Source organism: Megalobrama amblycephala, linkage group LG14 (genome assembly GCF_018812025.1).
Source record: "Megalobrama amblycephala isolate DHTTF-2021 linkage group LG14, ASM1881202v1, whole genome shotgun sequence".
NCBI classification, from domain to species: Eukaryota; Metazoa; Chordata; class Actinopteri; order Cypriniformes; family Xenocyprididae; genus Megalobrama; species Megalobrama amblycephala.
Window position 1 is genome coordinate 32,239,884 of NC_063057.1, and position 144,179 is coordinate 32,384,062.

The window sequence follows — 144,179 nt, forward strand, 5'->3', positions numbered from 1 at the left end:
TTGCCACTGAATTTGCATCTGAATAGCGCTCCCTCCGTGGGCGTGGCCGCATTAGCGGATAATGAGCTGAATCACAGACTTCTGACATGGCTCTCTTTTCATACAGATTACATAAACACAGAAGGTTTGTTTTAGATTTGCCTTACACATTTTAAAACTTGACATTTCAACGTTTTTTCAGACATAAGTATAATTTTTTTATGATTAGTATTCACTAAGTTACAGTTCATTTTCTGAGAACTATCAGATTGGATTTCGTTCAGAGGGAGATGAGAGATCACGCATCATGTTAGTTTTCTTTATTTTTCAAAAAGCACAACATTGTGTTTTTACTCTGAGTGTACACAAATAAAAGAAGACATTCTATAGTTTCAATTGATATATTACTTATGTCTCTATGACAAAAAATGACTGAGTGTTGAGTATTTTAAGTCTGTTTTGCTGCAATGTGAAAAAAATCCTGCAAAATGCGCCGGCGCGTTACCCGACTCCAGAGAGGTAATGTCTTATTATGCCGCTTTCATCGTCGCTCAGATCGTTTTCAGAATCAGTGAGCGCTTGTTCATAAGCATCCGGCTTGTCGAAGAAGTACTTTGTAACGGCCACCTAAATTATGTTGAATACTGTTCAAGACATTAATGTTGATGTGCCTTTAAGATAACTTCTTCTATGGTGTACGTTGTAGTGTGCACGCTGTTCTCATGCACGCACAGAGTTGATAGAGAATGCTCGTGTGATGAGAGAGTGATGACTGCTCTACTGCTGACTGATGTTACAGTTTAATAATGTTACTTTTCCACTTTGATTCGTAGCGTTTATCAGAGTGCTTTTCTTTTTCCTGTTTACCCTCGCTCTTTTGCATGTATGTGAAGAGTGTGCTATATTGTGCGAACCATCTATAAAGACTCGTGGGACTACCAGTGCATTTGCCCCGGGTTTTTCTTCTCGCCTCCTGTTTTCTAATTTTCATCTGGGCAGACTTCAAACCCTCTGGTAGACGTTACAACTTCAAAACATTTTCGGTGTAACGGCCACGGTTCTTCATTGAATTTTGATATCAGCTAGAGCCGGCCAGAGCGCTGCATAATAAGTAGCCACGCTTCCCAGTATGGAAATACACACAGACATGACACGCCCCTACTGCGTGCTAGAATCTCCGAAAACAAGCCGATTTCGACCTCAAAATGTACACTTTTAAATATACTAATACTGCTATCTCAAACACGGAAAGGCTTCTTCATGATCTCAACTAACAGATTCTGCAAAAACACGAAAATCACCAATTTTGAAAAAAAATGCTTCTTTCTCATTTTGCTCAAGAGTTGTGCTGCCGACTTGTGTCCCTGGTTTCCGTGACGGGTCATATATATTAAAGGGTCTTTGGTGACCCACTCATAAAGACAGTTATTTACTTTCTTGAATTTATGAGCCATTTGAAATAAATATTTAGGGGATAATTTGCCCCAAAATGAAAATTTTGTTTATTTACATTTACTCATCCTCATGTTGTTTCAAACCTGAATTAGTTTCTTTTTTTAACATAAAAGAAAATATATGTTCAGTAACCAAAGTGTTTTGGTCTGTAAATATATATAAATAATTCAGATGCAGCTTCTGGGGGGGAAAAAAAGATGGTCATTGTAGCCTAAATATTCTAAATAATACTTATTTCTATTTTATGCTCTTATCATTTAACACAATAATAAAAATTTTTTTTTTGGGGGGGGGGGGGGGGGGCTAGTTTCACAGTCAAACTTGATCTGCAATTAATTAAATTAATTAATCGCCACATCATGTAATTAATTACAGATAGATAGATAGATAGATTGATAGATTGATTGATTGATTGATTGATTGATTGATTTTACTGGGCATCACCTCAAGACATTTCATAAATGTCCCCTCACTGTCCTTAAAGGAACGCTTCATGAAGGTTTGTGTCGCCATGCTGCTGAGTTGTTGGTGTTCTGAGGACACATCCTTCAGTTCCAGAGGGAAGGAGTCCTTCAGTTTCTCCATTCCACTCTGGTAAACCTCAAGCCCCTCCTTCACTGCAGACTCATTCTCAATCATTGCCATAGCAATCACAGCATTCTCCAGAAATGGAACTTCACCACTGGAGATTGTGTCTACGTATGTCTTCACCAGCTGACCCAGAACTTCAGGGAAGGAGAAGGGTCAGACACAAGGAAATTAACTTGGAGACTGTTGATTAATAACTTGCAGTCCAGAAAGCTGAATTAAATTTATTTTCTGGGAATAATTAGTATTTGACACTCTTCTAAAGAAGAGAGAAGAACATTTCTGAAGAACATTTTGATTTAGAAATTTGTCTCCCAACTGGAATGGACATCAGCATTATGATGTAATGAGCACATAACCTAACAAACAGCAGCCTACGTATTCAAATGAAAACATGGTTCCTTTGTTGACAGCAGTTTAGCAACAACTACAGGAGAAATACACGTCTGGTTACTACTTAAAAACAGCTGACAGCTGTGCCATTCACTTGTGTAATTAAATATAGTAAATGAATCATATATTAATGCTTATTTTGCAAATGTCACGTCACATCAATTCATATATCCTATTGACTCACCTCTGCCTGTGACTGTGTGTCCATCCTTCAGCCTTTTCACTTCACTCCTGTCAAAGATGAACTTGCAGAAATGATCTGAGACCTTCTGGAAATCTGGGGAAAGGTCAGCAGGATCCAAGCTCTCCAGACGAGACACATTCTCTGGTGCGGTTGGAAACGGGAAAGTAAAACATTTCCGGGATGGGAAATAATTTCGGATACATTCCCGTGGAAGGTTGAACTCTTTAACTGTTCTTGAAGAGCCTTTAAAAGATACGAAACACCACTTTGTCAAAGAGGTTAGCAAAATACAGTGTAGCTTGTAAATTGTAAAGTTGTAAAGTTTTCAGTATTTCTCAGGCTCAGTGATATTTCTAAAATTGTAAACATAGTAAGCTGCCAAATGGTTATGATAGTGTAATAAAGCCCTTAGTATAATACAAATTCTTCCAGTCAGGATTTATTTTGTGATATTGACTGGCTGTACATACTCTTCCCAATGATGGTCAGGTAATTTAAAAGCTCAAATTAAATATTACCTGGTTTCAGCTTCAAGGCATATTCTAAGTATTGGTCCTCAGTCACGTATTTTCCATTGATTTTTTGTTCCAAGGTGAAGTCCCTCACAGCCCAGATGAAACTAGGGAAGAACTTCACAAACTCTGAGTCATCTGTATCCTCATCAGATGATTTGACCTTTATATACTCAGTCAACTCTGTGACATATCTGGAGGGAGTTTAGGTTTGAACACCAAGCAAGCAGAGAAAATAAAAATACTATAGAGAAAATAGACAACTACATGTGACATGGACATTTAAAGGAACACTATGGTGTCTTAATACTGTACTGTATAGCATAATGTACAGTACAGTGCCTGTGAAAAACACAGACAACAGAGCAAACAGAGAGCAGAATGGATATATCAGTCTTTGGATGAAATAAATGTATTGAATTAATACGATGTTAAACAAATTAAATATTTAAGCCTATATAACCACTGTGCGCAAGCTGATAAATAATTCTCTTTCGTGTAAAAATTATGTAAAAAAAAAAGCCTGAATTAGCAAGTACCCTAGTAAACATAGTTGGTAATGTCTTAATTGAACAGTAAGCAGTTGAGAAATAAAACGCACATGTAACAGTATATTGGAACCGTGCATTCGGTCTTAAAGGGACAGCAGCTTAAAAAACCTGTAGCTAAATAAACCTTAATATTTGTGCTATTTGTAATTGGATTATTTGTTCTTATTTTATTGATGTGTACCAACACTAACCGAAAGTTACATTTCATCATGGGGCATTTCTAACGAAACACCTGGACTTTATTGAATTTATTGCTTTGTCAAAGCTAAATAAGTACAAAAATACATACTTTCTTCGTTCTTGGCACTTTTTTTCTGTTCCTGAAGGATAGTTTCATTTTGCAGCCATAGCCATGTCGAAACACATGTTATTATCTGTCACACTCCGTGATGTCCGAGTCCGAAACGGTTATTGAATATATATAAATCATTATTGAAAATATTTCCACATGACTCTGCATATGTTTAGTAGACACTGTACATATATTTGCATGTTATAAAGAAATATTCACATTATGGTAAATTACAGTCATGTTTATTTTATATAGTGATGAGCAAGGGGGGCCCCTGGTGGTTTGGGGGCCCTACGCAACTTGCCTAGTTTGCATATAGGGAATCGGCTGTGTGTGGGGACTGTGCAGCATGATTCACACCTCAGGGAGAATGGGACACAGGTATTGCAGAGATAGTGGTACTATCTCACAAGGCAGTCCAAAAAACAAAGTTGCACATGCCACAGATCTAACCATCCGTGCTACAAAGCACACAACATGTGCAAGTGCTGTTAATGCAATGGAAGGCAAAATAAACATGTGCCACCATGCACTGTGCATGCTGTTCTTCAAAACTTAACCCCAGAAACTGAATAATATAAATTTAAGCTGTAGAATTTAAAATGACCAGCAGGGGGAGCAGAAATGCTAAAACAGGCAGAGCCACAACAGTCAAAGTTGATATTCTCCCTTTGGTAATCTACTCCCTAAAGGCTTTATCAATCTGCTGACAAAAAGAGTTGAGCCATTTTTTTTAGAGATCTGCTCTTGGGTTATTGTAAAGCTGATGCCTGTCCTGCAAGGGAGGGAGGAAGGTTGTAAAGGCCAGGACTTCCCTTGCTATACAGCATAGAAACTTGAATATATTCTCCTACTATTGAAGGATATTGTCTTAGGGAGTGGCACCACTATACAGTCTATATGGGTCATTTTGGATGCTCCCTTGAGGTTGATGTGTTCTGACTCTGGTTTAATAATCCATAGTGTCAATTTATGCTAAGCCCATTATGTTTGTGCATATTTACGGCATGGCGTAGTGGGTATTAGTTCCCCATAGCATCAATATCAGACGCAGTGTCTTGTTCCCCTTCTCAGGGAACTGGGGTTACATACCCAGACTTTTTCTTGCTACTAAGAGGAGTAATAAAAGTTGTTTTTGGACTAATGTGGTAGTTGAGTTCTGAAACTTACATTATATTTTTATAGTACAATGAACTCTTATATTTGAATTTTAAAGATAAATCGCGTATTTTTTTCCTAATTTGTAAGTTACTTTGAATAAAATGCTGGTAAATGAATAAACGTAACAGTAAAAAAGAGCGATGTGGTGAAATTATTAAAGAATTAGTAGCATAAGGTAAGGAATACAACAATGTACTAATCCATGAAATATCAACTCGAAAAATGTATAATGTGTGAATGAAAGGATACTGCAGTTCCTCTATGGCCCTGTTGTCGATCGTCCCTTGGCTGTTCAGCACTAGAGTGCTACTCAGAAGGACGGCCAAAGAGAAGATCTTTGTATCATGCTTTGAGTCCCCCTGAGACAGATTGGATACAATCATTTGACAAAGAATGACACTGCAAGATTGTTATCATACATAACCCCGGACAGTATAGTTGATCTGTGCATAACCTGCAGGTAAAAATGTGTCAAAATCTAAACACATGAATAGTTTTTTGAACTGTTCCTTTTCTGTGAACTGGTCTCTTAAACTTAAAATAAGGGCCCTGGCACTTTAAGCTAATGTAAAAGAACTAGCAACAATGAAAGCTGACTTTGTTGTCGCCACACGTCAGCTGCGTCTTGGCCAAAAAGTTGTTTGAACTAGTAGTGTAGCCTCTAGGGGGCCTGGGTGGATCACCTCAAATGTCTGATTGCTTAAAGGATTAGTTCACTTTCAATAATTTACTCACCCCCATGTCATTAAAGATGACATTTCTTTCTTCAGTTGAAAAGAAATTAAGGTTTTTGATGAAAACATTCCAGGATTTTTCTCCTTATAGTGGACTTCAACAGACCCCAAATGGTTGAAGATCAAAATTACAGTTTCAGTGCAGCTTCAAAAGGCTTTAAATAATACCAGATGAGGAATAAGGGTCTTATCTAGTGAAACGATTGGTCATTTTCTAAAAAAAATAAATAAAAATGTATATGCTTTATAAACACAAATGATCGCCTTGCACATGTTTCCACTTTCCGTATTCTTCAAAATGCTTACGCTGAATGTCCTACACCTTCCCTATTCAAATTACAGAACTAACGCTGCGCCAGTTCTTTTTTTTCCGTAATTTGAATACGGAAGGCGTTCTGGTGGAAGCTAGATATTTGACTTCATAACTTGTTTAAAGCTGCAGTCCGCGATTTTTGGCCCTCTAGCGGTTAATAAACAGAACTTCACACGTCTTGCGGAAGAACATTGTAGCTGGAGCTACTTTTCTCTGTGTATGTCTATGGCGAGTCATGCAGGTACTGTGCTACTCCACACCGGTCTGAAATAGTCAAAATATAAACACTTATTATAAGTGTACCATAATGATTCAGGGTAAGATAAAAAAATACGGTTTGGAAAATAGATTCATGTCGTACATTTTCATTATATAATTTTTGTAAATTTTGAACAAAAAAAGTTATGGACAGCAGCTGTAAATATGGATTTTTTTTTTTTATACAAATGCATCGCTTTGCTTCAGAATGCCTTTATTAACCCCCCTGAGCCGTGTGGCGTACGTTTATGCAAAAACAACAACAACAACAAATTAATATCAAAATACAACAACAAAATATCCCCCAGCATCCCCAAAAGAAAATAACTGTCTATATCAGCAGGTATCCATAATCTATATTTGTCATTCAAAAATGGAAACCAAAACTAGGACTGCAGATATACAAACCGTAAACAAAGCAGCGCTTGTTTACCATTTTGAATATCAATCATGCTGATCATTTTCTTCATTCCAGGTGACTCATGTTATTATGAAAACATTCAACATACTCAATCAGCCCAAACAAAAAAACAATAGAGTCCAACTAGTGCTGATGGTGCAGAACAACGGAAAAAGTGGGCTGGCCAATGCTCAACAATGGCCCGATGTTGGTCGACCGTCGGCTTGGTTTGTCAGGGCTAGACTTTGCTAAAATAAGTTGTATTAAAAATATGTTTATGAGTTTTATCTGATGGGGCAAAAGTAAAGTATGGCTACAATTATAGCAAATATATACAGAAAACATTTATAGACTTGCTTGTATGATTGTGACAGTATCATTATTAATACACTCTGACCAGTTCACAGTTGGACTAAACGATTCGACAGCAGCAGTTCTTGCGTCAAGATGTACACTGAACCTGTGGCGGCAGTTTGTCCAAATTACATGATGATGTAAACAAGAAGTAAAGAACCATTTTTTAATTTTAAGTATTTCAGAAGTATGAGTGTGACTTTATGTTTTGGAACAAATTGCTCTTTTGGAAAATGTGACAGACTTTTTTTGTTTTGTGACCTTTTGTGACCTTGCTTTTCAAATAGTGTATTTTTTTACATGCTGTTTAAAAATTTCATAGGTAAAATTTTATATGTGAATCTCACTGCATCTTGTGCTACACATCTGCTTTTACAGAATACTGAAGTATATCATTATGTCACATAATCAGATGAACTTATAAAGGTAGAAATATACTTGTGGTACATAATCTACATTTAATACACTACATCTTTCTATGTTATCATAAATAAAGTCATTATTTAGCTGCTAATTGTGCATTCTGATCCATTTTATCTGTGCTATAGCTAGTGTTTGGTCATTTTTGAGTGTTAAACATATTGGTTAGCACATTCTTTGATAGCTTTATAGATAACGTCAATAGGTCTTGTGCTTTCTGGGACTCATGAATGCTTTTCCATACTATATCATATAGGCTGTTACGTCACCTTGTCCACGTCTCCAAGTCCCTCAGTGTCCAGCAGCACCAGAGTGGTTCCTGCTTTAGTGGGGTGATCCACACACCACATCCAGATGCCCTTCGTCTTGGACTCGATGGTGCTGCCCAATGCAAATCCTAAAAGAGAGAAAGAGCCAAGAAACATGGAACACAGATCACCAAAATATTTTGTTTACCTCCTTGTCAAATTGAGTAGAGCCTTATTTAGTTTGTGACAACTTGTGTGCTTCATTTCATAATAAATAACAGTCTTACTGAACAAGAGAAAGTCACAAACATCTGTGAAATGGTTTGAGAGTTACAGTTTTCTGACAAATTTTCACCAGGAACTATAGTTGTTAGATTTTGACAACAACAGCAGCTAAGTTTCCATCCACCTATTTTTATGCGCATTTTGGGATGGGAATGCCAAGATGTGCATAAATTCTAAAAATGTGCTTAAAAAAACTCAACTGAAGAAAATGTGCATAAACTATGATGGAAAAATATTTACCAAATACATTCCACGTTTTGGTTGTTTTGAAGTGTCTGAGCAAAGTCTGTCATCAAAGTGGTTCAGTACAATTAAATTCCAGAACTGTCACGACTGCATTCCCAAACGGCAGGCATCGTCCTCAGAAAGCTTTACATGACTTAACATGACCTTGTTTATTGCAATTTGTCTGTGTGCTCAGGAGGAGTAATATCATATGAACCTTATTATATATAGTGGCTTCTCCTACTATTGAACTTCCATTTTTCTAAGTGATATTTATTGGCAATTTTCAGGAAGTGATGATTTTGTTCTCTTTGACTGACTGGATAGAAATGCTGCTTTATTCGCAAATGTTTTATGCAATATTCCAATTTTATATTTGCAAATCATTACCATAAAATATGGTCACTGCTCTTGAAAAGTCATCAACTCTACATCAGCCTTAATTCAAAACAGTAGTAGTGGAGAGTGGGGTGATTTGTGCCAGGGGGGGAAGTAGTTCCACCCATTGTTTCTGGAAAACCGTAGAAGAAATGAGTCATGTGACCACTTAATTTTGAAAAGCCATCCATTTTACTCATCCTCCAAAGAAGAAAGACACATGACATGAGAGGAAAGCACATTTTAACTAAAAAAAAACTGTTTTTTTCCTTTCAAAGTAAAATTTCTATGATCAAGGTTTTTTGATTGTCATGTCTGAACAATTATAGATAAGTTTGAAAACATTTCACACATGTTTTAGTGCTTTAGCAGGCTACACAATCAGTCTATACAAGTTAGCATGATGTTAGCTCTTAACTGCTGGATCATGCTAGTTTTTCAAACTTGTACTTCTGGGGTGATTTGTGCCAGAGGGCCTGGGTTAAGTTGTGCCAGTGGCATAACTCACCCCCACTTATGATTATTTTCAACATATTATTAATTTGTAATTGTACATTGTACTCTTACATTTTATCAGTTAAACTATGTGACATTCTTGATTTTAGACCAAAACCCATCATGCCACGCACTTATAAAATGCACTTTCTGAAGATGAAAAGCATGAAATGGTGCAATGTTGTGCAAAAGGCATGAAAACAACTAATATTGTGTGAAAACTGAATGGAGATTATTGAATTATCATAAGATTTGAGAGTGATTTAGAGCACAGCAGAACTCGGTCAGATAAAGCCTTATTAATGAAAGTTACTGTCAAAAAAATTAATTGTATTAAAATTAATTGTATTAAAAGGGCAGCTATATAAAAAGCCAGTGTTTAGCAGCAAACAGGTATTTTCATCTTCAGAAAGATCTTTCTTCCTCCCATATTGCATGAGAACTGTGACTTGCTTAATAATGTGGAACAACCTCTAAGTAGGGTTTCCATAGAAATGGCAAATTATTTTGTCTGAGATTGATACAAGTTATCTAAAAAGACATGGATAAATAAACAAACATTTTCTTAGAAAAACTAAAATCTGAATGTTTATTCTACTGAAATCTTACTGATATGTCACTTGCATAATAATTTGGATTGTGGTGTATTCTTATGCGTCACATAATTGACAGACAGCATTCTGTGTATGTCAACAGGCATCTATTGCCAAAGCCTTTTGTCCTGAAATGATTCACAAATATCATATATTGTGTATTTAAGTTTGTGTTTTCCCAGAAACTACAAAATGTGACTTATTCCAACAGTTTAATAGGGTGACAATATCTAAATAAACCTTAAATGAGTAATTTTGTATTGAATTTGTCTTGCTTTCATATAGCATTACAGTTCATAACATTAAAATGTTGTTTTACTTCAGAAATGACTGGCACAATTTATCCCAACTTATTCTCTCCAAAGACCACTTTTTTCCCAAAAGCTATATTTCTGAAACAATTTATTTCCGATCCAAAGTTATTGTTCTCAGGGATGCACCACATCCTGAAATATTTGTACATTCCTAAGTTGAAGGCATTACTGCCATGGCCTCACGTTAAAGTCACTTTGAGTAAAAACTGGCACAACTCACCCCACTTTCATTGGGTTGCTCTTTAGATGTTGCTGCCTGTATAGTTCTAACCTGTTTGTTGTCCTGCGAGGCGATTCATCAGGTAGGACTTCCCGGTGCGGTAGAGACCCACCACGACCACCACCACCACTGGCTGCTGGATCTGCTGCAGGATCTGTAGAGCTGACTGCTGCACACACAGCTTCCCATCTGACTCCGTGTCAGTCAAGCACACTGGTTTGTCCATGATCACTGGAGATGGAGCTTACACACACACACACACACACGTTGGTACTTTTACAAGGTACTTTTACATCTCAGACATTTGGGATTTCCTCATAATAAAGCAAATTCTGACAACGCCTACAGTATGAGGCCATTTTTTGCCCTATAAATATGTCAAGCCAGTGCATACACACACACAGATTTGATTTAATGTCACATAATATTTACACATAAGGTTACAACACAGAACTGAGACCTCACTGATAAGAGAGAGCTGTAAGCAATAAATGGAGCTGCCTGTTTTAAATCTAACTAAAACTTACCTGCTCTCTATGATTTCTCTTGAGTTCTGAAAGATACAGTTTGAGAGCTTCCTGGTAACCACCCTTAAAACCACGCCTCTTATTGACTGGCAGTGAGTTGTATGGTTGTGTCTGCATGTTTCTTGTCTTTTGGAATTGTACATGTGAATTGATTGCCAACCATTGATAACACATCTTGAGCGTGCACTTTTCTAACAACCTCTTCATTTATTATTTCTTATCAAAACTGCTTCATTTTTACACATATATTCCTTTGCTGAGAACAATCTCACACATTTACTTAAAGGGGCACTCTGTGATGATTCAAATCCACTGTTTGGAAGTTAATTGGGCTGAGTCCAACAACAAACGTTTAACCAATCAGCATCAGGGGGCGTGTGACAGTCGAGGAGAGAGAACGAGCAAGAGGGAGATTTGAAAATAAGAAAATAAAAACTGCAGAATGAGAAATGGGACACAATACAAAACAGCTCAAAAGAATATCACTGGAATGAAGATCATTCGGTTCTCTGCTCCACCCCCCTTGGAGTTCAACACTTTTCTTCCTCCCCTGAGGAAACAAAGAATGTTGTTAATTGTGGATGGTCCCAGTTCAGACGTTTTAAGGACAAGCAGGAGAAATGGGCGAGTGTTCATTCAATCCCTGCGTTCCATTCGGAAGGGCTCATCCCTATGCCCTAATCCCTTCAGAGGGTTTACCCTCCGGAGTGAGAGCTTCGAAGGGATGAAGGGTGTAGGGGTAAAAAAAACTGTTCTTTTGGAACGCACTTCAGCGTCATCTTAACGAGACAATCAAGGAGGATAAATTGTGCAAGCTGCGCCTTTTGTTTAACGTTATTATTTATTTATTTATTTATTTTAGGTTTACCGCATGTAGGCTATATTGTATCTATGTATTTGAAACATTTGAATGGACTGATAAATGAGCCGTAAAGTTTTTTTTTTTTTTTGAAGTACAATGTCATTTTGACCATAATAATGTACCAAATCTAACTTGTTTAAATATTACAGTAGTACAGAAAAATATTATACATACCTTTATAGTTAAAATCGAACTCCTAACCTCCTGTTCCCATTCTGTGACGTCAAACAACTTCCCTGTGCAAAGGATCATGGGGGCCCGAAGTGTCCATCAGTTGTTCCCTTCGAAATCCTTCATTCCGAAGGGTCCTTTGAAGTGGCCAGTTTTGAGCACATTGGTTTGGAACGACCCTTCAATATGGCGGCCATGATTATTTTCACTCCGAAGTGCCCTTCGGAGGGCAATATATCCCATTTGGAACGCACCGAATGTGTAGTTTAGCAGCTTCAACGGAAATAATCTCTTTGTCTTTGCAGGTGCTTCAATGGTACAAGGCTAGATAGAAGACTGTGGATGTCGAAAGCTGAAGACAGAGGCATCTCTACTGGTAAGTAGATCAGGTAGGTAATCATGTAAGTTGAACAGTAGTGATCAACAAGACCAGGCAGAGATGGAATAGTGGAAGACTGCTTAAATACTGTGAGTGTGACAGGTGTGTGGAATTAGAATTCCGGTGAAGCTGATCGAGTGGGTGGAGCTGAAGGGTCTGGTGTTAATGATGTTGCTGATTCTGTGATAGCTATGAAGAATGATTTAATAAAAAGTGATTAACAATTTCTTAATTCATTTACAAAGGAATGATAAATAAAAAGTGATCAACAATTTCTTAATTTATGGACACTTTATTTTTCTGCATGTTATGCACAGCGCTCTGTCTTGTACACAATGTGTGACTTTTAGTTTCATTTTAAATTCTTTGGTGACAATATTGATAAAGTAAATAAATGCATGTGTTAGAAAACTAGGCTATCACTGTTCCAATGCACAGCTTGAGTAATAATCTAAAATACTGGCTTACTGTACAGTAAAATTTAAGTTAACTTAATGCACTGCTATTACTGCAATATTTCACTGTAACAGTCGTCAAATAACTGGAATATTAAGTACTATGAAAAATAGTCAAGATTAAATGTTATAAAACTCTGTAACTATTATAATTGCCAGCAATTTATTTAATTATTTTATCTTCATTTATAATAGTTGCAATTCCAGGCTTACTGATCAATGTTGCAAACCATCCCTTTGTGCCACCTGGTGGTGATTTCATGAACGAGTGTCACATGTGACTGGATTGCAATTAATGCCACGGTCTCGAGCCACAATAGGCATTTTGGTTGGGTACCTACTGTATGTTCTGTAATATAACATAAATATGATATATAATAAGTTACAGACAATATAAATGTTTAGACAAGATTTCATTGACCTGCTTTGGATAGTTTATAAAGTGTTTACTGTAAAATAGCCTACTGCCTCATCAATGAAGCTTCAATGATTTCTGCTCATATGTTGAATATATAATATAAAATATAATATACAAATTTTATTCACGTGCTGTGATGTGATCAGAAAAATCAAGTTTTCTGTAAAGAGACATGACCAGATCACATGAGGGGCAAGGGAATCACATCACAAACCAGGAACTAAGACATGAACGAAACCCAAACAATGTGACATTTCTTCCCTCAATAGGGCCTCCGTGGTCATAGCTTGGGGAACAATGCATGGGCAAAACCCAAACAATGTGACATTCTACACTCAAAATGGCAGCTCCAGATGCCCTATAGGAACACCCACCCCAAAACCAAAACCAAAAGTCCAGAAGGCTGGTGGAGAGAAGGTTTTCCAAGGGGAGGGATGGACAACAACGAAGAATGATATGAGTTCACAGTGAGTTCATGGATCGGGAGGCCCTGGAAGAGAAAGAACTAAACCTTTGTAGCCATGGCGTGGAGCACAGTGGGTTCATAGGCAGCCTGCGGGCTGTGCCATGGGACACAGTAAGGTTCATGGGCAGCCTCTGTGGCATGGGCACAGTATGTTCATGGGCAGCCTCTGTGGCATGGGCACAGTATGTTCATGTGTGGCCTCCCTTTCATGGGGCACAGTGAGTTCATGGACGACCTATGTGGTCGTAGCCTGGGGGACAGTGCATGAACAAAACCCAAACAATGTGACATTTCTCCCTCATAAGGGCAGCTCCAGATGCCTCATAGGAACACCCACCCCAAAACAAAAAGTCCAGAAGGCTGGTTGAGGGAAGGTGATCCAAGTGGAGGGATGGTGGACCAGGCCTGTTAAGGGGAGGAGAGGTAGGCCTGGACTGTGGAGCAGTTGCTGAGACCATGAGAATTGGAGCAGAGGCAGGCCTGAACCATGGAGCAGTGATGAGCCTTGATCATGGGGTGAAGGATGGTCGAGGTGGGGCTAGTGAAGATGGAAAACACCAAGGTGGTGCTAGTGGAACTTAAGACCACTACAGCAGATCAGACAATGCTGATAAACACCAGGATGGAGTTGATAGAGCAAAAGACAACCACGTTGGAGCAGGTGGAGGTGATGACTACCTCCTCAGTAGATTTGGTGGATCGGGAGGACCTGGAAAAGAAAGAACTAAACCTTCGTGACCATGGCGTGGAGCACAGTGAGTTCATGGGTGGCCTCTGTGCCATGGGCACAATATGTTCACAGGTGGCCTCCATGGCATTAGGCACAGTGAATTCATGGGTAGCCTCAGTGGATCAGGAGGCCCTGGAGAAGAAAGAACTTCGTGGCCATGACATGGAGCACAGTGAGTTCATGAGCAGCCTGCGTGGCCGTGGTATGGGGCACAATAAGTTTATGGGTGGCCTCTGTGGCATGGGACACACCCACCCACCCACTAAAAAAAACCTTCAGGGGAAACTTAAATGGGCATGATGTGAGGGGGCTCTGGTGTGGCGGCCGTGGTGGCTGGAGGCTCACATGAACAAAACCCAAACAACATGACAGACACACATATTGAGTATACAGAAAAAAACAGGTGATAGGTCTGAACCACAGCTATGGAGGTTAAAGCATGATGGTGCTTATTCCAGAAACCAAGAATGAAGAAAAACAGCTTAATTTTTTTCTTTTGCATTCATTTCCTTGAATGCATGTCAACATGTTTGCATTTTGGTTCTCTACATGACAGAAGTTGTGCAGCAACATTCATGAGCAAGTTAATGGGGAAAAGAGTTTACTTTCGCTTTGGCCCTGTTTACTCCTGGTATTAAGATGTGTTTTGGTCGATCAGATTACAGGTAGACGAGGAACATCATTTAGACATAGTGTCTCTTTTATGCACCTTCAACCACTTCTGTCCTGATTTCTTCAAGGGGAGGGTCAATGGGTGGGTAAATGTATGGACTTCAGATTTTTCAGATCTATATTTCAGATATTTCGATCTAATTTACAAAATGAGTTCACGCATTTTGTATATAAACACAACCAGAGATGACGGAAAAACACATGGAGAACAGCAGCTTCCGTTTCTGCTCTGACAGCCGCAAGAATACATACTGTAGAACACTGTGTGTTTTTGAAATCAGGAATGGTAAGAGAACATTGAGCTTGGTACGTTTTTCTTCTTCAACCCAAACAAGTTTAAAACCCATCTGGCTATTGCGCTAGGTCAGTAGGTGGAGTAGGTGGTCTTTTGTGGCTTTTCTTATGAATTTGAACACATGAGCATCTACTCTATGAAAGCAATCCATTCAATTGCGTTTTTGACTACCTCTGGATGGGGTTTAAAGTAGACAAGCTCAAAACATCATCCTCTTGTGATCCGATCAACCAAAATGGATCTTAATACCAGGTATACTAATAATAATAATAATAATACCACTAATAAATTCTCACACAATTCTAGATTCTCTTTTCTTTTAAGTCCCTCTCATTAATCTATTCTTTCAATATCTTGAGCCTGAAGGGCTTATAGAGTTTGGCACTAGCAAATCTTACATTACATATTGTGATTGTGTAGCAAGCAGATGCACAATTTCATTGTAGAGAAACTGACAAATCTAAATGTGTAATCTCGTTATTTGTCTCAGTTACATGTCTGAATATTGATAGTTAGTACTCAAATAATTAACCACCCCTCTGCCACAAACACACACTGTTTTTGTTTTTACAAATACCATCTGTTTATTTGATGCTTACATGGAATGCCAGATAAATTGTTGAGTTACTAATTCATCTTATTTGTCACTGTTTATAATTAATTAGCAATGTCAAATAAACTTAATTATGAGATAATCTACACTGGATACACAAAACATTTGTGAACTGAAACTTACATTTCCTAATCCATTATATATATAAAAAAGTTCATGTAAAGATAGAATGAGATCAATTGTATTGTTTATTGTAAGATTATACCTCTATATATAATGTGAATGCATTGTGCAGTACAATCTTCTGATGAGTTTGATGATCACAGAATTAAAGCATTTCACAAGATACAACATCCACCTGGAGAGCTTTCATTCATGTCCTGTATGGCCTTCATCTGTTCTCTGTGTTGCTGCATCATCATAGCCATAGATTCCTCATGTCTCCTGTTGGAGTTCTCTAACATCACTGCAAACTCTTTAGCTCTATTACTCTCGGCTTCAGCATTCTGTCTCTTGAACTCTTCCATCTCCTGGCCCATCCTGTCTGCTTTCTCCTTAAAGCCCTTCTCCAACAGAGCAGCCTGCTCCCTCAGTTTACTGTCCATGGCACGCTCAGCCTCCTCTCTCTGGAGCCTCAGCTCCTCATCCATCTTCTCTTTCATCTGTCTCATCCTCTCTTCATTACTCTGTTTCTCTGCTTCCATCTTCTCTTCGAGTTGTCGCTGCTTCTCCTCTTTAGCTTTGATTTCCTGCTGCAGGAGGGCTGCTTTCTCTATTTCCTCTGCTCATTCATTGACAAAAAGAAAAAAGGAAACATGCTTTATAAAGACTCAAACTTTGAGATTAACAGTATGTTTTCCTGTAAATAATGATTTTATAGATGATTCATTGTCCTTTAAGGAAATACACTTCTTTTAAGAAGATTACCTTTTAAGAAAAATCTTTCCTCCTATATTTTACTAAAAGACTTTTAATCCAAGTTGTGCTCTTCAAAAACATCAATAACATATTGAATGTTACATTCGCTTATGTAGTTCTGGCCTTATATGTGTTAGAACTGAATTAGAACCATTAAAATAGAGCCAGAAGATTTTAAAATGTTGATCTTGATCACACTGATCTTGATTCATAATGATAATGGCATACACAGCCATCCTGGGCTGCAGTTGTTATTGCTAGGTGTAATTCTTGGACCCTTGAAACAGCTTGTAACAGCTAGTTTGGCTGTTACATCATCTTGTCAGTGTCTCTGTGTCCTTCAGTGTCTCAGCAGCACTCTCACAAATACCTAAACCTTTGAGCACCTCTTACACACAAGGAACCTGGAAAGAATATACAAACTGGGAAATTGGGATTTAAATGCTTCACGCTGCATTCACACGGGGTGTCAGCATCAACGCTTGACGGAGGGCGAGTCTGAAGCTTGTGTTGACGGGACCATTATAGTGAAAACAGCCAATCACATTACTTTCCGGTGTTGCATGAATGCAATTGGCTAGCGACTGCTCTAGGGTGTTTGCATGAAGCGATTTGATTGGCCGACGCCTGCGTTGGTGTTTAAAGTTGAGAAATCTTCAACTTCTGCCACTTGCAATGCGGGTGAAACGACACGACGGAATCCACAATTCAATTCGGCAGCGCTTGACGTCACCCATTCAAACTAAATGAGAAGAGTTAAGGCCGACGCCATGTGTGAATGCAGCATGACTCTCACCCTTAATCTTTTTTTCCTTCTCAGTCAATTTTTTGTCAGCCTGCAGAATTGCTTTAGAATCCACAGACTTCTGCTTCAGAAACTCCTCTAGGACCTCTTCAGCCTATTGACATACAGACATAATTATGATGACAATCATATTTCTGTAAGGTGTACTATGTGTAAACAGGTGCAATAAGTGTAATATGGGCAAGACCTTGACTTCTTTATTGGCCTGGGTGTTATAATTCTTCACAATGTCCTCCAAATCCTTGCAGAAGAGATCATAGCCACCAGGTTTGGCATAGGAACCCTGCTTGAGATTTTCCATCATTGGCTCAGAGAGGGATGACAAGAGATCCTTACATTGTCTCTTTGAAGCTTGCTCGTTTTGGCACAGGTATCCATCAAAGAGTTTATTAATGTTTTCCTAAAAACATAACATGTAGCATGTAAGTAACAGTTCTTAGTTTTATAATGCATTAGAGGAGATTTCAGCTATATACACTCTGACATCTCTTAACACCATTGAACCCCAGAACAGAGCAGCAAAATAAATAATCACACTGATTACTGGGTTTTGAATATGTTTTCAGAACCAACAAAGGGCCAGAAGAGAGATTTAATTTTTCACTTGGTTGCCCAGTGTTACTGAGTCATCATTTCAAGGCATCATCCTAAATTAACTAATTCTGTGAAGAGATTCGGCCTACCTCTAGAGATTTCAAGTACTTCCCATCAGTGTCCCTGAAGGAACGCTTCATGAAAGTTTGTGTCGCCATGTTGCTGAGATGTTGGTGTTCTGAGGACACATCCTTCAGTTCCAGAGGGAAGGAGTCCTTCAGCTTCTCCATTCCACTCTGGTAAACCTCAAGCCCCTCCTTCACTGCAGACTCATTCTCAATCACTGCCATAGCAATCACAGCATTCTCCAGACACGGCACAGCCCCACTGGAGATGGTGTCCACGTATGTTTTCACCAAGTGACCCAGAACTTCAGAGAAGGAAAGAAGTTAAAATGATACAGAAAAGTTACTGAACAACAGACAGTCAAATGTAAGTTCATGCAAACTCTTCAGGTTTAATTTTGAATCACCTCTGCCAGTGACTGTGATTCCATCTTTCAGCTTCTTCACATGGCTCTTGTTAAAGACAAATGTGCAGAAACGATCTGTGACCTCCAGGAAGTCAGAGGAAAGGTCAGCAGGATCCAAGCTCTCCAAACGAGACACATTCTCTGGAGCGGTTGGGAATGGGAAAGTGAAGCACGTTCTGGAAGGGAAGAATTTTTGGATGCACTCCCTGGGCAAGTTGTACTCCATCACTTTTTTTGCTGTGCCTAAAACAAATGAGCACATGCTGTAGATCCCCTCAATTCAAATATTATATTATTAAACTATATGTATTACCTCAATAAACTATGAATTTGAAGAGTAATATAAAAGATGTTGACAAACCTACTGAGAAAAACTATTCTCACAAACTCATTGTGATAGTGATTGTAAGGGCTCTTAAAATAATATATATATATATATATATATATATATGTGCTATTATTAAATTACCATGCTTCAGCTTCAGAGCAAACTCTAGGTACTCATCCTCTGTTGCATCTTTGCCATCAATCTTTCGCTCAAGCGTGAAGTCCCTCACAGCCCAGATGAAACTAGGGAAGAACTTCACAAACTCGCTTGAATCATCATCATCCTCATCTGATGATTTTACCTTAATGCACTCTGTTAGTTCAGTAACATATCTGAGAGTTTGTTCAGGTATGCCAAACATGTCAGGCATGTCAAGTGACTGTCAAACAACAACACATGATGCATTAACAAAACAAATGTCATTCCATGAAGTACTAATTCTTGCAATGAATGCACTTCCTCATGATAGACTACCAGCACAAGGCACAAAACATGTTTAGCACCTTTACAAAAAGTGGCGTCTCCTTGTTTTGACTACCAAGTTGTGATGTATTTGCACTCTTTTGTGAAACACTTTAGATTAAAACCATCAGCTAAATGACACAAGTATCTAGTTTGTCAGAAGGATACTGCAGTTCCTCTACAGCCCTGTTGTCAATCGTCCCTCGACTGTTGTAGACCAGAGTGCTGCTCAGTAACACAGCCAGACAGAAGATGTTGGTGTCATGCTTTGAGTCTCCCTGAGAAAGAGAAAGACAATCATGGAGTTAGAAAAACTGATATTAAAACTCTTTGAGATTAATCTCAAAGAAAGCTGCTCTTTTTTAACAGCATTAAACCAGTGCAAGTTGCATGGTAGTTAGGAAAGTGCACTCACTGCCTTCTATTTACAACAAACTAGCAGTACTTTGGTTTTTACGTCACCTTGTCCACGTCTCCGAGTCCCTCAGTGTCCAGCAGCACCAGAGTGGTTCCTGCTTTAGTGGGGTGATCTACACACCACATCCAGATGCCCTTCGTCTTGGACTCAATAGTGCTGCCCAATGCAAACCCTGATAAAGCCACACCCAAAAAACAACACAATGACTTATATTCACGTAATTGCATAATGTTTCTCTTAAGCTTTTGGATGGTATCAGCGCTGCATGTGGGGGTCTAACCTGTTTGTTGTCCTGCAAGGCGATTCATCAGGTAGGACTTCCCGGTGCGGTAGAGACCCACCACAGCCACCACCACCACTGGCTGCTGGATCTGCTGCAGGATCCGTAGAGCTGGCTGCGGCACACACAGCTTCCCATCTGACCCCGTGTCAATCAAGCATACTGGTTTGTCCATGATCACTGAAGAATACAGCTGTCGAACAGATACACACATTTAAAATCCTTTAAGTAACTGCAGTGTAATAGAAGTAAAAAGTTAAGATGCATTGAGAAATATTCCAGTAATTCTACAGTACACAATAGAGACATTCACCAGATGAGCAGCGTTTCCTTTGTTTGTGTCCAGCTACCATATCAGCCCAAATTCAAACTCCTCTGGGGTCGTATTCACAAAACATTTTATCTTACCACTAAGAATTCTCCTAAATAGCAGTAAAAGTTTGTATAACCTATAGAGAAATCTTAAGCTAAGAGAAAGGGCGGGATTGACCACATTGCCAGGATGATGTCAACACGCTTATTAACTATGCACACAGTGATTGGCTGATGGGTCTGGGTCTCTGTCTGTGATTTAAATCATAGAAATATTGTAGAATGAGGTATCATGTTGCCATATTCAAATAAAGACTTTTAAATGTTGGCTAAGTGTCTAATTAAACAAGTATGTTCAGCTAATTGTCAACCTCTCAAGGCAGGAACACACCAAGCCGACGTTGATGAACTAGTGGCAACGAAAGCAGACTGCGGGGTTGGCTCACGTCAGCAGTGTCCGGGTCCAAAGTTGGCCTGACACACCAAACCGACAGCCGACAGCCAAGTAGCACGTCAGTTCTGTGCCTGCGTAAGATTAAATGCCTTTCCGTATCAGCAGGTGGCAGTAGCTGAACAGCCAGTCAGAATGATCAGATGGGCCGACGAGCTCCGACGCTGATTCAACATGTCGAATCGGTTGGAAAAAAGCTGACGAGGACCAACTTCAGCCGATGGTGCGGAACACGCTAAGAAAACTTAGTCGGCCGACAAACAAAAACTGCCCGACAGCAAACTGTCAGCTTGGTGTGTTCCTGCCTTTACATGTTTGCATCTCGGGAGATGGCATAATTCAAGTGACAAATTATGTTTTATAAACATTTCAGGAAGAGCACGTTCAAATAGTCTATCTAATCATCTCGAGAAGAGGTATATATACACAGCTAACTCACCTGGTTACCTCAACAGTTTTCTGCATCTCTTCGCCACCCCGATTCCTCACTCTTGGTTGGAACCTATTCCCAAGATACAGGGGAGTACTCTAAGTTTGGGCTAAATTCCGAGTTCCGAGCCTTTGATCCCTTTCGGACAGAAGGCCAAAAATGCTTATTTTACTCTTACTCTATTTGATCATTTGTAAGTATGAACTTGTGAAAACAACAATAATAGGACATTATTTTCTTATTTATTTCCAAAGATTTATTTTTGCCATTTTATTATGATAAGACAGTGAGTAGACAGAAAGTAAAGTGGAAGAGAGAAAGGGGGACAGGATTGGGAAAGGTCCACGAGCTGCCCACAAGTCTATCAGCACAGACGATAGGACATCATTTTTAACTTGACCACAATGTTTTATTAAATGCATATTGCCTATAAATAAATTAACCTTTATATTATGCAATGACAGATTAAAATATATAAATCAAAATATTTATTGCGTTTATTAAGAAAAGGATCAGCACTCAAGACTCTATTTGCCTATTGCCTCAATGGTGTACAGTGTCTTTGGGCGGATTGCTGAGGCAATTGCCGGCAACATCCATTTTAGGATTGTTTGTGATTTGGTCTTACTGACTTAGGAATCTTCTTGACTACTCCTAACTTTCCATAGATGTAGGAGCTCATTTTAAGATAAAAATGCTTTGTAAAATACTCTTAGAGTCCAAAAATTAGGGCTGACATTCCCATTATTATTAAGATTTTTTCCTAAATCGCCAAGTTAGGAGCTACTTTTAGCCTTAAGATGTTTTGTGAATATGGCCCCTGGTCTATAACATTATTGGGTTTGTTGATTAACAAGGTCATTTGAAGCTGTAACAAGACATGACCCTAAAAATTATCAAAACATGTAAGAGTGTAGAGATCACACACACACACACACACACACACACTTACATATGGCTTATGGTGACTCTCCATATGCATAGTTTTTATGCTGAGCTAATGATATTTTCTATCCGTTGTAATACCCATGGATGAAGGAAAGTCACTTACCTCTTTGCTTCACTTAACCTCAGTAGTTCAGTCTGAGTTATATACATGTTGTATCTTCCTGTCATTCTATCTGTATATCAGACACACCTTTAGGTCCGCCCTCTTTGGACTAATTAGTCTAGAGTAAGTTAGGGGATGTTCCTGTTCTCCCAGTATCTCTCTGGTTATTCTCTGTGGCTGACTTAAATCCACGTCATTGACTAAACAAAATAGCAATGTGCAATTTAACTCTTGGTTTCACTTTCAAAATCAGCAACTGACTTTTTCCTGGGTATCAGACACCATGAAAAGATTGTGGAAAATATGTTAACCTCTGACTCAATCAGTAGTGTGTGACGCTATATGTAAAGGTCAATAGTTTAATGTCCAGGAAACTCTTTTACTCAACGTTCCAACATAGAAATGTGTTCAATAAAATGATTGCATAAGCCTTGATACAAAAAACAATCACTGCAAGATAAACAACAGCATATAACTTTGTGTATTCAACATACAAATTGAAAGGGTTTTGATTCTAAAGTCTCAAGTCTAAAGTCTGAAATAGCAGACTACTGATCAATTCTGAACTTACTTAAGCTGGACAATGACACCCTTTTCTTCTAGAGCCAAAATTGTTTTCCTGTTATCACTGTAAAGCTGTATTGGGTAGGATTAAGGGATGTAGAATGTGGTCATGCAGAATAAGTCATTAATATCTGCTGTATATGTACTAATAAACAGCCAATATCCTAGTAATATGCATGTTAATAAGCAACTAGTTAATAGTGAGAATTGAACCCTAAACTAAAGTGTTTTGTTATAAAGGCTGCGATTCCAATCCAGAAGAGGATTAATTGTGATATAAATGACCGTGAGATGTACGTCAGGCAGTATCAGCACCACTGTAAAGTAGATCATCTTCAGAATATGTTATGTATTTTATTTTACTATCACTAAAAATTCAGTTGATAAAAGCCAGGGCCTGATTCCATGCATAACTTCATTACAGTATAAACAGTATTACAGTATATACAATGTTATATAAATGTGACTTTACTTGCTTTATAGCTGAAATTTATTTTTAATAATTACTGAACTTTTGCAACATTGATATTATTTAATTAATGTGAAGCTGCTTTGAAACAAACTGTATTGTATAATATTATTTACTATTTAAATAAATGTGATTTGGCAGTGATCACTTGCGGCAAATCATCCACACACCGAAACTCATGTCCACTCCTCCTACTCGTATTATATTATTATTCCCCCTTTTCAACATACCAATGATCTGGGCCTCTGATTATTAGAAACATCATGTTGCCTTACTTTGGTCAGTCTAATCCAATGTTTACAGAACATGAGGATCTAGGCAACATTCACTCATCTGCTGTCATTCACTGATCCAGGAACTGCAGTTGGCTGTAGCTTGCCAAGGCTTCAGAGACATTCAGCCTATTAAGTTTTCACTGCTAAATCGAATCTAGTTTAAATAAAATCTTATACATCTGATATTTTTCAAAACTAAAAAATAAATAAAAAATGAATGCAATAATTTCGACAGTAATAATTTAGATAAATGGATGATCAGCTACCAAACATTACCATATTGAATTGACAAAAACCAGAACTTGAAAAAACAATAACAACAAAAAAGTTTGTAGCTATGCAGGGGCAGATGGTGGCAATGGGTGGCACCAGTCCAAACTGAAATCAGGCTGGCCACTCCCTACAAGATGTCTTGCAATTTACTTGTTTTTGTGGCAGTCAGTTTCTAGCTGTTTCTGCTGAAATTCACGATTTAAAGAACTTCTGAGAATGCTCAAATGGTGGCAGTCAAAGCATTTGCTGATAAACTCTCCCCACTACTTATAAACATGTTTAATGAATCCTAACAATCTGGCATACTCCCTCAAACTTTAAGACAGGCCACCATCTCACTAATATTGAAGAAAGGCAAGGATCCACTTCTCTGTAGTAACTATCACCCTATTTCTTTGTTATGCGCGGATGTTAAAATATTAGCTAAGAAGCTGGCAAGGCGTCTAGAGGCTGTTTTGCCTTCAATCATTTCTAGAGACCAAACAGGGTTAGTCAAGGGAAGACACTCTTTACATAACATCAGGCGTCTATTTGATGGATTGTATTTTCCTTCAACATCTACCACTCCTGATCTGGTTATTTTTATGGATGCAGAGAAGGCATTTGACTGTGTGGAGTGGCCTTATTTGTTCTTCACTTTAAAAAGATTTGGATTTGGCAGTAAATTTATTCCTGGATTAAACTTGTGTATGCTTTTCCTTTGGCTTGTGTCCGCTCCAACAATGACTATTCTGACTATTTTACTCTTGGATGTGGTACTCAGCAGAGCTGCCCACTCTCCTTTTACTGTTTGCCATAGCTATTGAACCACTGGCAGTAGCCCTTAAGTTCAGTCAGATGATGGGCATCAAAAGGGGAGGTTCTGTGTATAAGCTGTCTTTATATGCTGACGATCTTTTACTTTTTTCTCTGATCTGGACAGATCCATATTCATACCCCAAGTTTTAGTCTTATTAGAGGAATTTGGACATGTTTCAGGTTATAAACTGAACATTCATAAGCATGAACTAATTCTGTTGCCATTTCCTATCCTCTTTCAAAACTGCCTTTTAAGACATCATTAGATCATTTTAATCACCTGGGCGTCTGCATAACCAAGAACTATTCTAGTCATAGTCCATTTGATCGTTCATCTACTGGCATAACAATGTAATACATACATTTGAAATGTAACATTTGTTTCAGTGGTCACCTACTCATTATAATTACTGCCTCAACATCAGCGTTTAAATATCTGGACTATTAAATTTTATCCTAACAACAGAAATAGCTAAAATTGCTTATAACTGTATTAAGAGGGACGTGGACCTGAGAATAAAACACTGCTGAGACCGCCGATTATCAGACGCAAGATTACCATGGAGGAGTCTGACTTAGGCCTCGGCATGCTCATGATTGCCTTCATCTGCTCACTGTGTTGCCTCATCATCAGATTCATAGTCTCAGCATGTCTGTTGTTCATGTTTTCTATCATCTTTTTAAACATCTTGTCACTTTCCTTTTCTGCTTCTTTATTCTTTTTCCTAAAGTCCTCTATTTCTTTAGTCATCCTGTCTGCCTTCTCCTTAAAGCCTTTCTCCAACAGATCAGCCTGCTCCCTCAGTTTACTGTCCATGGCACGCTCAGCCTCCTCTCTCTGGAGCCTCAGCTCCTCATCCATCTTCTCCTTCATCTGTCTCATCCTCTCTTCATTGCTCCGTCTCTCTGCTTCCATCTTCTCTTCGAGTTGTTGCTGCTTTTGTTCCTTGGCATTTATTTCCTGAGCCAGGAGAACAGACTTCTCTCTTTCCTCTGGAAGAAGATGTTGAGGCAAATGAAATAAAGTTTAATGGAAAGTTTAAGAAAGTGTAACATTGTACCTAATTTTGCATTGCTTTTCAAATCTTGACTTTTAAGTTCCATGAATTGAAGGCATTGAGGCAATTCACAGAAAGAGAAAAGTCCTCAATCAAATGATAAATGTACCGAGACTGGTCAATCTTGAGTTGTTAATGTTCATTTTGTGCATTGTTTAGCACAATTGGTAACATTGGATGAAATAACAAATTAAATAATACAATAGGCATTTGAAGTGGATCAAAAAAGGTCATCAAAGTTGTACTAAGAACTAAGTCGTCCTAAGAAGAAGGTTGTAGGACAACTTTGATGAAAGGTTTTGATCCACTTCAAATGTTGACTACTGTAGTTGTTTCATAGTTGAACATTGAATATCTTTCTCTGCAAGTTGGCAACTACCACTAGATGGTGCTATTGTTGCTTCATCCAGGATGCAAAACACTCACCCATTATTTTTTTCTCCTTCTCAGTCAGTTTCTTGTCAGCCTGCAGAATGGCGTTAGAATCCACTGACTTCTGCTTCAGGAACTCTTCAAGTGTTTCTTCTGCCTGTGGACAACATATGTAATCTGAAAAACTGCTACTACTACTACTACTACAACTAATATAATTAATGATGATTGTGAAGATATGAGTGTTGCTCAGTTTGGTTTTACATCACAATCGACACATTTTTGTCAAATGCAATGTTTCAGCAGATCATGAAATTCATCAAGTAGTTCTAGATACTTTTGTCCAAAGCCAAAGTCCAGCACTGATGGAGTACAAGTGTCCATGTCCCAGCCACCGGAGACTCAGTGTTTTGAATAAGGATTCTTCAATATTTGGCCAGAAGAAATCAGAATTTAAACCAGGAACCTACTTGTTTCCAGTTGATTTCTCTACCCGTAATCCACTGTTTCCCACATTATATGAACACATATTATAGGAAAACATGACAAACATCTTACAGTCTGAAAACATCTGAAACCTGTGATGTTGCAGTGATTGTGTTGATACTCACCTTGACTCCTTTATTGGCTTGGATTTTGTATTCCTTTATAATATCTTCAAGGTCCTGGGAGAAGAGAACATAACCACCAGGTACGGCATAAAATCCTTTCTTGAGTTTTTCTGTCATTTGTGCCGATAAGGATGACAGGAGATTCTCACATCTTTTTTTTGAAGACTCCTCGTTTTGGCACAGGTACCCATCAAAGAGTTTATTAATGTCTTCCTGCAGCATCACACAAAATATCAGAGACAGACAATGTTAAACACCATTTAGAGGCTACAACTATTGACAAAAACAAGTTTATTATACAATGGCCATTTAAAATAATCTTTTTTTTCAGCTTTTGATTCAGATTAAGAGACACATTACTCATTACAGCCAAAACAATGGGCCTTGTTCTTAGAGAACAAATACTACAAAATAGTACTATTCTTGTTTAGCAACTAGAAGTTGGTGTGCACTATTGTAGATAGACAGATAGATGCTTGAATAACAGTTCAATAGGAGTTGTATATTATTTACTGGGCATCACCTCAAGACATTTCATGAATGTCCCCTCACTGTCCTTAAAGGAACGCTTCATGAAGGCTTGTGTCGCCATGCTGCTGAGGCGTTGGTGTTCTGAGGACACATCTTTCAGTTCCAGAGGGAAGGAGTCCTTCAGCTTCTCCATTCCACTCTGGTAAACCTCAAGCCCCTCCTTCACTGCAGCCTCATTCTCAATCATTGCCATAGCAATCACTGCATTCTCCAGAAATGGAACTTCACCACTGGAGATTGTGTCTACGTATGTCTTCACCAGCTGACCCAGAACTTCAGGGAAGGAGAAGGGTCAGACACAAGGAAATTAACTTGGAGGCAGTAGATTAATAACTTGCAGTCCAGAAAGAGTCATAAACAATGTCATAGCTGAATTGATAGCTCAATTTATGCTATTTTAGTGGGAATAATTAGCATTTGCCACTTGTTCAGTGTTATCACATCACAAAGATGGATGGATGTTTCAATTTAGAAATTAGTCTCTAGGTATGGGGCTTAACATCAGCATTATGGTACAATGAGCATATAACCTTAGGTATTCGAACCAAAACATGGTTCCTCTGTTGACAGCAGTTTACTACAGGAGAAATACACGTCTAATTACTACTTCATAACAGCTGACAACTGTGCCATATTCACTTGTGTAATTGAATATAGTAAATTAATCAAATATTTGCTTGCTGCTATATTAATGTTTATTTTGCAAATGTCACGTCACATCATTTCATATATCCTATTGACTCACCTCTGCCTGTGACTGTGTGTCCATCCTTCAGCTTTTTCACTTCACTCCTGTCAAAGATGAACTTGCAGAAATGATCTGAGACATCTTGGAAATCTGGGGAAAGGTCAGCAGGATCCAAGCTCTCCAGACGAGACACATTCTCTGGGGTGGTTGGAAACGGGAAAGTAAAACACTTCCGGGATGGGAAATAATTTCGGATACATTCCCGTGGAAGGTTGAACTCTTTAACTGTTCTTGAAGAGCCTTTAAAAGATACAAAACACCACTTTGTCAAAGAGGTTAGCAAAATACAGTGTAGTTTGTAAATTGACTTTTCCTGTTGCTTTTGGTTGCTTGCATGCTTTAACAGAAATCATATTATAAATATTTAATAATATTTATTAATATATTTTTATAGTTATACATTTTGTATGAATTGATTTATCAAAATAGTATTTCCCAGGCTTAGTGATATTTCTAAAATTGTAAACATAGTAAGCAGGCAGCGTAATAAAGCCCTCAGTATAATGCAAACTCTGATCTTCCAATCAGGATGTATTTTGTGCTACTGACTGGCTGTACATACTATTCCCAATGATGATCGGGTCATTTTAAAGCTCAATTTAAATATTACCTGGTTTCAGCTTCAAGGCATATTCTAAGTATTGGTCCTCAGTCACGTATTTTCCATTGATTTTTTGTTCCAAGGTGAAGTCCCTCACAGTCCAGATGAAACTAGGGAAGAACTTCACAAACTCTGAGTCATCTTCGACCTCATCAGAGGATTTGACCTTTATATACTCAGTCAACTCTGTGACATATCTGGAGGTAGTTTAGGTTTGAACACTTTTTATGTATTCTTTGACTCCTGGTAATCTTCATGTGGTTGTTTGGTGGCACTGCCTCGCTCTCTGGGGTGGGCAAATTGTATAATAAGTGGCTACTGTACTTAAATTACCCAGATAGGACATACCACAACATATGCTCTGAGATACCCACTCTTACCTAAGTTCCTGTTGTTGAGGTAGGAGTTATGTGCTTCATTGTTTTAAGCGGACATGAGTTACATTTTTTTTTTTACAATGCTCTCTGATGTACACTTAAAATGTTAGTAGGAATTTTACATCAAAACAGTCATAATTTTTAGGGCCTAAGCTCCCCTGCGGCTCCCTTGGGGTTTAGAGTCTGGGTGATGAGCGTTACTGGGCACACTGCATCACACCCTGCTCTCTTTTTCCTCCCTTTCCTGAGTACGAGTAGGGATGTAGACTCCCCCTTGGAGGATCAGCAACACCGAAGGTTGTAACCTGAAGGGCTGATTACTGAGGTTTTAACACCAAAGAACCTGACAAGTAGAGGTAGTTCGCCTAGTAGCATTCCTCCTTGTTATGTTGCACTCTATAACTTAGATGAGTGAATGGAATCTTTTATGGACCCTGGAGAAGTACCTTTGCTCAATCAGGGCGTGAGCGTCCTCCCCTAGTTGCTGTAGGGTATTTAAGTAGAGCTGAGGCCCCCCTTCAGTTTCCCTAAAGGTTGAGTTGAGTTTTGATGGCGAGAGTCTTCGGCAATTATATTATACCACTCTCATAATTGCATCCCTTCTGATGAAGTTGAGGATTGCATTCTTCCCCTGGAAGTAGTGGTAATATTGAAGGTCATTGTACTAGCTTTGTACCCAGCAATGTAAATACTATGCTCTGCTCTTGGGGCCTTATGAGGATGATGCCTGTCATGCAAGGGAGGGAGGAAGGTTGGAGAAAAGCCAGGACTTCCCTTACTATAAAGTATAGATGCTTGGGTATATTCTCCAACTATTGAAGGATATTGTCTTAGGGAGTGGCACCACTATACAGTCTGTATGATTCACTTTGGATGCTCCCTTGGGGTTGACATGCTCTTACTCCGGCCAAGTAATTTGAGTCAATTTATGCTATTCCTATTATGTTTGTTCATATTCACAGCATCAAAGCAGCATCGAAGTTCCACTTCGAAAGGGAACTTCTAGGTTATGTGTGTAATGCCCAAAGTATACTTCGGAATATACTGTCTGCATGTAGCCCATTTTTTGTGTCCATGTTGATGGTGCACGTACAACAGTGCATGTGTGAGTGACTTGAGTGCTTGAAAACAAAGTCCACTAGATAGTGTGCATGTGCCAACGCGTCTTTCTGCACTCATGGCCAAAGGAGTATATTTTGAAAGGCTTGCGCACTCAACTATGTGTGAGACAGAGCAGAGCACGGAAAATGAAGTATACACGGGCATCTTGTTCCCATGCTTAGGGCTTGCCTGCACATTTCCTTGAGACAAAAAGAGTTGATGATGTGTATTACAGGAACCCTTTGTGTGTGATGTCACTGACTGCCATCTGCCAATGATTGATTGGCATGTGTTTACATGTGCTTTAAACACCAGTCACACTGATGGCACCCCTCATAGTGTCAATATCAGACACAGTGTCTTGTTCCCCTTCTCAGGGAACCACTTCTCATACATAACCTAGACTTTTTCATGCTACTAAGAGAAGTGATAAAAGCTGTTTTTGGACTAATGTGGAAGTTGAGTTCTGAAACTTACATTATGTTTTTATAGTACAATTAACTTTTTAAGGAAATATCAAGGAAAATTTTAAGATGAATCGCTTGTTGTACTCTTCATTTGTAAGTTACTTTGGCAAAAATGCAGCTAAAGGACTAACTTGCCGGGGCTTCTTTAGTCTTTAGATCCTGGCTCAACTGCATTGAATGTATATAAATAGTGGTTTAATTCTCAAAGAATTAGCAGTATAGGGTAAGGAGTACAATGATGGAATTTTGACTTTCATGTTTTTTTCTTCCGAAAAATAATGCTATTTTGGACATTTTCAGGGAAAACAAATTCTGTTGTACTAATCCATGAAATATACTATACTATGGATCAAAACCTTTCATCAAAGTTGTCCTAAAACCAAAAAGCAATACCCATTCTTGTCTTAGGAGAACTTTGATTACCTTTTTTTGATCCACTCCAAATGCTGACTACTATAATAACTACAATAATAACAGTAAGTGTATAATGTGTGAATGAAAGGATACTGCAGTTCCTCTATGGCCCTGTTGTCGATCGTCCCTCGGCTGTTCAGCACTAGAGTGCTACTCAGAAGGACGGCCAAAGAGAAGATCTTTGTATCATGCTTTGGGTCCCCCTGAGACAGATTGGATACAATAATTTGTCAAAGAATGACATTGCAAGATTATTATCATACATACCCCCCTGACAGCATAGTGGATCTGTGCACACCCTGGTGGTAAAAATGTGTCATAAACTAACACATGGTTGTTAGTGATGTCTGGTTTGTGAGCAAATTGTTCTTTTGAACTGGCTGAACCTAAATCATACTGAATCGTTTGAAACATTTTGTGTCCCAAGTCAGCACTGATACACAAGCCACTCAATCAATGAACTTGTCTCTCAAATGTGTCCAGCACCCCAACTTAAAATGAGCAGTATTGTTGATGTGAAGAACTAGCAGCAACAAAGCTGACTGTGTTGTCTGCGTTGTCAACTAGCATGTGCGTTCACCTACGGACGTGCACCTACGTCCAAGGAAATAACTATCTATCAGCAATAGTCTATATTTGTCATTCAAAAAGGAAACCAAAACTAGGACTGCAGATATAAAAATTTTGAATATCAATCATGCTAATCTTTTTCTTCATTCCAGGTGACTCATGTTGTTATGAAAATATTCATGCATTGGAATGCATTCTGGTAAGAAGGTGTAAAATTAGAACAGCCTTTCTTTTTCTGAATTTCCATTTTGCTTATCAAATAGTGCTTATTTTATTTAAATTATGTAATTTTTAAATGAATTTGAAAAAAACAATATGCACACATCCAGAAACATTGGGCAGATGCTCAATCAGATAAAGCTGTCACAGAGATGAACTCCGTGATTCCCTCCTCTGACCATCGGAGGGCACCCTCTCCCGAGTACTGACACACACACTACATTTCCCATCAGCCCCCCGTACCTTGGACTAATCACCACACCCAGCTGCAGCTCATTTTACTGGACTACTTAAGACATTCACTACCCCACCATCATTGCGAAGTCTTGTATTGCCACGGTTTTGCATTTCTGAGTGCTTTCTTCTATTGACTGCCTGCCTGTACTGAACCTGTTTGCCTCTCGTTTACGATTCTCTGCTGCCTGCCTTTGGACTGTTTATTGTTGCCTGGACTGTGAGTAATATCTGCCTGCCCTGATTCTCTGCCTGTACCCTGACTACGATTCTGCCTGTCCCTTGCTATCCCTGTTTGCCCCTGTTTGACCCTGCCTGTTTGTACTACGCTTTCTATCAATAAAGCCTGCTGATGGATCCCAACTCGAGAGACGAATCATTACTAAAAATATACAAGAATAGGCACACTGCCACTGCTGCTCCCAAAGATCAATTTATTCACGTAAACAATGTTTTGACCCAAAGGTCTTTGTCAGGCAGACAAGAAGTGCCAGAAAGGTACAATTTATATCAACCTAATCCATCACAGCTGACCTAATTAGTCAACTAGTTAACTGGATATATAATAAATATATGATTTTTTTTCTCATCAGTGGTTCTCATGTATGCTTTCTCATACTATGTCATATAGGCTGTTACGTCACCTTGTCCACATCTCCGAGTCCCTCAGTGTCCAGCAGCACCAGAGTGGTTCCTGCTTTAGTGGGGTGATCCACACACCACATCCAGATGCCCTTCGTCTTGGACTCGATGGTGCTGCCCAATGCAAACCCTAAAAGAGAGAAAGAGCTAAGAAACATGGATCACAGATCACCAAAATATTTTGATTACCTCCTTGTCAAATTGAGTAGCGCCTTATTTAGTTTGTGACAACTTGTGTGCTTAATTTCATATTGAATAACGGTCTTGCTGAACTAGAGAAAGTCACAAACATCTGTGAAATGGTTTGAGAGTTACAGTTTTCTGACAAATTTCCACCAGGATCTATAGTTGTTAGATTTTGACAACAACACTGTCTTCTGACAGACTGACAACACAGATGTCTTGATAACATGTTTATTAAGAACTAACACATGGTTCCACATTCAAAACAGCAGTAACTGTCATTCAGTTGCTCTTTGGATGCTATCAGTGCTGTCTATGGGGGTCTAACCTGTTTGTTGTCCAGCGAGGCGATTCATCAGGTAGGACTTCCCGGTGCGGTAGAGACCCACCACGGCCACCACCACCACTGGCTGCTGGATCTGCTGCAGGATCTGTAGAGCTGACTGCTGCACACACAGCTTCCCATCTGACTCCGTGTCAATCAAACATACTGGTTTGTCCATGATCACTGGAGAATACAGCTGTCCAACAGATACACACATTTAAAATACTTTAAGTGACTGCAGTGTACTAGAGGTAAAAAGTTAAGATGGATTGAGAAATATTACAGTAATTCTACAGTACACAATAGAGACATTCCCCAGATCAGCAGCTTTTCTTTTTTATGTTTGGGGAAGTTTTAGTAAAAGTGTTTCTTATGTCACAACACACACACAAACACGTGGATAGAGGAACAGAAAAAAGCCACAGACTTATAAACATACATAAAAATTCCCATAAAACCCACATCTTTTAACACATACAGACATCCACACTCGCATAATGCACACATACACACATTCACCACACATTACACAAGAACACTGAATGAGACATAAAAATCCTGTCAGGTTTGTTTGTGTCCAGCTACTATATCAGCCTCAATTCATAGTCCATCTTACTGGGTTTAGTTGATGAACAAAGCAAGACATGGACCTAAAGTTTATCAAACATGTCAGGGTGTAGAGATCACTCATATACACAAACACACACACACACACACACACATTTATAAATGGCTTATGGTGACTCTGCATGTGTAACAGCTTTTATCCTGAGCCAATAATATTTTCTAGCCGCTAATCCTAACCCCACCCATAAACATCCTCATAAACCGTGTTTAAGTTGTAATACACATATAAACCATGGATGAAGGAAAGTCACTTACCTTTTTCCTTTACTTAACTTCAGTAGCTCAATCTGAGTTGTATACAAGTTTTAGCTTCCTGTCATTCTATCTGTATATCATAGACACTCCTTTAGGTCCGCCCTCTTTAGGCTAAATGCTCTAGAGTAAGTTAGGGGATGTCCCTGTTCTCTCAGTAACTCTGGATATTCCCTGTGGCTGACTTACATCCCCTTTTATTGACTGAGCAAATAGCAATGTGCAGTTTAACTTTCAAAATCAGCACCTGCAACGCGTGTTAGCAAATACAAGACACTCTGAGTCATTGTTAATCTGTGTTGGGTTTTTGTTCCTGATTAAATTTACAGGAGAAAGTCAGACATTGTTGGGAATTTCCAGAGTATCAGACATCATGAAAAGACTGGGGAAAATATGTTTACCTGTAACTCAGACTGTGTCTGCTTGTTTCTTGTCTTTGGAATTGTACATGAGACTTGATTGCCAATGATTAATAACACGTTGTGTGTTATCGTGTATTATTTCTTTTTTTAACAACCTCCTCATTTATCATTTCTTATCAAAACTGCTTGTTCATTTTTACACATATATTCCTTTGGTGAGAACAATCTCTCTTTTACTCACAATTTACTTATATTCAGGTTTTTGGGATATGCATGTATACATTTTGATAGAAATTTTCTTGATAAAGATTGAATGCTTTTTTAGAGTATGCAAAAGTGCAAGACTGTTTTAGAGAAGATGGGATTTTTGTGATTTACTCAGTTCCTGTTTTTGAAAGAAAGTGTTATGTTGCAATAAGATATGCAATGTCTGTAAAGGTCAAAAGGGTGTTTTAAAATAACAGACTTGAAATGTGCAGACATGGATCTTCAGATCATGCAGACTATGTTTTCATGTTATCAGTCTAGACTTACGAAAATGCTTTGCACAGTAGAACTAACAGCCATATGATTAGCTTAGATCATCACAAACCAATCAACAGATCAGTATAACCAATCACAGTAAAAAATTTTGTTTGTTTGTTTTTTAAACTCAACTGCAATATGAATATGTGTGTATTTTTCTGTCTGGGTAGTCTCTTAATTGTTGTGACTGAGTGCTCTCTGGCCGTTGTCAGATAAAACATTGTTCCTGTAAAGAGCAACTTAAGAGTGTATTCTTAAATGCTGCAGCTCGGAAGATTGAATGCCCAGATGCTCACAAATAAGTTGGTGATAGTGTAAGACGACTAAGTCCTGTGCTCAGGGTGAGACAGTAATACTCTGAGTAAAGTGTTAATCATGTGACACATCTGCGTTCTCCCAGTGTTTAAATGCTAAAGACCTGGTACTCACCTGTGAATTAGGGTAGTGATAGTAGCTTTTAGGAATTCCTTTCCTTTCAGGAAGGGAATTACCCTGAAGTATTTTGTGATTGTATTTGGGAAGGGATTTGCCCTGAAGTATTGTATTGACAACTGGAAGTTGTCAGAATTGTCTGTAGTGGAAAAGTCAGATTAGCTTTGTATTAAGTAGGTTGTATTTGTATTGAGAATAGCCATGACTTTTGCTGTAAACTTATATGTTAACCCTTTTCTTACTGACACTGTAACAAAACAAACTATGAAGTTGAAAATAAACAATGGCCTGGCACATGGAAAACAGAAGCATGGAAACAACATAACCGCAATTTCCTTAAATACACAACAAAGTAACATGGTAAACAAAAGGGCTTAAATACAAGACTATAGGGATCACATGGCAAAACCAATGAAAACATGACACAGGGAAGCAAGGGAAGCATATGACCAGATCACATGAGGGGCAAGGGAATCACATGACAAACAAGGAACTAAGACTGTGAGCATGAATACAAAATAAACACATGAACAAAACCCAAACAGCGTTACATATTCCCCCTCTAAAGGCCGGCTACTGTACTGTTAAACAAGGGCGGACCAGGACTGTGGAGCAGTGGCTGAGACCATAAGACATGGAGCATTGGCAGGCCAGGACTGTGGAGCAGTGGCTGAGACCATAAGACATGAAGAATTGGCAGGCCAGGACTGTGGAGCAGTGGCTGAGACCATAAGACATGGAGAAGTGTCGGGCCTGGACCTTGAAGCAGTGGATGAGACCATGAGACGTGGAATAGTGTTGGGCCTGGACCATGGAGCAGTGGCTGAGACCATGAGACGTGGAGCAGTGGTGGGCCTGAATCATGGGGAGAAGGACCACAATAGGATGGATCAGGTGGTTGTAAACCACCAAGACAACTTTGGTGGAACTTGAGACCACCATGGCCTCCATGTCATGGGGCAGAGCGAGTTCATGGGCGGCCTCCAAGGCCATAGCCATCACCGCTGCCTCTGGAAGAAGCTGTAGTCGCGTCGTCTTGGGGAAAGATGGTGAAGATGACACCAGATGGTGCCTGTCATTACAGGAAAGCAGTTAATGGTGGCAGGACCTCTGAGACTACCACCCCACCCCCAAAAGGGGAAATCTTGAACGGCCATGATGTAAGGGGATTTTGGCTTGGCGGCCATGATGGCTGGAGGCTCTGGCATCCAAACCAAACTTGGGTCTTCAGCCAACAAAGTTTAAATCCCATCTGTCTAGAGCGCTCTTCACATAATGTTATGTGTTAGGTCAGTAGGTGGTCTTTTGTGGCTGTTCGAACGCATTCGACCAAGCGTCTTACACTACGAAAGAAATCTGGTAAAATGTGTTTTCAACAACCTCTGGAAGTGGTTGAAAGTGGACAAGCTAAAAATGTTTAAAACCCCGTTTACAGCTGTATTTGGTCTACTTTGCCGTCTACTTGTGATCCAATCAGTCAAAACGCATCTTAATACCAGGTGTAAACAGGAATTTATTTACACCCACCAATGCAGTCACACAATTCTAGTTTCTCTTTTCTTTTAAGTCTCTCTCATTAATCTTCTCTTTAACTATCTTGAGCCTGAAGGGCTTATAGAGTTTGACACTAGCAAACCTTATATTGCATATTGTAAAAATCTCCTTTAATGTCATCATTTTTATTTTTATCGTTTTGTAGAGCATACAGATGGCACAATTTCTTTAAAGAAAAACCTAAATGTGTAATTACCTCATTATTTGTCTCAGTTTCTTGCCTGAATATTGATAGTACTCAAATTATTAACCATCCCTCTGCCACACACACACACACTGGTTTTGTTTTTACAAATACCATCTGTTTATTTGATGATTACATGGAATGCCAGAGAAGTAGTTGAATCACTAATTAACCTTATTTGTCACTGTTTAAAATGTAATACTAATGTCAAATAAACGTAATTATGACAGATCATAGATCATTTACACTAGACACACAAAATATGCTTGGGAAGTAAAATTTAAATTTCCTAATCCATCATATCAAATATCACTGAAGTTCATGTGAAGATAGAATGAGATCAAATGTATTGTTTAATTGTAAGGTTATACCTCTATATATTCCTCTGATGATCACAGAATTAAAGCATTTCACAAAATACAACATCCACCTGAAGAGCGTGCGTTCATCCGCTGAATGGCCTGCATCTGTTCTTTGTGTTGCTGCATCATCATAGCCATAGAGTCCTCATGTCTCTTGTTTGAGTTCTCTAACATCTCTGCAAACTCTTTAGCTCTGTTACTCTCAGCTTCAGCATTCTGTCTCTTGAACTCCTCCATCTCCTGGGTCATCCTGTCTGCCTTATCCTTAAAGCCTTTCTCCAACAGAGCAGCCTGCTCCCTCAGTTTACTGTCCATGGCACGCTCAGCCTCCTCCTCTGGAGCCTCAGCTCCTCATCCATCTTCACCTTCATCTGTCTCATCCTCTCTTCATTACTCTGTTTCTCTGCTTCCATCTTCTCTTCGAGTTGTCGCTGCTTCTCCTCTTTAGCTTTGATTTCCTGCTGCAGGAGGGCTGATTTCTCTATTTCCTCTGGTCATTCATTGACAAAAATAGAAAGAAGAAAACTGAGTTTATGTCATTCATTGTCCTTTAAGGCAATATACTTCTGTGAATGCTTATAAATATACTAATACATCTTTTAAGAACAACAGTTCCTTCCATTTTCAACTTCCAATATTTTACAGAGAGTTTGTTTTCATCTAAGTTGCATTTTTTCAAAAACATCAATAGCATATTGATTTTTTCATCAAAAAGATCGACATTTGTGTTCCGGAGGTGAACTGATACAGTCTTGATCAAGTCTTATGGGTTTGTAACGTCATGAGTAATTAATGACAGAATTTTCATTTTTTGGTGAACTAACCCTTTTAAATGGAGCCAGAAGAGTTCAAAGTACTGATCTTGATCACATTGATCTTGATTCATAATGATAATGGCATACACAGCCACCCTGGACTATAATTGTTATTGCAGGGTGCAATTCTTGGACCCTTGAAACAGCTTGTACTAAAATAATTTGGCTGTTACATCTTCTTTTCCATTCAGTGTCTCAGCAGTCCTCTCACAATTACCTAAACCTTTGAGCACCTCTTACACAAGGAACCTGGTAAGAATATACAAACCAGGACATTGGGATTTAAATGCTTAAGGCTCTCACCCTTAATCTTTTTTTCCTTCTCAGTCAGTTTTTTGTCAGCCTGCAGAATTGCTTTAGAATCCACTGACTTCTGCTTCAGAAACTCCTCTAGGACCTCTTCAGCCTATTGACATACAGAAAAAAAATGGATAATTGTGATGTTGATCATATTTCTGTAGTGTGCAGTGTGTATAAAGATGTGTAATAAGTGTAATATGGGCAAGACCTTGACTTCTTTATTGGCCTGGCTGTTATAATTCTTCACAATGTCCTCCAGATCCTTGCAGAAGAGATCATAGCCACCAGGTTTGGCATAGGAACCCTGCTTGAGATTTTCCATCATTGTTGCAGAGAGGGATGACAACAGATCCTTACATCGTCTCTTTGAAGCTTGCTCGTTTTGGCACAGATATCCATCAAAGAGTTTATTAATGTTTTCCTAAAAACATAACATGTAGCATGTAAGTAACAGTTAGTGTATAATGCATCAGAGGACATTTCATCTATGTACACTCTGACATCTCTTCTCACCACAGAAGCAGCAAAATAATAACACATGAAACACATGTGAAATTAGTCCAATGGTCATGACCAGAAAACTATAATGCATACCCAGACCAAAAAGCGTTAGCTTCTGTGCCTTCAGCAAACACAAAGTATGTGAAATCGTCTGTCTATTTGGTGTTTGTCTATCACAAGCATGTATATTCATTATATGCAACTTTTGATATGCACTCACTAAAGCGGCATGTGAACAACTGCAAGGCACCCTTTTCCGAGATCGAAGTTCCGAGGCGCCGTGCCATCAGTTTGTCCTTTATCAAAACAGCTTTTCCCATTTTGACACCGAACACTCTAATGACTGAAAGCCGGTCCTCAGGTGGTATATTTACTGCTCTGTGAGGTTATTGAGACCATATTTAACTCCAGAGCTCCTTTCACAGTCCTCTTTAGAGAGAGACCCTTTGGTAACCTGTTTTCTTTGTGGTGCTTTGGGGATGATGCCTGCACTTCTCACGAGGGCGCCGGCTTGGGACTTGGCCATGGTATTGGAAGACTATCCTTGGCTCCCTTTGAGCCTATTGAGGAGGTCCCAGTTAAGTTTGTGACTCTTAAACCTTTCTTTTTTTCTCGCTATTACGTCTCTCAAAAGAATAGAAAACTTGCGAGCCCTTTCAGTTTCCTTGTCATGTTTGAAATTTGCACCAGGCCTGATGAAAGCTTTTTTATACCCTAGTTATGTTCCTATGGTACCCCACTAATGTGGCAAGATCTATTGTACTGCAGGCATTTTGTCCTCCCCCTTTTCAAACTTCAGACCAGGAGAAAATGAATCTACTTTGCATGTATGTGATGTGGAGGGCTAGTCCTCTCAGCACACATTTGTTAGATTTTATTAACCTAGATTTGGGCTCTATGGAAACATACCCATGCCGCCGTACTAACAAGGGCCTGTCTTGTGTATATGTCTGCATGTCTGTGATTTACTTGTTTCAGCCTATTAGAAGCCAACTCTGTTTGGTCTTGGTATGCTTTATAGTTTCCTGGTCATGACATCACCCGCCTATGTCATGCCATTGGACTGATTTCACACGTTTTTCCCACATCTTCCAATTCTCAGGCACAGCATCTCATTCCCTTGTCAGGGAAGCATGGTTACAGTTGTAATCTGAGTCATTCACCGCATCATCCTACATGAACTGAAACTGAGATCCAGCTTACCTCTAGAGATTTCAAGTACTTCCCATCAGTGTCCCTGAAGGAACGCTTCATGAAGGTTTGTGTCGCCATGTTGCTGAGATGTTGGTGTTCTGAGGATACATCTTTCAGTTCCAGAGGGAAGGAGTCCTTCAGCTTCTCCATTCCACTCTGGTAAACCTCAAGCCCCTCTTTTACTGCAGACTCATTCTCAATCATTGCCATAGCAATCACAGCATTCTCTAGACACGGCACAGCCCCATTGGAGATGGTGTCCACGTATGTTTTCGCCAAGTGACCCAGAACTTCAGAGAAGGAAAGAAGTCAAACATAATGGTACAGAAAAGGTATTGAAGAACAGTTTTCTGTATGTACATGCAAACTCTTCAGGTTTAATTTTGAATCACCTCTGCCAGTGACTGTGATTCCATCTTTCAGCTTCTTCACATGGCTCTTGTTAAAGACAAACTTGCAGAAACGATCTGTGACCTCCAGGAAGTCAGAGGAAAGGTCAGCAGGATCCAAACTCTCCAAACGAGACACATTCTCTGGAGCGGTTGGGAATGGGAAAGTGAAGCACGTTCTGGAAGGGAAGAATTTTTGGATGCACTCCCTGGGCAAGTTGTACTCCATCACTTTTTTTGATGTGCCTAAAACAAATAAGGGCATGCTGTAGATTCTCTCAATTCAAATATTATTGAACCATAAGCATTATCTCAATAAATAATGAATTTTAAAAGAGACAAACCTGTTGACAAAAACTAGTCACAAAAAGTGATAGCGATTGTAAGGGCTCCTAAAATAATAATTTTACTAAAATAATGTTTTTTTACTATTATAAAATTACCAGGTTTCAGCTTCAGAGCAAACTCTAGGTACTCATCCTCTGTTGCATCTTTGCCATCAATCTTTCGCTCAAGAGTGAAGTCCCTCACAGCCCAGATGAAACTAGGGAAGAATTTCACAAACTCGCTTGAATCGTCGGCATCCTCATCTGATGATTTGACCTTAATGCACTCTGTTAGTTCAGTGACGTATCTGATAGTTTGTTCAGGTATGCTAAACATGTCAGGCTTGTCAAGTGACTGTCAAACAACAGCACATGATGCATTGTCTAGCAAAACAAATGTGTCATTCCATGAAGTATTAAGCAAATTATCAACACCAGTGCTAAATTATTTTCAGTATCACCAAGCCAAGCAATAAAGGAAGCAGATAGCTGTAGATAAGTGGGTGTAGATGTAGGCAAGTAGATGTACTTTCTTTTTTGTGCCTTTCTCAATAAATAAATAAATAAATTTGCTCTTCTTGCACTTTCTCATAATACACTGACTGTACCCACACATGGCATTAAAGGGGACCTATTATGCAAAATTCACTTTTGCATGGTGTTTGGACATAAATGTGTGTTGGCAGTGTGTGTACACAACCACCCTATAATGATAAAAATCCAACCGCTCCTTTTTTTTAATCCCCATAAATCATAAGCAGTGTCTCAGAACAAGCCGTTTCCAGATCCCTGGCAGTGTGACGTCACAAAAGCCACAGACCCCGCCCACGAATGTTGACAGACACTGCCGTTTGAACATAGGACCGCCCTGAGCGAGTTCACAGTGAGTTGTACACAGTCCGCCATTGCTGCACTGACAAGAACGTCTCCCAACGTTTTAGATGTTCTGTAGCTGGATGGATTAATCCACATAGCTCTCTCCATTTACTCCCTAAATCTGAGCCGCTGAAGATGAGGTGGATTCATTTTGTTTTTGAAGAAAATGCTCCCTCAATTCTACCGAAATTCATTTATGTCTGCCTGAATCACACCAGACTTTGTGAACGAATGTCAATACAAAGGGGACAATACAAAACAAATGTGTTACTCAAGGATAGATCAGTACAAACTGTTCTGATCCAGTTTACAGTCTCCAGAGTGATACTGGATACAGCAGTAATGAAGGTGAGAGCACTTTATTACAGTTAATCGGAGTTGATTTACGGATATAAGTTTAACAGTTTATTAAGATTAAAATTATCTCTGGGGCATTTTGAGCTAAAACTTCACATACACACTCTGGGGACATCAGAGACTTATTTTACATCTTGTAAAATGGGGCATAATATGTCCCCTTTAAAACATGTGTAGAACCTTAAAAAAAGTGACGTCTCCTTGTTTTGACTACAAAGTCGTGATGTATTTGTAAAACATTTTGGATACACACCATCAGCTAAATGACATGATAGGTATCTATATTGTCAGAAGGATACTGCAGTTCCTCTACAGCCCTGTTGTCAATCGTGCCTCGACTGTTGTAGACCAGAGTGCTGCTCAGTAACACAGCCAGACAGAAGATGTTGGTGTCATGCTTTGAGTCTCCCTGAGAAAGAGAAAGACAATCATGGAGTTAGAAAAAATGGAGATTAATCTCAAAGAAAGCTGCTCTATATTAACAAAATTAAATCTGTGCAAATTAGTCTTTAAGTAAATGTGTTGCGTCAATCTATTTTTTGAGAATGTGCCTCCTATTTACAACAAACTAGCAAGCTATTAATTGAATACATGTGTGTTCATTCTCAATGATATTCTATCTGAATAAGGATATCTGCTCTAAAAGTGAGAGTATTCTTGGTCCCTTAAAACTGCTTGTAACATTTGATGTTAGTTCTGGTAATAGAAATTGGCATGCTAATGGATATGGCAGTGTTAATGTATTTGGTCTTGGCGGAACAGATCTGCTATGCTGCTGCAGAGCAAGTACCAAGACCTGCTACTGCCAATACATTCACAGACAGTGGTGTAAAGTAACGAATTACAAATACTCTCGTTACTGTAATTGAGTAGTTTTTCTCAGGAATTGTACTTTATTAAGTAGTTTAAAAACAGTGTACTTTTACTTGTACTTGAGTACATTTTTAGTGCTGTATCGGTACTTTTACTGCGCTATTTTCCCTCAACCTGCAGTCGCTACATTGTTTATTTTTTTCCTGTCAATGATGATTGGCTAAGGAGAATAATCAGTCAAGTGATTCCCGTCCAATCAAATCGCGCATAGAAAACTTGCATCAGACAGACTTCAAAACACCTGGCGCCAATTTAGTTTAATCATGGAGGAAGAGGAGGAAGGAAGTGTGGTGGATGCTTCAACATGCAATAACTCAAATACAGCACTTCAGCATCCTTGGCCATACCTGAAGGAGCTTTTTACAATGAAGGCGAAGAAGGGCAATTGTGTCATTATGTCATGCCTACTTTGCTTGCCCAGACCGGTTGAAATATCAGCATTCAAGAGTTCTTCCTCTAATTTAAAAAAGCACATCGAGGTAAGTTTTTAATTATTTGCTAAGTATCATATCTTAAATATTTATGTTAAATGGTATAATAAACGTCACAAATATAGTGTGGGGGGCATAAATAAAAGTGTGTTTGTTAGGTTTTATGAGCCAATGTGAATTAGGGATGCACCGAATGGTTCAGGCAACCGAAATTATTCGGCCAAAAACAATTAGCGATTAGCAACCAGCATGGAGTCATAGACAGTAAAAGAAATGGACACAGCGACCCCATTGGAACTCAATTGAGAGAAGTGAAGCCCATTTTTAGCGATTTTTAGCACTTCCGTTTCTGACGCGCAGACTCAAACTAAGCTTGATGACGTCTGCAACCTGTCTGACAGATGTAAATCTTCTAGTAGCTGTGCGTGCAAACTGCCATTGTTAATCTTGCAGAGACGGCGAGCTTGAGCGGGGAGTTCTTTGGCGTGAGTGAGCAGGAGTAGTATTCTGATTAATTATTTTGTATAGTATTTTAAAATGTAACGCCAGTACGCCATATTAAGTTAATGCATACTATTGCCTGCGAGCTTCTCCTCCTGTCTCTACGGTAATTTCTCTACTGTGCGACAGAGAGTCGAGTGGTTATGACGCAATCGTTAGCCTATTTTTACAAAAACTGTTTCTACGGGGCCATAATGTAACATAGAAGGTAATGGAGCCCTTTATACATTGTCGTGTATCTTTAGAAATAAATAATGGACAAATGGAGTCTTTAAACGCCTCAGATGTAAAGTTATTCACTGTCAAAGTGACGCCAAAATGAATAGGAGTCAATGGGGATGCTAACGCAAGTGAAGTTCTGCTACAAGATGGCGGCACCCGGCCGACTTCAACTTCCGGTCGACTTCCTTGGGCACTGCATGGAGTGAGAGGCACGGTCGTTTTATTTATGCAGCAGTGTGGAAGTGTTCGAGAAGACGCAAAAATCATCACAAGCAACGACTGCTTAGTAAGACTATCTCGTCAGTCGTCGTCATTGATAAGAAGAGGGAGCGGGGTTGTTGCTGGTTATACTGTATGTATAATGACTTAAATCGCAAAATGGCTTTAAACAGTTACTAAATACACTGCAGAATGTTACGTTTTCTAATACATGCGCAATTTTAATGTATTTTGTCAGTGTTGCACGAACTCAAGGCGCCAGCTGCTGGACACCCTTAGCTTGTTAGCAGGGTTCAAAGTCCATTAAGCATTATCATTAGATTTATGCCCCTTACACATTTCGCTCAACATGCCTACTTTTTGTCGGCTTAATTATTGATGTATATGTTAATGTAATGTGTTCTTGCATGGCGATTTAAAATTGTAGTTTATGAATGGCAAACAACTTTCATAAAACATCAGTTTTTTTATATATATATATATATATATATATATATATATATATATATATATATATATATATATAATGTTTATTTTTAAATGATGGTAGCAAAAGTTTATCAGTGGTGTAAGATGTGAGTTACTTAATTTTCTTTTTACAGAGAAAACATCCATCAAAAATAAAGCAATACAATGAATGCGTCTTGAAAAGAAAGAACTCAGAAGAACAGAATGATTCAGCTGTGAAACAGATGAAGATTAAAGACTATTCCATGTCGTGCAGGATGGTTGCTCAGTCCACAATTGACAGACTTGTAGTTGAATTTGTCTGCGAAAGCCTTCAGCCCTTTACCGTAGTTGAACTTCCAACATTTAAAAATCTAATCCATACAATGCAACCTGGCTGTACAGTTATGTCCAGACCAACTGTGAAGCTGAGAATTGAGGAAGCAGCCACAAAGGTTAAGAAGAACATCATTGCTGAGATGGCAAAAGTCAGCTATATAGGTACCACAACTGATTGTTGGACAGCACGACAACGGAGTTACATCGGTGTAACCGCACACTGGATTGATGAATGTACACTGGAAAGAAGGTCTGCTTCCATTGCCTTTAGACATTTGAAAGGATCACATACATTTGATGTGCTCGCAGGAGCCCTGGATGACATCCACTCGGAATATAGCATCTCAGAAAAAATAGTCAGAACAACAACTGATAGTGGATCAAATTTTATCAAAGCATTTAAGGTGTATGGTGAACAGAATCAGCAAGAGTTGATTGGTGCTGACTTTGCTGAGGCAGAGACACTGGAGAGTGAGGAAAATGAAGGAGTTGAGGTTCAGGACACCTGTTCCATTTTAAACACTAACACTGGATTGGAGTATCATCTACCTAAGCATCAGCGTTGTGCGTGTCATCTACTTAATTTGGTGGCTACTGTGGATGCTTCCAAGGCAGAGGACAGCAGTGAAGTATATAAGAAGCTTTCCCGTTCAACGTTTGCGAAATGCCAGGCATTATACAATAAAACCAGCCGGTCTGCCATCAATGCTGAGATCGTCCAAGAAGAATGTAAGCTGCAGTTCATTCAGCCCAACCAAACAAGATGGAACTCAATGTACAATGCTGCAGAGAGGGTAATGCGGATCCTGAAGGAGCAGGGAGAAGCATCCCTTCAGAATGTATGTGCAGCATTCAAAATCAAAATGTAAGTCTGTTTGCTCAATCTCAGTGTGTTCTAATTGGAATACTTAAGTTGTTTGTTTAGATTTGACTTTGTTGTTTGTTGTTGTCGTCGTCATTTAATTTTTAAATAGGCTAAATCCTGCTTAAGTTTCTTACCTCTCTGAATACTGCATTGTGATCTGTTTACACCTAAACGAGCAAGGCTGGACAGTACAAATTTTGAGAATCAGCTCATTGTAAAACTGAACAACAAATTCAAAATGTAGGATTGTTGTCGCCCCCTACATTAAAGTCTGCGTTCATGTTAAGAGACTTGTTTGTTAATGCGTGTTAATGTAACCTTTTTAAGTTAAATTGTTAATGTACAATGCTGCCTTTTTTTTTATTTTTATTATTATTAAGCTGCAAGAAGACCTCTACAGAGGTCATAAATGTTATCTGATTATTGGCTGCTTTTTCAAATATTACATGCCAGAATTTTCAGTCCTAGCAGTCAAAAATAAAACTCTTTGAGTAATTGTTATTTTTTTTTACTGAGAAACATCCATAAAAGAGAATGACACTGTTTTAAAGCTACATTTAATTCACAGGGTATAAGGTGAAATAAGTCACAGCATAATACTCACTACTCACTACTCTTGAGTACTTTTGAAGGGGCTACTTTTTACTCGTACTTTGAGTGGTATTTAGGACGGGTACTTTTACTCTACTCACATTATATTTTTTGGTAAGTAATAGTACTTTTACTTGAGTATGATTTTTCAGTACTCTTCCCACCACTGTTCACAGACATTGCTGTGAGCATGTAAGACATGCTGCTGCTGCACATGTAACATGCATGAATTAACCCCCCAACAAAGCAGGAACCTTTTCTCTTGTTCCTGCTTTGTTGGCGGTTAATTCATGCATGTTACAGAGACCTCTTCAACACTAAACAGATCATTTACAGGTTGTAGAGCTGTTGTGCAACAGCTGAAAGAAGACTATTGTTATACATTTGTAAAGCAACTTTTCACAAAAACAAAACAAACTGCTGTATCGGCAGAAATGCATATCTGCACAATGATTACATTGACAGAAGACAGGAAGAGATAGGAAAAACACCCCCTACCTTGCCAACCGGCTTAGTGACCTAAGGCTATCTGTGCCTTCGCTACCTTGCCGAATGGCTTAGCACAAGAAATGCATGCTATGTGTTCTCGTGAACAACAGATATATTTGCAAGCTGATAAAGATAAGAACCCAGCAACCACCTGAGCAAGTATCATCTATAAGTTATTTCATAATGATTGCATAACCCTTATACTCTTATTTGATAAAAAGCCATTAGGAGTAGTATTGAATGACAGAGCATGATCTGACGCTGCATCAACATGTTAGCATAGCCAGAGGTGGGTAGTAACGAAGTACATTTACTTCGTTACATGTACTTGAGTAGTTTTTTGGAAAATTTGTACTTTTTAGAGTAGATTAAAATGTGGGTACTTTTACTTTAACTTGAGTACATTTGTAATGAAAAATCTGTACTTTTACTTCGCTACAATGGGCAACGTTCATCTCGTTACTTTATTTTAATTCAATACTGTAAATGTTAAGAAACGCGTAGTTTATTCCATGCGCGCTGTCCCTTTTTTCATGAACGATGCCCCATTCACAAATGAATCAGTCTTTTGAGTCGATTCTGTTCAAAGACTTGATCAAAAAAGTTGGTAAAGCTGTCTAAATTGATTCGCGAATCAGCTTGAATGATTTGTTCAGTTCCTGCACGCGCTGAATCGTCTGAAGCGGTTTCTCACTCGGAGCGTTGGATGAAGTGGCAGTGGACCTACAGTCAATTAAAAGCAAATCTGCAAATGCATACAGTTGTTTGCCAGCGATGAAGACCTTTATTAGTTGAGCTGCGTATGCTGTCTGTGAACAATTCCACAGGTAACGTTAGGCCTATCGATTTCATTTGATTTTACTTCATGATAGGCTACAGCCAATAGCCGACATTTTACAACCAAACAGATTATTACATCACTATAACAAACGTATATTTCTTTACCGTTTTTATGGGCATATATCTTAATTTATACATTAATTTATACTACTATTGCGCAATGGCGGCGCCAGCGACCTGTTCGTCTTGAAAATGAACGCTTTGCGTTGACACAGTTAAGCAGTTACACGCGCCTGCTGAAATATACATTTGATTAACGTTACATTTTGGAGAACAGACCGAAGAAGATCCGTCAATGTGTATTTGATCATTGTTTGTGTCAAGTTCAGATATGAGCGCGAGCACATGTAAAGAGTTTTCTCTCTTCTTTAAAATGTAACGTTAGCTGTATACGTTATTAATATAGTAACGATACATTCGGGTTACAGATGCTAGAAATAATGCTTGTCTCTTCTATGTTTGTTTGTTGCAAAGATATCTAATTATTAAATATCTATTTAAATAATAAACATTAAATAATATGCTATTGTGTGTGTGTGTGTGTGTGTGTGTGTGTATGTATATATATATATATATATATATAATAAAAGTAACTAGTAACGAGCTACTTGAGTAAGATTTTTATTGGATACTTTTTTACTCTTACTCAAGTAACTATTAGGATTATTACTTTCACTTTTACTTTGAGTAAATATTTCTATAAGTACTTGTACTTTTACTTGAGTACAGTTTTTGGATACTCTACCCACCTCTGAGCATAGCTAATGAAAACATTACACTTGAAAAAGAATGTGTAATTTTTCTATGCAGCTAAACAATATGTAATCTTGTTGAATGTGAATGCTTATTTACTTTAAACTTCTCATCCATAGCTTAGACAGCGTATACTCAAAAAGATACAAACAATAAGCCATTTTTATGCTTCATAGACACAAATGCATAACGCTCCAGCATATGCTTAGTAATCACTCCACAATTCTGTGAACAAAGCAATTTTATTTGTGCCTTCTTGCTTGAAGCTATGCTCTGTTGTTTGCCGTCAATGTGTGCACACAAAATGCAGCAAAAACTCCCACACTACATTAAGAGCGTGATTAAGGTGTGTACGTCTATAATGCACTTTGATTATGCGAGTAAAATAGGTATAATCCACATCTTAATTTGATTTGTGTTCACTTCAAGTTTTACTTAGAATTAAAAATTTTAATTTTTAATTTAAAATTTTACATGCTAGTTTCTTAATCAGAGTATGGTCTTAATTGGGTTATTATCGGAATATTGTTGTCCATGTATACATACTGAGTGATTCACGCGTACAGATGTTGAAATGTTGACTTGACATGTCTAACATAAAACTAGTTTAAAACGTGTAAAGATTGCTCCATTTAGGAATAAACAGACCACACAATATGTGTAATAAAACATCAATCACTTATCTTAGACATTGATTCCAGATACGTTCTGGAAAGCGCACTAAAGACTGCTAACAGCAACACTACATGTATTTGTTTGAATAGCAGCTTATTGGCCTCTGATGCAACAGCAACCAATCAGCTGTGCAATGTAGATAATGATGTGATCACTACCAAATGAGTTAAAGACCTATCAGCCTGCGCCGTTTAGAGTTTCATGCCAGAACTACAGTAGGTGATTGTTTTTCAGTACTTGGTTTTTACGTCACCTACCTTGTCCACGTCTCCGAGTCCCTCAGTGTCCAGCAGCACCAGAGTGGTTCCTGCTTTAGTGGGGTGATCCACACACCACATCCAGATGCCCTTCGTCTTGGACTCAATGGTGCTGCCCAATGCAAACCCTGATAAAGCCACAAAAAACACAAACAATGACTTATATGCATGTAACTGCATATGGTTTTGGATGGTATCTGCGCTGCATGTCGGGGTCTAACCTGTTTGTTTTCCTGCGAGGCGATTCATCAGGTAGGACTTCCCAGTGCGGTAGAGACCCACCACGGCCACCACCACCACTGGCTGCTGGATCTGCTGCAGGATCCGTAGAGCTGGCTGCTGCACACACAGCTTCCCATCTGACCCCGTGTCAATCAAGCACACTGGTTTGTCCATGATCACTGGTCGAAGCTGTCGAACAGATACACACATTTAAAATACTTTAAGTAACTGCAGTGTACTAGAGGTGAAAAGTTAAGATGGGTTGAGAAATATTACAGTAATTCTACAGTACACAATAGAGACATTCCCCAGATCAGCAGCTTTTCTTTTTTTATGTTTGGGGAAGTTTCCGTAAAAGTGTTTCTTATGTCACAACACACACACAAACACGTGGATAGAGGAACAGAAAAAAGCCACAGATTTAACAGACTTATAAACATACATAAAAAATCCAATAAAACCCACATCTATCAACACATACAGACATCCACACTCACATAATGCACACATACACACATTCACCACACATTACACAAGAACACTGAATGAGACATAAAATCCTGTCAGGTTTGTTTGTGTCCTCAATTCAAACTTCTCTGGTCTATAAACTTACTGTGTTTAGTTGATGAACAAAGCAAGACATGGACCTAAAGTTTAACAAAACATGTCAGGGTGTAGAGATCACTAATACACACAAACACACACACACACAAACACACACACACATTATTAAATGGCTTATGGTGAATTTGCATGTGCAAAAGCTTTTATACTGAGCCAATAATATTTTCTATCCGCTAATCCTAACCCCACCCATAAACATCCTCATAAACCGTGTTTAAGTTGTAATACACATATAAACAATGAATGAAGGGATGTCACTTACCGTTTTGCTTTACTTAACTTCAGTAGCTCAGTCTGAGTTGCATACAAGTTTTAGCTTCCTGTCATTCTATCTGTATATCATAGACACTCCTTTAGGTCCGCCCTCTTTAGGCTAAATGCTCTAGAGTAAGTTAGGGAATGTCCCTGGTCTCTCAGTAACTCTGGTTATTCCCTGTGGCTGACTTACATCCCCTTTTATTGACTGAGCAAATAGCAATGTGCAATTTGACTCTTGGTTTCACTTTCAAAATAAGCACCTGCAGGGTGTGTTAGCAGATACAAGAAACTCCTTGTTAATCTGTGTTGGGTTTTTTTCCCTGATTAAAGTCACTGGAAATTCCCAACAATGTCTGACTTTCACATGGGTTTCAGACATCATGAAAAGACTGGGGAAAATCTGTGACTCAATCAGTAGTGTGACGCTAACAATGCAAAGGTCAAGAGTTCTATGTCCAGGAACTTTCAACCATAAAAATGTGTTGAACTGCATAAAGCCTTTACACAAATAACAAAGCTTGTAAGATAAACAACACAACAATGAAAGTTTCTGGTTTAGTTTAGTTAATGTGTGCTCCTCCTATGGGCAGTGGGGGAAGTTTTGTTATAAAGGCTGCAATTCCAATCCAAAAGAGGATTGATTGTGATAGTAAATGACCGTGAGATGTGCATCAGGCAGTATCAGCACCACTGTAAAGTAGATCATCTTCAGAATATGTTATGTATTTTATTTTACTATCACTAAAAATTCAATTGATAACATCCAGGGCTTTTGGGATACCATACACAAATTTATTACAGTATAAACAGTATTACAATATATATAGCGCCATATAAATACACAAGACTTTACTTGCTTTATAGCTGAACTTTTTTTTCATAATTGCTGAACTTTTGCTACATTGACATTTTATTACTGTGAAGCTGCTTTGAAACAAACTGTATTGTGTAAAGCACTAAATCAATGTGATTTGGCAGTGATCACTTATAAACATTGTGTTGCCTTACATTGGTTAGTCTAATCCAGTGTTTACAGAACATGAAGATCTAGGCAACATTCACTCGTCTGTTTTCTTTCACCAATCCAGGAAGCAGATTTGTTACAGCTGGTTTCACATGCTCATTTCAATGAGGATCTGAGACATTCAGCCTATGAAGTTTTCACTGCTAAATAAAATCTAGATTAAATCAAATCTTATACTGTACATCTGATATTTATTAAAGCTAAAGAAAGAAAAAGAAATTAGTGAAATAATTTAGACAGTTGTTGCAATGTCATTTCTATCAGATATGTTCCTGTCAGATTATAAATTCTAAAATCAGCCCATGTAATTTAGATAAATGGGTGATCAAACATTACTGAATTGACAAAATGACTTGAAACAACTGTGATATAACATGAAAAATATATGTAGCTATGATTTCAAAACAACAAAAAGTCACGTCAAATGCAATGAGATTACAGTAATTATGAATCCAGAAATCTGTAAAAGCAGTGAACTACATCTTTCAACACATTTCACTGTATAGAACAGCCGGATCGAGATCGAGGTCTGGGTCTGCTATTGATTGCTTGCATCTGCTGTGTGTGTTGCTGCCTCAGCACTTCCATGTTCTGTTCATTTCTTCGCTGCTGATCTGCTATCATTTGTCCATACTTTCTCGACATTGTCTCCTCTACATCTGCATTCTTTCTCTTCAACTCGTCTATCTCCCAGGCCATCCTGTCAGCTTTCTCCTGAAAGCCCTTCTCCATCAGGGCAGTCTGCTCCCTCATCTTACTCTCCATTGCACGCTTTGTCTCCTGTTGTTGGCGGGACATCTCCTCTTCCATCATTTCTATGACCTGTCTCACCCTCTCTTCATTATTCTGTTGTTCAGTCTCCATCTTCTCCTCCAGTTGACGCTGCCTCTCTTCCTGAGCTATAATTTCCTGTTCCAGAAGGACTGCCCTCTCTCTCTCCTCTGGTAAGCCATAAAAGAAGTGGTTGAAGGAGACAGGTGAATAAAAGATGCAAAAGAGACAAGAGTCCAATCAAGGAGACAAATCTAAGATAGACTCTACAGTGTCATCCCATGTGTTTAACAATGAATACACTGAAAACAAAGGTTTTACCACAAATCCTCCTTTCATTTTCAGTTAGTTTATCATCAGCCTGCAGAATGGCTGTGGTCACTGCAACCTTTTCCTGTAGAAACTTCTCCAACACCTCAGCAATCTATGAGGAAATACAAGGAAAGGGTCAACATGATGTTAAAAATTGAATATATGATTGTCATAATTAGTATTGTTCTATGTAATGTAATGTATATCATTTATAACCTTGACTTCTTTGCAGGCCAGTGTATTGTACTGAATCACAATGTCCTCCAGGTCCTGGCAGAAGAGATCGTAACCACCAGCTCTGGCATAAAATCCTTCATTGATTCTTTCTGTCATTGGGTCAGAGAGAACTGACATAAGACTTTCACATTTTGCCTCGGACGCCTTCTCATTGTCCCAGAGATACGCATCAAACTGACGACTGATGGCTTCCTAAAACAGCACACAGAAAAACAGGAAGGATGCTTAATGCTCATTGTTTGAGTTCTTTTGCACTTTATCTTTCATCTTATCATTTAGCAGATGCTTTTATCCAAGTCTTATTTACCTACCAGTGGTGGCGGCTACCATGCAAGGTGTCCTATCCTAACTACTGGGAACAAGTAGGGGTTCAGTGTCTTGCCTAAGGACACTTGACATATAGCCAGGATGCACTAGGGCTTGAACTGGAAAACTTTTGATTTTTAATTTCATTAACCCCTGAGCCAGTTTTCCAGGTTAAAAATTCTATTTAGAAAAATTCTATTTAGCCCTGTGATAGACTGGCTATCTATCCAGTGTGTTTGCTTGCCTGTAGTCTGAAATGCTGGGATTGGCTCCAACATCCCCACAACCCTACATAGGTTTAGAAAATGGATGGATGGAAATTTCTATTTAATTTACAGTTTATCTTTTCCTTTGCTTCCAGTTACTTACATGTTGTCACATTACTGTCGAGTCCAGGCACTGCACAATATTTTGTAATCCTCAACAGCATGTTTGTTGCTTGGTAGCTTGATCTGGTTTAGCACCACATAGGCCTACTGTATGTTACTTAGGCTAACTATCCTATTGCATGTCATACACGAATAGGTGAGCAGGGCTCAACAGGCAGTGATGAAGTAGGCGTTGATCTTCGTCTGCAGACGCAGTGCTTGCTGGGTGTGGTGTCAATTAAAGTTTTTATTTTACTAACAAGGAAGTTTTTAGCTCTAAAACTTACAGGATATTCTTATAATATGATGACCTCTTATATGTCAAATGCTCAAGGAAAATTTGATTTCTCAGTTCATCACTCCTTTAAACTGACTTTGAACTACCTGTGCATTTAACGGTTTTATTGCACACCTTCCAGCCAATCAGAGTAGAGTATTCAGACCATGGTATAATTTGATAGGCAACTCCCACCTACCTCTAAAGATGTCAGGTACTTCCCATCATGGTCCCTAAAGGAGCGTTTCATGAAGGTTTGTGTTGCCATGAGGGTGAAACACTGGTGTTCAGAGGTGATTTCATTTAGTTCCAGGGGAAAGGAGTCCTTGAGCTTCTCCATTCCACTCTGGTAAACCTCAAGCCCCTCCTGCAATGCAGCTTCATTCTCAATCATTGACATGGCGATCACAGCATTCTCCAGACACGGCACAGCCCCACTGGAGATGGTGTCCACATACGTTTTTGCAAGATGACCCAAAACTTTATGGAGGCACAGGGTTAAAATACAAGGAAGGTAAGAAAAAAAGGTAAGAATAAATGGATGCTAGCTGCTTACAGAGTAGCAAATGGCAGGTGATATGTTTAACAAAGAGGATTCATTTCTAAATCTGTTTTTGATTTTTCAAGCACCATGTCATGAAGATGTCATGAAGACCCCACTGCCCACTTAAAAAAAACTGACAGTCCAAAACATTAAGAGACTTAACGTTTTACCTCTGCCGGTGACCGTATATCCATCTTTCAGATTTTTCACTTGGCTCTGGTCAAAGATAAACTGGCAGAAACGATCAGTGACCTCCAAAAATTGTTTTGAAATCTCAGCTGGGTCCAGTGTCTCCAGATAAGAGACATTGTCTGGATGGGTTGGGAATGGGAAGGTGAAACATTTCCGTGATGGGAAATATTTACGAATGCACTCTCTTGGAAGGTTGTAATTATTAACTTGACTCGAGGTACCTTCAAGAGAACAACACAAAGATTTAACAAACATGTTATTGATAAATGGCCTTGGATATCACTGTAGGTAAACACAGAAAGCTAAAATCAGTTATTGGAAGTGGGAAGGTTTTGTTTGCTCACAGAAAGACTAATCACATATCCATAAACTAGCTGCACAGTCTAATAAAGCAGGTTTATACTAGGTGGCCTTAACTACTATCTACTTACATCAAATAATAAGTACAATGTACTTATAGTGATCATATTGTATTGCAAAACACATTTTCTGCTATTGAGGTGGGATACGTGTTAGAGAGATTAGATTAGAGAGGTTTGGTGGTATAGGTAGGTTTAAGGGTGTGTTAAGATGTAAGGGATGGATCAACAGTGTAATTATAAATGTAATTACAGAACTAATTGCATGCAGGTATTTTTAAATATAAGTTCAATGTAAAAACATGAATGTACATCATAAGTGCATTGTATTGAATGATAAATTTAGATGCAAGTATATAGTAGTAGCTACGGCCATCTAATATAAAGTGGGACCAAGCAGTTAATTAAATAAAAGTTCAAGCTTTGAATATTACCTAGTTTTAGTTTCAGAGCAAATTCTAGATATTCATCCTCTGTTGCATATTGGCCATTGATATTTAGCTGCAGAGTGAAGTCCCTCACAGCCCAGATGAAAACTGGGGAAGAACTTCACAAACTCTGAATCATCTACAACTTCATCAGGTGATTTGATCTTGATGTACTCTGTTAACTCAGTGACATATCTGTTTAGTGTGAGTTAAAGAACATAGATTATAGATTCACTATGAGCCAGGGACCATATTTAAAATAGTAATCTCAATTTAAAAGAGTTGTTATATACCAAATGTAGCTAATGGCCACAATGGAAAAAAAAATACATCTATAACATGAATGCCATAATTACATTGAATCATTGTAATTTAAATGCATGAAAAATTTCACAGTGTAACGAGTCCACTGTAGGCAAGTTGTGATGAACCAAACACAGTTTATTGACAAAAAATGTAGCAAGTTTTAACTGTAACCACAGTTCCCTGAGAAGGGAATGAGACGCTGTGTCATTGACGCTTTGAGAACACCTCTGCGTGATTACGTCTGAAACATGTGTCAGCTAGTCCAATGGTGAGACGGAACGTGGTGACTGTCAACAAGGAACATGGTAGCCGTACATCTTTAGTGTCGAAGGGAATAATTCTGCAAAAAAAACGATCCTGCAGTAACTCCAGCACTGTACCAACTGGGCAGAGATCCGTCGAGATCTGTTCGAGATCCGCACCATGAAGTTAAAACCCTATGAGTCTATGAGTTGGGCCCCCTCAGAGGCCAAACCCACAGGTTTTATATCTCCGGGTAGTGGTGAAGGACTGTGCCTCCCTCCTGACAGGAATCTCCAGGGGAAAGGAGTCAAAGAGGGACACTAGGTCCGAGAACAATATTCAGCTCTGCCAGTATGGCGCTACTAGGAGTAGACTTATTTCATACCGGTGGATTTTCTCCATAACTCCTAGGAGCAGAGCAATCGGGGGAAATGCATACAGACATAACCTCGGCCATGTCTGTACCATAGCATCCAGCCTCAGGGGGGCTGGGTGTGTTAGGAAGAACCAAAGTGGACAGCCACTTCCACTTGGCTGTAAAATCTCCCATATACGCTTCCCCACCCAGGGGTGAAGTCTCCATTCCCCAGGTCTTAGCCCCTGTTTCGACAGAATGTCTGATCCTACATTCTGGTGCCCTGGGATGTATACTGCTCTCAGAGAGAGCAGTTTCCCTAGAGACCACAGGAGGATCTGGTGTGCCAGTTTGCATAGTGTATGAGATCACAGATCTTGATCTTGATCATATAAAGTTGGTTGCCCCTTGGGGAAAACCCCTTGGTCTTGAGCCACCAATGCAAGGGACTCATGTACAGCAGGCCAAAAGGTATCATGTTGGACACAGATGTGCAGGGTGATAGAGCTAGACTGAAGACTCAAACTGACTTCTGATGTTCTTGTCCTAAACATAAAATTGAAAATGAATTGGCAGTAAACAAACTTGGACAAGACTAAGGTCCTGTCCTAAAATGACACACTTCTATGCACTTTCGGTCTTGTGGACTTGTGGACAATGGCTGCTGTGTGCACGTGTCTTTTAAGTCCACGAAACCGTAGAGTGTTCCATTTGTCAATTTTAGGCTTCAGAAGGGTGCTTGTGAATGCCCCCTTTGTGGCCATTATGCACCCTTGCTGTGCACTTTTGCTGAGCCCGCACTGGTGTAAGCTCCTTCCCGACAGTCAAAGCGTCGTTACGTCATGAAAGTGTGGACTCGTAGTAAGGCCGTGAGTGTTTAGGGTGCCATTTAAGACAGGACATAAGATTCCCCAAACAGTAGTTACATGGACAATACTAGGCAAAGGAATGAGGGCTATATACACACAAAGACTACTAAACAAGGAACACCTGTAATGAATCACACAAAGAACCAAGGAGAACAAGACACGATAGGCTTGTTTGAGATGCATTGGCGCTGCGCAGACCAATCGGTGTATGACATCAAAGTAGTGCGAGAGTGTTTGGAGAGCATACGACTCCTTATGCTTTTGAATTGCTCTCACTGTACTTTGATGTCATACGCCGATCGGTCTGCGCAGCACCAATGCATCTCGAACAATCCTATAGACAAGAAAACCAATCAGCACATGACATCGGCTGCCTGCTGTCCCATGTCTGTTTCTGCATCCACACAACGTAACACAACACAGACCAAGTTTTAATACCCGGTGTCGCTGGCCACGCTGGGCATAAGCGAACTGCATGGGTTACATAAGGAATATTTCTATTGTGGCAGTCAATCACAACAATATATTTTTAAGTCCTGCTTTAGAAATTCAAATTATGATCAGAAGGATACTGCAGTTCCTCTATGGCCTTGTTGTCAATAGTTCCTCGGCTGTTCAGCACTAGAGTGCTACTCAGAAGGACAGCCAGAGAGAAGATCTTGGTGTCATGCTTTGAGTCCCCCTGAGACAGATAGAGTACGTTGATTTGACATGAGACCACAACCCATAATAGAAGACACACAATGTCTGATCTGTGATTGTGAGATTGGTGTACAATATGCATTCACACAGAAGAAGCTTCAGCAATTTATGGAATCAAAGTTCTGTGTGAATGTTGCAACAGATAGTTAGATAGTTTGGCAGTCACCTTGTCCACGTCTCCGAGTCCCTCAGTGTCCAGCAGCACCAGAGTGGTTCCTGCTTTAGTGGGGTGATCCACACACCACATCCAGATGCCCTTCGTCTTGGACTCAATGGTGCTGCCTAATGCAAACCCTGATAAAGCCACACAAACACACACAAAAAAACATCACACACACACACACACACACACACACACACACACACAGATTGACTTGCATGTTACTGCATAATGTTTTTGGATGCTATCAGTGCTGCATGTGGGGGTCTAACCTGTTTGTTGTCCTGCGAGGCGATTCATCAGGTAGGACTTCCCGGTGCGGTAGAGACCCACCACGGCCACCACCACCACTGGCTGCTGGATCTGCTGCAGGATCTGTAGAGCTGACTGCTGCACACACAGCTTCCCATCTGACTCCGTGTCAATCAAGCATACTGGTTTGTCCATGATCACTGGAGAATACAGCTGTCGAACAGATACACACATTTAAAATACTTTAAGTAACTGCAGTATAATGGAGGTAAAAAGTTAAGATGGGTTGAAAAATATTCCAGTAATTCTACAGTACACAATAGAGTCATTCACCAGATGAGCAAGCTTTTCCTTTTTCAGTTTGGGGAAGTTTGTGAAAAAAAAAAAAAATGTTTCTTATGTCATCGTAGCACACGCATACACATGTGGATAGAGGAACAGCAAAAAGCCACAGAATATTCAGGCTTATACACAATAAAACCCACATCTTTCAACACATATAGACATCCACACTCACATAATGCACACATACCTGTACACACATTCACCACACTGATTCAGATACAAAGAAATCCTGTCAGGTTTGTGTCCAGCTACCATATCAGCCAAAATTCAAGCTTCTTGTCTATAAACTTACTGGGTTTAGCTGATAAACAACGTCACAAGAAAATGTAACCAATGGGGTAGTGTAATGAGAACTGGTTCCATTTTAGAACCGGTTCCAAAAAAAAAAAAAAAAAAAAAAAAAAAAAAGGGATTTTTGTCACCGGACAAATATACACAAAAAAATAACTCAAAATATGGACCTAAACTTTATCAACTTTATAATGGCCCTAAACTTTATCAAGACATGTCATGGTGTAGATATCACTCATATCCTTACACACACACACACACACACACACACACAATTATATATGGTTTATGATGACTCTGCAGCTTTTATACTGAGCCAATGATATTTTCTATCTGCTAATCCCAACTCCACCCATAAACATAAACATCATTATAAACTGTGTTGTAATACCCATGTAACCCATGGATGAAGGAAAGTCACTTACCTTTTTGCTTTACTTAACTTCAGTAGCTCAATCTGAGCTGTATACAAGATGAAGCTTCCTGACATTCATCTTTATATCTTGGGTCCAGCCTTTTAAGGCTTATTGGTCTAGAGTAAGTTAGGGGATGTCCTATTTATCGACTGAGTAAAGAGCAATGAGCAGTTTAACTCTTGGTTTCACTTTCAAAATAAGCAACTGACTTTGTCCTGGATATCATGTATCATGAAAAGACTGGGGAAAATACGTTTACCTGTGACTCAACCAGTAGTGTGTGACACTAACAATGCAAAGGTCAAGAGTTCAATGTCCAGAAACCTCTTTTACTAAAAAACTTTCTACCAGAGAAATGTGTTTAAAAAGATGTTTGGATAAAAACATACGAACCAGTAAATGACTATTAGATTACTGCATGAAAGCCTTGATACAAACAATAAACGTTACAAGATTACATCATTACAACAGCACATGCACATAGAAAGGGTTTAGATTCTGAAGTCTCTGAAATAGCAGACTGCTGACATGGACTGACATGCTGAGCTAAGAGATTCTTAAATCCATGGTCAATAAACCCTGCCTGTAGCAACTCATGATAGCAAAACTTTTTAATGTTTAATAACTCAGTCCAACTGAGTGTGTGGAGGTTAGCATAAATGTTAACTAATATCACTTTGTAGAAGCAATATATAAACTTTTTGTTTCTTTAACTAATTATGTAAGTTTCTTGTTTAGTTTAGTTTTGTTAGTGTGTGCTCCTCCTACAGGCAGTGGAGGATGTTTTGTTATAAGGGCTGCGATTCCAATCAGAAGAGGATTTCCAACACTTGGCCCCAGGGAGGGTATAATTATTGTTATTTTTAGAGGTTATTAATGTTTTATATGTATATCCCCTGGTTTCACATATGAGGCTTAAGCCTAGTCCCAGACTAAAATGTATGTTTGAGTCAGTTGCACTGACATATCTTAAAATATGCCATTGTTTTGTCTCAAGGAGAACACCAGTTGTTGTGTCTGCATCAATTAGATAGTATAACACTGATTATCACTGATTATATCTATTGCTTTTCAGGAACAGACGCAACACCACAAGAAAAGGGAAAACAACTTCAATTTTCTTCATTTATTACTTGGCATTGTCCATCCCACACATGCAGCCTGGAGTGCCCTCCAGTGGCAACAGGTAAGAATTAATTAACCCAAAACATCACAGTTTCTCCCCTCTTAATCAAATTCCCATGTACCCCAACTTATAGAAACACATGGAATTTAATTTGGTGAGGTGCCAGTGATAAATCAAGATTCACAGACATGATGGCTCATATGTACAGCCAGAATCTATGACCGTTCACTATTGTTTATATCTGGGACACGGATCCACACAATTTTATAATTTTATTTAATTTTTTCCATAAACATACAAAGTTTTACTTCGGAAAACAGTGGCTCAGGGGTCCCGTGGTCATTAAAAAGGACTTACTGAGAGAGAATACTTGGCAAGAACACGAAAAGATCACAAAATGTACATATACAAGGCATGAAGAAGGAGCAAAATTTAGTCTGGCTGGCAGTAGAGTGCCAAGGTTTACCCCATGGAGGTTGGATGCCGGGGCTGTAGGGGGTGGCAGGGAGACATTCCTGATATGCCACTGTCCCCGATGGGAGATGTGCTGGTATAGGGAGAAACATTGGTGAATGTCGGGTACCAGCTGACGACACTGCAGCTAACCTATTGGCTCCAAAAGATGTACGTCAGGTGGAAACGCCATGCAGGTTATAACATCTCACCTGTGTTATAAATTATGCAAGCCAGCACTGTTTTTGGGACTTTGTTACACACCTCACATGGGATGTTATTTTATTTTTTGCCTTTGTACTGGTAATAAACAGAGAAGAATGCCTTCACATTCTAATGAACTTGTTTTAAGTTCTTCTTACCGATTCCCACAAGGCTTTCCACTGGATTTGATTAAAAGTTTTTATAAAAGGTTTGGTCTCTATGACAGATTTGTTGTTTTTGTGTGCGTGTCCCTTACAATCCTGCATCCGAATTAATAAAGTAGGTCACATAGTTTTCCATCATTGGATATCATTAAGACCATTCATATTACTCAGAAAATAGTTTTTTGTGTGTGTGTGTTTTGTTTATGGCACCTTATTGGCCATACAGGTTCTCACTCTGGACTGCTGGTCGTCTGTGCTTTACCTGTAAGATTGTCAGATGGACTAACACTTGTACAGTTTTATTTTAAAGGGGTCTTTTGAATCAGAGGTGTTTATGAATCTGCTCAACAGTGCTAAAAAGCATCACATTTTTTGAATTTCAGTATTGACTTAGTAATGTGGTCAGTACTTTTGACAAAACTAGTGGGAACATTTTGGAAAATGAAAAATGTGAAATGTCCACTAGGTGGCACTAAAAACGTGTTCAGTTTTTTTCTGAAACAGATAAACGTAAATATGGTACTTTTTATATTATGTTTTTTATGTATCAGGTTTTGTATGCATCACTACAGTTCTGATTTGAGCAGTGAAAGTCTAATGCTCCATTACGTTTAAAAAAAATGCACTCTCTACACTACACCTGATCCTCCCCGATAGAGTTAAAGGGTTAGTTCACCCAAAAATAAAAATTCTGTCATTTATTACTCACCCTCATGTCGTTCCACACCCGTAAAACCATCATTAATCTTCAGAACACAAATTAAGATATTTTAGTTGAAATCCAATGGCTCAGTGAGGCCTCCATAGGGAGCAATGACATTTCCTCTCTCAAGATCCATAAAGGTACTAAAAACATATTTAAATCAGTTCATGTGAGTACAGTGGTTCAATATTAATATTATAAAGCGACGAGAACATTTTTGGTGCAGCAAAAACCCCCACAAAATAACGACTTATATAGTGATGGCTGATTTCAAACACTGCTTCAGGAAGATTCAGAGCACAAATGAATCAGTGTATCGAAACTGCTGTTTGGAGCGCCAAAGTCACCTGATTTCAGTCGCTGGCAGTTTGACACGCAATCCGAATCATGATTCAATACACTGATTCAGCATGCAAAACACAACAATGGTAACCATACAATTTTATTAAAAGTAAATATAACCCAGTGAGGGTTATTATTAAGCATATTAACCCCTTTTCCCAAGTAATGGGGTATTTATAAATTTTTATGATTCAGATAATATCATAACAGTCTCTGTGCTCAGTTAATACACTCATTTGCCCCTTTCAGAGTTATATATTTATACACTATAGTTTTCTTGTTTCAGGTCTCCTAGGCAGATGATGAAGTTGCAGAGACAACCAGTACCTGACTTTACCATTCCTGCTGTAATTCTTTCAGAACAGTCATGTTGCACAGTCCACTTTGACAGCTGTTTCAACAAGAGGCTGAAAGTAATGCATCATTACTATTCATTTGTATCCTGCTGATACACGATGATAAATATAAATTATATAATTTTATATAAATTATATAATTACTTGGCCATGATAAATTACTTTGTACCTGTTACATATGAAGATCATGAACTGGCAATCTCCAGTATTTATTTCTAAATTATGACAATTTTGGATGTAAAAAGCATACTAACATTTTAAGTGCACCCCATGAAACATTATAAAACAATGCAGTTCATGACCCTTTAATGCTTCACAACATTGCCCTGTGACATTAAAGGATTAGTCCACTTTTAAATACACTTTTCCTGATAATTTACTCACCCCCATGTCATCCAAGATGTTCATGTCTTTCTTTCTTCAGTCGAAAAAAAATTAAAGTTTTGACGCTGCTAAGCGTATGAAGCGTATGAAGGCCAAAGTTTGAACTAATTTTTATATGCAATATGCTAGTTCAATAGTATATAACAATTAGTTCCAACTTTGACCTGTGGAGGGCAGTAATACACTTAGCAGTGTCTACAATGCTGGAATTCTAATAGAGAAGAAGAAGAAGAAAGTTAGTTCAAGATGAGCATTTCTGGTTAAAGCTTATATAATTTTCAAATTTTTTTAGAAAATGAGCGATGCTTTCTCTAGATAAGACCCTTATTTCTCATCTGTGATCGTTTTGAACAATTTGAAGCTGCACTGAAACTAATTTTGACCTTCAACTGTTTGGTGCCCATTGAAGTCCACTATATGGACAAAAATCCTGGAATGTTTTCATCAAAAACTATGTAAATTATCAGGAAAAGTTTATTTAAAAGTGGACTAATCCTTTAAAACAATGACAACACAGCACAGAACATAAGTAAATTAATACTGGATATATTAAGACATTAATTCATAAAGTATAAAAGCATAAAAAACAAAATTGTGACTGATATCCTGATGTCAGTGTTTAATCCTGAAAATGCAGAGAAATGTTGTTCAATAAGTGTGTGCTAATTTAAAGGTAATACAGAGGATCTTTTCGTCGACTGAGAAACCAAAGACTGTTAGTGAGCTTTTGAAATGAGCGCATGCGTAAGAACAACCCCCCTCCTTCACAGCTCATTTCGAGGGAACGCCTCCCAAAACTCATGCACGAGTATTGGGTGTTTGTTTACCACCGGCATTCACTGTGTGTGTTAGTGGATTCATTATGTCGGACTCACCGCAGGTAACTCATAATCTGCAGTTGTTACTCCTGTCTCCTGACAAAAACATTGCATGCGGCGCCTGTAGAGTGTGGAAAGTTACTGGAGCGCGCAGCCCTGCGTCTCTCACAAGGAACGTCATGGCAGTGATTGACAAGCCAGAGGGCCAATCGATTGGCTGATGTTTTTAAGGCCCTACCTCGTGCACAGATGATGTATATTAATTATTATATTAATAAATAGTCTTTTATCAGTTAGTAAAGACGGTTTCAAGTAATATTGCAAAAATGTATAAAACAAAACATCATCTTTAGCACCTTTAACACTGTATAATGTTGCACAAATGCCAAGCACATATATCATCACTAAACAATGAGTGCTCATAAAATTTGGTCTATTTACTATTTAAACAATATGAAAGCTGATCTCGCTGAGGCCAGAGCTGAGCAAGAGCTAGGGTGGACACTGGCCACAGATGATTGTTTTGCAATCTATCCGAGAAGCTCTGTACCCGCAGCTAAAATACAACAAAACAAGCATCATTTCCTCTTTATTTTGGACAAAATGGGACATCTGACTACCACAGCAGTTGCTTATATCTATTAATAGTTAATAAACTATAGCTTCAACTGAACTCTAACTTCATTTTCTTCAGTAAACACAGATGAACCGATCAAACTGTACATATCTTTCTACACGACTCTGGTCGACAGCTGATGATGTAACACCCAGGTAGGCACGCCCTCACGTGATAATGATTGGATCAATTAATATACTTCAATCTGATTGGTGAAGAGTACGAATGATCCAGATCCAGTGGCAGGGGAGTCTCAGAAATTCACACACACAAATCCAAGTTGATTCACACGCGAATGTAAGGATAAACTCGTAAGTTTCAAACATTCAAAACTTTTGTGCACAGTTGTATATCTATGAATTGTGTTTTGCGTTTGTGAATTGTATTTTATGAATATATAATTTCACACATGTGAATTCTAATGTCACCAAAATACATTTAAAGTTTATGTTGAGTGAATTCTGCATTTTAAAACTTAATGTTATGAAGCGACAAGAACAATTTTTGGTCACAAAAACAAAACAAAATAACGACTTTATTCAACAATATATTATTTTCCAGTGTCATTCTCCTATGCTGTGTACGTTAAGCATTTCCAGGTTCTAAATAAGAATGCAGGCTCAGTATTGGCTGACGCTGATCACATGAGAAGCACAATGCATGCGTGTGACGCCGACGCAGGAGCTGGCCAATAATGAGTCGGCGTTCTGACGTACAACCTTGAAGTTTCTTCCTTGTTCTGACTCACTCACATTCTTTGCTTTCTCAATATCAAATACAGAATTTTATTAATATAAAATATTTATTGAACAGCAATATTTAAATTAACAACAAAAGCCATTATAAAAGAAAACACAAGCAAACAATTCAGTTCAAACATACAAAAGCAGTGCTCAAGTACAGGATTTAAGTTAAATTGGATACTCTAAATATAAAGTTATGACTTAAAAACTAAATTTTACCCTTAACCAAAATCGATTCGCTCTGGAACAGTAGATTAATAAGACCAAAGTTTGCCTGTTTAATATATCTAAAATGAATTATAGCTCATATTTAACCACTATTTACATAAGAGCCAGCAGCAAATTCCCGAAGGTCTGGCCAAGATGAAGCTGTTCTCTGCGGGTACATGAGCAATGAATGGCCTCTGACAGCTTGGAGCTCACATCTGAGAAAGTGTCCGGACAAGTTGTAAAATATGTGCTATGTTTATATATGTGTTACATCCTTGTGCTCTGTGTATTTGTTTCTCTCTTTCTCTGCTTTTCCCTGTCAATTTCACTTTCATAGGCACCGCTTATTGGTTCAGCCATCTGTCACTCATCATCTGCTGACGTCGTCCGCCCATCCTTTCACCAATCGCAAAAGACCACCGCTAATAAAAGAGCACGCCAGACCACCCACAAGCCCCATTGTCGTTGATTGTCTTTGTATTGTACATTAGATTACCCCATGTACCCCATGTTTGGCTAGGCAGCGTAGGTTAGTTAGGGCGTCTCGGACGCTGGAGACTTTTCTTTTCCATGTTTTTCTTTGGCAGTTAGTCTTATGTTTACGCTTACCATCATACCTTTATACCGTTACCTTGTATTCACCCTTAATAAATAATTGCATTGTTCTTTTGACTTCGTGGTTCTTTGTCCCACATTGTTTATATGTGTTTGTTTTTAATGTCTATTTTTAATGTTATGCCCCTGTACCCCTAGACCTTTTCAGGGGTCATAACAATACAAGTCACAGATTTTAGGTTTAAATAACTACATTCTCGCCTAAAAAAACTCACCATGACATTCGCTGCAAGTGGAGTGATGCAAAAGGTGAAACTGGGAGAATATCACAGAGCTGGAAAATGCTCTCAGCCAATCAGATTCAAGAACCAAAACAAAGTGTTTCAGAAATTAATTTATCCTATTGTCATTTTCTTTGTTCTAATTATATTACTGACTGTGTACTTATTTACTTTTTACTTATGCTTATTTAGAACTTTTTACTTATGGGCAAGTATTTGTTTTGCTGTGGTTTGTTTAGTCTATATGATTTTGGTCATATTGTCCATTCTAAGGAAATTATCCCCACCATTCTGGAAATTCAGTTATCGCAAAAACACACACACACACACACACACACACACACACACACACACACACAAAACAAAATCCAGGTGGGACTGATAAATGTAATATCACGAATGCTTCAAAGCAAACATTGTTGGGGAAATATTCATGAAAATGCCACAATGTCTCTTTATTCTCTTATTTATTTCTGTAGGATGAAGAGATACAGATCAAGGATCAGTAACAAGATACTCATAAAAAGGGATTATTTAACTTTCTAGATTTACTACTTTAACAAAACACTTTTGAGTCACATGTGATATTCATGGGTCCTGTCTGTTTCAGTGCTGAAACTCTTTATACAAACTTACATGTATAGACAGATCAGAACTTATGAATATAGTGTATTATACTGACTTTATACAGTAATCTATTTAAAGTCCTCATTAATACAGGTTTATATGTTAATGATTCTTCATGATTTTCATCTTAAATCATACGCTGAAGGTTCAGAATGACTAGAATCACATTCTTCAAATCTCCTGTTATTTTAAGGGAAACAGTAGGAAACCACTGAAAGTGCTGTGGTTATTCTCGTTATCATATATCCTCCTGCCAGCCTTAAGTCTAACATAGACAACATCTCCAACCTCCAGGATCAACACAACTCCATTTGAGGAGTTTAATGCACCCTGAGGCTGTTCATCATATGCTGAAACCACAATCTCTCCATTCTTAATAATGGATACAGTTGCTGCAGTTCCGGCAACACCATATATAGAGACTCTGAACATGTACGCTCCTTTCAGTGGGGCTGTGAAAATACCTAAATCACATAACAAGAGATACAGAATCAGCTGTTTGCTGTATGATTGCTGAATTACCAACCATACTAATTTAATTCTCTTATCCACATTACACAACTGCAGAGAGGTCTGAATGGAGCAGAAGGTTTTCATTACTATAAACTGAGTTTAATGACTCCATTTCATTGATAATTACCTGTAAATGGGTTGTAGGCCTTCCCTATGTTTGTGAAGACGTTCTTGTAGGTTAGTGTGAAGTGAGTGGTAAAAGGACCAATATATTCATCGCCAGATTCCACCAGTGAAGCTGAAAAAGCTATTTCTCTGCCTGTTATTGAAAAACATAAGCAATATTGTGATATATTGCTGTATTACACTGAGAATGAATACACTGAATTTAACATCATTCAAGCACACTTTCACCTCTATTTTCCTTTCTCAACTCCACTTGACTCAGAGTAAGATTTGAAATTTCTGTGAAGGAATAAAAATTCTGTTAAATGACATTTACACTGATTATTGTAATAGATAACACAATTTACACAGTATACACTCAACTTTAAACTAACATTTACACTATTCAATGTATTGTATTGGTGTTTTACTTTGAGGATCATTGATAAAAGAGTGAATGTTTTGGTGAAGTACCTTCATTTTTCTTCTTCATCTCATTCCTCAGTTCTCTGATGTTTTCTTTCTGCTCTGTTACAGTGGCAGTCAGTTCTGTAAGTAGTAAACTAAATTTAAACTTACATAACTTTTTCATAATTTTTTGAAGTGCTTTCACTTGAGCAATAATCTGTATTTTATTGTATCTTTAAAACAAACTTGTGTCTATATTTCAAAGCTTTCTTGAAGAGCTGAAGAAATATAGATTCACTTTCTTAATCTTTGTCAAAGTAGTAGATTAGACAGCATGACATCACAGTATGAGCAATATGGTGTTATAAATATGCAAATTATTGCATTTCATTTTATTCTGGGTCTACTCTGTCATGTATGTAGTGTCCATCACGTTACCTTTGTTTTCTGTTCTTAGTCGCTCCATTTCAGTCTCCAGAGATTTCATTATTGTTTCCATGTTCTTTATTTTCCCCAGTTCTTCAATGATGTTTATGTTTGGTGAAAGTACCTCATCTGCCGATATAGCCCACACATTGAGCATTAAAACCGTTATAAAAATAATCATTGTTGTGCTCTCGGTTTCTAGCGATGTGCTGAATCAACTGAATTAAGGTTCTCTTTTAAAGTTTTAAAGATAACTTGTGTAATTGTTTAAACTGTCCAATAGACTTTAGACTGCAAATATGTTTTGGGTTACGACTGTAACCTTTGTTCCCTCAGGAGGGAATGAGATGTGTCGAATGAGGACACTATGGGGAATGCCTCTGCGTGACTGCATCTGAAGCTCGATGCAACTAGTCCAATCCTGATTGGTGCCGCATCACCATGTGACGTGTGACTGCGCACCACAGAAGCTACATAGGGAAGCCAATCCTATTGGCCGGCGACAGCCTATGACATCATCATAGCGCGACCCAGAAGTATATAAGGAGCGCCTAGAGAAACAGTCAGCATCTTTTCGTCTTTCGGGACTGTTTTGTCTGATCGCGATTTCATCAAATCCGGTAAGGGAATCTTAAATTATGTCTTACAGACGTTTCAGAGAGTGTGTTCACCCGTGTCCCAGGTTTTTGACACTTGATATACACATTCTGGGTGTTTTCTGTCTGGGAGAGGAGCACACATAGACAGCGCTTGAGGGCGCTGTCTGTGTGTTTTTCTGTTATTTACTGTGAGCGTCTCCCTATCGGGACACTCCGTTCTCGTTTGGCACTCTTCTTGAGGGAAGAGGTGTCCGCATCTGTGCCTGATGGTTCTGGCCCTGTTTGTGCTGAGACAAAACGGCGGCTGCAATCATGGGGCTTGCAGGTGAGCTCCTTGGTAAGTTTGAGAGAGGTGTATTCTCTCTCAGCTCCTCCTGAGGCTGACGAGGATGAGTTGTTGGATGACGATGACGTCCGTTTTTTGATGTCATCGCGTCCGGCAGCGAGCGCTCTTCTGGCTGCTGTGTATGCAGAGCTGCTGGTGTTTGTGGGAAGCGCATCTGGCAGGCTGCAGCTGCCTTGGGGGCGCGTTAAGAAATGGACGGCTCGACGAGTGGGTCCTTTCTGTCCATAGCCTTCCATTCCTTCCTGATATATATATATATATATATATATTATTTATTTATTTTTTTATTATTCATGTAACATGCTCAGATGCTTCCTACAGTCAAACTGATGGCTGGGCCCATAGTGATTATTTTTCTGATGGCCTGATAATGAGAAGCTCTTTTAGTCTTAAAAGAACCCTAGATTCCACCCTTTCATGTGGAAAATGAGGAGTCTTCGGTCCTCGATCCCGCAGGAAGGTAAGCTGGGTCTATTTTTTTTTTTTTTAAATATGTCGACCTTGTTTTCCCTGTATAGTTTTTCCTGATCATGTAGACAGCCAGGAGGTCTGGTCAATCTTGAGCTGAGGCTCAGAGACAGAGCCAGAGGTTCAGTATGGCCACTCGGGCGCCCCCTCCTCCTCGGAGCAAGTCGCAGAGACGGCGGGACTCGAGGAGGAAGAAGCAGGTTTTAAGGGAGGTGATCGATCACAGATGCCAGCACCGTCGGTAATCGATTCCCTCTCTTTGGGAGGGCGACTTTACACCTGCCCTCGCCCCTTCTTCCTCTGCCTCCTGGGTTTTGGATTCGTTTAACATACTCAGGGGCTTCTTAAACAGTCAGGCTGATGGCTCTAAAATACTTACAGTATAAATAATTTGTTATTTTCCTGGTTGTTACTCCTTTATTCCCCAGACTTTATGTATTGTTCCCAACATGTTCTCCAACCAATACGACCATATAGGTCGTTTGTCACTTCTATGAAATATGACCCATATGATCGTTTACTAGAGTTGCACCCCTATCGTCAGCAGGACACTTTAATTTTAATGCATTGTTCCCTTTTATCTGTGACTTATTTCGGGTTTTGCGTAGCTCAATTGGCAGAGCATTGCAATAACAATATGCAATCATGTGATCATACGATTGTGGGTTTGATCCCAGGGAACACATGCTCATAAAGTGTATATGCACTATAAATCACTAAGGTTAGGTTTAGGGATGGGGTGGGTGTAGTCGTTAATAAAAAAATTAGTTTTGCTAAATGGAAATAGGAGAAATGGTGTAAAAAGTCCACATTTTGCATTTACATGAACACGCATTTTGATTGGTAACAACAGTCATACGTTATTTCATGACAACAGACGTAACACGACACTGTTATTATTTTTACGCCAGCTAGAGGGCGCATGACTTTAAAACGTAAATAAAGGTCGTAATAAGGTGCTTGAAAAACGATCTGTAGGGTCGTTTTTTTTGGAGAACAGTCTCATTGTTCCCCTATACTTACACGTACTTACTTTATAGGTACACTATAATTATTGAATGTTACGCTGTAAATTCGTTGTAATTACGCAGTACTTTCCGGGCTGTAATCTAAAGCGTTACCGATGTTTATAACTGATATCCAGATGTCAAGCCAACAGTGTTTAATCCTGAAAAATGCAGAGAAACAATAAGTGTGTAATAATTTAAAGGGGTGGTTCCATGCGATTTCACTTTTTAACTTTAGTTAGTGTGTAATGTTGCTGCTTGAGCATAAACGGTATCTGCAAAGTTACAGTGCTGAAAGTTCAATGCAAACGGAGATATTGTCTTTTAAAGTTATGGCAGTTTATTGCCTACAAAAACAACTGGTTTGGACTACAACAAGCTTCTCCCTGGGTTGGTGACATCATAAACCCTGCAAAAAACGCCCCCGGGAACACACAACAAAGTGGGCGAGGCCATGTGGTGCAGCATGTGAAAGTGGAAGAGTTGTGTACACCGGACGCGAGCAGCGCGTTGCAGCGCGATGCATCAAAAGATAATAGAACCCATTATAATCTGTGATATTTTCTACACTGGATGCGGCGCTGAAGACAGCTTCCAGAATCTACATCAGTTTAATGCTGGATTTGCACAAAGCTAGGCTTTTACTGAAAGATGAAGCAGTTCCCACTTTAAAAGCAGAAGCTGCTGTTTATTGGCTTCAAACTGTAAGTACGTTTTATTGTTTGTACATGTCTTTTAAACGTATAGTTCTGTTGCTATTTTTGGTTGCATCAAGGACATATACAAAGAGCAACTTGTTTTTGCTTCGCTAGCCAGTTAGCTGTATTATAGTTAAGGTTGAGCAATTTTATCGATTCTGTGATATAAATCGATATTTTTTTCCCTAAGAAAGTATCGATTTTTAAACCGCGAGTATCGATACATAAGTCCCATTCAAATCCCCCATGTTTACCCCCGTTCACGTTGCAGGAAGAGCGATTTGGTCAGCCAGCCGCTAGTGTCGCTGTAGAGCAAGTTACCTGTACTAATAACTTTATACAGACGCCGACGTCTACGTCTTCCTGTTTACGCAGTCAGAGCGAGGAGATTCAAGAAAATGGCGGCGAATATAAATCCAGCACCTTCATGCTTAAAAGCAGATGTGTGGGAGCACTTTGGATTTAAAAAGAAGAAAGAAAGCGACGATTTAGACAAAAGCATCACGGTTTGCAAGCTGTGTGACACGAACGTGAAATACTCTGGAAATACCACCAACCTACGAGCCCACCTAAAACGTCACCACCCGAACAAGGTAATGCTAACGGAGGACCCCAAGAAGCTGCGGCCGCGTGACCCAAAACAAACCACGCTGGACATCGATGGTGGTTGTTCCCACAAGTTTCCATCTGCTTCGCCAAGGTCACAGAAAATCACAGAGTCTATCGCCTACTTTATTTGTCAGGATTTGAGACCGTATTAGGTGGTGGAAAACGCCGGCTTTAGGCGCATGGTGAATGCGATGGAGCCCCGCTATCCTATTCCAACCCGCGAACACCTCACCAAGGTTTGTATTCCCAGGCTGTACGCTCAGACAAGGGCACACGTCAAAGCCTCCCTGGCCAGCGCAGAGAGAGTTGCCCTGACGTGCAACGGCTGGACCTCGCGCACAACTGAAGCATATGTCACCATCACGGCTCACTTTATCAACAAGGAATGGGAGCTTGTTACGCATGTTTTTACAAACCAGGGACATGCCCGAGAGTCACACCGGACACAACCTGGCAGAACATCTCAAAACGGCCCTCGCTGAGCGGGGAATCACAGAAAAGGATCCAGTAATCGTCACTGACAATGCGTCAAATATGACAATCGCAGCTGAGAAGGCAGCATTCACACTTCATGTCAAATGCTATGCTCACACACTAAATCTAGCTGCTGACGGATGTGGTTACCAGGTTAGTGTGTGGATACTTTTCAATAGTATATTTTGTTTTTTATTATTAATTTGTTTTGCCATTTATGTAAAGCAGCATTCTGTGCATCCATGCTGTGAAGTGCGCTATAGGTCTATAAATAAAGTATATTTTTCTTTTATTTAACTACAGGTGGAATAGTGCACATGACATGTTAGAAAGATTCCTAGAGCAACAACCGGCCATCTGCGCAGCCCTGCTCTCCAGTGAAGTCAGGAAGACCGAGAAGGATCTGTGCACACTGACTGAGTCAGACGTGACAACAGCGGAAGAAGTAGTCAGCGCGCTGAAGCCAATGAAGGAGGCTACACAGTACATGTCCAAGGAGAAGACCCCCACACTGTCAGTCATCGCACCCCTCCAGGACACACTGATCAACGGACTGAAACCGATCGAAGGTGAATCTGCAGTCATAAAAGAGATGAAGGCTGCCATGGCTGGGGATCTTCAGAAGAGGTACACTGACCTCAAGGCAACTCTCCATGCATGTTCAGCGATGGATCCAAGATTCAAAAGTCTTCCCTTCCTGACTGAAAATGAAAGAGAGGAAGTTTATGATGGACTGATTGTAGAGGCTGCAAGACTGAGCATGCAGCCATCAGAGGTAAGGCAGATAATACTGCTAGGTTTTACCTTTGGCCTTGCATTCAACTTTAAATCCGTATCCGTCATCTCCTGGCGAGAGTAAGCATAGGCCTAAATAATGCATTGTTCAAAGTTTAAAAGACAAATCCTACAACGTTAACAGTTTAAAATGGATAAATATTAAATAGTTTATAAAGCATAAATACTATAATGCTAACAGGTTTAAAGGCATATATTAAATATATAATTAAAAGGTTTATACAATAAAAGCTCATGAATTTAATTTCATGTTGACTTATTTAATTTAGTCACTTTGGAGTGTGGATGAAGAGTGGACAGCAAATGCTTGTGCTGATGATGAGGGGATGGCATCTAAAGAAGAAGAAGAAGCTGTAGATGAAGGAGAGCAATTCATGGAAGAAGAAAGCAATCAAGGTCAGTATCACCCATTGTTTTCCAGTGGAGTGCACTGTGTTGTCTGAACCTCTGTGTAGGCATTATGGAATGTGCTATAAGTAATGCGTTTTTGTTTTTATTGTTTATTTATTTAAAGGTCAGCGTCTTCCACCCAGGAATCCAAGGCCGTCTTGTCCACTGGCTGCCCTTCTTGGTGAACGATACGGTGGTGGTGCAGCATGACCCAAGACAAATACCCAAGAGGATGAGGCCAAGGAGCAGATGACCCGCTACAAGGAGGCAGATCTCCTGGAAGTGAAAGATGATCCACTGGTCTGGTGGAAGGAGCACCAGTATCAGTATCCACTCTTGTCACAACTTGCTAAAAGGTACCTCTGTATCCCTGGCACTAGCGTTTCATCAGAAAGGGTCTTTTCCACCGCCGGAGACATCATCACTGCTCAGAGAAGTTCACTTCTCCCAGAGCATGTTGATCAGATTCTATTCCTGAACAAAAATCTGAAGACAATGTAGATCACTTGGTCTGCAGTTATGTGGAGAGGAGATTTTCTGTTTACTAGTGTTCACTTAAGTCCTTAAGATACTCTGCTAAGATGGGTACAATTTTAAGTTGGCTTAAATGTTGCTCCTGTGGATTTGAATTATTGGCTGCCATGGTTTATTTTTCTTTTCTGTGGCTAGACTGGCTACCTCACATACTTGTAGGCCTACAGGCCTTAAACTGCTCGGCTAAGAGGGGTACGTTTTAAGTTAAATGTTGTTCTTAGTGACTTGTAGTAGTGGATGGTACAGAAGCCATGGTACTATGCTTACTTACCTGGTGGCTAGACTGGCTACATCATATGTTCAGTGTCAAGCTAAAAAGCTGTCAAAGAAACTGTTCAGAACAGGCCACTTGCTGCACTTTTGAAAACTCCATTGTTAATTGCAATACTGCACTTTATTTACTTTTCAAATGCTTGTAAGCTACAGTTTGCACTCTTTCAATAAATGGAAATAATTTTCTCAACACATCTTTGATTCATTTTGTCCAGCACTTGCACATATATTGTTTTTAGTTTTTAGTTCTTAGTTCAATTAATTCAATCCAAGTAAATGGAACACTCACAAGATGTCACCAAAATCACTCTGTCCCCAATCTTTCAGAAAATGATGTAAGTGTATCGATTTATATCGAATTGTATCGAATCGTATCGTTGGCTGAATATCGTGATATATATCGTATTGTGAACTGAATATCGTGTATCGTATCGTATCGTGAGATTAATGTATCGCTACAGCCCTAATTATAGTGCATACTTCTCCCAACAAACTCCAACAAACTTCTATGTTCATAGACAAACAGTTGTTCATGCCGTAAATTAAGCGCTATCTTTACAAAAATGCGACTACTCAGTCATGTATTCGGCTACAGTAAAGCTTTAGTGAGGATAAAACTATATATAGAAAGCTAACAAACAGCAGTGACAAAATATCTAAACACTTTGACACAAATACTAAATGAAATACCATTCATAAACGTCCTTTAAAAGCCGCGATTGCTGTTCATCTGGGTCTGATTCGGGCTCAATTTGATACAGCAATATAATCAAATTGACCATATAATATAACCGAAGCCCACGTAACCAGTAACAAATGGTAAGGGGGCGTAGCCAGGGGCGCCGCTAGCAATTTTGGGCCCTATGAAAGAAAATGAAGTTGGGCCCCCTATCGCACCCATTCCGCACAAAACATAAAGCCAACTAAAATCTTTGACTACATTTACTAATACTGACCTATTACTTTTGCTATTAGTTTTGACCACTAGGTATCAGTATTTAGTCAGAGACCTACTATGGTAGTAGCTAGCAGATAAATTATTATTAAAATGTAAATGTATTTAGACAAATACAGTACAGTAATCAGATATTCATAGAAAATGCAACATTCTTAAACAATGGTTAAACATATATTAGCTATATTAAACATGAACAAAGTGCAGTATGCAATACACTGCAGCAGTGACTTTTAATAATCAATTAGACACTAGAGACAACTAGAAGCCTAAAATTACAGTAAAGGAAGCTCTCTCTCTCTTTATCTCTCTCTCTCTCTCTCTATTTCTCTGCCCTCATAACTTCTCTTTTCATTTTTGACGACCTTCGTCGAACTCGAAGATATCTCTAATTTGACAGTTTACCATCTGATCTCGCACAGTGACTCTATTCCAGTGTTTCCCAACTCCACTATAAAAATATAACAAAACTGCACAAACACGCATTGCTTCAAACGGCATATAAAACTATTATATTAAAAGTAGTACTCACATTTAAAGGTGCCCTCGAATGAAAAATTGAATTTATCTTGCCATAGTTGAATAACAAGAGTTCAGTACATGGAAATGACATACAGTGAGTCTCAAACTCCATTGTTTCCTCCTTCTTATATAAATCTCATTTGTTTAAAAGACCTCCAAAGAACAGGCGAATCTCAACATAACACCAACTGTTACGTAACAGTCTGGGTGTACGCCCCCAATATTTGCATATGCCAGCCCACGGTCCCAACATTATCATTTTGAAAGGCATTAGACAAGGGCAGCCAGTATTAACGTCTGGATCTGTGCACAGCTGAATCAACAGACTAGGTAAGCAAGCAAGAACAACAGCGAAAAATGGCAGATGGAGCAATAATAACTGACATGATCCATGATATCATGATATTTTTAGTGATATTTGTAAATTGTCTTTCTAAATGTTTCGTTAGCATGTTGCTAATGTACTGTTAAATGTGGTTAAAGTTACCATCGTTTCTTACTGTATTCACGGAGACAAGAGCTGTCGCTATTTTCATTTTTAAACACTTGCAGTCTGTATAATTCATAAACACAACTTCATTCTTTATAAATCTCTCCAACAGTGTGTAATGTTTGCTTTAGCCACGCAGCACTATCAAACTCATTCAGAATCAATGTAAACAATATAACAGTATACAATACTCACATAATCCGACGCATGCATGCCGCATGCATGACGAACACTTTGTAAAGATCCATTTTGAGGGTTATATTAGCTGTGTAAACTTTGTTAAGGCACTGTTTAAGGCAAGCGCGAGCTCTGTGGGCGGAGAGCACGGGATTTAAAGGGGCCGCAGTAGCGGCGCGTTTATAATGATGCCCCAAAAAAGGCAGTTAAAAAAATTAATTAAAAAAAATCTATGGGGTATTTTGAGCTGAAACTTCACAGACACATTCAGGGGACACCTTAGACTTATATTACATCTTTTAAAAACATAATCTAGGGCACCTTTAATGCTAAACTTGAGCTTGGGTCAAATAAGAACACAATAAGGTATGATGTTATTCCTATTTCCATGTACTTTCTCTGAATGTACTAGTGAATATAGCAGTTAGTTAATGCATAAGTTACACCTGGTAAGAGCTGGTAATTCCTATGTAATGTTTATGTACAAGGGTTCACTTTATTTTACAGTCCTATTTCCATGTACTTATTATGAACGTACTAGTGAATATACCAGTTACTGTAGTTAATGCGTAAATTACACATTACTTAGGGTGAGGTATAAGCATGGTACAATATACTTCTTAAGTACTGGATGATATACTTTTGCGGTTCAACTTGCCTAATCTTCACAGGACAATAATTCACTTAAAGGGGTACTTCACCCCTGGAAAGATGAATGTGTATTTAAAATTGGTCATTTATGTAGTAGAAATGTGAAATTAATTTTGAATTTGGAGCTTTCTAGACTGAGAAAAGGCAGAAAATGTATTTTTGACTAATGTGGATGAAAGACAACAACTCCCAGAATGCACTTGTTTTGCTGCCCTTGCGAGGCCACGCCCAAACCACGCCTATCGGTTACAGGCGGCATTACCAGGAAAATTCAAACAACTAGGCTTGCTTCGTTACATATTAATTCTATAAATCGTGAGTTAGTTCATACATTTACAGCGAAATGGTGCTAAATTGCTTTGTAACTGGATGTACTGTACACCCAAAACCAGGAAAGGGCAAGTAAGTTTCCATCATTTTCCGATTAAGTTACAGATTTGGAGCGATGTAAACAGTGGCTGCGGGCCATCAAACACCCGAAGTTTGGAGATGACACCGTTATAGAAAACCTAAAAAAACGCAGAATATGTAGTCTCCATTTCAAGCACAAGGACTACGAACCAATTATCCTTGCAATGAAGAGAACCATTCTGAAGGACACCGCGATACCATCGATATTCACTTTCCCAGAGGACGAACAGCCTGGGCATCTGGTACTAAGCGTATTCGCCTAGAGGTAAGACTCGCTGATACTAGACTGATAACACGGTAGCCTATATGTAGTGTTGTAGGTAGCAGTAAAACTGCAAAGTAACGTTAGATAGACAATTACATATAAGTTGCATATAAGTTGACTGTTATCAAAGTAAAGCCACTGTTCTGTAAAACTGAGTTAGTCTATTTATCTATTTATGCTAACGTTACCACAAAAGCCTGTTGCTGTATTGGTTGAGATGACTGCAGAGGCCGATAAATTTGCGAGATGAACCACTGATGTAGTGCAGACAAAATAAAGTAAATTACTGTAAGCTTAAAAATATAATTGACACCCACTTTTGATAAAATCTTTGATCTATGTCCGTGAGTAACCTCAAACGCGCGTATGTATGGGCGTGGTGAAAAAATGCAGAACTACCTGCTATTACTGGCTGTAGTTTTAAGCCTCTTGCCAAAAAAGCCTCCGATGACGCAAAATGACGATTTTTGCGTCATCGGAGGCTTTTTTACAGAATAAAAATGCATAAATCTCTCATCTCGGGCTGATATGAAGGGGGAAAGCACGGTAATTCGAAAATACTAGTGGTATTCTACTAATACAAAGCTTAATGCTAAATCCTGAAGTAACCCTTTAATAGGGGTATTTTGATGACATACATACAGATCAGTAACACTACTGTACTTGGTATACTCAGTTGTCATGTGTCAAAAGCCTTGCTTAAAATGACTACTTGATAAGTATTAACACTATGAAGTGCTGTATAGTTTATCATTCATCATTATCAGTGTATCATTTTGGTAAGCACATTTGTTTCACAGTAGTTAAGTAAGTGTCCGTTATTTGTGTCCACACTTCTCCGTGAGTACAACATAGTTACCATGTATATACCACTAGTAAGTACAGTAATGTGTCTTACTAGTTACCACACATAAGTGCCTGTTATTACCCACACTTGTCTGCAAGTACTACATAGTTACTGTGTATATACAATTAGTAAGTACAGTAATGTGTCTTACTAGTTACCATAAACAAGTGTCTGTTATTACCCACACTTGTCTGTAAGTACAAAATATTCACCATGTACATACCATTAGTAAGTACAGTAATGTGTCTGTTAGTTACCATATACTGACACTATAAGTAAGTGCCCTTTATTACCCAACTCTTGTCTATAAGTACAAAGTGATTACCATGTTTGTATCATTGGAAAGTACAGCAGTGTTTCTTATTACTTTCCATGTACATACATGTCAAGTAAGTACCTTGTGTTACCACTCTTTTGCCTGTATGTACAACATAATTACTATACATGTACCAGGAAAGTACATGAACTGTAAAATAAAGTGCTACCCAAAAGACTTCAGTATGTGTTTTATAGCCTTATTGCAAGGACATTTTCCCCCAAAACTTACTAGCCACGCATAATCTTTATTTTCAAAAACATGTACATCTATTTGACATATTATTGCAGCAGAGATTGTGCTGAATACAGCAACATTACATGTTGGCCAATAGTATGGTATAAGTAGCTGAAATAAGCACAAATGTCAGGGCATGTCAAAACATGTCAAGTGCCCCAGAATCACTCATGTGACACTCCCACAAATCAGTTAATGTTTTGATTATTATTTATTTTTTATATTTTTGGTTATGGTTATTTAGGGAAGCTATTTGTAAGTAAACCATTTTCTGTGAGGGCAGGGGATTTGTTACATTGAATTGGGATGTGTTATGGGAGGAAGGACTCTTATTGTAAAAGGCCTCTGGGTAAGGAGGTCAAGGGGCGGGGATTTGGAAGGAAGTTGTAGCTCATGGGGTGGCATGCTAGGAAGACAGGCCAACAAAGGTGCGGGGAATGGCAGGCTCTCACCTGTGCGAGTGCAGTGGACTAAGTTTGATCTGGCACAGTGACTGAAGGATTACCTGATGGATTATCACGTTTTCTCCTTCTGGGATCATTTGAGGATTATTTTTTTTCCTTTTCAGTGGCATTGCCTTAGGAATACAGAAATCCCTGAGAAGTTAGACTGTTGTCTTTTTTTTTTTTTTTACTTTTTCTCTCTTACACCATTTTTTTTTTTTTGCTGAGATTATCGTGTTTTTTTGGATGGCTTTTTTGTTTTGGACTCTGATTGCTGGTATTTGGTTTAGGGCTGCACGATTAATTGCACGAGATTGTCATGCGTGTCTCGTCAGTAAAGCCGGTTCTGTGATTAGCGGTAAATGTCCATCACCTGCTTTCAAATGGAGCGGCACTTAATATACAGAGCCGTAGTTCGCGGACAAGCTACGCAATATCGTGTTCATAATCGCAGATGAATCGCTTTCGATTACGAACGCGATATTGCGTAGCTTGTCCGCGAACTACGGCTCTGTATATTAAGTGCCGCTCCATTTGAAAGCAGGTGATGGACATTTACCGCTAATCACAGAACCGGCTTTACTGACGAGACACGCATGACAAAAGCATGCGATTAATCGTGCAGCCCTAATTTGGTTCTGTTGGACTTTATATGTCTCATTCAAACACCTTTTGATTCATAGACTCAATTCATTTTATTCTTTGAGTTAAGAGGGTTGTGTGTGGTTTGAATGATGTTTGTTAATACATGTATTGATCAATGAGAGTCTTGTGCTTTGTTCATGCTTTATTAAATGGAGAATTTTAAGGTGTACAATCCAATACTAACCTAAAAGTAACCATAACCATGGTAACAATGAGACTTAGAGAAAGAAAAGTTTAATTTGTTACATTCAGACCCCTGGGGGTTAAACATTCAGCATGTAAAACACAACAATAGAACAATGTAAAAAAAATGTCATGTGAATTTACATTAACATACTGACAACTTTGTTTATTTACTGTTAATTTTACAATCATTCACCATAATCTACATTATAGTATGTTGCTGTAAAAATGCCATGCACTCAATTAAAAGTCAACGAATTTCATTTGCAGAAACTGACTGCCTTAAATAGGCTGACTGGCATTTGAATTCTTAAACTAATATTTATAACTATATGAGCATATTATTGACTTGAACTTATTTCATTTGAGTCCACTAAAACAGAATATTACTAAATAGAAATAACCAAATTAAACAAAAGCATAAAGTCAGCTTACATCTCTTGCAGATAACTGCTAGCTAACAAAAGCACATACAATTAAAATGAGCTAAAGATTGTCACTGCATCAGCAAATACACAGTTACTGCCTTTAAATAAAGCAGCATATCATCAGTGTTTCTCAAAACTCAGACAACAGAAACCCTTTAAATCCCAACAGAACATTAAACACCAACATCAAGTACTCTACAGTTACTAGATCTCTTGTGTAAGTAAACTATTCTAACTATGCATTTGTCAGTACAACATACTATTCCTATTTCACTTCATGTAGTTTTTTTTAAGCCAATCGGTTTGCATGTTTGTTTGTTTTTAAGTCTAACTAATTAGATTTTACGGAGAATTAACATAGGACAGTGCTGTATTTCCAGCAGCTACTGCTCCTGCAACTAAAGCTTCATACAGTGTCGCTCCACTAACAACAGAGACCAGTGCTGCACCTCCTCCAGCTACTGCTGCCACAGTGATTAAAGCTGGACTTACTACTCCTGCAGCAACTGCTGCTCCTGCACACACTGCCACAGCTGTTCCCACTATAGCCGCACCTTTAACATTATTCAGGAACCTCATTTTTTTATCCTCTCTCTTTTTTTCTTCGTCCTGTCCCTCCTCTCCCTCTCTCTTCTTGATTTCTTGTTGAACTCTATCTTGCATTCTCACATGTTTCAGAAAATTTGTTGTGCCTAATTTTATTTTATTTATTTCCTGGAATAATTTTTTTTTATGTTTCACTTGCTCTTTTTCTCTGTCATTTTCTTCCTCTTGTTTTTGATTTTCTTGTCTGCTTTTTATTTGGTACTTAAAGTAAATCTCATTGTAATCCTGGTCATAATTCTGTTTGATTTTATCAATCTTGTCTAGAAGATTTGTGATGTTTTTTGGATCAGTCACAGTTTTACTGTTGAACAAATGGTAATCATCCATGCAGTATTTGACAAGATCCCGATATTTTGTACTAACTTTAAAGGTCCACCATTCTCTTTTTGACATTTTTTCTCCTCCAGTTAACAGCGGCATGGTGAACTCCAAAGCTTGTGCCCCAAAGTTCTCCTGAATTTCCTCCAAAATGTTCCTCTTGTCCTGCTCAAAGTTCTCCACGTTAATGACGAGCAGGAACACGTGAGGACCAGGATCAGAGAGATCCAGACTCTTCATCATTTGCTTCTTCATCTCTTCATCAGTCAGTTGAGTGTTGAAGAATCCTGGAGTGTCGATGATGGAGATGTTTCTGTCCTCTACTCTTCCTCCCTGTATCTCACTCTCTCTGGTTCCACTCACTTTAAATGCCTCTCGACCCAGTATTGCATTTCCTATGGAACTCTTTCCAACTCCAGACACTCCCAGCAGCACAATCCTCAGATCCTGTGAATCACCTGTCAAACAATTCATGTCATTAACCTAAGCTCTTGATGATTTACAGTTGCTTCTATGATTCTAACATGCCAGCTTTTCATCTCTTGTTATTTCACCTTTCACTTGTTTACTCATCCTTTTTGTCAACATGTTTTGCCACTGAGCAAAGTTGTCCAAAAGATGTCTTTTCAACATCTTTGTCACATGTTAAAAATATATCCACTGAGAAACCAGAATGAAAGCTTTTATGATGTCTTTTTTGACATCTAGTTCTTGCATTTCACCTGTTTTCTGTTCTTCTGTCCTTTGGTGATTCTGCTTGTTATCAGTTAATTATCTCATTAACACCCTCGAGTTGGCTGTCGTGACGGCGATACCACCTCGTTTTTATTCTTACCAGTGCGAAAGAGATTTAAAATACAATTAAGAATGATACACCATTCTAATCTGTGAAATGTCTTCTTTTATTTGAGTAAAAACAAAATGTTGAATAAAACTATCATGATGCGTGAGCCGCAGTCTCTCTCTCTGAATGAAGTCCATTCTGATAGTTCTCAGAAAATTAACTGTAACTAATCACACAAAAATGAGACATATGCCTAAAGAAACATTAAAATATCAGGTTTTAAATACTGCAAAACAAATATTCTCTGTTTACGTAATCTGTAATAAAAGCGAGAGATGTCAGACATTCGCGAGTCAGCTCATTACTGACGCCAACGTAGCGCACAGAGCTTTCAAAATCAAATTCTGAGGCGATATATGCAGAGAGTGAACGCCCACAGCGCATCAGCTCAGAAAAACGCATCAAGATTAGTCAGCTTCATGTACTTTTCATCATTTTTGAGGAATAATTCTAAAAGGATTCGATAATATAACAAATAAGATACATAAAATGTCATATCAATATGAATGTTTAGACAATATCTCTTTTGGCCTGTTTTGGACAGATTATGAAGGGTTTACTGTAAAATAGCCTATATAGTGCCACATCAGTGAAGCTTTTGTTCACAATGAATGGTGAAAGCTCTGCATCGCAGAAATAAATTATATTTTAAAGTATATAAAATAGAAAGCCATTATATTAAATTATAATATTTCACAGTATTGATATTTTGATCAAATAAATGTTCTTTTGTCACGTTTCCCTTTGTTCAGTTTCCCACCTTTAGTTTGTTGTCTTGGTTACAGATTAATTAGTGCCCTCAGGTTCAGGTGTGTCTTGTTAATTTAGTCTCGTTAACCCCTTGTTTGCTGTGTATTTAAGTGTTCCGTTTCAGTCCAGTCTTTGTCCTGTATTAATTGTTATGTGGTGTGTTGGTATGATTTCCTGGTGATTTTCCTGTTCCTTGTTCATAGTACTCCATTAAATGTTATTGAAGATATATCCTTCGTCATGCATTGAATACTACAACATGTTTTCTGTTAAGAGTGGACATAATAAAACAGTTGCTATGGTACTGTTATCAACATGCTCACAGAGGTTTTTTTTCTTTTATCTCACAGATTTGAGAATCATAGTGACCAGATATTGGCCCACATTGGACTAAATGCATATGATACTGAGATCACTGACTGGAAGCAGGAAATTTTTTTTTTTTTTTTTTTTTTTCTCCAGTGTAGAAACACCAAATGCCAGGAATGTGATGTTCACATATATCTTTGAACAGGATTTATTTCCAGGTATAACTGTACTCAAAATGTGTCTTTGACTCTCGTTTATATAGTTAATTAAATTCTAAATAATCTACAAACAAAAAATGATCTTTTGTCATTGCATTCTTTCTTAGTTCACTCTGCTTCTGAAAATGTCAAAAAGTTGAGTGAACAACTCTTGCATGGAAGTGAACCACAAAAACAAGAGTGTCAATCACATCTGGATAGATTTAGTAGCAAGTTTGTTTTTAGCTTTTCTGGTTAGTTTACATACCAATGGCATGATCTTTTTCAGGAGAACTGATGTATGAATACAAACATTGTTAATGATGGTAAACAACTTTTTGAGCAAAAGGCTGTTTCACATTCCTTTTGTTTAAGGATGGTGATTGACATGGTGATTTTACAGTGCAGTAAACCTCACCAATATGACCTCGAGGTGCACTACACTGTAAAAAAAAAACAAAAAAAAAAAACACTTGTTCTAACTAGTAATTTGTTCTATTTACATACTATTTATTGTTTATCAAGATTAATTGATTGATTTGAGTTTTGTCAAGTAAAAAAAAATAAAATTATTGACTTTTCACTCATTTCATCCACTTCTGCAGTTATCTTTCTTTATTGCATTCACTCGTTTCCCAAAGTCATCTTGAATGTTGAATTGAAGACTTCAGACGCAAAAGCTTCTATGTCCGTCTGTCGTTTTTCTTTAAAATTAGCATTTTTATTAGGCTCCTATGTATAGGTCTACCTATGTACCTGCACATCTGATTGGGCTGAGGCTGGGATTTAGTATGTGCAGAAAACATTCACTAAGTATAATTATCTCATTTTTGACTGATGTGGCTTTTAGAGGCATTTGCAATGGAAATCTTCAATTGTCAATGCAATTGAAACATTTGAGAGAATATCACATAAGCTGACTTCATAAAGGGATGTTGATTTTCCTAAAATGTGTTTGTTTGAACTCACCATTATGGTGCTCAGTGTTCCTTTGGGTTGGGCACTTGGAACTTCATTTCTCCTTGGTGGATTTGTGTCAGGGTTAGTTCACCCAAAAATAAAAATAATGTAATTTATTACTCACCCTCATATTTTTCTACACCTGTAAAACCTTTGATATTTTTGATGAAATCCAATGGCCTCCACTGCCAGCAATGTCACTGAACCTCTCAAGATCCAGAAAGGTATGAAAGACATATTTAAATCAGTTCATATGAGTACAGTGGTTCTACCTTAATTATATAAAGCAACAAGAAAACTTTTTGTCTGCCAAAAAAAAAAAGAAAAACAACATCTAGTAGTGGTGGGCGATACTGCAAAATTTGGTATCGATCCAATACCAAATACATATAGGGTCAGTATTGCCGATACCGATACCAATACGATACTTTTTACTTAAAAAAAAACAAAACTTTTGTGTAGGGGAGAGCAGTATGTCATTATTTCTGAGGTGAATGAATGATCAATTCTTTAGGCAATATTTTTTTATTTTTTCCCAACGAACTCTGTCTCTGTGCCGGGGGTCTGGAAGTGGATGGATTTCCCTCCTCATTTCTTTGTTTTTGTAGCTCAGCATTTTCCTTGTCATGTGTTTTTAAGTGTTTGTATAGGTTTGTAGTGTTGCCACAGAATCAAATGCTCTTTTTACACATATCACAAGTTGCAGTATTATCATTTAGTGCCGTAAAATAGCTCCACACAACGCTTCTCTTCCTCTCGGCCATCCTGATCTCTCATTCAATGTGCTATCAGCTTCGCTAACTCAGTTCGCTGCTCCTCGGCGCGTTGTGTCAGTGAGTCACGTGACGACACAACAACGAATCACAGCAGAGCAGCAGGAGGGGGAGGAGTAGCAAAATGGGCCAGGATGTGAAAGCAGCGTTTGCTCAGGATTGTAGAGGTAGAAGACACGAGCAAAGTATAATGAACGTAGAGGAGAGATATTTAAATTAAAATATCGATTCAATTACAATTGTATCGATCTGATAACAATACCAGTGTTGGCATCGATACTATCGATATTTAGATCGATCCGCCCACCCGTAATATCTAGTGACAGCTAATTTCAAAACACTGCTTCAAAGCTTTACAAATCTTTCCTTTCGAATCAGTGGTTCGGAGTGCCAAAGTCACATGATTTCAGTAAGCAAGGGTTTGTTACACAATCCAAACCACTGATTCGAAACGAAAGATTTGTAAAGCTTCGAAGCAGTGTTTTGAAATTGCTGTCAATTGTTTTTGAAAAGTCATTCTTTTGGTTTGTTTTTTGGTGCACAATTATTCTCGTTGCTTTATAATATTAAGGTTGAACCACTGTACTCACATGAACTGATTTAAAGGTGCCCTAGAACTTTTTAAAAAAAGATGTAATATAAGTCTAAGGTGTCTCCTGAATGTGTCTGTGAAGTTTCAGCTCAAAATACCCCATAGATTTTTTTTTTTATTCATTTTTTTAACTGCCTATTTTGGGGCATCATTATAAATGAGCCGATTCAGTGCTACTGGCCCTTTAATTCTCCTGCTTGACGCCCACGGAGATCGCGCTTGCCTTGAACAGTGCATAAACAAAGTTTACACAGCTAATATAACCCTCAAATGGATCTTTACAAGATGTTCGTCATGCATGCGGCATGCATGCGTCGGATTATGTGAGTAAAGTATTTAATTGGATGTTAAAGTTTTATTCTGAGTGAATCTGAGGCTGGGCTCCGTGGCTAACGGCTATTGCTACACTGTTGGAGAGATTTATAAAGAATGAAGTTGTGTTTATGCATTATACAGACTGCAAGTGTTTAAAAATGAAAATAGCGACGGCTCTTGTCTCTGTGAATAACGTTACAGTAAGAAACGATGGTAACTTTAACCACATTTAACAGTACATTAGCAACATGCTAACGAAACATTTAGAAAGACAATTTACAAATATCAGTAAAAATATCATGCTATCATGGATTATGTCAGTTATTATTGCTCCATCTGCCATTTTTCGCTGTTGTTCTTGCTTGCTTACCTAGTCTGATGATTCAGCTGTGCAGAGATTCAGACACTGCCATTGTCTAATGCGTCGAATGGGCTGGCATATGCAAATATTGGGGGCGTACATATTAATGATCCCGACTGTTACGTAACAGTCTGTGTTATGTTGAGATTCGCCTGTTCTTCGGAGGTCGTTTAAACAAATGAGATTTATATAAGAAGGAGGAAACAATAGAGTTTGAGACTCACTGTACGTCTTTTCCATGTACTGAACTCTTGTTATTTAACTATGCCGAGGTAAATTCAATTTTTGAATCTAGGGCACCTTTAAATATGTAAATACTAATATGTTAGTACCTTTCTGGATCTTGAGAGGTTCAGTGATATTGCTGGCAACAGAAGCCTCACTGAGCCATTGGATTTCATCAAAAATATCTTAATTTGTGTTCTGGAAATGAACAAAGGTCTTACGAGTGTGGAATGACATGAGAGTGTGTAATAAATGAAACATTTTTCATTTTTGGGTGAACTAACCCTTTAAGTGATTGAGTGATGATTGACCATTATTGAAGACACCTGATTTTAACAAGCAGAATCACTAGAGGAGAAAATTACAATTGTTAAGGTTATACATAATCATCATTTGATCTGAATCATTGAACTCATTTAGCATAAGAACCAGCTTTTTCAAAATAATCCAAAGGATTTCTTAAAACTTGTTCTGATAAAAAAAACAAAAATTGAAGAAAGTCTTTCTTTTAGGCACACAGACATCAAGATTCAAAGTATGAATCTCAACAACAGTGACAAACAACATATTCAGATAAACAGATCCTCTCAGAACATTAGAAAACAAGCTACTAAAATATCACATGAAAACATAACAAAGGAAATTACTAAGACAATTCAGCTCATAATTTATTTATACCGCAATGCATGAGGCCGTCATGAATGAGTTTTGGTTGGTGGCACCCAGAATGCACTGCAAAATGCTTTATTATTGTCACCATTGTTGACATTCACAGGCTGATTCTTGATGTCTGTGTGTTTAAATGAAAGTTTTTTTTAAAAGAAATCCTTTAGATTATATTGAAAATTCTGGATCATAAGCTTTAGAATCACAGTGCTGCTGTAATCAATAAATTAAACTCAGAGATTGGGCTCTAAATGAGTCTGATGATTCATGTCAAATGATGATTATGTCAAAACATAACCAACACCACCTGGTCATATTTTCTTTGTTCATCTGGCTGTTATTTCAGTTAAAACAGCTGAACAAAATGTAATGTTAAAAAGTCAAGAGCCCAACTAATGCAAACACTGTAATACTCTAAACCACCATAATGGTGACTTACAAACTGTGATTTTCTCCTTCACTGATTCTGCTTTAACAAAACTCTCCCCTATGGAGAGAAACGGACTGTGCTCAGAATCCAGCACCCTAAAGCCCTCACTGACCCTCTGAAACCCTTCTGAACACATCTAACCGAATGCAGAAAATAGTCTGTCTTATCTAACAACAGACACAATGAGCTGCCATAGAGGAACTATTGAAAACTGTTTCATTCCTCAATATTAAACTCAATATTCAAATCCTCAGTGTTTGTGTCAGTGTGTTTATCTGATGAACACCAAATTTACTTCACTTTACTAAAAATGTTTTATGCTGAGATAACTGAACATAAATATTTCTCACTAATCCAAATCATCAAATGACAAAATAAAATGACTGCTTTTTAAAATAAAGTGAAAAGATTAAAGATTTTGAAAAATAAAACTCACAAATATTTATTTTTTTTTAAATTCAAGTTTTTATTGCTTTTGGAAGGTGAAAAGGTAACAAAAGTACAACATCACAAAAATAATAATAATGATACAGGGTTCCAGATTTCTACAGGCACAGTTGGAACAACAAAAAAAAAAAAAAAAAAAAAAAAAAAAGTACAATACAAGACATTTCAACAAGTGTCAATCTATTCATTCTGAGTTGTTACTGTAATATATGTCCAGAACTCTTCCCAAGGCGACAACCCATCCTCTTTGACACCATTTATTCTATTGAGCATAGATTCATAAGAAGCAATTTCTATTATTGCACTAGCCCAATCTTTCAGTTCTGGGGCTTTCACTGTCTTCCAGTGTCTCAGAATAATCCTGCTAGCCACTGTGATACATACCATTATAACAGAAAGTACACACTTAGAAACATTTGGTTAATTGAGACTTGTCACCCAGTAAACAAAGTTGAGGTGTCAGAGGTATTGTGGAGCCATACCAGCAACTTACGACATCTACAACTTGTTTCCAGAATGGTTTAACTAAGCTACACTCCCAAATACAATGTAAAAATGTACCCGTTTCCAACTGGCACTTCCAACACAAATCGTCCTTTATCAATTTCATCCTATAAAGTCTTGCCGGAGTGTGGTAGTATCTATGAAGAATCTTATATTGAGTGAACTTCCCCTTTACTTCTTTTATATATTTACCACACCCTGCCAAAATGCTGGACCATTTGTCTGAGTCAATTTCTTCACCAATATCTCTCTGCCAAATGATCCTTAAATTTCCCAAGTCACTACTCCTAAAGGAGTTTACCATTTTATATAAATGTGGAGATTTATGAAATTCTTGTGTTTTGTTTAAATAACTTGAGATAGGATTGTCAACCATGGGGCCAACTTTAGACAATATACAATTACGTAACTGTAAAAACTTCCAGAAGTTTTCTTTTCCCACAAGATTATAACGCTTAGTTAAATTTTCGTAAGACCTTAACACCCCATTCTCATACAAGTCTTCAATTTTACTTATACCTTGCTGGTGCCAATACTTCCAATAAATCAGCTTTTTACCAATACGGATTGCTGGGTTATGCCATAATGAAGAGTATTTCTGTAAATGGTGAGATAATTTGAATATTTTATGAATTCTAACCCAAACATCTCTAGTGTGAATAAGAACGGGATTTGTAGTATTAAAAGTAGACTGTGAGAATACTTCAATAGGAGTAAAGGGTGCACAAATTTTATATTCAATATTCATCCAGTCCGTTTTATCTTTTTCCTGATTCCAATATTTAGCTATTTTAGTCAGGACAAAAAGCAAATGATATAGTCTACAATCTGGAAAACCCAACCCTCCTTTTTCTTTCGGGGCAATCAGCTTATTTAGATTGATCCTTGCCCTTTTCCCATCCCAAAGAAAATGTTTCATTAAGTTATCAAATTGCTTGAAAAATGAAGATGGAATTTTAATCGGAAGCATCATTAATATATAATTAAGTTGGGGGGCTATAACCATTTTAATAATACTAATTTTTCCCCATAAAGTAAGTTTGATTTTTCCCCACTTCTCCAAATTAGTTTTGAACTTCTGTAATAATGGGTGTAAATTGAGTGTTATTATTTCCTCCATGTCCCGGGACAGTTTTATTCCTAAATATTTCATTCCCTTAGGGACCCATTTAAATTTAAACTTTTCTACCATAACTGGTAAACATGAATTGGAAAGGGGGGTAGCTTCAGACTTATTCCAATTAACTGTATAACCAGACAATTTTGAGAAGGATTGAATAACATCCAATAGATTTGGTAGAGAGGTCAGGGGGTCAGTTATAACTGCTAAAATGTCGTCTGCATATAGTAATAATTTATGTTCTTTGTCTCCTGCTTTCACTCCCCTAATACCAGAGTTGGGCTCGAATGATAATTGCCAGTATTTCCAAAAAAATAATAAACAAAAGTGGGCTTAAAGAGCACCCCTGACGTGTCCCTCTTGATAGGTTAAAAAAGGGGGATACTACTCCATTTGTTATCACTGCGGCCTTGGGTTCTTTGTATAATATTTGTACCCATGAAATAAAATTTTGCCCAAAGCCAAAATGTGACAAGGTAGAGAATAAAAATTGCCACTCCACCTTGTCAAAAGCTTTCTCCGCATCCAGAGAAATAGCTGTTATTGGAGTATTTTTGGATTGACACAACCAGATTAGATGAAACAACAATCTTACATTTTCAGAAGAAGCTCTATTGTTCATGAATCCCACTTGATTAGGATGAATAATGATTGGTAACACCTTTTGCAGACGATTGGCTAGGATTTTTGTCAAAATTTTCAGATCGACATTTAATAAACTAATAGGTCTAAAATTTGAGGGGTCTGTAACATCTTTACCTTTTTTGGGGATTACAGAAATAAAGGCCTCATTAAATGTTGGGGGTGCTCGCCGTTTCCTGAACATTTCTTGGTATACCTCATTAAGTATTGGAGCTATAACCTCTACAAATTCCTTATAATACTCCACGGGCAAGCCATCAGCACCCGGCGATTTTCCATTTTTCATTGATGAAATTACTTCTTTTATCTCATTTACTGAAATAGGGGATTCCATCTCCACCACCTGATCTGGCTGTAAGCTCGGCACTTCAACATTTGAGAGAAAATCTTCAATCTCATTTTGAATAGATTTAGTATGTGTTATAGATGTATACAGCTTTTCATAGTATTGCTGAAAAACTTTATTTATGTCTTTGGCTGCAAATATTTGACTATCTCCTTGTTTAATTACTGGTATTGTGTTGGAAGCATTTTTTTCTCTTAATTGTCTGGCTAACAATTTCCCTGTTTTCTCTCCCCCTTCATAAAAATTTGTTTTCAGTCTGTACAGTGCATATTCCACCTTTTTGTTATAAATCTCATGCAACTGATATTTTAATCTACAAAGTTCTTGATAAAGCCTGTCCGAAAAAGCATTAATCAACTGTAATTCCTTGTTTTTGATTTCCTTTTCCAACTTGTTAATCTTATTTAGACTCTCTCTTTTCTTTTTTGCAGCCTGAGCGATAAGTTTACCTCTTACATACGCCTTAGCGGCCTCCCAGACTGTTGAAATGTCTTGAGTACTCCCTAAATTTATATCAAAAAAGGATTTTAAATCATCTTCTAAAGCTTTTCTGAAAAGGGGATCTAACAATAATGCCGTATTCATTCTCCATCTTCCTCTTTTCTCTGTATCATTGGTTATATTCAGAAGAAGTTCTACTGGTGCATGGTCGGTAATAGTTATTGTCTTTATAACACAGTTTGCTACTTGAGCAGTCAAAGGGGTTGATACTAAGAAAAAAATCAATCCTTGAATACATTTTGTGACTGTGGGAGAAAAAGGTGTAATCCCTATTCTTTGGATTGACCTGCCTCCATATGTCTGTAAGACCCAAATCACAACTCAACATATGTATTGCTTCTCTTCCTTTTGACAATAAATGAGTCTGTCGAGAACTTTTATCTAGGATTGGATCCATTACTTCATTAAAATCCCCAGCTAGAATTATTTGGCCCTCAGAATTCCCCAGCATGTGATTAAGCTCATGGAAGAAGGGTGGGTCGCTCTTGTTAGGTGCATATATATTGCACAACACCATTTTTGTACCCTCTATAATGGCTTCTAAACACAAAATCCGTCCCTCTGAATCATTACTTTGTTTTAACAGAACAAAACGTATATTCTTATGAATCAGAATTATCACTCCATTACGTTTACTGGAGTATGAACTGTGAAAAATGTGACCTACCCACCCCGCTTTAAATTTTTCTGCTTCTTTACCCTTCATATGAGATTCCTGGATAAACACAATATCTGCTTGATTGTTTTTCAAATATGTCAACACTTTTTTCCTTTTTGCTGGGCTACCACACCCATTAATGTTCCATGAGATAAATTTAACTAATCTCCCAGACATTGCTATTTATTATAGTCTATGGTCTGTGCCCACCTTTAACAATTTATCCTGAGTATTAATAACTTGGAACTCTGAACGCCTGCATATGAAAAAATGCTGTTAACCCAAACCTTCCAAACTTTTGTTTTTGAAAACGTAACATTTCCAACACTATGAACTTTGAAATATGTGAACAATAACGAATACAAAAATAAACATAGAAACAAAACAGAAAAAGTAAAGGGTCCGACAACTCCCCATCCCTCTTTTCCAGGCATCCACTTTTCTTCACTATGAAGAATGGGGAAAGAGGGAAAAAACAAAAACGAAAAAGAAAAAACAAAAACAAAAAATCTCCGGTCCGTAGGTTTATCGCAGCTCCTGCACGCTGTCTTCTTGGCCGTTTCTAAGCCACTCGGGAGTTATCGTTCAGTATCTACATTCCCACATAACTGAATTTAAATGTTCATGAAAAACATGGGCCCACCTTAATTTATTACGCCTGCTCCTCAGTGACAGTGTTCATTGATGAATCTGTCAGCTGCCTCCGCGTTTGTGAAGCTCTCGTTCTTCCCGTTCCATTTGAAACGTAGGCTGCGTCCGAAACCGCCTACTTCTCTACTATTTAGTAGGGGAAAAGCAGTAGGCGAGCGAATAAGTATGTCTGAAGCAAAAAGAGTAGGCGAAAATTACCTGCGTGACGTACTAATTCTCGCGAGATTCGGACGTGCGCCTACTTAAAGTGCGTCCGAAACCGCCTACTTACCTAATATATAATAGGGGAAAGCAGTAGGCGAGCAATTAAGTATGTCAGAAACCTCAGTAATCATAAAATAGTAGTCGAGGAGTTCCCGGATGGCCTACTGCTTCCGCCCAGATTCTGAAGTATGCCTTGCTGGATATTTTTCTATCCCAGCAGGCCACGGGAGAGGATACGTCATAATCGAACACGGAGGAGAAAAGCGGCGCGGATGCTGTCAAATGTGAGTATTGAAAACCAAAAACACATTTGCTGAACTACTGTAGAGTAAACTGCTGAATGTGTAAAGATGCTAGACACTATTGTTGTGATTTTGCAGTAAAAACACGATTTATTATGTATAGATAACGGGATAAACACACCTTAATTCTCCAAAGTGGATTTACATATTCTAAATCATATACATCTTAAAGATGCTTACTAAATGTTTATTTAACATCTGACACGAACATCTTCTTCAAATATTATGACTTATGAGTGCTGGATTATGTATTATGAGTGATGTGTGTGTGCTATTATTCACTGTTGTCAACACTGTTTACATTCATGAATGAAAATAATGTAAATAAACAAATCTACAGTAACTACACATAAATTTAATCTATTTTATTTGTCCATTAGTATTGTTAATAAATTAAGGAACATTTGTATTGGATAAGAAGTGAGTTAACACATCATCAACATGTGAATGTAGATTTGAGCACATAAATCTCAGAGGAAACTTGAATCTTGTCTGATGTCTGGGGAATGATGCCATCAAAGGCTTTGAGTGAGGATACTACAGAAATGAATACAAAGTCTATTTAAATCTAAAGTCTAGTTTATTTTAATTATTGGAATTTAAACAGACTTATTACAGCACTTTTCTGATTCTTGATGTCTGTGCATTTGCTTCAGAGCTTTGGTGGAGCAGGACCTGCAAGAAAAGCTGACGACAGTATTTGTTAGAAAAAAAATAGGAAAACCTGAAACAAAATAAAAATATATATAAAGTAAGTAACAAAATATAAAGTAAGATCATTTTGTTATTTCTAATACAGAAATCAAATGACACTGTGCTGTTAAAATGACTGCTTTTGTATTATATTTGTGCATTATTGTAGGATGTGAATGTCCTCAGACTGGTGAGAGCACTGAGGATGGAGAGACACAGCAGATCCTGGGAATGGTTCAGTGTCAGGGACGAGATCCTCCATCACTCCTCCTTCCAAGTGACTCGATCAAGGACACACTGGAGGAGACGCTGCAGAGATCGAACCAGCAACCTTCTGCTGACCAGCTCAGTGGTTTAGACCACCACACCACAAAACTAATGAAGCCATGACAAGAATTAGCAATTGAAAAATATGAAATGAAATATGCAAGAAACAGAATGCTGACATGAATTAATTGTAAAATGTTTTAATCCGCTGATGGAGAGCACATGAATGTTTGCAGCAGCAGATTGTCCCGCACATCTTCTCCCACTCCTGCTCCAAGGTTGAGGGGTTCAGGGGTCCATCATCATCATCATCATCTTCTGCAGTGAGGAACATGATGATGAAGGTGTTCATCAGCTGCTTGATCAGAATAAAATGCAGAATTGGCACAGCTGTGTTGAGATGACAACAGGACTGTAAATACCTGATTGTTAGATCAATACATTTGAATAAAGCTTTGTTTCGTGTGTTGACTTGTATATGCATTTATTTGTCATTATTACTTTTATTAATTCTTTACTTATTAATTATGCTATTATCAGTAAATGTATATATTTTAATAAGCAATGAATTAATGCATGAATTGACTGTAAATGGAGATGTATTCACATCAGCTGTATTTGTCTAGTGTGTGTTCATGCACAGCTGTCATTTAACTAAACATTACATTTTGCTTGTTTTATTAAAGAAGTAAAATAAAAAGTAATATAATTAAGTTTTGGTCAGCATTTATCATCATTATTGTGTGTAAGTGTTGGGGTGTGTTAGAAAAGCAGTTCATTCTGGTGTAATCTTAATTTTAAGTTAACTTTGAGTATAAAATCAGTCTTCTCCAAAGACGAGATCTTCGAGCAGCTGCCTGATGTCTTCTTTGGCTTCAGACATCGCTAACACTGAGGAAAACCGCACTAGGTAGGGTTCAGTTACTGGTGCTGTGAGGTGTTGGTGCACCTGTTGCTCATATCTTTATTTTTATTGCAGGATCTACAATTTACATACAAGATCATGGAAAATACCATAGTGTATCTTTAACAATAAACAATAATAATGACAAAAAAAAAATATATATATGTTTGTATACATCATAGTTTGCGATTATATACACAGACATAAAGCATGATGACAAGATTAAATATTTGAATACATCATAATGCATAAAAGTTATTTACTTTTAATTTATAAGCCTGAGGGATGAAACTAAGCTAATTCAACAAGAAAAAGAGGAAAACAAATGAGATTTATGCCACCTTTGCTTGTGGATGGACATTTTTGCATATAAAATAAAGAAATTAACAATATATTCACGCGAATTTGGGTTTTTGTAACAAAAAATAAATCACATTAGTCACTCTTTCAGTTGTTGCGCTTGCGATAACGTCGTAGGTCACATGATAACGTCAACATGGCGGATTATTCTCGGATCTCATTCATACTCAACGAGATTTGGCTGTTAAGTACCTACTCTTTTAGCGCTCGTTAAGTAAGTACTTATTGAAATTAAGTACCTACTCATTGAGTAGGCGGTTTCGGACGCAGCCGTAGTGTTGCTGGAAAGGTGAGTGAGTATCTCACGTCGAGTTCCTGCAGCCTCCGTTTCGCCGGGGTAAACGTCTTCCTCAGAGCAGAGAGTTCTTTCGACATATCTGGAAACAACGAAAGGCGACAGTCCTCCCAGACAATTCCCCGTTTCCCTTTCACCACGTTGATCACTTTGTCTCTTGCGGACTGCCTTAAAAAAGCGGATCAAAACCGGTCTCGGAGGCATGGGAGTCGGCTGCCGATGCACTCTCTCGATCTCGAACTCTCCGCCTGTGTCTAACTCGAGGCCCTCCTTCAAAATCCTCTGTATGCAGGTCAATAAAGTCCCGTTAGTACCGTAAGTCTCTTTAAGACCCACCAGCCTCACATTATTTCGTCTGCTCTGGTTTTCGAGAGTTTGTACACGGTTCCATAACACATCCACTTGTTTATTTCTGGTACTGCTGTCATTCACCAGCCTCTCCGAAGAATCTTCCAGATGCGCAATACGCTCTTCTGCTTCTTCCAATCTCTCCTGAATAGCCGTGACCGTTGTTTTCAGTTCTGCCGTGGTTTGTTTAATAGTTGAGACATCTGTCGCGACGGTCGATAGTGTAGAACTCATTTTAGAAACTTCCACAAACAGTTTCTCGAGACTTTCGTTCGAATCTTTAGGGCTGCTGGGTGCGTCTGAGGTATCGTCCTCAATTTCGTGTACCGGGGCTTTCCGTGTGGCGGGACGGTTTGGAGCTTTAAAATATCTCGACGTAGCCATACCTTTTTATGTTCTTTCTCAGAATTCTGAATGCTCTAACTACTTAATTAACTGCGGTGAGCATATGATCGTATAAATTTGTAGGATTATAAGCAATTAAAGTAAATTAGCTCCTGAGTGGCGTGAAGATCGCTAACATGCAGCCATCTTGCTCGCTGCCCCCACGTGACTCCTAAACTCACAAATATTAACACATTTACATTATATTTACATTTATCAAAAAACAAAAACAAAAAAAAAAAAACGTTGCATTCAAGGTATATATTTTCATTCTGTTTCTTTTTTTAACAGTTCATGCATTCCCTTTTATTTGAATTTTTTTTTATTCTTCTGAGAGGACAACAGCTCCTCCTGCAGAACATCATGTATATATATTTTGCACTGTATTGTGTCTGAGGTTAAATATCAGTTCACAATTATCATATTCACTGGACATAATAATACAGATTTATGTTTTGATGGTCAAATGTCATAGAGCATACTTTAACATTCAAAGTCCATTTATTGAAACTAAGCTGCAAATAAACCCAATTCATTCAGAAATAATCATGGTTGTGTGTGTGGTCCTGGTAAACCTTATGTTGTGGGGACACAAGGATAGTAATGGCAATAATTTTTGACCTTGCAGAGATATTTTTTGGTCCTCATGAGGAAAAAGGCTTGTATAATGAAAATGTAAAAATGCAGAATGTTTTCTGTGATGGGTAGCCCTTGTGAAAAAGAAGTGCACTTAATTGTATTGAAAGTGTACTTTGTGTGTACTTAGTATACTTTTTAAAAAGTGCACTTGCAGATAATACAATATAATTAAAATTAAAGGCCACTTAAGTGTACTTAAATAGAATATACTTTAATGACAATATTTATTATCATGCTTAAGTGCACTTTTTAAAAATGCACTGTGTAATAATGTCAAAATAAGTTGTACTTAAAGAAAGTACACTTTAATGAAAATATTTATTAATACGCTTAAGTGCACTTTTTAAAAATGCCCTTTGTAATAGTCAAATTAAGTTTTACTTAAAGAAAGTACACTTTAATGACAATATTTATTAATATGCTCGAGTGCACTTTTTAAAAATACCCTTTGTAATAATGTCAAATTAAGCTGTACTTAAAGAAAGTACACTTAAATGACAATATTTACTAACACACTTGAGTGCACTTTTTAAAAATACATTTTGTAATAATGACTTATTGATTGTACTTACAGAAAGTACACTTTAATGACAATATTTATTAACACGCTTAAGTGCAGTTTTTAAAAATGCACTTTGTAATAATGACTTATTAAGTTGTACTTAAAGAAAGTACACTTAAATGACAATATTTATTAACACTTTTTTAAAAATGCACTTTGTAATAATGACTTAAGTTGTACTTAAAGAAAGTACACTTTCATGACAATATTTCTAAACATGCTTAAGAGCACTTTTTAAAAATGCACTTAATTTTTACTTAATTATGACTTTATAGTGTTTTAAATAAGTAAACTTATTCTGATGTGTTGACTTATATATTAAAGCACATGAAAAATAATTTATTTTAATTTCAACTTAAGTGTGTTGTCCAAGATGACATTTGTTAATGTATTTTAAATGTGCTTAATCTTTAATAAATACTGTGTGCATTAATACACTTGAAATTTATTTTTCTGAATTTCAAAACACTTGCTTATACAGTGTATAATCCTGTACAACTTATTGTTGAAATTTTTATCACCAGCTCCTGCTCTAAACTCGACTAGTGTCAGTTTTTTTTTATTTTTTTTTATTTATTTTTTTTATACGGAGTGCTGTATTTGTGATACTTAATGCAACAGTGCTGTACTTCACATATCTGTATAATACTTATAATATCATTGTTGTTCTAAGTTGATTAAACCTATTTAATTGCAAGCAAAAGTTTAACAGATCTAAAAATTAATTTGAATTCATATTCAGTTAAAATACATTTAATTTTAATCAGACTAAACTATAAAATAATTGAATTTCAGTTAGGTGAATGAGTCAAGTTCTGTAAACTTACAGTCTAACTACAACAATGAATTAGAAAAACTTCAACTTGAACAAATTTAATCATGCGCATGCGCCACAGTACTACGTCATGACGGCGCATTACTTCACCAGAGTTTGAAAAATGCACCTTCAGCCATCTTTCTGTGATCGCGATGCGTGAGGAAACTTTGCTGATCAAAGAAGAAAACAAAGGAGCGCACGTTTGGATGACTACAGATGAGACGTTATGTATTACAAATAAAGAAGCAAGTAAGTATCTTGATATTGATATATGCTCTCTTCATTTTTATTTTTTCACCGGAACATAGCAGTTCTTATGAGTGTAACTTATTTAGTTTAATCGCAATATGGAGGTGAATTAATCATGTTTCCTGTAATTTATTTATGATTGCATTATAGTAATTTCTTATATAATATGAACGTGGTCGCGTGTGTGGGCGTGTTCAAAGAATTTGGCTGCTGAAAATATATTTTAATTGAACTCTGACTTTTTAAATCATTTTAAATGACTTTAAGTTAAATTTGCAGAACTATATTCAAAGATCTGATCTTGTAACATTTAAAGACAATTATATACATTTAATCGCTATTATAACCACCAGTAATGCTTATAATCTATTTTTCTTTTTGCATTTGAAAAATTAGTTGTTCAGTTACTGTTTGTGTTTGTAATATGTAATATTTTTGTGCTTATCTGTTGTTTTATATATTCATTTTGTAGGATCAGTACAGATTTGTTATTGGAGATACAGTGCACGCTGTGTGGAATCAAAGACCTGTATTGATGAGGTGATGTTCCATGTTTTTCCATTAATTCAGCCACCCTGATCACACACTACAAGCTAAAACACTGCCATCAACTGTTCTTATAGCTTTTAAATGCTTTGAATCTTTTCTGTTTGCAAGTAATAAATTCTCACCTGTGCACTTACAAATCCCCATCTAATCATTATATATTTATATTTATATATAATGATATTATATAATTATTTTCAAAGCAAAACCCTCAATTTGCTTTGGCCTTGGGTTATTTATCTATATTTGTGTAATTGATAAAGTTATGTTTAATTCCTTGTAAAGTAGGAATAAAAATGTTTATAAAAATGTTCTCTATGTTTAAAGGCCAGTGTCAGTGAAGATGGTGTGGTCACTGGAATCCTGGTGTTTGTGGGAAATGTGAAGGAGCTTCTCCCAGGATTCTACTACAGTGTTGTCCTGATGACTGAGGTAATTCATCTTGGGTGATGCAGTTGCGGTCAAAAGTTTACTTACACCTTGCAGAATGAACTGCTTCATCAGGGAAGTACTAAATAAAGAAACAAATACAATGCTAATTTGTATGATTTGTTTGTTTTATAATAAAGTTATGATTATGTAAACTTTAGAATTACATAATCATATTTCTACTCTAAATTGTTTTTTGAAATATAAACATTTAAATTGTAGCTGTCATAAATTATGTATTCAAACATTAAATACATTAATTATAAAAAAAATATTTAAAATAAAATTATAATGAACATGTAACGTGGTGCATATAATTAGCAGAATGCTCCTCTCTATAGCTGACTAATGAGTTTATGCTGAATATGATTTTTCTGAAGTAAATGTGATGTTACGTGACATTGTTTACAAGCTGTTTTATATACGTCTTTCCGCAGTTGAAACACTGATTGAGCGATTAAATGTGACAAGTTATGGGTCAGTTGTACTGTATCTTGTAACATAGCTTCATATGTTCATTCATATTTATTTCACACTGTAACTGGTATTAAAGTGGAGGAAATTATCAGTACACAGTAAACATCTTGGCCACAGGCTTCAATCACTATCAGCAACTCTTTGCCTTTAGGGAATACCAAATGGGTCTAGGAGGGTGGTGGAAAATGTCTTTTTTTATTTTTTATTTTTCAAACCTACAAAGGTGTATATAAACTTTGGAGTTCTGTATATATATATATATATATATATATATATATATATATATATTGATTTAATTTGATTGAACCAATTATAATAATGGACTGACTCTTACTTCTTTTTTTTTTTTTTTTTCCTCCAGGTATTTATTTTTTTTACTTTCTTGCCTCTTTGGATCATGTTCATTTATGCATACTGTGTAGAGGTGGTTCGCAGCTTCGTGGACATTTAAGGTTTTCTGATGATGAAGAGCTTCTGGGACATTGACATAAACAGCACTTTTTCATACAACTTAAAAAAAGGTGGTGACAGACAATTTTGGTTTTCTTGTTTTTGTGCCTTTGGAATTCATTGTTTTTTTGTTTGTTTTGTTTTTTCTTTTCAAAATTACATTCATTGTAATGCTGGAGTAAGATTTTAGAAGAAACCTTTTTGTCCTGTTTAATGTTTGCTAGTAAGGGTTACAGAGCTTATAAGTAACAAGGTTTACAAAAGGTAACACTTTACAAAAGGTCTCGCTTGTTAACATCAATTAATATATTAGACAACATTATCTAACTATGTGCATTGACTTTTTTTTACAGTATTTATCAATATTTGTTAACATTAGGCAATATTTTTTTTTTTTTTCAAGTTAATAAAATGTATAGTTATTGTTCATGTTAGTTTACAGTGCATTATCTATTAACATATGCAACTTTTGATTTTAATAATGCATACGTAATATTAACTAGGATTTATAAATGCTTAAAGTATTTTTCATTCATAGTTCATGTTAACTAAAGTAGTTAACTAATAGAAAATTTTTGTACAGTGTTACCCAAAGTTTTGAATATTTTCATTTCTTTACATTTTGTTTGTATTAATTCATGGGTGTTATCTTATTTATCATCTTATACAGAATGATTTTATCTGAAAATGTAAAAATGCAGAAAGATTGTGATGGTAGGTTTAGGTACCTTTGTATGTGATGGAGAAAATGATAGTGCATATAAGCCTCTCTGTCCTCCAGACTCTTTCTAAATGAGAGTTAAAGTGTTGTAATTGTTTGTGATTGTGTATAGTGTTTCTTGGGTTTTTCTTGTGCATCAACAAAAAGGTTTTTGTGCATTTGTTTTAGAGATTATTTTGTCAGTAAATGTAGAGGGTTTCAATTTGCATTTGTGTTGATTGTAATATTTTGAAATATACTAAATTGTAACTTCATTATTATATGTACAAATAATGTAATTACAAATGTATTAAATTATATAATAGTGTACATGTTAATTACATTAAAGTATATTTAAGTTCACATTAATTGCTTGTCAGTACATTCAGAAGTATACTTTTACCATATTTTAAAGTACATAAAAAATTGTATTAAACTCCTACTTAAGTGCTTTAAAAAAATCACTCAGAAGTTCAACTTATTGCATTTAATATGAACTTAATCTGTGATATATTTGAAATTAATTACAAATAGAATGCACTTAAGCGGCTGAAAACATTACATTTAATTCACACTTAAGTGTATTGATAACTGATATTAAAATATATTTTAGTTCACATTAATTGCTTGTTAGTGCATTGGGCAGTGCACTTCAACTATATTTTAAAGGTACTAGAAGCAATTACGAAGGTTGTCATAAAGTTGTATTAAAGTACCACTTAAGTTGTTCAAAAAAAATCACTCAAAAGTTCAACTTATTGCATTTAATATTAACTTAATCTGTGATATATTTGAAATTGATTACAAATAGAATGCACTTAAGCGGATGAAACATTACATTTAATTCACACTTAAGTGTATTGATAACTGATATTAAAATATTTTTTAGTTCACATTAATTGCTTGTTAGCGCATTGGGCAGTGCACTTCAACTATATTTTAAAGGTACTAGAAGCAATTACGAAGGTTGTCATAAAGTTGTATTAAAGTACCACTAAAGTTGTTCAAAAAAATCACTCTTAAGTTCAACTTATTGCATTTAATATGAACTTAATCTGTGATATATTTGAAATTAATTACAGATAGAATGCACTTAAGCAATGAAAACATTACATTTAATTCACACTTAAGTGTGTTCTTTTAAAGTATATTATTTTTGCAATAAGTACACTTTATAAAAGTATACTAAAGTGCACTTTTTTTTTTCACAAGGGAGGTTTAGGGTTAAGGGATAGAATACACAGTTTGTACAGTATAAAAATCATTATGTCTATGGAAAATCCCCATAAAACATGGAAACCCAATGTGTGTGTGTGTAAAGTATAATGTACATGTACATTATTATTTGTGTGTATGAGTGTACATATATATTTATGTATCTCTCTCTCATACAAATATACACGTATACACACACACACAGTCAAACCAAAATTTACCTTGAACATTTCATTCATTAATACAGTTTATTCACCATAGTTTAAAAAATGGTAATCAAATATGACAAGATCTCAGAGTTAAACTGTGTCAGAAAAAAATAATCTTAATTATGTCAGATAACACTTAAGCAAAACATGGTCAAAGTGTCTGAATAATTTTGACATATATATTTTATGGCCTTCCATTAAGCCGCTGGTGTCGGTGGCAGAAGTAAGCACGTTAAGTACGCGTGCCCATGAAGTCCATACACGCAGATGTTAAAATGCAAACTGTCTCTTTATTTTGTTCCAATCAATAAACACTGCTTCCAATCAGTTTCCTGTGAGCTCTCGTTCTTATACTGTTCTTAAGCATAAAGTTCATACCTTGCAGACAGAACACTTTATCCATAATCATAATCAACACGTAAGCAATCATCTGTGTAGTAAAACAATGTATGGCTTAGCACGATTAGCACGGTCAAAAACTGTTTCCCTGCGTTCCAATGTCCATACTATCCTAAATAGTATGTGAGATTAAAATAAGTGTGTCCCAAAGCATAGTATGTTGAAAAGAGTATGCCAAAAGTCCCCGGATGTTCTACTATTTCCGGTAGATTTTCGAAGTGTTGATCAGTGCACACTATAAAGGCTAATATTGCCCACAATACATTGCGCATTGGACGAGGATTCAGTTCAGAACTACAAACATGCGTAAAAAGTGTTAAAAAACTACAAAACATGGCGGATACGCGCGATCGACGCTGAGAGGTTTGAGTGACTAATAATCAGTTTAACCTGATAGAAAATATATATTTAATGTTATCCGTGTTATTTTTCATCTGCAAATAGCAATGTGGACTTTTATAAAGATCCGAATGGCCATTAACTTTTAAATGCATCATTATGCATTAATATGAGGAGAGTTCTCCACATGAAAGACCCGCGACTGCATATCAACGTGCTGCATTTCTCTCCGATACGCTAGGAAATTAACTAAATGAAATGTGGAGGATGTAAGATGATTGACAGGCCAGTTTACGGTGACAGGATGCGACAGAGAGAAAAGACGCGATTGTATGACGTGTTAGTATGTCCCAAAGCTTGTCTACTCTTTTGCTACACACTCAAAAGTAAGTACTTTTTGTTCACAGAAAGAGTACATACTTTTAGGGCGTAGTATAAGTAGGCGAATTGGGACACAGCATGAGTCTCTCAGCCACCAAACACACCTGTTGTCTCGTTAACCCCGTGCTCTAAATATACAGCCACATTAGAGCGACACCCAATGGAGAAAACATGTATTGCATTAAAACGGCTCCTACAATATATGTATGTATAATGTAAAACAGTGAATATTGCAATATAACTTAATGAATAATTGCAGGGTTCTGACAGTAAAATGGATGAGTGCTGCACTTTGTGACTTTTTAAAATAATGCAGTGATCATTAGTAATGGAAATAACCTCGGCGCTAATGATGCAGAGCGGAGGGGTCTTTTGTTAATGGACACATCTGATCTCACTCACTCTCTCTCACACACACACACACACTCTAACTCAAACATGCACACTCACATCGCTCCATTAGACCTGTATCTTTTTAACTGCACATGTATTTACACATACTGCTCAAAAACTGTCTGACCAGTACACGGTTGTAGAAGGCCGGGCCGAGGGTCTGGTCTCTGGTGCGGGGTTTGTGTCAGTGTAGGACGCTTGAGCATCCTCTTCATATCCGAACGCCTGTCCGGGAGACGGGGTGGATGGAGCATCAGGATTCAGCAGTCTGCAGATCTTCATCGCTTTAAAGACGGCCTGCAGGATTCATGAAGACATTTACTCAAATAACAAATAAGAGCATTAACAGTGATTCATTACAGCTGCAGGGGGAATGTTTTTGAACCCTGTGGATTTAAAGGTGCAGTAAGTGATTTCTGAGAAACGCTGTTGATAGGCTATTTGAAATCACCAAAACAAACACACCCATACCCAAAGGATCACACCCTTATCTTGATAGCTCCACCCCCAAATTTAAGAACATGCTATAGAGACAGAGTGACACACATCATAATCTGAAAGCCACGCCCACCTGGGGGGAAAACAATCCAACAGTCTCCATTGACGTTGTATAGCTTGAGGCTGCCTCCTTGTTATTTCTAGCTTATAACAAAAAACAGAACAATGTCTAAAAGCTGCTATGTGACATGGTGCAAGGCCTTAACCATGTCTTGAACACTGGGGGGGACTTTTTTTTTTTTTTTTTTTTTTTTTTTAAATAAAGAATAAAGAAATAAAACAGTGAAGGAAATTGTTGCTAATACAATGCTATATCAGATATGTACAAATGTTATGTCAGATATGTACAATAACAATTGTAGAAAAAAAATAACATTATGAAGTCTAGAAATCAATTTCAATAGTACTTTGAGAATTCATGTTTAATGTGATAGAATAAACATAATACAATATATTGTTAGTTCCAAGATTCTTCAATTTAGTGAATAAATATATAGATTCGAAATTAATGTTTGTTAACAGTATCAAAGGTTGCATGTTCTAATCCAACCTTTTTTTTCTTCATTAAAATCAAAGATGTCCATCAATGGTTGTATATCAAGAACATGGACATGTTTGTGTGAATTAGTTTTGTGTTTTTAACGGACTTTACTCAGACCAGACTAAAATGTAACTTCTAAAACTTTTTGTCATCCTAACAACATGCAGAGTGCTGTAATGAAGTGCAGAAAGTCAGAATTGACAAGGAGGCAAGCCTCACACTATACAAAGTGAATGGAGACGGTTCAGTGGTGGAAAGAGTGCTGAAAATTTGTACTCAAGTTCCGTACTGTTACATTGCTGAAATAATACTCAATTACAAGTAAAAGTACTGGTGTCAATAAAGTACTTGAGTAAAAGTACAAATTACTCTTCTCAAAAACTACTCAAAGTACTAAAATTACTAATTACTTTTTAGCCGGCAATATTTAATGAATTGCCAAACAATATTCAATCAATCAGTAGAAAATAGTTACTATCAACAAAGCACTTTCACCTTATTCATTAAGTGCGTGAATTAGTGGTCACAATACTGGAATTTCTAACTTCACAATACAAATGATCAATATTAAATATCATTTTATAAACCAATAACATTGATCAATTACCATTACAATAATCTCACTTAAATATTTTCTCACTCTGTGTATTTGTGTCTTTACAGTAGGGTAACTTTGTTGCAATAGCTCACATGCAGCACAAGAAAACTTGATTTCAAACTGAATTGAATTTACAAAAAAGATAAGTAAAGTCAGTAAAAAAATGAGAACAAAAAAAAAAATACCTCAATTCAGTTGAGCTATATGAAATATAACAACACTGAATTTTTATATGCCCTGTATCTTAAAGGGTTAGTTTCACCCAAAAATGAAAATTCTGTCATAAATTACTCAGTCTCATGTTGTTTCAAACTCATAAGACCTTCGTTCATCTTCAGAACACAAATTCAGATCTTTTTGATGAAATCTGAGAGCTTTTTGACCCTCCATAGACTGCAACGTTATTACCACTTTTTATGGCCCAAAAAGGTATTAAAGACATCGTTAAAACATGAATCATGTGACAACAGTGGCTCAACCCTAATGTTATGAAGCGACCAGAATACTTTTTGTGCACAAAATAAACAAACAAAAAAAAACCCTTTATTCAACAATTTCTTCTCTTCCGTGTCAGTCTCTGACACTGTTGACGTATTAAACACAGTCGGCTCATTATTGGCCGGATTCTGCATCAGCATCACATGCATGCGCTGTGGTGCTCACATGAACACCGTCAGAGAGTGACACAGAGAGAGGAAATTGTTTAAAAGTCGTTATTTTTGTTTTTTGCACACAAAAAGTATTCTGGTTGCTCTATAACATTAAGGTTGAACCACTGTAGTCACTTGGGCTATTTTAACAATGTCTTTACTATCTTTATGGGCCTGCAAAAGTTGCAATTACGTTGCAGTCTGGGGTCAGAAAGCTTTCAGATTTCATCAAGAATATCTTCATTTGTGTTCTGAAGATAAACGATGATCTTACGGGTTTGGAACAACATGAGGATGAGTAATTAATGACAGAAATTTCTTTTTTTTTTTTTTTTTTTTTTTTTGAGTGAACTAATCCTTTAAGAGCCATATAATATGTTGTTTATTTAGATAAAAAGAACATCAGAATGGTTTGACCTGTAATGTCTGTATGTAGTGATGCAGTTAGACAGGTTATTTATATGTACAAATCATACAAATGCCCCATTCTGAAACATACATCTACACTGTAAAGAAATTAAAGATCCACCTTTGTTTGTCGAGACTTTCTGGTGCATTTCACTTATAGACAATTAAGATTTCCTGTAGCATTTTCATCGGCCAGGCATGGAAGTCTATTCTGATTGTTTTGATAACTTTTGACAACGTTTAATTTAAGAGCACGGAGAGATTCGCTATTGCACACTACACAGAGCACGCACTCATGAGAGGAGAGAGAGTTTACTTGTATATTTGAGAGCTCGCGTCGTTTTCTGCCATTACATGAATGGGCTCTCGCGTTACAATAATGCGCTCTCCACAAACCTGCGGGTATGATTAAAATTATGCGCAATACCTGCAATCCTGCGCTGCACTGGGACGAGTGACCGGAGGAGAGGAGGAGCGGGTGTGTGTCAAACTCACTCAGGTGTCACAGGGCAATATTAATAATGTACATACAATCTTGCATTAATTCTTATTTTACTCTGGGGAGCAAACCAATTTCTTCAATCATGCCACAGAGCCACACTTAATCACATTTCTCTTTATTTCACAACGAACTATGGAAGACAAGGTTGAAAATTGATCAAAGATATTTCTTAAGAGTTTGTCTAGAGCAAATTAATAAATAAATAAATAAATAAAAATAAAAATACCTTGGCTACATTTAACCATCAGCCTGGACAAAAGCTTCTGAGGAGGAAATAAAATTACTCAAACCCACACACACAAAAAAAAACAAAAAAACAAAAAAAACAAAACAAAAAAAAATACAGGCACCCCAAAAGTCAGATAATCACTGCAAGTGCAACCGTGAATCAATCTAATACACTCGACACTAAGTACTCATAATTCCCCGCCTCTTGATGTAAATAAGCTCTACTCCGGTCTCTATCAGGCTTCAAAATGAATGTAGCACAACTAGAAAAATAAATAAAAAATAATAGTAAGAATAAAAATAATAAGAAGAAAAATACACAATAACAAATACAATAACCACAACCTGTCATGGAATGCACAGAGACAAACAGGTAAGATCCAAATGCAGCTTTAATGGGGTAATCCAAAACGTAATCCACAACAGGCAAGGGTCAAAATCCACAGAGCAGTCCAAACAGAAAACAAAGAAACAAACAGAAGCCGGTGACATAAAGTGAAACCACGATAACAAAAGCAGAAACACACTCAGTATACTGTAAATAGACAGACACTTATGAACATAACACAAAACAGCTGGGTGCAATGAAGAGGTAATGAGTCTGGGAAGTGAGTTCTGGAAAATGAAGTCCAAGTGAAGAAAACAAGAGTCCGGGTTGAAGTGCCCTCTAGTGGCTGATTAGGGCACTCCCACTAGTGATCATGACACAACCTGACTAACTCCTTGATAATATAAAAACTCACTTCAGAAGGATTTAAAACATTGGGCTCAGTTCACACAGTTCAAAATGCAGTCCTTGACTTAAAACATCAGGGTGGCCTTACCAGTTGCGACGTATAAGTGTCAGTCCTTTACTCTCCTCGCCTTCGGGGATTCCTCTAGAGACAGCCGGCTCATTCAACAAATACCGCAGTCAATTTCTTATCACCACTCGTGGCTCCAACAAAAGAGAGAGAGAGAGAGAGAGAGAGAGAGAGAGAGAGAGAGAGAGATCACTTAACTGGCCGGGGAGCGAGTAACTCGCCCCTCTGTGTAAACAATAATGGCGTTCGCTGTTTCTCTGTATCCGATCTAGTCGAGGCGTTTACCACACGAGGCCCTCGTCTCTCACGCTCACTTCCGCGGTGTCTCTCCGGCTTGGGGGGGGGGTTCCCCTTCCTTCTAAAACCTCCACCTTAAAAAGACATAAACAAACAACCCCACCCCGTCCCCAACTTCCCAGAGCCAATGGCATTTACCTTCTTAATATTCTACATTCCCCATTCAATCTACTAATCATTACTACTAATTTAGTCCCCCCGTGACACCACGCCCAAACATCAGATAAGAAGGGGCATACCCAGTCGAACTGTGAACAGAGTTATTATATGCATGGGTCAGAAAACCAAGTTGACTCACCCACTGGTCCTGTCCTTCGGCGTCTACCGTAACCAACAAGTTCAAAAGAGTCTGGTTAAAACGTTCACTTTAGCGCCCCACAGGTAATCTTTAAATTTTTCGGTGACAGTCCACTTCATTGCTAAAGGTTCTAATTTGAAGGAGCTATAATTTGCATCGTTCCTTTCAGCTGGATGAAGGCTTCTACTCGCATAAGCAACCACATGCTCTAACCCTCCTTGCTGTTGTGCCAATACGGCTCCCAACCCTTGATTACCAGCATCGGTGTACACAAAAAAAAGGCAGTGCAAAATCAGCATACGCTAAAGTAGGTGCTTGTACAACTGCTGAAAAGCAGCTTCACACTCAGATGTCCATTCAATACTCTGCAAATTACGACGCTTGCTTCGACCTCTGCCTACCAACAGTTCATTCAACGGCTTAGCAATCTGAGAAAAGCACTTAATGAACCATCTATAATACCCTGCAAACCCCAAAAAAGATTGTACCTGCTTAACAGTCTCCGGGGTGGGCCATTCTCTTACGACTGCTATCTAATCTGGGTCTGGGGCAACACCCTCTCCACTGACACAATGTCCCAAGAATTTGACCTGCCTACGGAATAACTGGCACTTCTCGAGTCGCAGTTTCAGCCCGTACTGCTCCAAAGCCTGAAATACTGCACCTAGGTGTTCCAGATGGGTTCCAAAATCCTGCGAAAACACAATAACATCGTCCAAATACACCAAAGTGGACTCTGCAATTGGGCCACTTAAACACCACTGCATTAACTTTTGGAAAGTAGCCGGCGCATTGCAGAGCTCCATAGGCATACAATCCCATTCAAATAGCCCAAAAGGTGTAGTAAATGCAGTTTTCTCCCTATCCCGTTCATCTACCTGTACTTGCCAATACCCACTAGCAAGATCTAGAGTGGAATACCACTCTGCCCGAGTCAAGCTGGTGAGAGAATCTTCTATTCTTGGGAGGGGGAATGCATCCTTCTTAGTCACACTATTCAATTTAATCTACACAGAATCACCAATCCCCGTTCTTCTTTTGCACTAACACTATAGGTGCGGCACAAGGGCTACAACTCTCCCTAACAATCCCTCCTTCCAACATACCCTGCAATAACCCCCGAATCTCTTTATACAGGGATGGGGGAACCAACCTACACCGCTCACGAATGGGTTCTGCATCTGCTGTGGGAATCTGATGTTTTACCACCGATGTACACCCATAGTCTTCATCATGGGTAGCGAACACATGCTGCCATCTACACAAAAAGTGCCCCAACTTTTCTCGCTGCACCCCATCTAACCCTTTCCCTTCTAACGACGGGGCCTTCAAGTGCTCTGGAAATCCCTCCGTTAACTCATTTAGGCTATGTGCAGTCTGTACGAGTCTCACCTCCACCCCCTGTCTCTACCAAAGTAAGATCCCGTTGCCCTCTAACCTGCTGTGAGTCTATAATAAGCACTTCAGCCAGCTTTTGATTCCGGTATAAAGTTGCTGGGGTGGATTTCAAGTTTCGTACTCACACTGGGAGTCGCCCATGTTGAACTACTGAAAGAGATCAAGCAACTTCTATACCCAAAAGTTCAGTGTGTGGCTCAACTAACACTTCTTCCTTTTGATACATGGGTCGATTTGGAATTTTAGCCCATACCAGTGCTTCACTGTGGGCTGGAACAGTCACTGCATAACGACAAGCTACTCGCGCTACATCACTGTGTTGTTTTTGGGCTTCAGCAGCTTTAATTCGATGACAATCTGCAAACACATTCCCCCAGTCTTGCTGTTGGGGCTTAGCTTGTGACACAGTTTGTTGATGGTTTTGATATACTTCTTCCCAGCAGGCAGAGATCACGTTCATGCCCAGTAAAACTTGGTTAGTTCCCAGGCACCCATCCCTAACGATGACAACTTGCTTACTCTGAAATAATTCTCGACAAAGGCTCTCAGTAAAAATCGTGACTTGTGAACCAGTATCTACCAGACACTGAATAGGTATGTCATCGACTTTTATCTCTAATAAGGGGCATGCTCCTGCGATAGTCTCTCTAAGGGGTTTACTAGGGCCACGAAAAGGAAGTCCAGCTACTTGGCCCCAAATATGACCCACTTCTCCACATCCATTACACACTGGTCTACCTTGTGCATCCCACTTAAATCTATCACTCGAAGGGCGACCAGGGGGCCTCTGATTTCTATTCACTTGAGCTGGATAAGACTCATCACGAGTATAATTAGTTAATGATGATCGATTTTGACGTAGCTCTTCAAAAAAAAGTCTTTGACATTTCATTAAACTGTTCTTTTACCTCTTGCATCAGCTCATGACGAAATGTCTGTTTCCAATCAGCTGTAGGCTCCACTGCAACATTCTGAGTAAACACTGGCGTCGCAGGAGCCCACAAGTCTTGCCTCTCACTCTCCAGTGCCAGTGCCTCTTTCCTCACCTCCTCGAATGTCAGCTGCCGATTCCTCCAAACCTGGGCCCGCAACTCTTGCTGAATAGGTCCTTCTCGTAACCCCATCACAAACTGGTTTCTCAGCAACATATCTCCGCCCTCCAAGCCGGTGTTATCACGTCGCTCCAACCTGGGAAACAACTCACGCATTCGGAGAGAAAAAGCCTTAATAGACTGCCTAACTTCCTGTCTATAATTTAAAAAACTGTGCCCTCAATGCAGCAACTGGAGTATTATCCCCATACAAGTCCATCAGTAATGTAAACACTTTCTCAGGAATGTCCCGTTCTTCTGCAGTCACAGCTAAAACCTCGCTTTTTGCCTCTCCCTCCAAAACTCCCAAAATAAAGTGTAATTGTTGTCCAACACTTAGTCCTTGGAGAGTCAACATACTCTGTATTTGTTCTTTCCAAGCACCAAAAGTCACTTCTGAGTCAGCCCCACTAAACTTCTGAACCCATGGTCCTCCCATAAAAAATGGCATCATCATAACTGGAGCCCTTGGGGCTTGTGGGTCATCCCCAGGCATAATTGAAGTCTTGGTTGCTCAACCCAAAAATCAAAGTACCCTGCCGAACTACGCCAAAAGTTGTCACAGGGCAATATTAATAATGTACATACAATCTTGCATTAATTCTTATTTTACTCTGGGGAGCAAACCAATTTCTTCAATCATGCCACAGAGCCACACTTAATCACAATTCTCTTTATTTCACAACGAACTATGGAAGACAAGGTTGAAAATTGATCAAAGATATTTCTTAAGAGTTTGTCTAGAGCAAAAAAAAAAAAGAAAGAAAGAAAAAAAAAAAATACCTTGGCTACATTTAACCATCAGCCTGGACAAAAACTTTTGAGGAGGAAATAAAAGTACTCAAACCCACAAAAAAAATAAAAAATAAAATAAAATACAGGCACCCCAAAAGTCAGATAATCACTGCAAGTGCAACCATGAATCAATCTAATACACTCGACACTAAGTACTCATAATTCCCCACCTCTTGATGTAAATAAGCTCTACTCCGGTCTCTATCAGGCATCAAAATGAATGTAGCACAACCAGAAAAATAACAATAATAAGAATAAAAATAATAATAAAAAAAATACACAATAACAAATACAATAACCACAACCTGACTAACTCCTTGATAATATAAAAACTCACTTCAGAAGGATTTAAAACATTGGGCTCAGTTCACACAGTTCAAAATGCAGTCCTTGACTTAAAACATCAGGTTGGCCGCAGTTGCAACGAATAAGTGTCAGTCCTATACTCTCCTCACCTTCGGGTATTCCTCTAGAGACAGCCGGCTCATTCACTATGGTTACAACAAATAACGGTCAATTCCTTATCACCACTTGTGGCTCCAACAAAAGAAAGAGAGAGAGAGAGAGAGAGAGAGAGAGAGAGAGAGAGAGAGAGAGAGACTTTTTGACTTTTGAAACTCTTTTAATCAAACAGCCATTTTAAAAACATTCTTTACATTTCACCAATTAAACAATAACTCTCCAAACTCATCTCTCATCACAAGAGCATTTTTCACACTCCACCTTACATCAAAAAAATGCATGTTATTTAATAATTTACAATATGCATATTCCACAACAACACGACTCTCTACAAGAGATTTAAACATTCCAAGCAAATTAGCATCTCTCCCATCATTCCTACATCCATGGGATTTTAAAATAGCCAACTTCGCCTGTCCCACTAAAAAATTACCAAGTGTACATTGTGCTTTCCATTCTTTCTTATACTTCACACCCAAAATGAACATATTTTTTGTAAACATAAAACCAAGTTTAGTAAATATTTTATCCAGCAATCCAAACAAAGGAATTAATCTTATACAATCACAAAAAAAATGAAAAACAGTATCAATATCAGTATTGCAAAAAGGGCATGTAGATAAAACCATCCCATTAAATTTTGACACAAAACTATTTGATGCCACAGCACAATGGAGTATTCTCCATTGGAGGTCCCCAGACCTCTTAGGAATAGGGGGCTTATACAAACACCTCCATGCTGGAGTTATTTCTGAAGAAATTGATAGATATTCTCTCCATTTAGTATCAACACGTCTTTTCAGTTGAGTAAAAAACAGGGATTTCACACACATACAATACAATATCTTTTTATCAGCATTGTGAAATGAAACATTTTCAAATCCTTTCAATAAAGTATTATTTAGGTCTGTATCCAGATCTAAAATTATATTAACTCTAAGATCTGGAAAACTCAAAGACCTTTCACCATTCTCGATAACATTATTTACATGGGTCAAGAAAGACTGAGGAAAAGATTTTTTAAGCTGCCCAATTATCCCCTCAACATATCTTTCTGATCTAAGACCAACTTTATTAGCTATTATTTTAGTCGCATACCATTGACCCTTTGAAAAATCAATTAAATCTTTTACAGTAGATATTCCTGTGTTTAAAAACCGATTAATCACTGAACTCAAAATAGAAGAATTCATTCTAAAGAGAGAATTAAAAAACAATGGTTCTAAAACACCACAATGTTCATTATCATCTCTAAATTTTGTAAACACTTGCCAGGCTTTTAATACAGATACATAAAAATTAGAAGAAGAAAAACTTTGAAACTTTGAAACAAAAGATTTTTCAATTAAGAACAATTGCTTAGATAATCCAATTCCCCCAATACTTTTTAAAACAGACAAACCTAATGCAATCCAGGGTATCTTATCTGAACAATACAATAGCTTTTGTAATGTCTGAAACCTCATTGTCTTAACTCTTGCCTCCAGATTTATAAGTCCTTGACCTCCTTCTATAACTGGGAGATATAAAACTCCAGGAGGAACCCAATGATAACCATCCCAAAAGAAATTAACGAAGGATTTTTGAATAACAATCAATAACTCTTCAGGGGGGTTCAACACTGTAAATCTGTGCCACAACATTGAGGCTGCCAAATTATTAATGATTAAACATCTCCCTCTAAAAGATAACTTTGGGAGGATCCATCTCCACTTCTGTAGTTTCCCTACAATTTTGTCAACTAACCCTTCCCAATTCTTTTTCATATAAGTATCAGAACCTAAATACACCCCAAGAACTTTAAAACCATTTTTAATCCACTCACATTGTTGTGGAAGTTGGGGAGGATCCATATTCTTCCACTCACCTAACAGAAGGGATGTACACTTATCCCAATTAATTCTAGCAGATGTAGCTTTTTGAAAGATTTTCAAACTAGAAGTCAAAGCAGCCATATCATCAATGTTCCTTATAAAAACAGTGATATCATCGGCATAAGCTGTGAGTTTTACAGGTGGGATTTCTGGAAAACCAGGAATACAAAAACCATACAGTCGTTTCCTCAAATATGACAACAAAGGCTCAATAGAAATTGAATATAAAAGTCCAGAAAGAGGACATCCTTGTCGTATACCCCTTGTTACTGCAAAAGGTCTAGTTAAACAACCATTAATCTTAAGCATACTGAAAATTTCACTGTAAAGCAGTTTAATACAGGAGACAAATTGTGGTCCAAAGCCAAAGGCCTTCAGTGTCTTTAGTAAATAAAAATGATCCACTCTGTCAAAAGCTTTTTCTTGATCTAAAGATAAGAGTCCAATATCAATTTGATGTTTTTTTGCAACTGCAATAATGTCTCTTAACAAAAATAAGTTGTCGAAAATTGTCCTTTTAGGGATACAATATGACTGATCTTCATGAATTATGGTTCCCATACATTTCTTCAACCTATTAGTTATAGCTTTTGACAGTATTTTAAAATCAGTACACAGCAATGACACAGGACGCCAATTCTTCAAGAGTCCAAGATCTCCTTTCTTGGGGATTAATGTCAACACTGCTCTTCGACAGCTTAAGGGTAAAACACCTTGGTTAAAGGACTCCAAAAAAACATCATACAGATCATATCCAATCACATTCCAAAAGCTTTTAAAAAGCTCAGCAGATAGGCCATCCACACCCGACGATTTGCCACTGTTCAGCCCTTGCACAGCACTTGAAAGTTCAGAAAAAGTCAAGAATTCCTCCAATTCCATCTTTTCTTCTTCAGACAACTGTGGAAGATCTAGAAGAATTTCTTCAACTGCTGCTTCATCACAAAGTTCTGACTGATAAAGTTTCTCATAAAAAGAAATAGCAGAACCTATGATCTCACGTTGATTGGTTATTTCATTACCATTAGGAAGTTTCAATCTGTGGAAAAATTTCTGCTCTTTTGACTTTTTCTCCAATCCGAAAAAAAAAGAAGTTGGAGCATCCATTTCATTGCACTTCACATATCTTGATCTGACAAATGTCTCCTTCTCCTGTTCCTCCAATAAGTCCTTCAAAAAAACTTTATTCTGCTTAATGATATCACCTCCTCCCTGATTATGAAGGCTTTGTTGAAGAATTTCTTGCTCTATCATCTTCATCTTAACTTTCAAGTTCTCAGTATTATTTGCAGTGTATTGTTGACAAAAAGCTTTTATCTGCACTTTTCCCAGATCCCACCATTGACTTAGAGATGAATAACTACTTCTCTCTTCTCTCCAAGATTTCCAGAAAATACCAAAGGAGTGCATAAAGATATGGTCTTGAAGTAATGTATTGTTAAAGTGCCAATGTGACTTATAGGATTTAGGTGACAAAACAGACATAGACATAGAAATATAATGATGATCTGACATAGATGTAGGAGATATACGATTACTAAAAAATCTTCCTTTGTTACATTCCTCAGTATAGAAACGATCCAATCTTGCAGCAGAAACATGATTTGAGTTAATTTTCAACCAAGTATACTGTTTAACATTAGGATAAGCATCCCTCCATAAATCTATGAGATTATGTCTATTAATTAAAGATTTTAATGCATCTACTGAACCAAAATGAGGTTCTTCATGGTTCCTATCTAATTCATGATCTGCAGTACAATTAAAATCACCACCTATAACAACAATCTTATCATCTGAACACTTCAACATTTCTTCAGAAAGTTTTTTAAAAAAATCACCACGCTCACTTCCTATATTAGGAGCATAGATATTATAAAAAGCAAAACTATTATTACCTATTACTATATCAACTCGAAGAAGGCGTCCAGGTATTATTTCTAAAATAACTGGATTATCTTTAACACGTTTTGAAAATAAAAACGCAACACCAGCACTCAGATTCGTACCATGACTAAGACTAATGCTGCCCTCCCATTCATTTATCCAATCAGTCTCATTACAGGCATCAGTATGAGTCTCTTGCAACAAAATTACATCTGCTTTTTTAAGTTGTAAATACTTAAATAAAGTCGATCTCTTTCGTACATCTCTACATCCATTTACATTTAAGGATCCAATGTTAAAGGATACCATCAGGATGAGAAAGAAAAAGAAAAAAGAGAAATTGAATAAATATCGATATAGATGTAATTTCCAATACATAATACCTCTTTAAGGACTTTTCTTTACTCTTTTTCTAACAGCACTTACAAACTTTTTTAAACGATAACGCTTAGGCTGATCTAATTCCTCAAGTGTAGCTTTCTTCATAGCATTTACAGAGGAATCAATAAAAAGCTTTAGATCAGGAAAGTACATTTCAATCTTTGGTTTTCTCTGATTTTTTGTAGCATTCAAGAAGTCATTTAACTTTTCCAGACTATAAAGTCGAGACTTCCTGAATCTCCCAACAGTACTTTCCTGAGAGCTTAATTCATCCAATTCATCAGTGATTAAATCTGAACACTCACTATCCAATTCACTGTCAACAACTTGTGATGTTGGCTTTTCAACCAACAGATCAGCATCATTTTGAATCATGTTACTGCTTGATGCCTGTACCTCATCCAAGACATCACTCACTTTAGGCCTGTCTTTTTCTCCAGACTGTTTTAACCCCTCAACAGTCTCTACAGGATCATTCGTTCCACTCTGTCTAACGTCAGGAACTGTCGCATCTGTAATTTCAATACTATCATCCTGACGCAACTGTTCTCCCATTTCAGTAGACGCGGAAATTTCCGCATTCAAATCATAAGCAACACTTTCTGTAGTCCGTTTAACTAAATCTTTCTCCACAACATCTTGCACTGAATCAGATTCGGAACTATTTCTTGCGCGTTGAGCCTCTTTAACCACTGGACAGCCTGTTTTAATGTGGCCATATTTTCCGCAAATAAAGCATTTCATGGTCTCAGTAGTGATGAAGATCGTATAGTCCCTATCACATACTGTCAATTTAACAGACACATCCAACGTTTCAAATTCAGCACTTAATATCATCAGAGCCTGACGTCTAAAAGACATGACATGCTTCAAATCTGGAGTTTTTAGTCCCAGCGGGATCATTTTAATCGGCCCAACCAATTTTCCATAACGAGCTAAAATAGACTCAAGCGCTTTATCAGAAATAAACGGAGGTACATTTGATATCATCACTTTTTTCGAAAGATTAGACAAAGGCAAGACTGGTACAAACACATCTTGAACAGTCAAACCACACTCCACCAAATGACTAACCATTTCGATTTCTTTCAGAAATACGACAATTGCTTTATTCATTCTCGACGCAGACATTATGTTTTGTGCACCTATTTCGCGACCAGTAGCAACCAAAACATTCTCAATGGAAATTGACTCATCTGCCGGCATGCACTTGCACGCGTGCCGAGCCGACAGATTGGAAAAACCATCCGAATTTAAACCCATCTTTATCAGCTGACAACTTCTCTTCTAACTTACAACAAAATTAGAAATAAATAAATAAAATTAAACTGAAAAAGGAAAAGTTAGAAACTCACTCAGCAACTCCACACGCTCCTCACCCACACACTCCCAACAGCCACGCCGCACATGCGCACAGAGAGAGAGAGAGAGAGAGAGAGAGAGAGAGAGAGAAAATTTGAATTTCAAAGATCCTTTATTACAAATTCTAAAACATTATCCAGCCATTTAACACAGTAATAAACAAAAAACAAAATGAAAAAACAAAATTAGCTTAAGAGAGGTGCAAAGTACAGATTATCTTCAATAACCTCACACAAAGCTTCTTTGAAACACCAAATCAAAGGAAACAAGATCATTCATGGCTTTGAAATAATGAAAATCAATTAGAATTCTGGACTTCACAGAATTGAAAAACACAGCTTTTAAATCACAATTCAAGTTTTGTTCAATCTTAAGTTTTCTAGTATTATAAATTGCCATTTTAGCTTGGCCTAATAAAAAGTTTAAAAGTTGACACTTAAAACGGTGTCTCTGTACATATTTAAACCCACAAATAAAAATTCTGATAGAAAAGGTTTCACCAAAACAAACAAAAAAATTCTGCAACACAGTGAACAATGGTCATAATCTAACACATTGCATAAACATGTGAAACGCAGTTTCTCTTTGTGAACAAAAAGGGCAACCGTGACCAACAACAGGATTTAAAACTGAAATAAAAGAATTGACGGCAATTGCACCATGCAGAATTCTCCACTATAAATCTCCTATTTTTTTTAGCTAATGGTGACATATAAAGAGCTCTCCATTCTGGTTTTGAACTTTCCTCCAACTAGAGGATAGTATGCCAGGGTATATCCACCCTGTTATCTAAAAACATTTTATTCAAGGATTTGACACAGCTTTTATACAAGGCTTTTCCAGAAGCTGGCTCAGAACCAGTTAAAACCAAATTTTCAGATAATAAAAAAAAACAAAAAACACCTTTACAATCTTCTAGATTAGGTAATAACAAAAGGTTAGGAAAAGGATCTCTACAGTCTGGAGAAATGAATCCCTTTGAATAGTCCTCCAGCAGTCTGAATTCTGCTACTGTGAGAACAAGCCTCCACTTTTCAAGAAGTTTAGCCACTATGCGTTTCGAGTGAAGACCCAAATGTCTAGCCACTGAATCAACATTGTTAAAAACTGTTCCTGCTATCCTCGATAGATGTCCAAGTGTCGATACTCCAAAAGAAAGAAGAAATCCTTCAAGTGCAGGGAGAGGTCCTTCATAAGATGAAATGCGTGAACCATGAATTAAAGGTTCTTTCAACAACCAATGCAATGAGCTTGTACTACTGGATCTTTTTACTATGAATAAAGACCAAACTTTAAAAAGGTTCTGATAAAAAACAGGTAGCTTCCTTGGGCAAATACAAAACCGCTTTTGGAACCCAGTGCAGCCTATCCCAAAAGAAATCTATTACAGTTTTTCTTGATTGTTTACACACATTTTCTGAAAGCATGCCTCATACTCTCAGAACTCTACACACAAATCAAAAAACACACACACAATGGGCAAAACCCCTCAATTCTCCTGCAAAATGAAACTTTACATTCAAAACAATGTTCTTTCTTCTGTTCTGTTCTTTTCAAATGACACACACAAACCATCATATGAATAGACATTTATAAGAACCAGTTGAACACTGATGTGCTCTATGTAAAACACTATGATGAATGGAAAACACTTCTCCATTCATCATAATGACTTTGGTCTTTATTTGGTTCAGTGTTACACTTACTACAGACAGTACATACATAAGTGTGTTGTAAAATATTTGTAGTATATATATATATATATATATATATATATATATATATATATATATATATATATGTATGTGTGTGTATGTATATATATATATATATATATATATATATATATATATATATATATATATATATATATATATATATGTATATATAGTCAGAACACACAAATACACGGTAACAAATATATTTTATTTTTCCAACAAAAACAATGTACAGTGCACATCCCAACCAATGCAAAGTTGCACATACCGTACAAAACAACAGAAGAATTTACTGTATACAGTTACAGTAAAAAAAAACTATGCTGCTCTGCCTCTGTTTCCATTGTTGCCATCCATTGCTCCAAAACAGAAGAGCTCACCTGTTGCCCTTTTATGCTAAAGCTCTGTTTGCTAATTGTAAAAATGTGTGACAGGTGTTTGCCCATGTGATGAGTCAGTGTGCATATTTGAATGGCAGTGTGTTCCTTGTGAAAACAAGAGATTTTTCTGCCCGAAAATTGTGCCAAATGCAGAGAATTGTGTGTAGTGTTTTGAAAAAAGTGTGTTTTAGAACTGCAATGTGAGTGTAAAGCAGGAATTGTGCTTGTAGTTTAGCAGAATTGGTTCAGGGGGTTGGTGCATGAGTTACATGCTGTGGTCATTGTGTCTCAAGTACCAATATTTGTGTGTAAACAATTGAGAAAAACTGTAACATTGACTAAACCTTTAACAAAAAATCTGGTGGAGGATCCACACAAATTAAACAATGCCAGAGAGAAGATGCTAGGTTGTTAATTATCAATATACGCCCCCTATATGACATTTTTGGAAGCAAAAAATTCCATTTGTCAAGACGACCTTTTATTTTTTCGACAACCCCTTCAAAGTTTTTCCCCACAACCATTTAACTTCCTAAAAACACAAGGTATTTAAAACCCTCCCTAGACCAGGTTAAGCCCAAGCAACCGTGTAAATGCATTTCAGCGATGCATGTCACTCAAAAATGACCAATTATCTCCTTGAAAATGTCTGACACCGGTGCATACACACTGTAAATGACTTGCCAGGCTCGAAAGCTTGACAGGTGTAGCAACAGTAACTAAGGAGGGCGGGGCTTAGCGAAGAGTCCATTAAAGTCTTGTGACACTCATGCCAGGCGTTATTGTTGTTGTTGTTGTCAAGTTTCCGCGCGCCGATTGCTTTGGGCCTTGCTTAGTCAAAGTCCAGGGCCGTTTTTTAGTCCCAGTCCGTCCCTGAGTCCAGCCCTGTATATAGCTTAAAGAAATCGTCTGAAAGTTACATTTTTGTTTAGCTCTACCTCCTCCAGAAGAACATTAATTTAATCTTTTTGAAAGGTATCTTTATTTATTTATTTATTTATTTATTCTAATCCACATAAAGTGACGATTGTTAGGTTAAACGTTAAAGGATACGATTCTATAAGGTAATATTCAGCACTTGAGAAACGGACAGCGACTCTTAAGTAGCACGTAGAACGTGTTCTCGCGCGTTCATGTTAAGGGCATTTTTGGGAAACGCACGTGGAATTGCAGCGAGCGTTCGTAACCTTGCACGTAGAAAGCGCTCTTAAGAGCTAAGATACATCGTTATTGGGAAACCCAGGAAACCCATCGTTATTTCCCAATAACGATGTATCTTAGCTCTTAAGAGCGCTTTCTACGTGCGAGGTTACGAACGCTCGCTGCAATTCCATGTGCGTTTCCCAAAAATGCACTTAACATGAACGCGCGAGAACACGTTCTACGTGCTACTTAAAGGTGGTACAGAGGATGTTTTCGTCGACTGAGTTTTTGAAATGAGCGCATGCGGAAGAACAATCCCCCTTCTTCACAGCTCATTTCAAGTGAAAGCCTCCCAAAACTCGTGCACGAGTGTTTGTTTACCACCGGCATTCGCTGTGTTATTAATCCGGGCACACATTTAATTTAACGACTAGCTAAAACATTCTGACTGTGCTCAACATACAGCGATAGTTTCCTGCTCCTGAAGCAGATTTATATACTTTCACATGGAATTTGAACACCGACTGTAATCGCAGACTGAACTTAACTGGCTCTGACTGGACGCGTTTGAGCGCGATCAGTCATAAGTATCAATTTGCATTCATAATCGGCCTTACAATCGTTAAGCCGCGCACACACTTAGTGGATTCATTATGTCGGACTCACCACAGGTAACTCATAATCTGCAGTTGTTACTCCTGTCTCCTGACAAAAACATTGCATGCGGCGCCTGTGGAGTGTGTCAAGTTACTGGAGCGCGCAGCCGCGCGTCTCTCACAAGGAACGTCATGGCAGTGATTGACAAGCCAGAGGGCCAATCCGCGCACGTCTCTCACAATGGCAGTGATTGACAAGCCAGAGGGCCAATCGTTTACGCGATGATCGCGTAAACGATTGGCTGATGTCTTTAAGGCCCTACCTCGTGCAGAAATGATGTATATTAATAATATTCCTTTCAGTGCACCTAATAAATAGTCTTTTATCACTTAGTAAAGACAGTTTCAAGTAATATTGCAAAAATGTATAAAACAAAACATCCTCTTTACCACCTTTAACGTTTAACCTAATAATCGTCACCTAATGTGGTTTAGAATAAATAAATAAAGATACCTTTCAAAAAGATTAAATTAATGTTCTTCTGGAGGAGGTAGAGCTAAACAAAGATGTAATTTTCAGACGATTTATTTAAGCTATATATATATATATATATATATATATATATAGCTTAAAGAAATCGTCTGAAAATACACAGTCGAACCACAATTTATTCAGACACCTTGAACATTTAATTCATTATTACAGATTATTCACTATAGTTTTTTTTTTTTTTTTTTTTATGGTAATAAAATATGACAAGATCTTAAATAACACTTTAGCAAAACATGGTCAGGTCAAAGTGTCTAAATAATTTTTGGTTCTAAATTTGTATAAATTTTACTGGTAGTCCACTGTATGAAGAATTTTTGGGTATAATATGTCACAGTTTATTTTGTCATTCTCACTTACATAAATTAACTATAGTGTCTATATTTAACTTAAATTAATTATAGTGTATATATACATGAAGTGAAGTGAAGTGAAGTAACATGTGGCCAAGTATGGTGACCCATACTCGGAATTTGTGCTCTGCATTTAACCCATCCAAGTGCACACACACCCGGAGCAGTGGGCAGCCATTGCTGCGGCGCCCAGGGAGCAGGGTACGGTGTCTTGCTCAAGGGTCTCACCTCAGTCGTGGTATTGAGGGTGGCGAGAGCGCTGGACATTCACTCCCCTCACCGACAATCCCTGCCGGACCTGAGACTCGAACCCATGACCTTTGGGTTACAAGTCCGACTCTTTATCCATCAGGCCACGACTGCCCCCATATATATATGTGTGTGTGTGTGTGTGTGTGTGTGTGTGTGTGTGTGTGTGTGTGTGTGTGTGTGTGTGTGTGTGTGTGTGTGTGTGTGTGTGTGTGTGTGTGTGTGTGTGTGTGTGTGGGTGTGTGTGTGTGTGTGTGTGTGTGTGTGTGTGTGTGTGTGTGTGTGTGTGTGTGGGTGTGTGTGTGTGTGTGTGTGTGTGTGGGTGGGGTGTGTGTGTGTGTGTGTGGGTGTGTGTGTGTGTGTGAGAGAAATCAATCAAACTGTGATTCAGTGTTTTTGAAGTTAATATCTAAACTTGTTTATGTTTTAAAATTTAGTTTATGGTTGAAAAAAGTCAGTCACTTCAGAAACACTTGGAAGAACTCCTATAGTATTTCATAGAGCTTTAGGCCTTGGGTGGTAGGCCTATATAAAGCCTATATAAAGGGTATATATTAAGGGTGACAGTAGCACAAATTATGTACTTCACCTAGCCAATTTCTACAGGTGTACAGACACATTTTTTATTGCAGACATGTTTTATCAGCACTATTTATGACATCATGTGTATTTTTATTTTTTTATTTTCTTCCCTTTTCTTTTCATATTAAACAACAAAGAGTATTTAAGAGGAATAGGTGTAATCTGCCGGTTGTCCTGTAGGTGACCTCATAACTCTGTCTTCTTACGATGCACTTAGGGCTTTACAATTACTCCAGAGCACTCGTAGATCTACGATAATTTTCAAGTGCTACTTAAGTTACGATGCTTTTGGGAAACAGACCTTAATATTAAGATCACTCGTACGATCGTTTTTACGATCAACTTAGGCTTACGATGCTTTTGGGAAACGCAGCCCAGGGCTGGGTTTCCCAATAACGATGTATCTTAGCTCTTAAGAGCGCAATCTACAAACAAAGTTACGAACGCTCGCCGCAATTCCACGTGAGTTTCCCAAAAATGCCCTTAACATGAACGCGCGAGAATGCGCTCTAAGTGCTACTTAAGAGTCGCTGTCCATTTACGAAGTGCTGCAATATAACCTTATAAGGAATCGTGTCCTCTGAACGTTTCACCTAATTATCGTCATCTGATGTGGATTAGCAATCAAGACACGTCTATATAAAGCAACTACCTACAGGCTGAGGCACTGATAAAATGGCTGAACAAAAAAAAAACAAGAAAAGATACCTTTCAAAAAGATGAAGTAAATGTCCTTCTAGAGGAGGTGGAGCGGAATAAAGATGTTGTTTTCACCAGATTTAAAGGACATCATACAAATAAGGAGAAACAAAACATTTGGGAGGACATTGCTACTAAATTAACAGCAACCAGGGGGGTTAAAAGATCGGGTAAGGAGGTCCGCAAGAAGTGGCAGGATTTTGCAAGTCTGGCAAAAAGGAAGAGGGCACTGCAGAGGACTGCAATTAAAAAAACAGGTGGTGGGACCAACGAGTCCCCCCTTCACATAGCAGAGGAAGAGAAGGCCTTGTCAATACTTGGCACAAGTGCTTCAGATGGCATTAGTGGTGGTATTGACATCCATGGAGCAGTAGGGTTAACTCAACCTGAGCCTGAGCCAGGTCCTTCATGTTCAGAGGAGCTATTTTCACCTGCCATCTCCTACTCCTCCAAACATCCCTCCCAGGCCTCAGCCTCCATCTTCAGTTGTCCAGACTGCAGCCACAACACCTCAGTTTGATATGTGTACTTGTAGTCAGGACTTAGTTCAGCTGGAGAGGGAGAAACTACGTCTTGAAAGACATTAGGCAATCCCTTAAAGAAGCCAACAAGAGTGATACCAATTTTCAACAGCAACTCATTGAGCTCAAGAAGGCCAAGCTGGCCTTAGAAGAGAGGAGATTTGCACTAGAGGAGATGAAGTTTGCAAGGCCCTCCATTTCTGTGCCAATTATCTTGCCAGAAGAGTCAGGTTATATGATTATTGTTACATGGGGATTCATTAAGTTTCTGTCACTTCTTGTGTAATGTTAAATGTTTTCTATATGTAGTTATGACTCATCCCACTGTACAATGTCTTTTGCAGGTCCTGGGGAACTGAATTACCCAAATGAATAAAACTATGTTATTGCATTGTTTTTGATGTCCATGTGTTTGTTGAACCACACAAGGCCTAAGGCCCAATGAAATACCATAGGAAATCTTATGAGTGCTTTCAATTGTTTCTGAAGTAAATGGTTAATGCTTATTTCATAAGCATGTAAGTTTCAATATTACTTATATATTAAGGGTGAAAGTAGCACAAATATATGTACTTCATCTAGCCAATACATTTCTACAGGTACAGACAAAAAAAAAAGTTTATTGCAGACATGTCTCACCAGCACTGTTCTATGTATACATATTAAGAAGCACAAATTCTGGTAATTCCAAACAGAGGATAGATTAAAGGAATATGTAATCTATATAATTTCTAAGCATGCCACACCTTAACTTTCTTCAGGGCAGGGCCTAATGTGATTACTGAAATTGGTGACAAGCAGTGGGATATGTGAACATTATCACAGCCTAAAACCTTCACATGGTTCCTTCAAAGTTAGTATAGTATATAGAGTTTACACCTCAGTAGACTTGCAAAGGAAATCATGGCTGCACTACAGCGTGTTCTTCAGTTAAGGTTCAGAGAAAGACAAAGACAGAGATGACCACGAAGTAGATTGGTGACATTAAATGCCTTCATTAGGCAGCATCAAAACCCCTTGGATATGCTTGATGACATGGCTATAATTGGGAGATACCGTCTGCCAAGGGAACAAATAGCCCAACTGCTGAATAGCATCGGACCTCAGCTGATGCGTGCCACAAGGAGAAATTTTGCCTTGTCCCCTGAAGTCCAACTCTTAGCAGCATTGAGATTTTATGCAACAGGCAGTTTTCTCCAGGTACTTGGTGATGGGCTTGGATTAAGTAAAGCATCAGTGTCAAAAGCTGTTCAAGCGGTCACCAATGCATTACTTCCACTTGCTGTGGAACACATTAAATTTCCAGCATTAAGACAGGACATCACAGAAATACAACAGTTTTTTGTAACACATCATCACATCCCACAGGTCATCGGAGTGATCGATGCACCTTGATCCTGATCCTTACACCATCTGTGGATGGCCATGTATATATATGCCGCAAAGGTTATGCAGCTGTCAACTGCCAGGTGATCTGTGACCATAAGATCACAGACATTGTGGCAAGGTGGCCCGGAAGCACACACGACTCCTTCATGTTCACCAATTCATCTGTGGGTCAGGAGGCACAAAACTCACAGGGACAGTGGAGGCTGCTTGGGGACAGTGGTTACCCACTGAGGCCATATCTCTTCACCCCTGTGGCTAATCCTATGAATGACAGGGACACAGATTTCAACGAAGCACACTGTGTTGCACGTAGTATCGTGGAACGCACAATAGGGAGGTGGAAGCTGCGCTTTCGGGCTATTCACCAGTCCAGCGGTGGTCTTCTGTTTGCTCCACAAAAGTTCTGTGCAGTAATAATAGTAACAGCTATGTTGCACAACATTGCGGTGCAGATGAGAGTGCCCTTACTTGACAGGGAAGAAGATGAAGAGGTGGTGGAGGAGGAGGAGGAGGACGACGAAGATGGCATGGGACCACATGCTGGCCAACCAAGAAATGTCCAATACATGGCTGGTTTTCGTGCACGTCTGCAAGTCACTGACAGATTTTTTTTAGTTTATCTCTATTTTTCCAAGTCTTTGAAGTATATTTCCTACATTACTTATTTTATTCTTTTTTTGTTGTTGTTGTCATTTAATTTAGATGTGTATTTATATATTTTTTTGTTTGTTACCTGCCCTCATTTTAAAAAAAAAAAAAAGAAAAAGAAAAAGTGTACAATAAAGTACAATCAAAACCGCTTGAATAAAGTTAAAGGTGTAATCTGTCTTCTTACGATACACTTAGAGCTTTACGATTACTCCAGAGCACTCGTAGATCTACGATCATTTTCAAGTGCTACTTAAGTTATGATGCTTTTGGGAAACAGACCTTAATATTAAGATCACTCGTACGATCGTTTTAACGATCAATTTAGGCTTACGATGCTTTTGGGAAATGCAGCCCAGCTCAGTTCAGTTCTCATCCAATAGTGTCAGTGCAGTCAAATCAATAATACTGTTGAAAGTTGTACATTCTTTACATTATCATTTATACTGCAGCCACATTTATTGATTTCAGCTTTTGTCTTGTTAAAAGAAAAGTCACATTTAAACTGTGAAATACACTGAATATACTGAACAAAGGGTGAAATAAACAAATACTTAGTGTGTGAAAATGACAATTTTTTCCACCACAAGTAACATTTTTGCTCCTAATAAAATTGTATCAAAAGTAAGTGTACTTGGATTTCACTGTGGCAGGGAGGGCGTGGTTCAGTGAAGTCTGCAGCAGGAGAGAGTGCCGGGAGATGCGTGGTGAGTGAGTGGGTTAATTGTAAATCACGAACACCTGTTTCTAATTCCAGTAATTGGCACGGAGACAGGATAAAACACCAGGAGAAGCAGGAGTGTAAGAGAGAGAAAGATTGCTGACTGAGAGACACTGGGACTGAGCTGGAGAGCACTACTGGAGTGAAGCCCGTCTGTGGATGTGGATTGTTTATTGTGCGTTGCACAGACTTTTGTTTGGACATCTTGTTATTGAAATAAAAACTCAGTCAGCAGTCAAAATAGACCCTGTCCTCTTCCTTCCCTACGAACTTGAACTTATTACATTCACATTCATGTCTGAGTTCTTCCTCGTTGCAGATCGATGCAGATCTCAATTACAAAGTGCCCTCACTGGAGTCAGCAGTGCTGGAGTACCTGATTACATGAATCTAGCAATCATTTTCACTTTAAGGAAGTGCTTTCTTAACCTTGCAAACCTAATCGGCTCCTGAATAACACATTAATTATTAATATCACTCAGTAAGTAATTTAACCATGGATTACTGCCTTTGGAATGCTTTTGTCTTTCAAACACAATTAAATGTTTTCATGTAATTTCATATTTACATGCAATGCAAGGATTCCACAACATTTTTGTCAGCTGGACTTCTCTGACCTAAAATATTTACTTGAAGTACCCCTCTTGTCACAAACTGCTGGTCACTAAATACAACCAAAACATACAATCCAAAAAGACTATAATAAAATAAACAACATTAATGCAAGACAAAGCACTGGGAAGAACTAAGAGCCTAAACACAAGAGGGAGATCATTAACAGAAATAAAAACAGGTGTAGTGCTAATTAGAAACCATGGGAACAAGCAAGGAACTAGAACTCAAGCAAATGGGCAAAGGGAAACCTATACAAAACAATGAAACTAAACAGAACCAAAGCATAATCCTGACAGGATAGGCTGAGAGGGACGGGAAGGCGCTTCTTCGCACCATAACTGCAACAGTCCAAATGAGGAGGGAAGGTGGGGGCTCTGGAGGCGGACGAGGGGCTGAAGAAGGGCAGGAAACAGGAAATGACGTAAGGAGAAACCAGGGCATTGATGATGGTGGGAGGAGCCAGGGAGGTTTTGCTTTGCTCTATCCTCTGCGCTTCCGTGTTCGTAATGCGTCAAGTCAGAGTTCACTCTTTCTCCGTAAATCGATGTGTATGGCTGTCTGTCGGAAGCTAGTTATTTGAGTTTTTAAAGATTTAAATATGGATATTTTTCTTACACAAATGCATCGCTTCGCTTCACTTCAGAAGGCCTTTATTAACCCCCAGAGCCGTGTGGATATCTTTTATTATGGATGGTTGTACGTTTCTGGGATTCAAAATCTCATCCTCTATTTACTAACATTATAAAGCTTGGAAGAGCCAGGACATTATTTAATACCAAAAATGTTAATATAACTCTGATTGTATTAGTCTGAAAGAAGAAAGTCATGTACACCTAGGAGAGCTTGATGGTGATTAAATCATGGGGTAATTTTTATTTTTGGGTGAACTAACCCTTTAAGGCTGTGAAAATAAGTTATTATTTTATAAAGATTAACTTAAAGTGACAACCATCAGTTACTATTTAAAGTCTGTTTATGAAGTATTTACATAGACGTTTAATGTGGATGAGCTTAAAGGGAGCACACTGAGATTAAATTGGAGCAGCAACAATTTTTAATTAATAAATATTACATTACATTTTGATTACAAGATTTTGATAAATAACCTGGGTTATGTATTAAGTTTATACATATTTTAATTTAAACAACTATTATTGACAATATCTATGAAATTATACTTTTTTTATTGATGTCTCACTGAAGCAGTGTGATTTTCATAGTAGTGCACCCTTTAAGCTCACCTTACAATAATATGAAGTCTTTAAAAATTGCAGCAGTTTAAAACCGCAGACCATCAAACTGTAAATGTATAATATGGATTTAAAAGTACAAGCCAGTAATGCCTGAAAAGTAATATATTAGTGTAACAAACAATCTTATACAATCTTTTGGATCTAACTGTAATAATCTCTTAATTTTGCAGTAAGTAGTTATAACTACCCCCCAAAAAGGCTTAACCACCTTTTTTTTTAGTGACACAACATAACTTATGCGACAATGCTCATTTTTTTTAGGGATGACATCATTACGCACACCATTTAATTGGTAAAATGTTTTAGGCATATTCACTTTGTCGATAAATAAAGTGCAAAAATTGGTTGGAAACTTGAAACATTGTTTTGGAAATAATCCATTAAACAAGTGGCAATTTGAGGAGTGTGCACTAATATTTTCAGCTTCATTTGTTTGCGCCTTGACACGCCCACAACAAGGGAAATATCATAGATATTCAAACCTACTGGAACAGCTTTTCACTGGAACTGAATATTACACAACAGCCCTAAAGTGAAACTCCACCTATTCATTCAGCCCTTTGATGTAATTACATGGAATTACAATGACGACTCATGTCATGCATTTTGGGAGCATAAATAGTGGATCAGAATCAATCTCTGAGACAGACTGCCTGATAGTTTACAGTTTATTTCATTACCAGCTTTGATCACCAGCACAATGACTGCAGAAATGTCAAAATATGGAGCATGGACCTCAGAGGAGGTTGTCACTCCAGAGGAGGAGAAGATCTGCCATGAGGTAAGAGACAGAAAATCACTGGTGTAGTAAATGCAGTTTTTATTAAAACAGTAAAATAATCTTGGTGCTGTAAAATGTTTTGGGAAATTATTTGTTGTCATTTTTAAAATAACTCTTTTACTTTTCACTTAATGTCACAATACTTTTTACATAAGTTTTCTGATATCTGAATGATAGAGGTGACTCCCTATAGTGACTAATAAATTAAATATTATTAAAATAATAATAATATAGATGAATATAAAATGCATTTGTTTATTCAGATGAAGCCAGACATAGAGGAGAAGGCTGGAGCCACTTTTGAGGCTTACATTCCTTTAAGCTTTAGGACTCAGCTTGTGTTGTTTTTTATGGATTTTGGACATCACTGAAACTCTTCCAGGAACAATTTGTTTTCAGATCATAGAGGGAAAATGACTGTGACTGGAGTCCAGCACCCTAAAACCACCAGTGAACCTCTGATCCCATTTGGTCACTAACCACATGCAGAAAACAGTCTGTCTTCTCTAATAACAGACACACACAATCATCTGCCATACTGTATAGAGGAACTATTGAAAACTGTTTCATTCCTCAATATTAAACTCAATCTTCAAACCCTCAGAGCCTGTGTCAGTGTGTTTATGTGAACAACACCAAATTCACTTCACTTTACTAAAATAGTTTTATGCTGAAATAATAAACATAAAAACATTTAAAAAAATCCTCATTCCAAATGTTTAAAAACAAAAAGTAAAATAAAATAATGTAAAATGACATTCATTTTTCTAATTTTAAGATTTAATTGACTGTCTGCATGACTTTTATAAAGGGAAAAAATATGTGAATGAAGACTAATGGAGACTAGTGATTCCCAAACAAGTGAGGAAAGATTTTGATGCTGCTTTCTTAACGCTTTAAAAAACAAAAGCTCTTAAAACTTTAATGATAATTCTACATAAGAAAACAGGAAAATGAGGTTTGGTGTTGATCAAGGGAACTTGAGCCTTACTGATGGGGCTGTGGAGGCTGGGAAACACCGGCGATAAACAACATAACCAAGAAATTAGCAATGACACAGAATACTCTCACCAGATACATTCGTAGGGGTTTATTTCAGGTATTATTGTTGTTGAGACACTAGTAACCTGTAAAACAAATCAAATTCAAGTTAAAGCCTCACAAATGAAATAAAACAGCTGAAGACATCAAAGAGTAAAAACTGTATTAGCCTAAAGTGGCACAGGTTATTCTCTTATTGTTTGCTCTGTTGTGTCCTTATTTATCTAAAATGCCTGAAATCAATCAGGTAAAACAGCTCAGAAAATGTATTACAAAAAAACTGAATATTATACAGTGGTCTACATGATACACAGGTGTATACCGTATCATGACAAAAATTATGCAATATTGATGCATATATATTTAAGAATGCAGTAAGTCCGGGTTAGACAATCTGACAGGTAGGATGAAATATATATTTATTTATTTATTTATTTATTTAGGAATGCAGACATCATAGGAGTAACTGTAGTATATTTACTGCGAAATGAATATTAGGTCAACATGAGTCCATCATAGTTAAAAAGTTGCCTTAATAAACTACAAATTCTTAATAAACCACAAAAGAACATCTAAGTGTACTCAACTGTGCTATTTTGAGACACCATGATTTTGAACTAAATGTTTTGTAGTACACTTGAACCCATAAGTGTATAAGAGTGGCAACTAAATAAATTTTTTAATACAGAGATATGAAGAATTTTTAGTACACCAAGTACAAAATTAGTGCGTGAAAATAGAGCACTTTAAGCAAACAATGTGTTAGCTCATATAGACAACAAAATACTTTTGAATTCATCATTCATTGCTTATTTATTGCAAATATTGAATTCATCATTCATTGCCTATTTATTGCAAATATTGAATTCATAATTTATTGCCTATTTATTGCAATTTCATTGTCCTTTTTATGACCTACAAATAAGGAAAAACACAAGCAATTTAAAAAGTAAGGGAGTAAGGGAGAACAATTTTATCAGCGTCACGATATTGAGTTTCAATTAAAAACAATCCTTATAGAAAAAACGAACAGCAGAAGTGAAATTACAAGAGAAAATTTTAATATACATTTTTTTAAAGTGCTATTCATTTTTATTTATAGTTCCTATATGGTGTTTTTGCGGGCGCAAAAAAATAGAAATGACATGTTTTGTCTGCTAAAACTAAGAGTTTGGCAGTTCATCCGTGCCGGTAAGTGGCGCTGTGAGCACAGATCAGCTGTTCACTAACCTGCGCGAGGATCCCCGAAGAACCGTAAACAAAGAGATCCAGTAGAACAGGGGGTGCTTCTCAATTCTTATTTGTGTATCCTCGTTTCCTTTCCTTGCTTCCTTTCCTCGCGTCTTAGCTCCACCCCTTCAGGATGCGAGGGAAGGACGCAAGGAAAAAATGCGAGGACGTAGGAATTGAATCAAGTGAAATGATATATCCTCGCTCCCTTTAGCGTCACTTCAAAGCGTCATCAGCTGCACTCCAGGGATCTATCCATACGTTATTAAAGTTTGGTTATTTAAAAAAATTATAATAAATATTAATAAAGCAAGAAACCCCGTTGAAATATATGAGGTATAAAGTTTATTTAAATTTAAATTATTGTGAGAGATATAAAGGGGGAGGAGAATTTATGCCTGCGTCACGTTTCTCGATGAGAAAAGGCTTGTTCGACTTGATGCAGCGCGGCAAAGACCGATCGGCGGCTGACTTGAAGCAGTGCATGCCGGTAAGAAATGTTGTCCGACTTGAGACAGCGCTGACGTCATGTGACTGTGACGTATGGCTTTAAAGTACCGCGAGAGCGATTCGAGATCAGCCGCCTGAGTTAGCCAGCGCAGTTCCCTTATCGAGTCGGTTTCTCGACATTACGTATGGGGGAAAACCCTTTTCCTCGAAATGCTGAAGCCTGATTGAATCACTCTATTGCTTTGCAATAGCCAATGGCGTCCGAGCATTCGCCTGATTGGCTGGCACAGACACTATATAAGCAATGTCGGGCGCCAAAATACCTCAGAATCTTTCTTCTTCACCTGGAGCCTGGTTTCGCTGTTGATCTGCGCGATTAGAGTGGACGACGCAGTTAGCGATCCCCTCTTGCGTTCCGGCGAAATATACGAATCTCTACATAAGAAGATGTCTCTTTGCCGCATGTGTGGCGGGCCCATCGATTTTCCGGGTGCACACGAAGATTGTGTGCTGTGTCTGGGTCGCGCCCATGCTGAGGAGGTGTTGGAAGGATCGGATTGCCGAGCCTGCAAGGAATTGCCAATCAAGATCCTTCGTGCGAGGCTGGCCGTTGTTCGCAGCGGTGGCCTGCTGACTCCTGCATCTCCTCCGCCCGCCGCCTTCGAGCCGCGGGCCAGCAGACTGCAGGTTACTCCTTCGGGAGGCTCTACCGAGGGGCTGACGTCGACACAACCCTCACGTCGCTCTCAAACACCAGAGCCCCCGCTCATCTATGTTGAAGAGACTTCCCGCCCACCTCCAGAAGCGCGGGAAATGGTCTCGTTTGGCTATGAAGAGGATGACGTCATGTCTACGAATGCCTCTGACCCGGGTGCCTGGTCGGAGATCCCTTCAGAGGCTACCTGCTCCCCGACTTCTATGGACGCGGAGCTGTTGAGCATCCTGACGGAGGCTGTGGGAGATTTGGAGTTGGACTGGGCAGCCCCTGAACAGCCCTCTAGACGGTGGATGGACGGGTCTTTCCTCGGCGCGAGCCGCCAATCGGACGCTCCACAGAGACCCGCCCCTTTCTTCCCTGAGCTCCACGAGGAGCTGACTCGTTCATGGCGCTCCCCTTATTCAGCCCGAGCCCATGCACAAGGGACTCAGCTTCTCACAACAGTGAAGAGGGCAGAGAAAAGAGGGTACGCACGACCGCCTCCCGTTGAGGACGCCGTCGCGGCTCATCTATGTCCATCCCGAGGCTGGAAAACCGCCTCACTGCCTTCTAAGCCATGTCGAGTCACAGCTCATATTGCCGAAAAGGCATATATCTCTGCAGGACACGCAGCATCTGCCCTCCACACAATGGCAATCCTGCAGGTATTCCAGACACGACTACTGAGGTCCCTGGATGAAGAAGGCCCGGACCCAGAGTCACTCCGCAAATTGCGGACAGCAGCTGATCTAGTCCTGGCCGCATCTAAAAAGGTCACCCAGGGAATCGGCCGTAATATGGGCAGCCTCGTTGTTTTGCATCGTCACCTGTGGCTGACGCTTACTGAGATGCGAGATGCAGAAAAGAAACAGCTGCTCGACGCCCCGGTGAGCCCGCAGGGTCTCTTTGGAGCTGCAATGGAGGTTTTTTCTGAAAAGTATTCAGAAGCACTGAAGCAGTCAAAGATGCTACCGCACCTCCTCCCTAAACGATCTAACGCTCCCCCCAGGTCAAGGTCCAGATCATCGTCAGCTCAGCGTTCGACTGGATATGCTGGTCGCACTCCACCCGCGATCGCGGGCTCGCACCGCGAGCCTGAGCCGCTGCTTCATGGGAGGCAGTTTAAAAAATCCCGCTTCGGAGCGAAGCCGGCCCCTCGTCAGCAGGTGCGGCCTGCAGAGAAGAAGGAGCAGCGTTCCTGATGTTCGTGCCAGGAGGAAGAGGGCGCGGTCCGTGTGCGACAACGGGCCAGTGGCCAAAAGAGCGTGTTCTTGCTCAGAGTTCACTCGGCGGCCAGAAGAAAACCCCGAGAATGCATGTTTAAATGTTATGTTGAAACCGATGTGTTCTGTTGTAATAAACATAAAACATTACATGCCTCACCAAAAGAGCTCTTTTCCTCCCTTGACTCTTACCAGCCACATAAGCAAAACTTCTCCCTCGGGGGATGTTTGGCAGAGCGGAAGCTCGGGGCAACCCGAGTTTTCAGGTGCAGACGTTCCTGTGCGACGCGCCGCGGATGCGTCACCTGTCACCCTTTTAAGGAACAGTGTTTCCCCGGCGACTGGCGCACAGCCCTCGCCGCAGAGAACACTATCGAGTCACCTGAGCGCGTGGGCAGCGCTCCCGTCGGCGTCAGATTGGGTGATAAACACTATAAAGCGCGGATATACTCTTCAGTTCGCTCGCAGACAACCTCGCTTCAGCTGCGTTATTATGTCAGCAGTGTCAGAACAGAGCGCCCCGCTGTTACGGGCAGATATCTCCTCCCTTCTAGCCAAGCAGGCAGTAGAGATAGTACCCGAGGAGCAGATGAAGTGTGGACTATACAGCCGTTATTTCCTTGTCCCAAAAAAAGACGGGGGCATGCGTCCCATTCTAGATCTAAGACCGCTGAACAAAGCGCTCGCGAAACGCGCGTTCAAGATGATTACAGTGAAGCAGATCCTCGCGCACATTCAGCCCGGGGACCATTTCATAGCGCCGGATCTGAAAGATGCTTATTTCCACGTCCAGGTAGCCCCTCATCACAGGCGCTATCTGCGATTTGCATTCGAAGGTGTTGCATACCAATTCAAAGTGTTGTCGTTCGGGCTGGCGTTGGCTCCCCGTACGTTCACGATGTGCATGAATGCGGCGCTGGCACCCCTGAGACTCGATGGAATGCGCATGCTAAACTATCTCGACGACTGGCTGATCATCGCTCAATCGAGGAGTGTACTCGAGGAACACAAACACAGGCTCCTCACCCATCTAGAGTGTCTAGGTTTGTCTGTGAACATGCAAAAGAACACGCTTCAGCCCTGCCAGTCAATTACTTTTCTGGGTATGGTTTTGGACTCGCGCACGATGATCGCGCGCTTATCAGAGCAGAGAATCCAATCCATTCACAAGACAATAGCCTCGTTTGTGCACGGCAAAGCGGTTCCTCTGAAAACGTTTCAAAGACTGCTTGGTCTAATGGCAGCTGCAGCCTCCGCCTGCCGCCTGGGCTTGCTGCATATGAGGCCGTTGCAACTCTGGTTACAGGACCGAGTCCCGCTGCAGGCGTGGAGAGAGGGGACGGAGCGCCTTGTTATAACGCGTTCATGTCTCGAGGCTCTGACACCTTGGTTCGGCACAGCTATGTACGAACGGGGTACTGCGATGGGCAGGGTGGTCAGATGGATAGTCGTGACCACGGACGCGTCACTGTCAGGCTGGGGAGCCCTCTGCGACGGCAGACCAGCGTTCGGCGTGTGGACGACAGACCAGAAGCGCTGGCATATAAATTGCTTGGAGATGGAAGCCGTTCGTTTGGCGCTGCAGAATTTTCTTCCGTTTGTGAAAGACCACCATGTTCTGATACGAACGGACAACACGGCGGTGGTGGCGTACATCAATCGCCAAGGAGGAATGCGCTTGTGCGCCCTGCAGGGCTTAGCAAGATGCCTGCTCTTATGGGCAGATCGGGTACTTCTCTCGATTCGAGCAGTCCATGTACCAGGCAGTTTGAACCGTGGCGTGGACATGCTGTCCAGAGAGGGCATTGTGCACGGAGAGTGGAGATTACACCCTCAAACAGTGAAGTTGATTTGGAGTCTCTTTGGAGAGGCGGAGATCGACCTTTTTGCGTCAGAAGAAAACGCCCACTGTCCGCTGTACTTCTCGCTGACGAATGCTCCCCTGAAAGGAGACGCGCTGTCGAGCCGTTGGCCCACGGGTCGGAAATATGCATTTCCCCCTGTCAAAATAATGCCGCTAGTGCTGCAAAAGATCAGAGAGGAGAGGGATGCTGTGCTTCTGGTAGAGCCGAAATGGCCCAACCAGCCGTGGTTTCCGGAGTTGGTGAACCTGTCGTTGAACCTCCCGTGGCGGATTCCACTGAGGAGGGATTTATTGTCCCAGGCAAGGGGCACCATATGGCACCCCAGGCCAGAGTTATGGGATCTGCATGTGTGGCAAGTCAGTATGGAGTGAACCAGTTATCCGTTTCACAGCGTGTATTGCACACGATAACGGAAGCTAGAGCGCCTGCAACGATGCGCCTGTATGGCTTGAAATGGAAAGTGTTTGCGAACTGGTGCGCTAGCAGGCATGAAGACCCGATAAGCTGTGATATCCCGGCTATTTTGACCTTTCTGCAGGAACGTCTGGATGCTGGCAGCTCTCCCTCTACGCTGAAAGTTTATGTGGCCGCTATCGCTGCCTCTCATAACATGCTGGAGGGCCGCTCAGTCGGTAAGCACCTCCTAATATCGTGTTTTCTTCGTGGGGCGAGACGGCTGAATCCTTCCCGCCCTCGCCAAATGCCAGTATGGGACTTATCATTAGTGCTCAGAGCGCTGTCCGACCCACCGTTCGAACCAGCTGAGTCTAGTGATATAAAAGTGCTCTCATTTAAGACGGCGTTACTGCTCGCGCTAGCATGTGGAAAACGGGTAGGTGATTTACATGCCCTATCAGTTAATAGTGTTTGTATGCAGTTTGGCCCAAACGATTGTATGGTCAGACTCATGCCCAGACTCGGCTACACACCTAAAGTGCTCTCAACCCCGTTCAGGGCCCAGGTTATAACTTTACAAGCGTTCTGCTCCGCCGAACCAAACACCGATTCAGTGTCACAGAAGTACGCTCTATGCCCCGTGCGTGTAGCTGGTTCAAATATTACAATATATATATATATATATACATAAAGAATAATGTTAATGAACTTCATCAAAACTTGTTATTTTCTTATATTCTCATGTTTGTGTTCAGAGTTATAATGAGGCATAACATGCATAATTAATTCGAGTAGGAACCGTTAATGCAGAATATTTTATGGGGCACATAATGGTGACGCACACAATACCTCGTGCGATGTGTGAACAGCGCCATCTTTAGAAGCACATTTGCTATTGACGAGGTCGGTTGTGCTTTCTCTCGCTCTTCAAACAAGAGTGCTGGTAAGGAGATTTCTCTAAGTGTAAACAATATCATTGATTAATTTCATGAGATAAATAATGTTTAAGTGTAATGTAAGACGGTGATTTCATGAAATGTAACGCATTGAATTGTATTTTGAACATTTTACTGAGATTGGTTTTGTTTACTAGCTTTTTCCATGCTGTATGGATCACTGAAGGGGAGAGACGTGTATCCCAAAAAACATTAATTGTGCTCTGTGTATTTCTGCAGGTATGTTCGTTGTTTATTGTATTATATGTTGAGAAATGTTTGAAATGTGTTTACTATCGAGTTTATACGAGTTTGATAGATACAAAAAAAAGAGTGAGGTCTGTATGCAAACGTGATGTTATCAAATTTAATATTTTCAATTTAAATTGTGCAAAATCTGTAACTTTTCACATTTCCCCCCATTTAATTAATTTACTGATGCGAGTACGCGGTGAGGAACTATATTTTCTTTTTTTATATATATTTCATATGCCATATAATGGTGACATGTATTTTGTGACTTACTTTATTTGTTTGTTTTATCTTAATTATCTTGATTTATTTGATTTATACTATTTGTCTTATGTTTTGTAACTGTTAATTGAGTAAATTGCCTTCTTGAGAAGCACATTTGCTATTGACGAGGTCGGTTGTGCTTTCTCTCGCTCTTCAAACAAGAGTGCTGCTTTTTCCATGCTGTATGGATCACTGAAGGGGAGAGACGTGTATCCCAAAAAACATTAATTGTGCTCTGTGTATTTCTGCAGACCTGCTTCTTCAGAATAAACCTTCCTGAGACCTGCTCCACCTGTATTGTCATCTTTGAGAGCAACAAAACACAACCAGAGTAAAACTGCTACATAAAAATGGTGCCGTGACCTACTGGATCAACTGGATCAGCCGCAGCCGATCGCCGGAGTTGTGCAACGTGTTCGTGACGTATTGATGCTGCATCTGTAGATCGAGGAATCGATTTCACCATTGTTCTGGTAACTGTAAACCAAAAAAACAAAAAACAGAGAGACCTTTTTCCGTGGACTGACATATTGAACTGTTGTCTTTTTCCTCATCATACTTACTGGACATTGAATGAGGCCAGTTTTCTTTTGTGTTTATTCTGTCACTGTCATATATTTACACCATGGCCAGGGCATGGAAAGACTCTGATATGACAACGCCATATCTGGGGAGGGGCAGAGGGTTGTTGGGGGTGGAAGAAACTGCCGTTGGTAAACCTAGTGTAAGGACTTAGCCTATTTATTAGCTCAATTTAATTGTTACAGGGAATAAGAATTGAATCAACTGTAAATGATTCACTGTAAATGATTCAGAATTAATATTTAACACTTCATCAATTATTCGTCCAGCGAAAATTGAGGTTAGAGTATTTTACCAATTCTGGATAAAATATTATTCTGCGGCCAACAGTAACAATATTTTATTATGATTATTGTTATTATTGTAATTATTATATTATAAGCAAGAGGTAACTTTTAGGATCTTTTAAGTTTAAGGCAGTAATTTGATACACAGCACAAGAAACTCGTATATGTGAAAAATCAAAACAAGATTTATTGACTACTTCTAATGATTACAGAAAACTAAGGCTAAACACACACACACACACATACATACATGTACACACATTCGCGGAGTTGATGAGTTATGAAAAGTCCCAAGTTCAGTGCTAACTTAACTCATAACCTGAGGAAAATCACAAAAGCAGAGCTTTGGCTTGATTCTTTAGGTTTAAAGGAGTTTCACCAGTTCCCAGCAAGAGAGAGAGAAGTTTGCTTGTACCTGCGTTTGCTGTGACAGCTGAGGTAATCGGGTTGTTCCGTGACTCGTGTACAGCGGAATCCCGTTCTGGATTGGCTGTCTTTCAGGTGACGTCTTCTCGGGAAAGCCCTGTGGGTTGCGCGGAAGCTTTGAAGGATGCTGCTGGCTGAGCGTCTGGCTTGAGCGGCTCTCTTCTTGGGAGACTTTGGTCAGATATTTCACGAAGTGTTTTGGAGTCTGGATGTGACGGCTGTTGCGGCTCGTGGATGAAGATAGTCAGCGACTGTCAGATGGAAATCAGCCACGGCAGTTAGATGGGTTCTTCAACCCTTCTTCAGCGTATCGATTCTTTGACGTATCTTTTACATATCTTTTGACAACTGGCTATTGGGAAAGCATAGTTTTAAAGGAGCAATTTGGGTCCATCCTTCAGATGCGATCCTCCAATGAGACGTTGCTACGGAGATTAGACACGCCTCGTCTATTGTCCATTGATCACACCGCGTGATATCTGCAGAACATTCTCCTGTTTGATTAACAACTTTATAAAGTTTCTTAATATTTTCCTGATACTGAATTTCAATGTTTCATTCACACAGAATTACAGAGAATTATAAACTCTGTATTTAGAGCTCAAACATGACACACTTCTTCCACACACATATTACGAGACTGACCTAATTAAAACAATGATTACAATAATGCATTTGAAGAAAACCCACATATTGAATACATTGAATAGACATGTTAGTAATTACATCATGGCATGTATTATTCTGTATATAGTTTAAAATGATTTCTTAATGATGGTCCATTCGAAGTTCATTGCACAGTTTTCAAGCATAGTTTAAACTTTGACCGGAGTCACGAGTGACCGGGTCAGGATGGATTGCTCAATACAAGGGAGGTATTGATAGGACAGATTCGTCTTCAAATCCGTTGATGGGTGTTTTCCTGTTCCGTCCGCTAATACAAGAGGGTTTTGTGAGAGAATCAATAGATTTAATGTGATCAGATCCACGTGATGGGTTCTGATTAGTTTATTGCTGATGAGCTAATAAGTCCTTTAGACAGAGTCCTTTGTTAAAAGAAGTCACGTCATCACTTCAGGAAATGGATCTTTTGGACCACATGAAGCTTTGTTCAATCATGCCTCTGGCTGATGAAGCCATTTGTAAGTTCTGTCGAGCGGTGCCCTACAGAGTCCCCCTTTTGCTTGGCGAGGTTCCTGGTGCACACCTTCTGATCATGTGCCAGTCCAGGAACAGGGGAGCCGGTCCTGCTTGGCAAAGGTGAAATCGGTGTCCGACGTGTTCTTGACGGCTCACAGCGCAATTCATATGCATGCTTGAGTTCCTCTTTAATACTGTCAGACTCTTCTTTGATGTAGTCAAGCTGTTGTTTTAGGCGGCTGACCTCATTTCTTGACTCATTCAGGTGAGTTTCGAGAGCTTTAATTCGGCTGTTCTTGTCTCTGAAGTCAGTCTTTGCTTTTTCCAGTAGCTGTTCTGCGTATTGTAGCTTGTCGGAGAGGTCAGCGTAGTCTGCTCTGCCTCGTTCCATTTCTTGCGTAGTAGCTGCTAGGGTCTCTTTTAGCCTGTTGATCTCCTCTTTTGCGCCTTGTTCCACTTCATCAGGCCCTTCTCGTCGTTCCTGAGCCTCCAGCTCCAGCTGTTCGATGCGCCGTTGTGCATGTGTCAGCTCCTGCTGGCGATGGGCGGCTTGCCTGTCGCTCAGTTTGAGGGTGGCGATGAGTGTGTGGCTTAAGGAGCCGGTGATCTTGGCTAGTTCTTTGTGACTGTAGCTCTGGCTTGGGTCCTGTTTCATGAGGCTTGCTATGTTGTCATCCAGCTGGTCCTGTGTCTGATGCTTTAGTGTTTCAGCGGCCTTAGGTAGGAGGCTGTCTGTTACAACACTTAGCCAGGTCTCCAGATCCTTCCAGTGTCCAGCAGGGTCTGTTGTGCGAGACATGTTTGGCACCGCGAGGGAGATCTAAACCCGAAACTGACACAGACCTTGAAGGAAAGAACAAAACAAAACACAACCAAAACAAAACAAACAAGCAGGGCAAATCAAAGGTGTAAGTGTGCAATGTCAACTGTGAGTTAATGGGAATGAGTAATGAGTGTGTAAATGTGCAGGTAAGACTGGTTCTCAACTGTGGTCCTCTCGTGGATGTGCTTCTAACTCGGAGTCTCTGCGAAAAGAATCAGTAAGCACACACAGATAGCACAGCTAGAGAACAGCAGAAGAAAAGAAGAGCACGAAACAAACAGAATAGCATTTAGCAAAAAGCAGAATAATAATGGGGTGCTTCCAGTTTCCCTATAAAATGAAGTTTTGTCTTTAACACTGTTTGCAGAATGAGTTTTGTAAAATTTAATTTTAGAAGGATGGTTCTAGACAGGGGTTTTGAAAAGGATTTCAAAGTACCAGGACTGTGATTGTTATTAAAATTCCCTTCGGGGCGAAAGAAAAACAATAACAATGACAGTATTGGTTTCTCAGCTATAGGATTGACAACCATGCACCACTTAAAGCGTTTCTAGACGCGTGCTCTGGGTTTATGGACGCCTAACAGTCTCCTTGTTGACCTGCTCGAGCCTAGGCTGGGTAGGATAACAGGATGAGGAGGGAAGGTAAAGTGAGTGTCATACTATTTTAAAAGAAGTGTTCCGTTTCCCAAATATTTGTTAAATATTTCTCAAACACTCTGCTTTTATGACTTTCACAGGTACAAATCCAAAAACCAGCAGAAGTAGTCAAACCAGAAGAGGACAGCTGAGAGAGAGAGAGAGAGAGAGAGAGAGAGAGAGAGAGAGAGAGAGAGAGAGAAGAAGAAAGAGAGTGAAGTTTTGCTCCCAAAATTTGGAAAAATTACAGGGTTGACAGAGTGGTGGCGCTAGGGAGTCGCTACGCCTAGGGGGTTGGCTTACTGCGCTAGCAGGAGAAGTCAACTGACCCAAGTATTGAGGAGGACCCCAAAAATGTTCCTTAAATAAATGAATTAAATCAAAGACTAAGGGAGTGAAAGTCTGAGACTAAACTTTATTTTAAATGAAATTT

At 38.5% G+C, this 144,179-nt stretch overlaps 5 protein-coding genes, 2 long non-coding RNA genes and 2 pseudogenes across 9 annotated transcripts in view; 3 read left to right on the plus strand and 6 right to left on the minus strand.

Moving 5' to 3' along the window:
- LOC125245064 (guanylate-binding protein 1-like) overlaps positions 1 to 11,535 on the minus strand; it is a 15,583-nt gene extending 4,048 nt beyond the window's left edge. Inside the window, exons 1-7 of one of the 2 annotated variants that reach the window (XM_048155509.1) lie at positions 10,880 to 10,898; positions 10,404 to 10,595; positions 7,864 to 7,991; positions 5,365 to 5,474; positions 3,118 to 3,305; positions 2,600 to 2,842; positions 1,879 to 2,159 (exon numbers count right to left, since the gene is read on the minus strand). In XM_048155509.1, the coding sequence (XP_048011466.1) occupies positions 1,879 to 2,159; positions 2,600 to 2,842; positions 3,118 to 3,305; positions 5,365 to 5,474; positions 7,864 to 7,991; positions 10,404 to 10,578 (1,125 nt within the window). In that variant the 5' untranslated portion in view covers positions 10,579 to 10,595; positions 10,880 to 10,898. Of the gene's footprint in view, positions 1 to 1,878; positions 2,160 to 2,599; positions 2,843 to 3,117; positions 3,306 to 5,364; positions 5,475 to 7,863; positions 7,992 to 10,403 lie in introns of both variants that reach the window. The other variant, XM_048155508.1, reaches the window with a different exon arrangement.
- Positions 11,536 to 16,110: 4,575 nt separating this feature from the next.
- Positions 16,111 to 22,518, minus strand: LOC125245069 (guanylate-binding protein 1-like). 2 transcript variants are annotated; one of them, XM_048155511.1, is made up of 11 exons: positions 22,402 to 22,423; positions 21,360 to 21,422; positions 20,158 to 20,350; positions 19,922 to 20,049; positions 19,628 to 19,737; positions 19,139 to 19,329; positions 18,670 to 18,912; positions 18,287 to 18,567; positions 17,791 to 18,003; positions 17,595 to 17,697; positions 16,111 to 16,661 (listed from the first exon to the last, which is right to left on the minus strand). In XM_048155511.1, the coding sequence occupies exons 3-11, from the start codon at positions 20,330 to 20,332 to the stop codon at positions 16,219 to 16,221; spliced, it is 1,887 nt and encodes a 628-aa protein (XP_048011468.1). In that variant the 5' UTR covers positions 20,333 to 20,350; positions 21,360 to 21,422; positions 22,402 to 22,423; the 3' UTR covers positions 16,111 to 16,218. The 2 variants fall into 2 exon arrangements, with proteins under 2 accessions (XP_048011468.1, XP_048011470.1); XM_048155513.1 differs by lacking the exon at positions 21,360 to 21,422 and having other exon boundaries at positions 22,402 to 22,518.
- Positions 22,519 to 23,299: 781 nt separating this feature from the next.
- Positions 23,300 to 34,274, minus strand: LOC125245065 (guanylate-binding protein 1-like). Its single transcript, XM_048155510.1, has 10 exons — positions 34,116 to 34,274; positions 33,237 to 33,429; positions 32,728 to 32,855; positions 31,154 to 31,263; positions 28,711 to 28,898; positions 28,098 to 28,340; positions 27,345 to 27,625; positions 26,822 to 27,034; positions 26,265 to 26,367; positions 23,300 to 25,773 (listed from the first exon to the last, which is right to left on the minus strand). The coding sequence occupies exons 2-10, from the start codon at positions 33,409 to 33,411 to the stop codon at positions 25,274 to 25,276; spliced, it is 1,941 nt and encodes a 646-aa protein (XP_048011467.1). The 5' UTR covers positions 33,412 to 33,429; positions 34,116 to 34,274; the 3' UTR covers positions 23,300 to 25,273.
- A 2,991-nt stretch (positions 34,275 to 37,265) lies between these two features.
- LOC125245067 lies at positions 37,266 to 50,660 on the minus strand (annotated as a pseudogene).
- A 1,005-nt stretch (positions 50,661 to 51,665) lies between these two features.
- Positions 51,666 to 59,816, minus strand: LOC125245068 (annotated as a pseudogene).
- A 7,241-nt stretch (positions 59,817 to 67,057) lies between these two features.
- Positions 67,058 to 69,024, minus strand: LOC125246188 (complement C1q-like protein 2). Its single transcript, XM_048157108.1, has 5 exons — positions 68,699 to 69,024; positions 68,327 to 68,401; positions 68,102 to 68,152; positions 67,875 to 68,006; positions 67,058 to 67,698 (listed from the first exon to the last, which is right to left on the minus strand). Exons 1-5 carry the CDS (start codon positions 68,865 to 68,867, stop codon positions 67,418 to 67,420), a joined length of 708 nt encoding a protein of 235 aa, XP_048013065.1. The 5' UTR covers positions 68,868 to 69,024; the 3' UTR covers positions 67,058 to 67,417.
- Positions 69,025 to 71,867: 2,843 nt separating this feature from the next.
- On the plus strand, positions 71,868 to 75,106 carry LOC125246190 (E3 SUMO-protein ligase ZBED1-like). Its single transcript, XM_048157113.1, has 3 exons — positions 71,868 to 73,662; positions 73,952 to 74,078; positions 74,197 to 75,106. Exons 1-3 carry the CDS (start codon positions 73,210 to 73,212, stop codon positions 74,280 to 74,282), a joined length of 666 nt encoding a protein of 221 aa, XP_048013070.1. The 5' UTR covers positions 71,868 to 73,209; the 3' UTR covers positions 74,283 to 75,106.
- An 18,966-nt stretch (positions 75,107 to 94,072) lies between these two features.
- On the plus strand, positions 94,073 to 95,329 carry LOC125246220. The gene is made up of 3 exons (XR_007179783.1): positions 94,073 to 94,152; positions 94,827 to 94,921; positions 95,033 to 95,329. It is a non-coding gene; the product is annotated as an uncharacterized LOC125246220 (long non-coding RNA).
- Positions 95,330 to 139,059: 43,730 nt separating this feature from the next.
- On the plus strand, positions 139,060 to 140,471 carry LOC125246212. Its single transcript, XR_007179774.1, has 3 exons — positions 139,060 to 139,342; positions 139,493 to 139,574; positions 140,102 to 140,471. It is a non-coding gene; the product is annotated as an uncharacterized LOC125246212 (long non-coding RNA).
- Positions 140,472 to 144,179: the final 3,708 nt, after the last annotated feature.

Bases quoted from the DNA above. Each gene is read 5' to 3' on its own strand.
- LOC125246188 (XM_048157108.1), bottom strand. From the start codon at position 68,867: ATGATTATTTTTATAACGGTTTTAATGCTCAATGTGTGGGCTATATCG. The intron at 68,153-68,326 runs GTACTTCACCAA...ATTCCTTCACAG, and splicing joins GATGAAGAAGAAAAATGAAG to AAATTTCAAATCTTACTCTG. The intron at 68,007-68,101 runs GTGAAAGTGTGC...TTTCAATAACAG, and splicing joins GTTGAGAAAGGAAAATAGAG to GCAGAGAAATAGCTTTTTCA.
- LOC125245065 (XM_048155510.1), bottom strand. From the start codon at position 33,411: ATGGACAAACCAGTATGTTTGATTGACACGGAGTCAGATGGGAAGCTG. The intron at 31,264-32,727 runs GTGACGTAACAG...AATCTGTCTCAG, and splicing joins GACTCGGAGATGTGGACAAG to GGGGACCCAAAGCATGATAC. The intron at 25,774-26,264 runs GTGAGTGTTTTG...ATCTTCTTCCAG, and splicing joins GAAGGAGAAAAAAATAATGG to AGGAAAGAGAGAAGTCTGTT.
- LOC125245069 (XM_048155513.1), bottom strand. From the start codon at position 20,332: ATGGACAAACCAGTATGCTTGATTGACACGGGGTCAGATGGGAAGCTG. The intron at 20,050-20,157 runs GTTAGACCCCCA...TGGCTTTATCAG, and splicing joins CCTTGCAGGACAACAAACAG to GGTTTGCATTGGGCAGCACT. The intron at 17,698-17,790 runs GTCTTGCCCATA...GTATGTCAATAG, and splicing joins AGGCCAATAAAGAAGTCAAG to GCTGAAGAGGTCCTAGAGGA.
- LOC125246190 (XM_048157113.1), top strand. From the start codon at position 73,210: ATGTTAGAAAGATTCCTAGAGCAACAACCGGCCATCTGCGCAGCCCTG. The intron at 73,663-73,951 runs GTAAGGCAGATA...TATTTAATTTAG, and splicing joins TGAGCATGCAGCCATCAGAG to TCACTTTGGAGTGTGGATGA. The intron at 74,079-74,196 runs GTCAGTATCACC...ATTTATTTAAAG, and splicing joins GGAAGAAGAAAGCAATCAAG to GTCAGCGTCTTCCACCCAGG.